The 133,681-nt window shown below is 42.2% G+C and overlaps 1 protein-coding gene across 2 annotated transcripts; it reads right to left on the bottom strand.

Annotated features, from left to right (window-relative positions):
* Positions 1-11,191: 11,191 nt before the first annotated feature.
* On the bottom strand, positions 11,192-118,217 carry kcnh1a (potassium voltage-gated channel, subfamily H (eag-related), member 1a). 2 transcript variants are annotated; one of them, XM_046855822.1, is made up of 11 exons: positions 117,968-118,217; positions 110,506-110,629; positions 101,164-101,270; positions 96,079-96,207; positions 89,973-90,091; positions 88,611-89,003; positions 86,742-87,171; positions 43,162-43,361; positions 31,120-31,372; positions 30,018-30,214; positions 11,192-12,380 (listed from the first exon to the last, which is right to left on the bottom strand). In XM_046855822.1, exons 1-11 carry the CDS (start codon positions 118,038-118,040, stop codon positions 11,550-11,552), a joined length of 2,856 nt encoding a protein of 951 aa, XP_046711778.1. In that variant the 5' UTR covers positions 118,041-118,217; the 3' UTR covers positions 11,192-11,549. The 2 variants fall into 2 exon arrangements, with proteins under 2 accessions (XP_046711778.1, XP_046711779.1); XM_046855823.1 differs by lacking the exon at positions 11,192-12,380 and adding an exon at positions 27,255-28,197.
* Between the last annotated feature and the right edge of the window lie 15,464 nt (positions 118,218-133,681).

Here is a 133,681-nt window from a genome sequence, read left to right on the forward strand (position 1 = left end):
TGGGTTCCCTCTTGAGTCTGGTTCCTGGTTTTCTTCCTTATGCCATCTCGGGGAGTTTTTCCTTGCCACAGTTGCTCATCAGGGACAAACGAATTTACAAAGAACATATTTACTTTTAATCGCCACATTATCTGTGTAAAGCTGCTTTGAGACAATGTTCATTGTTAAAAGTGCTATACAAATAAAAATGAATTGAATTGAATTGAATCTGAAAAATGTGTTCCATCACAGTTTAGTAGTGAAGACTTTATAAATTTCTTCACTGAAAAAATAAATAACAATTGTGGCAGTTCAACATCTAAGACCATCTCCTGACACAGTCTCACCTTCAACTCCACAACTCCACTGTTTTACATGTATAGGACAGGAAGAGCTGTATGATGTTATTATCAAAGCTAAATCAACAACATGTCAGTTAGATCCCATTCCAACAAATCTACTGAAGGAAGTGTTATATGCAGCTGGTGAGCCTCTTTTGAATATTATTAACTCCTCACTATCGTTAGGTCACGTCCTAGCAGTTATTAAGCCCCTCATCAAAAAACCTAATCTGGATCCAAACACGCTATTGAATTACAGACCCATTTGAAATCTCCCATTTATGTCTAAGATTTTAGAAAAGATTGTTGCTGCCCAGTTCTGTTCCCACTTGCAAGAGAACAATATCTTTGAAGAGTTTCAGTCAGGTTTTAGGCCCCATCATAGCACAGAAACTGCCCTAGTTAAAATCACTAATGACCTGTTTTTAGCTTCAGACCAAAGCTTCATCTCGCTGTTAGTTTTACTAGATCTTAGTGCTCCGTTCGACACAATAGATCATGATCTTCTCCTAGATCGCTTACAGAATTACATCGGCATTCAGGGACAGACATTAAGCTGGTTTAAATCCTACCTGTCCGATTGTTACCATTTCGTAGATTTAAATGGAGAGCTATCCAGGCTAATGCTAGTGAATTATGGCGTGCCACAAGGTTCAGTTCTAGGATGCCTGCTCTTCACAATATGCATGCTTTCCTTAGGAAATATTATTAGAAGGCATGGAATTAGCTTCCATTGTTATGCTGATGGTACCCAGCTATATATCTCATCTAAACCAGGCGATACAGCTCAATTAACTTGGATAACTGAGTGTGTTAAGGTAATAAGAGATTGGATGACCCATAACTTTCTACTTTTAAATTCTGATAAGACGGATATTTTGCTCATCGGCCCAAAAACTAGTATACAGAAGCTCCAGCATCTCAACCTGCATTTAGACGGATGTTTTGTAACCACTAGTTCAACGGTAAAAGACCTGGGAGTTATTTTAAACAGCAACTTATCTTTTAAAAATCATATCAACCAAGTTACAAAAACAGCCTTCTTTCACCTTAGAAATATTTCTGAGCTAAGAAACATGTTGTCTATATCCGATGCAGAGAAGCTCGTCCATGCGTTCATGACCTCCAGAATAGACTATTGTAATGCATTACTAGGTGGATGTCCTGCATCATTAATTAACAAGCTTCAGTTAGTTCAGAATGCGGCAGCAAGAGTTCTTACTAGGTCAAGAAAATATGATCACATAACCGCAATCTTCTCATCCCTTCATTGGCTTCCCTATTAAGTTTCGAATAGACTACAAACTACTGCTTCTTACTTATAAAGCACTCAGTAGCACTCAGTTGAGCTCAGTAGCTCCTACTTTTTACCAAAGACTGTAGAATGAACATTTACTTATAATCTTATACTCCAGTACTCATGTTAGTTCTCTCTCTCCAGTGTTCTATATTGTTGAAAGATTTATGTTCAAACTGTTGATGTCACCCAATTGAGGATGAGGTTCCCCCTTTTGAGTCTGGTTCCTCTCAAGGTTTCTTCCTCATAGCATCTAAGGGAGTTTTTCCTTGCCACAGTCGCCATGGCTGCTCATTAGGGATAAATGCACACCATTCACCTTGACTGTTGATTCTGTAAAGCTGCTTTGAGACAATGTCTCTTGTGAAATGCGCTATATAAACAAACTTGACTTGACTTGACTTGACATGACCAGACGTACTGTGTGCCTGGCAGGTCGATTTTTGACCGGGTTGAGCATGAATACTTGTGGATGGTGCTGGAAAGCTTTGGGTTCAACCCTGGTTTCATAGCCATGATCACGGTGCTGTAAAGTGAAATTGAGAGTGTACTTATGGTCAACTGTGGTTTATGTGCTCCTTTAAGAGTATACAGAGGGATCAGTAAGGGCTGTTCTCTGTAAGGTATGTTGTACTCTCTGGCGATTGAACCTCTTTTAAACAAGTTAAGAATTCATCTCTCTGGTTTTAACATTCCACATGTTCATGCCCCTATTTGCTTGTCAGCTTACGCAGATGACTTGGTAGTCATCTTGGTAGTCATGATAAACACACAAGATGATGCAAAGTTTTAAACTGACATTTTAAAGGACTTTCAGGTTTTATTTTCTGCCAAGGTCAACTGGGGTAAAAGCGAAGCTATTTTAGTTGGGGAGTGGGGAGGTGGGCAACCTTCACTGCCAGGAGGCCTAGCATGGAAAAGAGGCGGTTTTAAATACTTGGGTGTCTACCTGGGAAGCAAAGATTTTTTACATAAAAACTGGGAAGGGTCTGTAAAGCATGTGAAAGGCAGACTGAACAGGTGGAGATGGTTGGTCTCCCCCTACGGGGGTGAACTCTAGTCATCAACAACTTTGCCGCATCGTCCCTCTGACACAAGCTAGCCTGCATCGATCCTCCACCAAACCTGCTGGACCCAGAGACTTAGTATGGAGCGCAGCAGCCAGTGGATCATTATGCACAGTTGGAGGACTGAGGCTGGACAGAGCCTTGTTTTTAATGGGCACAAAAATGCTGGACGTTTCTGGATTACCAATGGTTTACCGTGGACTTTTTAAAATTTGGAACGTTTTTAAAAAACAGAACAAGGGCTGTCGAACACTACACTGGTTGCCCTAACCCTAACCCTAACCCTGATGAGAACTCTAGTCTCCTCGGGCATCGTGACGCTCCGGGAGCTTGTAAACATCACAGGGTCAGAGGGCAGAGGACAAAAAGAGAGTACACTTGATGGTTGAGAAAACCTGGTGCAATAAAAATGCACTCTGCTCAGTTTTTAAAGATGAACTGCATTTTGCACATCCTCAAGAACAACTTCTTCTTATGGCTTCTCCCATTAGGGGTCGCCACAGCAGATCATCCATCTCCATACCACCCTGTCCTCTACATCTGCCTCTTTCACACCAACTACCTGCATGTCTTCCCTCACCACATCCATGCACCTCCTCCTTGGCCTTCCTCTTTTCCTCCTTCCTGGTGGCTCCATCCTCAGCATTCTTCTACCAATATAATTCACATCCCTGCTCTGCACATGTCCAAACCATCTCAAGCTCGTCTCCCTCACCTTGTCACCAAAACGTCCTATATGCGCTGTCCCTCTAATAAACTAATTTCTAAACTTGTCCATCATCGTCACTCCCAAAGAAAACCTTAACATCTCAGGCTCTTCTACCTCCAGCTCCGCCTCCTGCCTTTTACTCAATGCCAATGTCCATACAACATCGCAGGTCTCACCACAGTCCTATAAACTTTCCCTTTCATTCTTGCAGATACCCTTCTATCAGAAATAACTCCTGTCACTCTTCTCCACCCACTCCACCCTGCCTACACTTTTTTCTTTACTTCCCTAACACACTCTCCATTACTTTGCACTGTTGACCCCAGGTACCTGAACTCCACCACCTTCTCCACCTCTTCTCCCTGCAACTGCACCCCTCCACTGCCCTCCCTCTTATTCACACACATGTACTCTGTCTTACTCCTACTGACTTTCATTCCCCTTTTCTCCAGCACGTATCTCCATCTCTCCAGGCATTTCTCAACCTGCTCACTACTCTCACCACAAATTACAATATCATCTGCAATCATCATCATAGTCCAGGGAGACTCCTGTCTGACCTCGCCTGTCAACCTGTCCATCACTACTGCAAACAGGAAAGGGCTCAGAGCCGATCCTTGATGCAGTCCAACCTTTACGTTGAACCAGTCTGTCGTTAACTACTGCACACTTCACTGCTGTCACACTGTTCTCATACATGTCCTGCACCACCCTCACATACTTCTCTGACACACCAGACTTCCTCAAACAATACCACAACTCCTCTCTTGGCACCCTGTCGTACGCTTTCACTAAATCCACAAATCCACAATGCTATTCCTTCTGACCTTCTCTATACTTCTCCATCAACATTCTCAAAGCAAATAATGTGTCTGTGGTGCTCTTCCTCAGCATGAAACCGAATCCTTTTCTCCTTCCTTAGTGTCCAAATTCTCTTACAGCTCCTCATAAGCATTTTCCTTGGCTTTCGCCACATCCCTCTTTACCTGCTGCCGCATCACCTTGTACTCCTGCCTACTTTTCTCATCACCCTGTCAATCCCACTTCTGTTTTGCCAACCTCTTTCCCCTTATGCTCTCCTGCACTTCCTCATTCCACCACCATGTTTCTTTGTCTTCCTTTCTATTTTCAGATGTCACACCAAGTACCTTTCTAGATGTCTTCCTTATCACTTCTGCAGTAGTTACCCAATCATCCAGCACCTCCTCGCCACCACCGAGCTCCTGTCTGACCTCTTCCCTGAACCTCACACTACAGTCTTCCTCCTTCAGCTTCCACCATCTTAATCTTCTTTCAGTCCTCACTCTCCTCCTCTTCTTCTTTGCCTCCAAAACCATCCTACAGACCACCATCCGATGCTGTCTAGCTACACTGTCCTCTGCCAACACCTTATAGTCTCCAATCTCCTTCAGGTTGGATCAATTAAACTAAAAAAGTTGACTTAATAAGTGGAAATAAGTTTATATAAAAATTGTCTGACCAACTTGATTTGAACTGTTGACTTGATATGCACATGCAAGTTCACAAGCACACCATGGTTTGGTGGTTGGAGCATGCGCGTTGTATATGTGAACGTGCTAACGTGGAATGATAGCGGCATTTTGATCAGGCAAGTGTGCAGCATGAGATCGCGACAAACTTTATCGTTTAAAGTAAGTGTCTTTATTCTGTGTGTTTTGACCTGGTTTTCAAACTGAAGTCATACTTAACCCTCTGGAGTCTGAGGGTGTTTTTGGCCCCTTGAGAGATTTGGACATGCTCTTACATTTGGTTCTTTTTAGTTGCTTTTAAAATATATTATTTACAAAAGACTTATTACACTGTATTCAGCACAAACTGGGCTACCATAATATGTAAACAACTATAGTAAACATGTTTTCCCAAGACTTTTTGAGAACAGATCTTCTAATGTAGGTTTTTTTTCAATCATGTAAAAATCATCCTGCCTGCTCATTCACATTAAACAATACAGTGGAACCCGGTTATGTCGATGTCCTAGGGGGTCCCCAAAAAGCATTGATGTAACCGATGATCGAAATAAACGAAAATCAAAATGGCGGCAATATATTAACGTGCTTGAAATTTCTTTATGTACATGATGTGCGTTAATTAATAAATGAGAATGTGCATGCACGTGTTTTTGAAGGGTTTTTGTACACAACAGCGTTGCCGCGATTTGTTTGATAAAGGCATGCTATAAAACTATATACAGTACAAGTTTCCACCTGCCACGCCCCCTTCGGCCCCCTTCAGCGTGTCAGGTGCTTTCTCGGCCGCTTTCTCTGAAGCTCCCGGCTTCAATCGTGCACATATGGTGCTCGTTTAGCATCGTTTAGCTCCTATTTAAACTTCCACACTCTCACTGTCCGTTATTGTTGGTATATGTTGGTTCACGGCGGTCGTTGTTACCTTGTCACCAAAACATCCTACATGCACTGTCCCTCTAATAAACTAATTTCTAATCTTGTCCATCCTCGTCACTCCCAACGAAAACCTTAACATCTTCAGCTCTGCTACCTCCAGCTCCACCTCGTGTCTTTTACTCAATGCCACTGTCTCTAATCCATACAGCATCGCATATAAACTTTCCCTTTCATTCTTGCAGATACTCTTCTATCACAAATCACTCCTGTCACTTTTCTCCACTCACTCTACCCTGCCTGCACTCTTTTCTTTACTTCTCTAACACATTCTCCATTACTTTGCACTGTTGACCCTTTGCACTGCTGACCTCGTCCGTCAACCTGTCCATCACAACTGCAAACAGAAAAGGGCTCAGGGCCGATCCTTGATGTAGTCCAACCCTCACCCTAAACTTCTGCAGTAGTTACCCAATCATCCAGCACCTCCTCGCCACCACCGAGCCCCTGTCTGACCTCTTCCCTGAACCTCACACTACACGCTTTATCCTTCAGTTTCCACCATCTTATTCTTCTTTCAGTCCTCACTCTCCTTCTCTTCTACTTCGCCTCCAAAACCATCTTACAGACCACCATCCGATGCTGTCTAGCTACACTCTTCCCTGCCAACACCTATGCATCTCCTGCATAGAACATAGTCCACCTATGTGCACCTTCCTCCACTTTTATACGTCACCCTATGATCCTCCTTCTTCTTAAAATAAGTGTTCACCACTGCCATTTCCATCCTTTTAGCAAGATCTACCACCATCTGCCCTTCCACATTCCTCTCCTTAAGGTCATACCTACCCCTCACCTCCTCATCACCAACATGCCCATTAAAGTCTGCCCCAATCACCAATCGTTCTTTCCTAGGTACACCATCTACCACTTCATCTAATTCACTCCAGAATCTTCCCTTCTCCTCCATCTCACATCCAACTTGTGGAGCATAGGCACTGATGACATTTATCATCATCCCTTCAACTTCTAGTTTCACGTTCATCACCCTATCAGAAACTCTCTTCACCTCCACTACACTCTTACTGTACTCTTCCTCCAGAATCACCCCTACAACATTTCTCTTTCCATCCACACCGTGATAGAACAGTTTAAACCCACCTCCAATGTTCCTGGCCTTACTCCCTTTCCACTTTGTCTCCTGAACACACAACATATCTACCTTTCTACTCTCCATCATATCAGCTATCTCTCTCCCTTTACCCGTCATAGTACCAACAATTAAAGTACCAACCCGAACCTCCACTCGCCCACACTGCTCCTTTTCCTGCCGTCTCTGTAGACATCTTCCTCCTCTCCTTCTCCTCCTTCGGCAAACAGTAGCCCAATTTCCACCGGTACCCTGTCGGCTAACGATACCTGTGGCGGTCGTTGTTAACCCGGGCCTCAACCGATCCGGTATGAAATTCTCTTTTGTGATCCGCATATTTGATTTGGCACATGTTTTACACTGGATGCCCTTCCCAACGAACCCTCCCCATTTACTCGGGGTTGGGACCGGCACTAAGAGTGCACTGGCTTGTGCCTCCCTAATGGCTGGGTTCATCATAGAGACTTTATTACATTACAGAAAACGCCATTGGAGCTCACATGTAATGATCGCGCCATGCACAAGATCACGACAAACTTCGTCTTTAAAAGTATTTTTCTTTATTATATGTATTGGATTTCTGTTTGTAAAACATCAGTGTGATTATTAAGCATTGTTTGCGACATGCGGAGGTCCGAGGTGGAGCGTCACCCTCTGCGGAGGTCTGAGGCAGAGGTCTGGGGCAGACTCTGAAGTGCGATGGCACCCTTGGCGGAGCTGTCATGCCCCAGAGTCCCTTCGAAGACAGCCCCCACTGGGGGCATCGGCCAGTTGTCGTTCATCGCTGGGGTGCCACTCAGTTCTGGAGTTCCACTGGGGTATTGCTTCGCCTGGGTTTTTTTCTGAGCCCCGACGAGGCCGTCGCTCCAATCCCAGGGCAGGCAGTCTCTCCACACCCAGGCACCGACAAGGCCGTCGCTCCGCCCCGGAGCCCAGAGGAGGCAGTCCCTCCACCCCGTGCCCAGAGCAGTCACTCCGCCCCCGGGCACCGATGAGGGTGTCAATCCACAATGACCCACAATGATCCGCGCCAGTTGTTTGCAAGGGGCGAGACCAGACGCCCCCCTGGTGGTTGATGTACAGACCACCGCAGTATTGTCCGTGCGGACCAACACATGGCGATCTCTCAGGACTGGGAGGAAGTGTTTTAACCCAACAACACTGCTAGCATCTCCCGGCAATACATCTGCCGCTCCACAGACCCTGGGCGGAGTGGCCTCTCATGACCGCTCCCCACCCACCTCATGCGGAGAAGGCCGAGTGGAAATACACTGGACGTTGCCACCATGAGACCCAGAAGCCTCTGGAACTGTCTCACAGTGACTGGCTGGCCCTCCTGACTGCGGTGAGGATGACTACAAACCGGGCGGGAGACAACCGTGGTTCTCTGCGCTGGAGAAATTACACTCCACCCGGCGTTTCAGTCTGAACCCCAGTACCTACATGCAGGCGAGAACAGCACCTCAATGCTAAACTGCCTGGTGCTCTAACGAGCCAACATCAACTAATCATCGATATAATACAAAATCTGAATGCCCTGAAGCCGCAGCGTTAATGCACTCTGTGAAGGTACGGGGTGAGAGCGCTAGGCCGAACGGAAGGACCGATATTGGTAAGCTTCGCCCCGAAAAACAACCTCAGGAACCTCCTGTGTGTGGTGAAGGACGGCTGACGTATGACAAATTAGTCCTCGGACTCGACCTGAGACACGACCTCTCTAAACGAGAAACCTGAACCCTAGCCTCAAAAGTGAATGGTTCAAGGAGTGGAGATCCAGAATGGGATGCAACCCGCTGTCCTTCTTCGGAACAATGAAGCACGGGCTGTAGCAGCCAGACTCTCTGAACAAGGAGGAGGGAACCACCTTGATGGCCCGTTTCTTCAGGAGAGCACGCACCTCCTGTCCCAGGACCAGACCCTGCACGGGTTCCACCATGTTGGGACACACCCCGTTGAACCGGGGGGGAGAAGACGCGAACTGAATCGCGCAGCCCTTCTCCACAGTACGCAGGAACCCTGAGAGACTCCTGGCAGCCCTCCAGACTGACAGAAAGTTTCCTCGGGGCTGGCCCCTGACCCACTCAGAGCGGCCGGAGCGGCGCACTGCAGCCGACTACACCTCCTGAGAGGCGGTGGATCCCCCCATCCGCAGCGATCATACGGGCGGAATACGGGGAGCAAACCGCTGGAGAAAGCTGCACCCTGAACACGACCCGTGGCAGGGCTGGCAGACAGTCCTCCTGAACCCGAACGGCAGGAGCAGCGGACTGCGGCTGTTGAAGCCTCCCGAGAGGCAGCGGATGACCCCCATCTGCAACGAACTTTCGGGTCGAATAAGGGAGTTAACCGCAGGAGGGAGGCAGCGTCCTGAACACCCTGTGGCAGGGCTGACAGACCGACCTCCTGGCAGTGCTGGGGAGAAACGGGCACCGCAGCATGAGGTGCACACTGCCCTCCAAGATCCAAGCCATCAGGCTTATGCACCACAGTCCGTTCACTAGAAGCGAGGATGATCCTCAGGTCGTCCACCCCCTTCTCAGGCTTAGAGTGTCACTAGGGGCCCCTAGGACCTCCCCGCGGGAATCGGGTGGCAACGATCTCTCACCGGGCTATTTTGCTGTTCCTGGACGTACCAAGGCGAGCAGCCCCATCGGAGCAGCGAGGAACTACCACTGAAATGCCACCGCGTCATTTAGGATTCACCATATTGAGACTGTGTCTGTCTCCTGAGCAAAACCAAAATGTAGAAATTCTCAGAAAGTCTGTTTAAGTAACCTGATTAACATTAAATTAAATAAGAATGAATGCAGAGCAGCACCTCTGATCTAAAGATAGGATTGTTGAATATTAGGTCTCTCACATCAAAAGCGCTGACTATAAATTATTACTGACCAGGGGTTTAATATAATGTGTTTGACAGAAATGTGGATTAAATGAATATGTAGCATTAAATGAAGCGAGTCCTCCTGGGTATAGTTACCTACACCAGCCCTGTCTAAATGGCAGAGGGGGCAGAGTCACAGCTATTTATAATAATAATCTAAGCGTCACACAAAAAAACTAAACACAAATGTAACACAGTTCTTTACACCAACATAAAATATTTAGCATCCAAAAGCAGGTCTAGTCAGTCAATTCCATTAGTTGTTATTTATAGACCCCCAGGGGCCTGACTCTGATTTTCTCAAAGATTTAGCAGATTTCATTACAAATCCAGCTACAGCTACTACATCAACAGATGCAGGCTATTTGTTGGTTCCTCAAATAATGAAGACTCCAGCAGGGGGCAGATGTTTTTCTTATAAACCCCACAGTTATTGAACAACCTTCCAATCAATGTTCGGGACTCAGACACAGCCTCATTGTTTAATTCGAGGGTAAACAAACATTTATTTAGTCGAGTCTTTAGTCAGTATGTATTTGTGAGGTAAAGGAGCAGATCTGGAGGGATCATGGATATGAAGTGTTTGGTGAACTGGGATATTTGGATGCCGTTATCTCCTCACTCTCACACGTTCATTCAGGTTTGTTGATGGTGATGTGGTGGGTTAGGGTTAGGTTATCTCTTATCCCAGAGATCCTCATGTCTCTGTTACTTTTTGCTTCTCCCTTTTAGTTTTGCTGCTATAGCGAGTCTTGCCAGAGTCCCAACTGCACAGTGTCCTTAACTTTTTATACAACAACAAGGACACATAATAATCCAAATCCTTTACTCCCGGTCACAACTCTTCTCTCTCTTTCTCTTTTTCTTTCTTTCTTTCTTTCTTTCTTTCTTTCTTTCTTTCTTTCTTTCTTTCTTTCTTTCTTTCTCTCTCTCTCTCTCTCTCTCTCTCTCTCTCTCTCACTCTATCTATCTATCTATCTATCTATCTATCTATCTATCTATCTATCTATCTATCTATCTATCTCTCACTCTCTCTCTCTCTCTCTCTCTCACTCTATCTATCTATCTATCTATCTATCTATCTATCTATCTATCTATCTATCTATCTATCTATCATCTATCTATCTATCTATCTATCTATCTATCTATCTATCTATCTATCTATCTATCTCTCTCTCTCTCTCTCTCTTTCTGTCAAGTTAAACATGCTCCTGAGGCACCAGTGACCACTGTTCCTGCTCCTCTCAACTCCTTGGATCTGCCCACTTCCCAGCCTGCCTCTGGATGGTGTTTTCTTCGATTAGATGAGACTGTGCAGCTTAGGATAAGGTTCCCACTTAAGTCTTGTTCCTCTTAAGGTTTCTTTCTTCTGCATCTCAGGGAGTTTTGCCTTCACCACTGTCACCACCGGCTTGTTCATCAGGGACAAACTTATATCAGGGACAAACTAAAGCTGCTTTAAGACAATGTTCATTGTTAAAAGTGCAATACAAATAAACTTGAATTTAATTGAGTCTGTGACTTCACTCAGAAAGTGGTTTTGGTTCATATGAATCAAGATATTTTTACTAAACTGCACATACAAAGACCTAATTCATTTATTAAAAATTAAGTTTTGGCTTAAAAATAAGCTGCATTTATTCAGTTAAAAGTTTTTTTTTTTTTGACATCTTTTTTATGTTAAAAATTTCTATTTTTTTCTTTTACCATGGGGACTTTCGATTCTTTTAGAAAGTAAACTTAGCCTTCTCCTCACAAACACTCAGCAAAAGATGTCTTCTTTGTCAGAGTCAAGTGATGTGGTATGTGAGATGTGGAATAATGGAGTGTGTGTTGTTGAAGCTTTTCTGGCTCGGAGCAGCTGCAACACTTCAGCTAACTGCGACTCGAGTGTGTTAATGTGATTCCCAAGCGACAGCAACTCGGCCCTAAGCTCAGAACGCAAATCAAGCAGTGTGCTTTGGAGGGTATATTCAGGGATTGGCATGACTGTGGGCAGAGACATTTTGTCCAGCTGACTCACTGGACTGTGGTCTGTAGGTGTTCTAGCTCCGCCCCCTTTATCCAGTCTCAGGTCACTCTTGGTAAAGCCACTGTCACATGAGTCAGTCTTTTTCAGATTTCCGGGCTCAGACAATTTACAACCGCGCTCCGGAAGAGTTTCCATCGATTCAGATTTAGCTACATTGGTCCAGCTCACCGGTTGGCCCCTGAGCTCCCTGAAGCGAGCCCAACTCCGAGGGCCATGGTTCTCTGATGTCCGGAAAATTCCAAGTGCATTATGAGCTTGTAGCTTTTCTTGGCCTGAGCGATTCCTCACATGACCAGGTCTTGTATTTGAGGGAATTGGGGTGGCTGGACTCTCAGTGACGGTTACAATACTGGTGATGTCCTTGTGGGTGTGACACTCTTTGACAGTTAGTTCATCACTGTCTATCCATTCTGCAGCCATTCGTGCCTCTTTTTGCTGCCTAAAGCGTTGAAACAAACGACGTACTGGATGATCAGGAGGAAGGTCAAGTGGTGCCTCGTTCTTCCTCTTCAGTCGCTCCTCTTCCTCACGCTTCACATCACTGATCTTCCTAAACACAATCTGGGAAAAAACAAGGGAAATTACAAACTCTCACACACAAATTGTAGTACTTATGTATAAAACACACAAATATGTTAATAGTTATTGTTTTAGATTTTTGAGTTTTTGTAGATGCATAATTGTCTGTATATTTTCATATTTTCAAATCTTTCAAAAAGATTTATGTATAATACAAACATATTTCATCACAATTTAAAAAATGTAAAAATAAAAATATATTTGCAGTTTCATAAATTTTTCTTTTACTATTAGGTGGACTATTATACATTTACTTGAACTTCAGCTTTAATTTTAACAGAACTTAACATAGATTTTTCTATCAGGTGGACTAGTATACATTTATATGTACATCAGCTTTAAGTTTTATAGAACTTTAATGTAATAATTATAATACTTAAAAAAAAAGTAAAAAAAAAAAGAAAATGTTTTTATTTGTGGTTTTAGCAGACTCCTTGCATTACCACTGCAGAACCCCGTTTGAAGATCCATGCTTTATACAATTACAGTCTAATCACACCCAGTCCAGATTTCATTTCATTTATAAACAATATTAACAGGGGGTGCTATTAAGCAGTTTGATATAGCTGCCTTTTTTTTATTTGTTTGCTTTGTTGTGGTGATGCAGCTTACAGCAGGTTTTGGTCTCTGAACTGCATAATGTCACAGTGGTGTCCCTAAACTAAGAAAAATGCCAATATCTGATGTAGAGAAGCTCGTCCATGCGTTCATGACCTCTTGACTGGACTATTGTAATGCATTACTAGGTGAATGTCCTGCATCATTAATAAACAAGCTACAGTTAGCCAGAGTTCTCACAAGGTCAAGAAAATATCACCATATAACCCCAATCTTCTCATCCCTACACTGGCTACCAGTGTTGGGCAGTAAGGCGTTACTAGTAGCAGTACTTGATAGTACTCGACAGTAACTAATACTGTAACAGGTTACTTTTAAAAATAAAGTTGGCTGAAGTGTAGCCTACAATCTAACCCGTTTACCGCAGTGACGCATTGTAGGATTGGTGGATAAACCACTGTAAACACGAAGAAGACGCACTGTGGGCATGTCTCCGTTTATTCAGGTCTGTGCGGCAGTAATGGCGAGTCGAGGCGAGAGCAAGACGAGTTTCTTGAAGTGGAAATATGCTCATTATTTCACTTTAGTTGAGTATAAAGACAAAAACTTTTTAGTCAAATGTAAGCTGTGTCTTTCTGGTTCGAAGGTTGTATCTACTGCAATAGAAGCTCCTCCAGAAACTCCATGCCTCAACGAAGTTAGAAGCTAGAAGCTAACCCGGTGTTCTGTTCTATATTGTTGATAGTTTTCATACTTAAGCTGTGACAGGAACATTTTTAAGAGCTCAACACAACAGCTTTTATGATGCAGAAGCCACTTTAGTTTTTTATTCTGAATAGATTATTCAATTTGTTTTGTTATTTATTTCAGAAATCCTTGTGATATATTCAGTTTGTGCTGGTCTGACTTAAATAAAATAGTGTTTAAAAATTACTTTGTGTTTAAGTCAGTTTTGTGTTTGTATAGACCATAACGCATAAAGGGGCATTAATGGAAACATTAAAGGAGGTTCTTTAAAAAAATAACTAAAAAAGTTACTTTTAACAGTAACGCATTAATTTTTGGTTTAAGTAATCAACAAAGTAATTGAGTTACTTTTTGAATGAAGTAACGAGTAACTGTAACTAGTTACTATTTTTTAGTAACTAGCACAACACTGCTGGCTACCTGTTAAGTTTCAAATCCACTACAAACTACTGCTACTTACCTACAAAACACAATAATTTAGCTCCTATTTATCTCTCCAGTCTTCTAACACGCTACAATCTGTCATGCTTTTTCAGATCTCTAAACTCTGAACTTCTAGTAGTTCCTAGAATAGCAAAGTCCATTAAAGGTGTTAGAACATTCTCACATTTAGCTCCTAAACTTTGGAATAGTCTTCCTGACAGTGTTCGGGGCTCAGACACACTCTCCCAGGTTAAGTGCAGATTAAAAACGTATTTTTAGCGAGTTCTACACATAACACACATCACATATTATAACCTTGTGATCCAGAACATCTGATCACATGCACATTATCAACTTGTGCTGTTAATATCATGAACAGCAGCTATGCTAATTTCTCTCCACTGCTTCTCTTTCTCTCCCCATCCTGAGGCATCCTGAGGTTGCTCCAGCTCCAGTCGCATCCCAGCTCATGAAGATTATGGACCTTCAAAGAAGTAGATGCCGACCCCGCAAACACCCTGAACCATCTAGAGATGTTCCAGCGCCATTTGGATCCCACTTCATGTAGGGTTTGAACATTGGACCTCTTTGAATGTTTAAACTGTTAGTCTTTGTCACCGCTTTTGGGACTCACATTTGAAAAAGCCCTGCCTACATTTAAATGTTAACAGATGCTGAAAAAAGTGGACTACATACACAATTTCAATATATTTGAAAAGAAGACACTTTGAGATTTACTGTCCATTATTTAAAGTTGATATTGCTCGAAAAGATTAGTTATAGACAATATAAGTACCTAAAATATAAATTGCCTGCATTTAACATTTTATTATTTCATATATAAATACACAAAATCAGTTCTGGAGCAATCCAGAAAAGTACTGGGTTGAAAGCCACATGTCTCATGAGTTTATATTTAAAATAATAAGATTTTTATTACAAATGAGATTCCTACAAACATTTATCTGAGACTGTGTCTGATTTTTTTTTTCTCCTTTTCTCCCTCCCCCTGTTTGAGAGTCACCTGCTTAACTCAGGTGTTCATTCATACTCTATTAATACAGTCTGCATAGAAATGAACTGGTGACCATTACAGTTTTTCTCACTCGCTTTGGAGCGTTTCTCAGATCAAAAATTAAATTATTTTAGTTCATTTGTGCTCTTCATACGAACATTTCTCGTTGCTTTTATCAAATTGTGAATGCTTTGGTGCAGGGGTGGCCAACCCGCGGCTCGCGAGCCGCATGCGGCTCTTTGGCTGGTTTCATGCGACTCTTACGTTCATATCGATTTTTGTGTTTTTGATTTTTTAATGTGCGTGTTCGCTTTGCTTAAGTTCAATACGGTATTTTTAAGACTTAAATGAGCTTGACCCTACTGGGAAACTTTGCGGTATATCAGACCTTGGCATGAGGCCAATCATAAATTACAGGGATGCACCGAGAATTTTCGGAAATACCTAAATCACCGAAACAACACGGCAGAAACACAATTGTAATGACGCAATAAAAAAGCGCAGCAGCACACTGTTATCTGGATAAGAGCAACATGTCTGCGGTGTGCGGAGAGCGATTTGCAAAACATGCAATGCTGAAATTTCAAGACCCCTGCGGTATATTCATTTCACGCACATGCGCATTTGACGAAAATACCGTATTGAACTCAAGCGAAGTGAACATGCACATTAAAAAAACAAAAAAAAAAACAAAGTCCTTGTTTTCTACACTAAAACACGTGAAATCAAAGCATCGATCTGTTCTGACTGACACCCATGTGAAAGAATTGCTTCGAGTGGCAACAACGGAATACGAGGCAGATTTGAAGGGGATTGTTCAAGGCAAGGATGCCAAAAGTCCCACTAAGTAACATGCATAGTAAAAGAACGCTATTGTAAATTATTATATTTTTGTTTGTGGACTTGGTTAAACAGAGTTTGTGTGTGTGAGACAGTACACACAATGTTCATTGTTGAAAATGACTGTCCTGTGGTCTTAGAACTGTAGGAGTCAATTTCTGTCATTATGTTGGTGTGTGACATTTACAATAAATCTGGCTGAGCAGAGGTGTGTGTGTGTGTGTGTGTGTGTGTGTGTGTGTGTGTGTGTGTGTGTGTGTAAGAGGAAGGATGGGTGATGTTCATGTGTGCCCATGTGTATGATGTGGCTCTTTGCGGTAACACAGTCAAAAATGTGGCTCTCGGTCTCTGACTGGTTGGCCACCCCTGCTTTGGTACATCATTCAATCGATTGTGTACAAGTGTCTGCTTTTTCCTACATTATCAGTTGTTTATGTCATGTTGTTCAAAATATATTATACTAGTTTCACCTAAATGGTCTTAACCTCCAAAACATTTAGGTATCAGTTCATTGCATAAGTCATTGAGTGCAAAATGGTTAAACCAATGTCAAAATATAAATATAAAATATAAAAGAAATGTGGGATGGAATGAAAACAATTACTGGGTGTAAAAAAGGGGCTGCATCGGGATGAGACAGTGTGGAGCGAGCCAATGATCTAAATGATCATTTCAATAGGTTTAATTCATCCATAAAGCCCCACCCACCTCATCTCATTCCCCTCTATTTCCTCCTTATTCTACAAATGAACCTGCACTGGTGGAATCAGCTCTCCCTCATTACACCTCTCTTACTGAACATCAGGTAAGGAGAGAGCTGAAGAAACTGAAGACCAGGAAAGCAGCAGGCCCAGATGGGTTGTGCCCCAGGCTCCTGAAGACATGTGCAGATGAGCTAGGAGGTCCTCTCCAGCACCTCTTTAACCTGAGCCTGCGCCTTGGTATAATACCAACACTCTGGAAGACCTCATGCATCATTCCTCTGCCCAAGGCCAAGCAGCCTAGGGACAATAAAGATTACAGACCAATTGCACTGACCTCTCACATAATGAAAACTTTGGAGAGGTTAGTGCTGCAGTTGCTGAAGCCCCAGGTGCAACATGCCCAGGATCCACTGCAGTTTGCGTATAGGGAGAGGGTGGGAGTGGAGGATGCTGTCCTGCATCTCCTCCACCGCACTTTGTCTTACCTTGATGAAGGGGGATGTGCAGTGAGAATGTTGTTTTTTGATTTCTCCAGCGCATTTGACACAATCCAACCCCAATTCTGCAGGAAAAACTCAGGAGTATGGCAGTCGAGCCATACTTAATATCCTGGATCATGGACTATCTGAAGGACAGACCCCAGTTTGTCAGAATGGGGGCCAGCCTTTCCAGAACACTTTGCAGCAGTGTGGGAGTACCTCAAGGTACAGTTCTTTCTCCGATGTTGTTTGCTCTGTACGACCGACTTCCAACACAACACAGAGGCTTGCCACATACAGAAATTCTCAGATGATACCGTCATTGTGGCCTGCATTAAGGAAGACAAGGAGGTGGAGTACAGGCAGCTGGTGCAGGATTTTGTTCTTTGGTCCAAGCAGAACCAGCTACTGCTAAATATTAGAAAAACGAAAGAACTAATTCTGGACTTCAGAAGACAACCCCCCCTCTCCCAGCCAATATGCATTGACGGTGACCTGGTGGAGACGGTCACGTCTTATAAATACCTGGGAGTGGTGTTGGACAAGAAACTGGACTGGAGCGAGAACACCACCCTGCTCAGCAAAAAATGTCAAACCAGGATGTACTTCCTGCGAAGGCTGGCATCTTTGAATATTTCCACCAAGCTTCTTAGTATGTTTTATCAATCAGTCATCGAAAGTGCTCTGCTGTACGCTGTGGTGTGCTGGTGCGGCACAAGCAAGAAAAACCTGACCCGACTAAATAAGATCATCAGGAGGGCTAGCTCTGTTGTGGGACTGAAGCTGGCCTCAGTGGAGGAGGTGGCAGAACAACGGACATTGTCGAGACTTCAGGCAATCATGGACAATGTGACACACCCTATGCATGAGGCCTTCAGTAAGAGGAAGAGCAGCTTCAGCAGCAGACTTTTATCCCAACGCTGCACCACAGCACAGATTTAGGAAGTCTTTTGTCCCACGAGCCATCAGACTGCACAACACTCTGTGTTGAGAGCTTTTACTTTATCTTTTGATTAGACTGGAATTCTGGGAAACTTGGCTTGATTTTGATTTTGGGTGATTGTTTATATTTGCTTGTATATTTGCTTGTATATTTGCTTTATATCAGCTGGCCACTTGGAATTTCCTTCGGGATCATTAAAGTCTATCTATCTATCTATCTATCTATCTATCTATCTATCTATCTATCTATCTATCTATCATCTATCTATCTATCTATCTATCTATCTATCTATCTATCTATCTATCTATCTATCTATCTAAAATTTGTCAAGCTCTTCTTCATCACAGTTCCATTAAACTTTTTTGGTAAATGTGTCTTGATGAATTGTGCAGATGAACCTTGAATGTCAGTAATGAAGGGGCATGTTCACTTTCAGATCAACCAATAATCAACTAGTTCTCTAAAATAGATCAAGGCTGAATCTCGTGAACCTTCAATTGGCGAGTGTATATAAAAAGAGCAAAACACAGACTTACAATTGTTGAAAATGGATGAACAACTAGGAAATAAACATGGTCGAGAGCCAAGAATAAGGATGCATGCTGGAAGGGTATGGAGGCAAAATAGAGGAAGAGGAAGAAGAGGCCAGAGACATAGACACATTTCTGATGAAATTAGGGCCACTATTGTGGACCATGTTTTCAATCATGGCCTCACGATGGCTGAGGCGGGTCAGAGGGTACAGCCGAATATTGGGAGATCAACTGTGTCTCCAATAATTCAAACATTTCGTAGAGAGAACAGGTATGTAATCCACCAGTGTGGACTGTGCTGTTACTGTAAGTGTGTGTATACATTCTCTAACACATCTAAATAAATATGTATTGCATTTTTTCCACACAGGACTGCAGGATTACCTCATAGGGGTGGCAGAGGACCGCTTTTCACACCCCAACAAGAGGAGGCTATTTGCACCATGGTCCGAGCAAACAATGCCATAAGGTAAAGGGAAATACAACAGGCTGTTGTAGAAGATAATAATGTATTTGAAAACATCCAGTATGTTAGCTGAACTATCGATAGGGTGTTAAAGAGAAACCACATGAGCATGAAACAGCTGTACCACATACCATTTCAAAGGAATGGTGACAGAGTGAAGGAGCAATGGTACCAGTATGTACAGGTAAAACATCTATGGGCATACCTTATCTAATTTACATAAACTTCTTATAGTGACATATATAATACAGCATGTGTGACCTATATACATTTGCTATATCTGTAGGAAAAAAACATGCAATATGTGTACATTTGATATAACTGTATCTTGTGAAATTAAATGAATGTGCATAACTAATTGGGTATCTTCTGGGTTGTAGCGTACAATGGAATTGGAGTGAAGTGAACCACCTTACAACTTTATATATGTGAATGAGGCTGGCTTCAATCTGCAAAAACAGAAGACGTTGTCGAAATGTCATCGGAAACAGAGCTACTGTTGATTTACCAGGCCAGCGGGGAGGAAATATCACTGTGTGCTGCTATGTCAGAGCAGGGTGTGCTATCTCATATTCCCCTATAGTCCCATACAACACACAGCATCTCCTCACCTTCTTAGAGACTCTCTATAGGGCTCTCATCCCTGATGACGAGAGGGGTCAATTTCGAGATGATTTACCAAAGTATGTGATACTTTGAGATAATGAGAGTTTCCATCACTCAAACACCATCAGGCAATGGTATCTGACCCATAACAGGATACTGATGCAATTTCTCCCACCCTATTCCCCATTCCTCCACCCAATTGAGGGAAGGTTTATGATTGCCAGCCACATACTCAGATGACCCTGCTGGCTGCAATGGATGCAGCATGAGAGGATATCACAACAGAAGCCTGCAGAGGTTGGATAACACATTCTAGAAGAATTTCATTCATCTCCTCATCAAAATCATCAACCTGCATTCTCGATCCCTTGCCTACAAGTTTCTTTAAACAGATAGCTCCAAAAGGTAATTGAACCTGTTTTAAAAATAATTAACTCTTTCATTAGCACTGGTTATGTACCTAAATCCTTCAAACTGGCAGGTATCCACCCCCTTATTAAGAAACCTGACCTTGACCCATGTCAGTTGTCCAACTACAGACCGATATCAAATCTCCCCTTTATATCCAAAATTTTAGAAAAGGTTGTAGCACAGCGGTTATGCTCACACCTAGTCAAGTCAAGTCAAGTCAAGTTTATTTGTATAGCGCTTTTCACAACAGACATTGTCTCAAAGCAGCTTTACACAAATCAACAGTGATGGTGAATGGTGTGAATTTGTCCCTGATGAGCAAGCCGTGGCGACTGTGGCAAGGAAAAACTCCCTTAGATGTTATGAGGAAGAAACCTTGAGAGGAACCAGACTCAAAAGGGGAACCCATCCTCATCTGGGTGACATCAAGAGTTTGATCATAAATCTTTCAACACCTACTTATGAATAACATTTTTGAAATGTATCAGTCAGGATTTCGGCCTCATCATAGCACAGAGACGGCGCTAGTTAAGGTGGTAAATGACCTGTTATTGGCCTCTGATCAGGGTTTTGTCTCCTTACTTGTTTTGCTCAACCTTAGTGCAGCTTTTGACACCATTAATCACACTATACTGCTTGCTAGACTTGAGAACGTTGTAGGAATAAAGGGAACAGCTCTCTCTTGGCTCAGGTCTTATTTGACTGATCGCTATCAGTTTGTGGATGTAAATGGTGAGTTCTCCACACTCTGAGGTAAAGTTTGGTGTTCCTCAAGGATCTGTCTTAGGCCCACTGCTTTTCTCTTTATATATGCTGCCTCTTGGTGAAATCATTCATAAACATGGGATTCGCTTCTATTGCTATGCTGATGACACACAGCTGTATATTTCAGCAAAGCCAGATGAGAGATCAGCTTAACAATGTTGAGAAGTGTGTAAAGGACATTAGACAGTGGATGCTTAATAACTTTCTTCTGCTCAACTCAGATAAGACGGAAGTACTTTTACTAGGACCACATGCAGCTAGAAGTAAACTTTCCGATTACGTAGCATCTCTGGATGGTGTTTCTGTTTCAGCATGTACGGCTGTCAAAGACCTTGGTGTGATTATTGACCCGAGTCTTTCCTTTGAGTCTCACGTGAATAATATCACCAGGATCGCCTTCTTTCACCTTAGAAATATTGCTAAAATTAGAAATATGATGTCATTACAGGATGCAGAAAAACTAGTTCATGCTTTTGTTACTTCTAGATTAGACTACTGTAACGCTTTACTGTCTGGGTGTGCGAGTAAGTGCATAAATAAGCTTCAGTTAGTCAGAATGCAGCAGCAAGGGTCCTCACTAGATCTAGGAAATATGACCACATCACCCCTGTTTTAATCAGTCTACACTGCTCCCAATCAAATCTCGCATTGATTATAAAATATTACTACTGACGTATAAAGCACTTAACGGTCTCGCACCGCAGTGTCTGAGTGAACTTCTGTACCAGTATGATCCTCCGCCTACTTAGATCAAAAGGTGCTGGCTATCTGTTGGTTCCTCAAATAATGAAGACTACAGCAGGGGGCAGATCTTTCTCTTATAAAGCCCCACAGTTATGGAACAGCCTTCCAATCAGTGTTCGGGACTCAGACACAGTCTCAGTGTTCAAGTTGAGGTTGAAAACTTATTTATTTAGTCAAGCCTTTTATCAGTAGATTTTTCTTAGGTAAAGGCTCAGATCTGGAGGAACATGGATATAGAGTGTTTGGTGAACTGGTATATTTGTATGCTGTCGTCCCTCACATTCACACGTTCACTCAGGTTTGTTGACGGTGGTGTGGTGGGTCGTCTCTTATCCCAGAGATCCCTCATGTCTGTGTTACCTTCTGGTTCTCCCTTTTAGTTTTGCTGCCATAGCGAGTCTTGCCGGAGTCCAAACTGCACAGTGACATTAACTTTCATACACCAATAGGGACACTTAATAATCCATATCCTTCTCTCTTTCTCTCTCTCTCTCTGTCTCTCTCGGTCGAGTTAAACATGCTCATGAGGTTTCAGTGTCCACTGTTCCCGCCCCTCTCCCCTCCGTGGATCTTCACACTTCTGTGCAGCTTGGGACGGTTTCTCATCAACACCTTGGGTGGTTCCATGTAATTCCAGAGTAGAACGGGTGCGTTTGAGGACGGATTGGACTGTAGTTGGTGTCGGCGGTCTGCTGCACTGACTCGGGAGTGCAGTTTGCTTCTGATCGTCATCACTGTACCCCGCAACTTTGTATATCTGCTTCAAATGGACATTTGGTGCAACCCAGATAAGGATGGGTTCCCTCTTGAGTCTGGTTCCTCTCAAGGTTTCTTCCTTATGCCATCTCGGGGAGTTTTTCCTTGCCACAGTTGCTCATCAGGGACAAACATACTTACAAAGAACATATTTACATTTAATCACCACATTATCTGTGTAAAGCTGCTTTGAGACAATGTTCATTGTTAAAAGCGCTATACAAATAAAAATGAATTGAATTGAATTGAATAGAAGATTTTTTCCACACTGTATTGCAAGGAAGGATATCTGTTGTGATGTGGATGAAAATCTGTGGCCCGACAGACTGGGATGTCAGGGGGGTATAGACAGATTGCACTGTATAGTGCGGCATTCCTTTTGGAATTTTAATTTGTGTCTTTTTATTTTGACATTGACAATGACATTATTTTGTAAATTTTTTGACAGTCCATCAGTAAAGAAAAATTGAAAAAAATGAATCCTGTCTAGTCTCTTACAATCAATATCCAACATACAGTAATGTGTAAATTTATGCTGTTGAAATTCATAGTTGCCACTTAGAAGAAATTCAGCCTCTTGCATTTTCAATACTTGTAATGCAAAACAGAGTTTACATCAGGAAATACTAAAATAAAGCATTGTCATATTGAAAAAATGACTAAACATTTGACTATCTTGTTACTTTGATGGCAATGATATGTTCATTGACACAAATACTTAATTTTGAAAGAAGTACTAAGGATTTTGAGCAAAAAACAGGCTTTTGCAAGAAATCCAATGCATTGTGCTGTTTGTTCACATTGTGTTGAGAATGCACTTGAGAAATGCTCCAAAGCGGCTGAGAAAAACTGTAAAGGTTTTTGTTCGACATATTTGGATATTGATATTGAGTTAACATTCATATTGATAACCAGGTAGCAGAGAAGCTCTTGTTTTACAGTCATGACCATTCATATTGATGTGCGGTCATTCCATTCCTAACAATTCTCACACACACACACACACACACACACACACACACACACACACACACACACACACACACATTTCATGCATTTCTTCTATAAAAACAAACGGGCAACAAAACGTATAACATCGTATAAAACTGTAAAGGAATATATATTGTAACTTACAGATGTAAAACAGGCTCAGATTTTCCATCCACATGCAGATCTCCAAGTCGCTGTTGTTACTCCACCCCCAAAAATATTTCTCATGACTGCTTTGTGCAAATCTCTAATAAAACAACCCTTTGACTGTAAATTTATACTTTGTTTTCTTTTTTGTAAACAAAGTCCAGTAAAACAGCTGCTTGTGCAGAACTGGGACCTAAACCACTTCCTAGTTGTCACAATGCACATGCTCTTCTTTTTGACCACTTAGAGCTTTTAAAGGGTAATAAAACATAATACTCACCCTAACATAAGAATAAAATCCTCCAATAAATCGTAATCCTTATTAGCTACATTTTACATCAATCATTTTGTTTCCATAATGCTACTGGCTGGAAATGAAGTGGGTTGAAGTGGGTGGTCTTATTTGTATTATAACATTATATTCTACTAACCATATTTGTTTTTTACCACCAAGAGGGCGTTTTCTATGTGAAAGTCTTTTTCAAAATACATACAAACAATACACCCCAGAAGTTCTCTGACATAAACAAAAGAATAAGCATCTAAATTACAAAACTATTGTTTGGTTGGAGCAAAAATGCAAATAATCCAGGATTTGCAGCAGTGGATGCGTTTGTGACTTGTTTTTGGAATAATAATGTAAGTACTGCATTTTCTTTTCATGTTTTAGTGTGTGCTCCTTACACAAATTCAGCAAATACATGTATTATACGTTTTCCATTGAAAAACAGTGATCTAAAATCGATGTTTGAGGCTGACCTTTAGAATGAAAAAGTTATTTTTACATTTGTCCCTTTTTATTTAATCTATTGTTAAACAGTAACACCTCCAAACAATAGGATATCGGTCATGCTGGCACGGTAAGGGGTTAAAGGCTCTGGCATGGAGAAGCTGGTGTTGGATCTGTGATGATCTCAAATGTTGAGCTATTTTATGAGTTGCTCAGTAGCTCCTTGTTCCACAACTTCAAATGACTGTAGAAGACTGTAGAAAGAACATTCCTCATGATCACACACTCCAGTGCTCATGTTAGTTCTCTCTCTCCAGTGTTCTGTAGTGTTTAAAGACTATAATCACACTCTTGATGTCACCCAAATGAGGATGAGGTTCTGCTTTTGAGTCTGGTTCCTCTCCAGGTTTCTTCCTCATAACATCTAAGGGAGTTTTTCCTTGCCACAGTCACCCCAGTTTTCATCATCAGGGATAAACACACATCATTCACCTTCACTCTTAAATTCTGTAAAGCTGCTTTGAGACAATATCCATTGTAAAAATTGGTATAAAAACTAAACTTGAACTTTAACTCCAAAAACAATGTGAGCTTTGGTCCCATGTCCAAGTAGACATAATTAATTGGCTCAATACTTCCAGTCACAAATGAGAAGGAGCAAATCAGCTTTATTGCAGTCGATTCAGGCCCCCATCAGCTTTCACACGCGAACGCGAAATTAATATAAACAATCCTCACATTTTATATCTCACACCTAGTTAAATTTACATATTTTATCTAATATCTCCTCCCTAAAAAATTTACATATATTAATAATTTTACGGGTCTTTGCATATCCCACCTTTTGCTTACATGTTTTATACATATTCTAAGTAAAATTCCACCCATTTCCAGGAGGCCTCATTCACCTCCATACAATTCTAATTTACATGTAGAAAAAATATCTCTTGATGGTGACCTTTTAAATTCAATTCAATTCAGTTCAATTCATGTTTATTTGTATTGTGCTTTTAACAATGAACATTATCTCAAAGCAGCTTTACACAGATCATGTGGTAATTAAAAGTGAATATGTGAGCAAGCCGGTGGCGACTGTGGCAAGGAAAAACTCTTTGAGATGGTATAAGGAAGAAACCTTGAGAGGAACCAGACTCAAGAGGGAACCCATCCTCATCTGGGTTGCACCGAATGTCCATTTATAGCAGATATACAATGTTGCGGGGTACAGCAAAAAGAAGTCCTGAGTCAGTGTAGCAGACTGTTGACATACAGTCAACAACCCATACTACAGTCCAACCCATCCTCAAAGCGCTCATCCTTACTCCGGAATTTCACCCTAGGTGTTGATGAGAAACCGTTCCAAGCTGCACAAAGTGGCCTCCAGTCGAAGAGAACACTATCCAGAGGCAGGCTTGGATGAATTGGGAGGGGAGAGGGTCAGGAACAGTGGTCACTGGAACCACAGGAGCATGTTTAACGAGAGAGAGAGAGAGAGAGAGAGAGAGAGAGAGAGAGAGAGAGAGAGAAAAGAGGGGTGACAGGAAGAGAAGGACATGGATTATTTTGTGTCTTTATTGTTGTATGAAAGTTAATATCACTGTGCAGTTTGGACTTCGACAAGATGGCAGCAGAACTAAAAGGGAGAACCAGAAGGTAACACCAACATGAGGGATCTCTGGGATAAGAGACGACCAACCACACCACCGTCAACAAACCTGAGTGAACGTGAGAGAGTGAGGGGACGAACTGGGATCCCAGTTCACCAAACACTCCATATCCATAATCCCTCCAGATCTGCGCCTTTACCTAAGAAAAATAAATCTATTGATAAAAGACTTGACTAAATAGATATGTTTTCAACCTCGACTTGAACACTGAGACTGTGTCTGAGTCCCGAACACTGTTTGGAAAGGTTATTTTTAAGGTGAAAGGAGATCCTGGTAGTATTATTTACAGAAACAGAAACACCATCCAGAGATGCTACGTAATCAGAAAGTTTACCTCTAGTTTCTCATCAATGCCTTGGGTGGTTCCATGAAATTCCGGAGTAAGAACGGGAGCTTTGAGGATGGATTTGGACTGTAGTTAATGTCAACAGTCTGCTACACTGACTCAGGACTACAGTTTGCTTCTGATCATCATCACTGCACCTCAACATCGTTTATCTGTAATAAATGGACATTCGGTGGAACCCAGATGAGGATGAGGTTCCCTCTTGCGTCTGGTTCCTCTCAAGGTTTCTTCCTTCTGCATCTCAGGGAGTTTTTCTTTGCCACAGTCTCCACCGACTTGTTCATCAGGGATAAACTTACACTTATAAAGAACATATTCATTTATTATCACCACATTATATGTATAAAGCTGCTCTGAGACAATGTTCATTGTTTAAAGTACAAAACAAATAAACATGAATTGAATGGATTCTTATTATGCTGCTGACTGCAGTTCACACTGACTTAAGTAAGTTACATTGCACCAGCTTAATCAGCGTATACACACACACACACACACACACACACACACACACACACACACACACGCACACCATTGTTTATCCATTAATCCTGCCAGCATTCTCCAACCTCCATATGCCTGTGGTCAGCATGAGGCTTTACTGCAATGCATGCATACACACTCACACACACTCACACACTGCAGTAAACACACACTGTGACAGATTTCATCACAGATCATAACAACACTGATTCAGTCACCTGCATGTAGAGGAGTGTATTTTTATCCATTTACATGTTTTTAACCTCTAAACAGGAACAGCGTTACAAACTTTGTGTACAGTTAACAATAAAAATATCTGAATCTTTTTCTTACACACAATCCAGCATCTGTCTTAACCACATTTTCTGTGTAAAGATGCTTTGAGACAATGTTCATTGTTAAAAGCGCAATACAAATAAAAATTAATTGAATTGAATTGAATTAATAGTTACACCATCACATTCACAGAACTGAAATATATAACTGACAGGTCTATAAGAAGAATAATTTGCAGAGGACTCTAAAGGGGCATGAGGCAGACCGCCATGGGTTAGAATGTCTTGTTGGTCAGGAAAGAACTAATGAAGCGCAGAGCAAGCCTCTTGGAGGCTGCTCTTAAGTAAGGGTCTCCGATGGGCACTCAGGCTTTCTGGCTGACTTGATGACGAAGAGGTGGAGCAACTCCCTCTGTGAGGATCAGAGGTGGAGCGACGTCCTTAGCAGGGCTAGAGAGCAGAGTGACGACCCCAGCATGACAGAGAGGCTTGGAGTCTTGGTAATGGAACAGGACAAGGAGGCTTACCCCACAGTGGGGCATCCTTGGCAGAGCAGATACACAGAGCTATAATCTCGGCAGGTTGGGAGAGCTTGGCGATACCCCCAGCCAGGCAGGAAGACTGAGCGATGCTCTTTGCAAGAATCCCAGGCTGGGCGACCCCCTGTGGGGCTGCAAACCTGAGCAAAACCGCGGCAGGGCTATCTTTTACTGTCCTTTACAGTCCAAAAAGTAGGGGTCCTAGATGAGAAGAGCCTCTCAGTTTTAGTGTGTCCTTGGGGTCCATGTAATAGCCAGATTATTCTGTCAGTGGCATGATGGATGGGAGGACCCAAAACGCAGACAGGGGTGTGGTGAAAACAGTTTCCATTAAGTGCAGCAGCCAGAAGTGAGAGACAGAACAGATCCAAAACATTCAAAAGTGAACACACCAGAAAATGGCTCACCAGTAGTGTAGGACAGAGCAAAATCACAGTCCGAAAATTCAAATCAACAGAGACCGGCAAGCAGAGCAATACAGGGCAGACAGAATCAGAATTCAAAAGCACAAACCAAAACACAGTCCAAAGTCAGGTAACAGGGAAAGCAATGCATAACAAGGATAAGAGAGAGGTCAGGCACAGGAAGTGGAGCAGGAAGGATGGTGAGATAAATCCCAGTGACACAAGGAGCTGGTGAGATAAAATAGAAAAGAGTAAAAGTTGTTTTTTTTGTGTTCTTAAAAAAAGAGTGCATAAGAAGTGGGTACTGACAAACCCAAAAGATTCTTACAAAGTGCTCCAAATAACCCTATCTGTATTCAGATTTAAACCTAACATTTAAATCTCCTAACTCTGCCTGCAGTGCCATTATGGGGTTGGAATTCTTACTCTGACAGCTTATCAAACTCAGTTCAGTATCAGTCCCAACTACAACTCTTGTGCATGACTTTTATAAAAATCCTGCTCACACATCACATTGATGTTCACATGTTTAAGTTAATGTTTATTTTAATATTCACAATAATGAGCTTTATATCTGACAGAATGATCTTATCCAGACAAAAGTACATACTTGCCCCTCATTGTTACAGAGTTCCCCCACCATATACCCCCTCTTACTTACATCTGTTTAGAAAACACGTGTTTAGAACAAATTTTTTCAGATATATACAGTATAGACAGAAAAGTGTTGATTGTAATAAAGATAAATGAGGCTCTTTTCTCTCTTATGTACACAAACACACTAATGAAACACAGAACTCTCACTGTTCCACACACCTCTCACTGTCTCACAGTCCTCTCACTGTCTCCTCTCACTGTCTCACAGTCCTCTCATACTTCTCTCACACTCCTTTCACATACTCCTCTCACTGTCTCACACTCCTCTCACACTCCTTTCTCATACTCCTCTCACTGTCTCACACTCCTTTCACATACTCCTCTCACTCTCTCACAATCCTCTTACATTTCTTTCACATACTCCTCTCACTGTCTCACACTGCTATCACTTTCTTACACTACTCTCACTTTCCCACACTTCTCTCACACTCCTCTCACTGTCCCACACTCCTCTAACTGTCTCACACTGCTATCACTGTCACACACTCCTCTCACACTCCTTTCACATACTCCTCTTACTCTCTCACAATCCTCTCACACTCCTTTCACATACTCCTCTCACTGTCTCCTCTCACTGTCTCACACTGCTATCATTGTCTCACACCTCCTCACACTCCTTTCACATACTCCTCTCACTCTCTCACAATCCTCTCACACTCCTTTCACATACTCCTCTCACTGTCTCCTCTCACTGTCTCACACTGCTATCACTGACTCACACTGCTATCACTGTCTCCTCTCACTTTCTCACACTACTCTCACTTTTCCACACTCCTCTCACACTACTCACTTTCCCACACTCCTCTCACACTACTCTCACTTTCCCACACTCCTCTCACTGTCCCACCTCCTCTCACACTTCTCTGTCTCAAACTCTTCCAACTGTCTCACACTGCTATTACTGTCTCAAACTGCTCTCATTGTCTCACACTCCTCTCACTATGCTCTCAGTGTCACCCTCCTCTCACACTCCTTTCATGGTGTCACACTGTTTTCAGTCTCACACTCCTCTAACTGTTTCACACTCCTTTCACACACGCATCTCAATGTCTCACACTCCTCTCAAACTCATCCCTCACACACACACACACACACACACACACACACACACACACACACACACACACACACACACACACACACATTTTGACCTTTAAAACTGTTAGATTACCATTAGCAGAAATCGTCCCATCAGCTCTCTTTTCTGTGATCATCAATCCACAGTTTTTCCTTCATCTAGCTTTTCTTTTAATGCACACACACACACACACACACACACACACACACACACACACACACACACACACTCACATTCTGTGTTGGGGTGTGGGTGATGGTGTGTGTGTGTGTGTGTGTGTGTGTGTGTGTGTGTGTGTGTGTGTGTAACTCACCCGTTTGCGGAGGTTGTAGGTCAGCAGTAGGTTGCGTGAGAAGTGGTTGGAGAACGGGGTGTAAAACTCCAGAACTTTCTGCAGAGCGTCATGTTTTATGACGTGCAGGTCGCAGTAGGTCAGAGCTCGCACATTAGCAGACGACTGTGCTAAAGTCACTTCCTTCCAGAACGCGTCTCCAAAGACGTCACCTTTTCCTACAATACACACACAAATATATATAGAATAGAATAGAATAGAATAGAATAGAATAGAATAGAATTGAATAGAATAGCCTTTATTTGTCACATTTACATTAGAGCACAGTGAAATTCGTTCTTTATATATATTATATACATTATATATAATGAGCAATTATTATTAATCTTTATTACCCAAATGTGATATAATAAATGTAAACTATTTAATTTCATTTTCAATTTTTTTTTATTTTATTTAATCAATTAAATTTGTGCCAATGTAATCAATTACTCAATTAAATCAATATAATAAAATGTGTAATGCATTCATTTTATTAATTATATTTTATTTGTACATATTTTTATATTTTTATCAAATATTATAAAATATAATTTTTTAAATATTTAACCAAGCAAGCATTTTATTTTATTATTTGTTAACTGTTAAAGTTTGCAAATAATAATAATAATAATAATAATAATAATAATAATAATAATAATAATGTTGATAATATGAAAACAGTGTATTGATAAAAAACTACAATAGAAACTATTATTTTATGTTTTGCATTTCTTCCCCATAACCATACCAAAATTGTACCTAACCCTGGATGTTATGTACCGTTACACTATGTGTGTGTGTGTGAGAAAATATGAGAGAGTGTGTGTGTGTGTGTTTGTGTGTGTGTGTGTGTGTGTGTGTGTGTGTGTGCATGAGTGTGTGTTTATGTATGAGAATGTGAGTTTGTATGTGTGTGTATGTCCATAAGTTTGAGAGGGTGTGTGTGCACAAGAGTGTGTGTTTGTGTGTGAGTTTGTATGCGTGTGTGAGAGTGTGAGTTTGTATGTGTGTGTGTGGGTATGTGTGTCTGTGCACGAGAGATTGTGTATTTGTGTGTGTGTCTCTTTCTCTCTTTTTTTACCCAGTATGGCGACGACCTCATCGTCCTGGATGACCTCGAGTGACCCCGAGACGACGAAACACAGTGTGTCGATGCTCTCCCCAGCGTGGTAGAACAGGTCTCCTGGAGCGCAGTGGATGGTCTGAAACTCCATGGCGAGCGCACGGAGACAACCGTCACTGGCCAAACGGAATGCAGGATGTTCCTTAAACACCTTCCTGTTCAGGTGCACACAGATATCAGCTCGCATATCTTTAGGGCAGATCTGCAGCACCTGAGGGGCAACACCACATCCTGTAATGGTTCTTCTCTGGAGATACTTTAATCTTATTATTAATGTATGTGCATATGTGTGTGTGTGTGTGTGTGTGTGTGTGTGTGTGTGTGTGTGTGTGTGTGTAGGTAGGTGGGGAAGGTATAGACATTGGTGTGTGTGTGAGTGTGTGAGGATATGGACACAGGAATGTGTGTGTAAGTGTGTGGATAGTGACACAGGAGTGTGTGTGTGTGTGTGTGTGTGTGTGTGTGTGTGAGAGTGAGTGTCTGTGTGGATATGAAAACAGGGCAGCATGTGATATATATGTAAGCATATGTACAGTGAATAAATATAAAGGCTATAACAGTGCAGAGACGTGTGGACATTGTTAAGAAGTACAGAAAGATGTTTTAAGGCGATGGCATTGAAGAGGAAATGTGCAGAAGTGGAAGGTTATAAGATTATGGCATTTAAGAAATGTGCAAGCTGAATAAACAAGTCTACTAATATATATATATATATATATATATATATATATATATATATATATATATATATATATACATACAGTAGCATTCCTGTATGTGATGCAGTGCCGTCTAAGGGCCTGAAGATCACTGGCATCCAGTATGGTTTTTCGGCCTTCACCCTTACGCACAGAGATTGTTTCAGATTCTCTGAATCAGTAAATGATATTATGCACAGGATGAGAACTTCAAATTCTTTGCATTTTTTTCTCTGAAAAACCTTTTAGTTTTAGTGGAGCAATATCAGAGGTGATGAGGAGGTGATGGGTAGGTATGGCCTTAAGGAGAGGAATGTGGAAGGGCAGATGGTGGTAGATTTTGCTAAAAGAATGGAAGTGGTGAACACTTATTTTAAGAAGAAGGAGGATCATAGGGTGACGTATAAGAGTGGAGAAAGGTGCACACAGGTGGACTATGTTCTATGCAGGAGATGCAACCTGAAGGAGATTGGAGACTGTAAGGTGTTGGCAGGGGACAGTGTAGCTAGACAGCATCGGATGGTGGTCTGTAGGATGGAAGCGAAGAAGAGAAGGAGAGTGAGGACTGAAAGAAGAAAACTGAAGGAGGAAGAGTGTAGTGTGAGGTTCAGGGAAGAGGTCAGACAGCGGCTCGGTGGAGGTGAAGAGGTGTTGGGCGATTGGGAAACTACTGCAGGAGTGATTAGGGAGGCAGCTAGAAAAGTACTTGGTGTGACATCTGGAAATAGAAAGGAAGACAAGGAGACATGGTGGTGGAATGAGGAAGTGCAGGAGAGCATAAGGAGAAAGAGGTTGGCAAAACAGAAGTGGGATAGACAGAGTGATGAGAAAAGTAAGCAGGAGTACAAGGAGATGCGGCAGCAGGTAAAGAGGGATGTGGCGAAAGCCAAGGAAAAGGCATATGAGACGTTGGACACTAAGGAAGGAGAAAAGTATTTATACCGAAAAGGATTTATACCGATTGGCCAGGCAGAGGGACCGAGCTGGGAAGGATGTGCTGCAAGTTAGAGCAATAAAGGATGGAGAGGGAAATGTGTTGACTAGTGAGGAGAGTGTGTTGAGAAGGTGGAGGGAGTATTTTGAGCAGCTGATGAATGAGGAAAATCAGAGAGAGAGAAGGTCGGATGATGTGGAGTTGGTAAAGCAGGATGTAGATAGGATTAGTAAGGAGGAAGTGAGAGCAGTGATTAAGAGGATGAACAGTGGAAAGTCGGTTGGACCAGATGACATACTTGTTGAAGCATGGAGATGTTTAGGAGAGATGGCAGTGGAGTTTTTAACCAGATTGTTTAACAAGATTCTGGAAGATGGGAGGATGCCTGAGGAATGGAGAAGGAGTCTGCTGGTACCGATCTTTAAGCATAAGGGAGATGTGCAGACCTGCAGTAACTACAGGGGAATTAAGTTGATCAGGGAAAGAGTAGTGGAAGCCAGGCTGAGAGAAGAGGTGACCATCTGTGAGCAACAGTATGCCAAGGAAGAGCACCACAGATGCCTTATTTGCTTTGAGGATGTTGATGGAGAAGTAAAGAGAAGGACAGAAGGAATTGCATTGTGTATTTATGGATTTAGAGAAAGCGTATGACAGGGTGCCGAGAGAGGAGCTGTGGTACTGTATGAGGAAGTCAGGTGTGTCAGAGAAGTATGTGAGGGTGGTGCAGGACATGTACGATGACATTGTGACAGCAGTGAAGTGTGCAGTAGGAACGACAAACTGGTTCAGGGTGAGGGTTGGACTACATCAAGGATTGGCCCTGAGCCCTTTCCTGTTTGCAGTGGTGATGGACAGGTTGATGGACGAGGTCAGACAGGAGTCTCCCTGGACTATGTTGTTTGCGGATGATATTGGGATTTGTGGTGAGAGTAGTGAGCAGGTTGAGAAGAGCCTGCTGAAGATATGGTGGAGGTGGTGATATGTGCTGGAGAGAAGGGGAATGAAAGTCATTAGGAGTAAGACAGAGGAGTTCAGGTACCTGGGGTCAACAGTGCAAAGTAATGGAGAGTATGTTAGAGAAGTAAAGAAAAGAGTGCAGGCAGGGTGGAGTGGGTGGAGAAGAGTGACAAGAGTGATTTGTGATAGTAGGGTATCTGCAAGAATAAAAAGGAAAGTTTATAAGACTGTGGTGAGACCTGCAATGTTGTATGGATTAGAGACAGTGGCATTGAGTAGAAGACAGGAGGTGGAGCTGGAGGTAGCAGAGCTGAAGATGTTAACGTTTTCGTTGGGAGTGACGAGGATGGACAAGATTAGAAATGAGTTTATTAGAGGGACAGCACATGTAGGATGTTTTGGTGACAAGGTGAGGGAGGCGAGATTGAGATGGTTCGGACATGTGCAGAGGAGGAACATGAATTATATTGGTAGAAGAATGCTGAGGATGGAGCCACCACGTAGGAGGAAAAGAGAAAGGCCAAGGAGGAGGTTCATGGATGTGGTGAGGGAAGACATGCAGGTAGTTGGTGTAAAAGAGGCAGATGTAGAGGACAGGGTGGTATGGAGACAGATGATCTGCTATGGCGACCCCTAATGGGAGCAGCCGAAAGACGAAGAAGAAGAAGAAGAGATATATATATATATATATATATATATATATATATATATATATATAAGATATATATATATATATATTCCAAGGTTACTGTTGGTAATACATGCATGGCACGGAAGGTTCCCCTGCTTAAACCAGCACATGTCCAGGCACATCTTAAGTTTGCCAATGACCATTTGGATGATCCAGAGGAGTCATGGGAGAAAGTCATGTGGTCAGATTAGATTAAAATAGAACTTTTGGGTCATAATTCCACTAAACGTGTTTGGAGGAAGAAGAATGATGAGTACCATCCCAAGAACACAATCCCTACTGTGAAGCATGGGCGTGGTAGCATCATGCTTTGGGGGTGTTTTTCTGCACATGGGCGACCGCACTGTATTAAGGAGAGGATGACTGGGGCCATGTATTGCGAGATTTTGGGGAACAACCTCTTTCCCTCAGTTAGAGCATTGAAGATGGGTCGAGGCTGGGTCTTCCAAGATGACAATGACCTGAAGCACACAGCCAGGATAACCAAGGAAGTGGCTCTGTAAGAAGCATATCAAGGTTCTGGCATGGCCTAGCCAGTCTCCAGACCTAAACCCAATAGAGAATCTTTGGAGGGAGCTCAAACTCCATGTTTCTCAGCGACAGGCCAGAAACCTGACTGATCTAGAGAAGATCTGTGTGGAGGAGTGGGCCAAAATCCCTCCTGCAGTGTGTGCAAACCTGGTGAAAAACTACAGTAAACATTTGACCTCTGTAATTGCAAACAAAGGCTCCTGTACCAAATATTAACATTGACTTTCTCAGGTGTTCAAATACTTATTTGCAGCTGTATCATACAAATAAATAGTTACAAAATCATACATTGTGATTTCTGGATTTTTTTTTTAGATTATGTCTCTCACATTGGACATACACCTATGATGACAATTTCAGACCCCTCCATGATTTCTAAGTGGGAAAACGTGCAAAATAGCATATATATATATATATATATATATATATATATATATATATATATATATATATATAGTGCAAATGACAGTATTGTGTGCGAGTTCTGATAGAGAGTTTACTAGAGAACTTTGTACTATATACTTTGTACTTTGAAATTTGTACTATATATATATATTACAAAGTTCTCTAGTAAACTCTCTATCAGAACTCGCACACAATACTGTCATTTGCACTACCAGTCACTCCCACACTTTATGTACATTACTGATCTGTATCCCTATTCATTACCCACACTGTCTATACTCTCTCATATTGTCTATATTGTCTTGTATAGTCTGTTCTTGTCTTGTCTTGTCTGTTTTGTCATGTATAGGTTTTATTTATGTCTTTTGAGAGTCACAAACAGCTAGAACCAAATTCCTTGTGTGTGTGTCAACCTGATATAAACCTGATATAAACCTGATTCTGATTATATATATATATATATATATATATATATATATATATATATATATATATATATATATATATATATATATATGCACATGCACACATTATATACACATATATACATGAATGTGAAATGTTGAGCAGAATGTACAGTAAGGATATAAAGATATAAAAGATACATATAGATAAAAAATAGTGCAGATGTAATGAGGAGTAAAAAAAGATATACTATGTAATATGTACATGCATTGTACAGAGGTTATATACAGTGTTTTTTCTTTTACTGATCTAACGGTGTAGTTCAGAGTTCAGTAGTGTGATGGTGGATGGAAAAAAGCTGTCCCTGAACCTGCTGGTTCTGGTGTGTATGTTCCTGTATCTTCTTCTTGATGGAAGGAGGTTAAACAGTTTATGATTGGGATGTGAAAAGTCCTTGATAATGTTGTGAGCTCTGCGCAGACATCTGCTGTGGTGTTCAATGGCAGGTAGTTGGGTGCCAGTGATGAGTTGGGCGGTTTTGACCACCCTTTGCAGGGCTTTACGCTTACACACAGTGGAGCCTCCATACCATACAGTGATGGAGTTGGTCAGGATGCTCTTGATGATGTAGCGGTAGAAACTCATTAAAATCCCTGGGGACAGATGAGCTTTCTTAAAACTTCTCAAAAAGTACAGGCGTTGTTGTGCTTTCTTAACCAGAGCTGAAGTGTTCTTGTGCCAGGACAGATCCTCAGAGATGTGAACTCCCAGAAACTTAAAGCTGGAGACTCGCTCTACCTTAGTTCCATTGATGTTGACTGGTAGATGTCTCCTGCTGTTGGATTTCCAAAAAGTTGACGATGAGCTCTTTAGTCTTTAAGATGTTGAGGGTCAGGTTGGTGGTAGCACACCATGTCAGGCTTCAGATCTCTTTTCTGTGGGCCGATTCGTCGTTGTTGTCAATCTGGCCGATCACAGTGGTGTCATTTGCATACTTGATAAAAATGTTGGAGTTATGCAGAGGAGCACTATCGTGGGTGAACAGGGATTAGAGTAGTGGTCTTAGAACACAGCCCTGTTGGATGCCAGTGTCCAAAATGAGGGTTAAGGATACCTGGTTGCCCAAACTAACAGATTGAGGTCTATTGGTGAGATAGTCCAGAATCCATCTGCAAGTGGAGGTGCAGATACCCGGGTCACTAAGCTTAGCGATCAGTACAGTGGGGAGGACTGTATTTAACGCAGAGCTAAAGTCAATAAACAGCATTCTGATGTGGGTATTGCTTTTATTCAGATGGTTGAGGGCTGAATGAAGAGCTGTGCAAACTGCATCCTCTGTTGACCTGTTCGGGCATTGGTCTGGTGTAGGTGGTCAGGTTTTTTTGCCCTAGTTAAAATCACTAATGACCTGTTTTTAGCTTCAGACCAAGGCTTAATCTCTCTGTTAGTTTTACTAGATCTTAGTGCTGCATTTGACTCTATAGATCATGATCTCCTCCTAGATCACTTACAAAATTATATTGGCATTCAGGGACAGGCATTAAGCTTGTTTAAATCCTACCTGTCCAATGGTTACCACTTTGTAGACTTAAATGGAGAGCTATCCAGGTTAATGCTAGAAAAAATGTTGGCGTGCCACAAGGTTCAGTTCTGGGACCCCTGCTTTTCACAATATACATGCTTTCCTTAGGAAATATTATTAGAAGACATGGAATTAGCTTCCACTGTTATGATGATGATACCCAGCTATATATCTCATCAAAATCAGGCAATACAGCTCAATTAGCTTGGATAACTAAGTATGTTAAAGAAATAAGAGATTGGATGACCCATAACTTTCTACTTTTAAATTCTGATAAGATGGAGATTTTGCTTATCGGCCCAAAAACCAGTACACAGAAGCTCTAGCATTTTCACCTGCATTTAGACGGATGTTCTGTAACTACTAGTTCAACAGTAAAAGACCTGGGAGTTATTTTAGACAGCGAAAGATTTTTCTAAGCTAAGAAACATGTTGTCTATATCTGATGCATAGAAGCTCTTCCATGCTTTCATGACCTCCAGAATAGACTATTGTAATGCATTACTAGGTGGATGTCCTGCATCATTAATAAACAAGCTTCAGTTATTTCAGAATGCTGGAGCAAGAGTTCTCACAAGGTCGAGAAAATATGATCATATAACCCCAATCTTCTCATCCCTACTCTGGCTTCCTGTTAAGTTTCGAATCGACTACAAACTACTACTTCTTACTTATAAAACACTAAATGGTTTGGCTCCCATGTATCTATCCAGTCTTTTAACACGCTACAATCCGTCACGCTCCCTGAGATCTTAAAACTCTGGACTTCTAGTAGTTCCTAGAATAGCAAAGTCCACTAAAGGCGGTAGATCATTTTCACCTTTAGCTCCTAAACTTTGGAATAGTATTCCCGACATTGTTCAGTGCTCAGACACACTCTCCCAGTTTAAGTGCAGATTAAAAACGTATCTTTTTAGCAAAGCCTACACATAACACACATCACATCATAACCTTGTGCTCCAGAACATCTGATCACATGCACATTAATTCAATTCAATTCAATTCATTTTTATTTGTATAGCGCTTTTAACAATGAATATTGTCTCAAAGCAGCTTTACACAGATAATGTGGTGATTAAACGTAAATATGTTCTTTGTAAGTATGTTTGTCCCTGATGAGCAACTGTGGCAAGGAAAAACTCCCCGAGATGGCATAAGGAAGAAACCTTGAGAGGAACCAGACTCAAGAGGGAACCCATCCTCATCTGGGTTGCACCAAATGTCCATTTAAAGCAGATATAAAATGCTGCGGGGTACAGTGATGGCGATCAGAAGCAAACTGCACTCCCGAGTCAGTGCAGCAGACCGCCGACACCAACTACAGTTCAATCCGTCCTCAAAGCACCCGTTCTACTCCGGAATCACATGGAACCACCCAAGGTGTTGATGAGAGACCGTCCCAAGCTGCACAGAAGTGTGAAGATCCACGAAGGGGAGAGGGGCTGGATCAGTGGTCACTGGAGCCTCAGGAGCATGTTTAACTCGACCGAGAGAGAGAGAGAGAGAGAGAGAGAGAGAGAGAGAGAGAAAGAGAGAGGGTGACAGGAAGAGAAGGATATGGATTATTAAGTGTCCCTATTGGTGTATGAAAGTTAATGTCACTGTGCAGTTTGGACTCCGGCAAGACTCGCTATGGCAGCATAACTAAAAGGGAGAACCAGAAGGTAACACAGACATGAGGGATCTCTGGGATAAGAGACGACCCACCACACCACCGTCAACAAACCCGAGTGAAGTGTGAATGTGAGGGGAGGACAGCATACAAATATACCAGTTCACCAAACACTCTATATCCATGTTCCCTCCAGATCTGAGCCTTTACCTAAGAAAAATCTACTGATAAAAGGCTTGACTAAATAAATGTGTTTTCAACCTCGACTTGAACCCTGAGACTGTGTCCGAGTCCCGAACACTGGTTGGAAGGCTGTTCCATAACTGTGGGGCTTTATAAGAGAAAGATCTGCCCCCTGCTGTAGTCTTCATTATTTGAGGAACCAACAGATAGCCAGCACCTTTTGATCTAAGTAGGCGTGGAGGATCATACTGGTACAGAAGTTCACTCAGATACTGTGGTGCGAGACCGTTAAGTGCTTTATACGTCAGTAGTAATATTTTATAATCAATGCGAGATTTGATTGGGAGCCAGTGTAGACTGATTAAAACAGGGGTGATGTGGTCATATTTCCTAGACCTAGTGAGGACTCTTGCTGCTGCATTCTGAACTAACTGAAGCTTATTTATGCACTTACTCGCACACCCAGACAGTAAAGCGTTACAGTAGTCTAATCTAGAAGTAACAAAAACATGAACTAGTTTTTCTGCATCCTGTAACGACATCATATCTCTAATTTTAGCAATATTTCTAAGGTGAAAATATCATTATCAACTTGTTCTGTTAATATTATGAACAGCAGCTACGCTAATATCTCTCCACTGCCTCTCTTTCTCTACCTATCCCGAGGCATACTGAGGTTTGGCCAGCTAAGATTATGGACCTTTACAGAAGTATATGCCGAACTTGCAAAGTCCCAATTGGATCCCACTACATGTGTGGAGTTTTGACATTGGACCTCCTGGAGTGTTTAAAGTCTCTGGAATGGAGAAGCTGGTGTTGGATCTGTGATGATCACAAATGTTGAGCTATTTTATGAGTTGCTCAGTAGCTCCTAGGTTTATAACCATAAAGACTGTATAAGACTGTAGAAAGAACATTATCTATAATCACACTCTCCAGTGCTCATGTTAATTCTCACTCTCCAGTGTTCTGTATTGTTGAAAGATTTATGATCAAACTCTTGATGTCACCCAAATGAGGAAGGGTTCCCCTTTTGAGTCTGGTTCCTCTCAAGGTTTCTTCCTCATAACATCTAAGGGAGTTTTTCCTTGCCACAGTTGCCAAGGCATGTTCATCAGGGACAAATGCACACCGTTCACCTTGACTGTTGATTTCTGTAGAGCTGCTTTGAGACAATGTCTGTCATGTCTGTCCATGGTTGAGGTGAAATGCCTTATGCCTTGATCGAAACGAGCAAAAAAAGTGATGGAGTTCGTTTGGTTGGAAGGCACTGCTGGTTGGTTAAGCTGTAGGTTTGTAGTCCGTAATGGTCTGGATGCCTTTCCACATGCGTCTGAAGTCAGGTATTATGTTAAGCTTGAATGTGAGCTTGGCTCACCTGATGCCTCTTTTCAGATTGGCCCTGGCTCTGTTGTAGTCCTCTACATTGCCAGATTTAAAGGCAGCATCTCTTGCTTTCAACAGGAGACTGACTTCAGAGTTCATCCATGGCTTCTGATTAGAAAAGCATTTTACGTGTGTGACGGTGGTTGATATGGTCCAAAACATATGATGTGTAAATGTCCATGTTTGTGTGAGAGTCCAGTGTGGCCTGTGAGGCAAACATGTTCCAGTCAGTATCCTGAAACTTTTGCTGTACAGAAAAAATGGCTCCCTCCGTCCATACCTTTACTGTCCTCACAACCATTTTCACCCGTTTGATCAGCTGTGTGTATTTGGGTAGCATGAACAAAGAGCGGTGATCAGACTGACCCAATTGGGGGAGGGAAATGGCCGTGTATGCCCCAGGTATGTTTGTGTACACCTGGTCCAGTGTTTTGTCCCCTCTGGTAGAGCAGGAGACATTGCATTGAAATTTAGGTAAAACAGATCTCAGGTTGGAGTGGTTGAAATCTCCAGCAACAACGATAGCTCCTCGGGGATGTGCAGACTGTTGTTTGCTGATATCTGTGTGAAGTTCCTCCACACTGCAGTCACAACAATGGCTGAGAATTCTCTCTGTAAATAAAAGGGTCTGCACTTAATCATCAAATACTCTAAATGAACAGAGTAATGACTTACAGTAACAGTAGAGTCTGTGCACCATGATTTGTTAACATAAATGCACAGTCCTCCACCTCTGCGCTTACCAGAGTCCTCTGCCGTCGAAAAACACTGCGACCCCCGAGCTCAATGGTGCTGCTGAGAATGTTGTTGTTGAGCTGTTGAGCCATGTTTCCGTAAAAATCATGACATTACATTCCTTAATCCGCTTGTGTGATGTTATCCCGAGCAGCAGCTCATCCATTTTGTTTGTGAGAGACCGTGCATTGGCAAGGAAGATGCTTGGAATGCACCACGCTGTCTGAGATCCTCCAGCACTGCTCGACCGGGACCACCTTCTCTCAGAATGAGAGGTAAGTACACTTCAAGGCTCTTCTCTGTTCTGGCACCAAGGTGGTGGAATGAACTTCCCCTAGATGTCCCCTAGACAGCGGAGTCCCTGACTATCTTCAAGCGACGACTTAAGACCTACCTCTTCCTGAGACACTTAAATTAGCACTTTCCAAGTTTGTAGAATTCTAGGGTTATATTATATTAGGTTTGTAATCTGGTGTACCAGTGGGGATTTATTCATTACTAGAGACTCAAAGCACTTTTGTACGTCGCTCTGGATAAGGGCGTCTGCTAAATGCCGCAAATGTAAATGTTGGAATAGATGGTTGACATGGGTTAAGCCTTAGCCTAGCCCTGATGCCGCCTAGCTTCCCCCTCCTTTGTTTACGATCTCGGCACCGGCGATGTTGTTTTGCTGTGGACCGAGCTGGATCAGCGGTCCGTGGTGTTCGAGCGATTTCCCAAGGGAGTTAAAAGTTCATTAAAAGCCCGTATCTGTAGTTGTGGCCGATGTCTAATAATTGTCGGCTGTATGAGATATGTGCAAGTCTGTTCTGAGTGAATAAGCTTGCAGTTTTTGGAGAAATTACTACTGAATTGCAAAATCTGGAGAGACGCTGGGCCTCAAGTTGTGCACGTGCTGCCATCTTGGTCCCAGCTATCCTTATGTCTGTGTTACCTTCTGGTTCTCCATTTTAGTTCTGCTACCAAAGTGAATCTTACCAGAGTCCCAACTGCACAGTGACATTAACTTTCATACAACAATAAAGACACATAATAATCCATATTCTTCTCCTCCTGTCACCCTCTCTCTCTCTCTCTCTGTCACCTCTCTCTGTCACCTCTCTCTCTCTCTCTTTCTCTCTATTTCACACACACCCCTCTTCTCTCTGCTCACTTCACACTTCTGCTTATTTCGTCCTGGTATGCCTCTGGATAGTGTTCTCTTCAATTAGAGGCGACTCTGTGCAGCTGGGGACAATGCCCTGAGGTTCCATTAAATTCTGGAGTAAGAACAGGAGCTTTGAGGATGGATTTGGACTAAAGTTAATATCAACAGTCTGCTACACTGACTCAGGACTACAGTTTGCTTCTGATCTTCATCACTGCACTTCAACATCGTTTATCTGTAATAAATGGACATTTGGTGGCACCCAACTGAGGATGAGGTTCCCTCTTGAGTCTGGTTCCTCTCAGGGTTTCTTCTCTCTGCATCTCAGGAAGTTTTTCCTTCACCACAGTCTCCACCAGCTTATTCATCAGGGACAAACTTACACTTATAAGGAACATATTAATTTTATCACCACATTATCTGTGTAAAGCTGCTCTGAGACAATGTTCATTGTTAAAAGCGCAATACAAATAAACATGAATTGAATTGAATATGAACATAGGTGTGTATGTGTGTGTGTGTGTGTGTGTGTTGGGGGGTATAGACATGGGTGTACATGTCTGTGTGTGGGGGTATGGACATGGGTGTGTGTGTGAGAATATGGACACAGGTGTGTGCGAGGGTATTTACATGGGTGTACGTGCGTGCACGTGTGGGTGTATGGACAGGTTTGTGTGCTTGCATGTGTGTGTGTGTGTGTGTGTGTGTGTGTGTGTGTGTGTGTGTGTGTGTACCTTGTCTTTGTCGATGCCCCTGGACATGGACCAGGTGGAGGCAATGTAGTCCATTACTCTTTCACTCAGGCCTTTAGGAACCTGGTAGAGTTTGAGGAAATCCCTCACACTGTTCAGCATCTCGTGATAGCGGTTTGTGTTTGCGTACATCTGCTGGAAGATCGTGGTCACATTACCAAAGATGGTGGCATAGAGGAGCGCTAGAGGGAGTGGGAGGGAGAGAGCGAGAGAGAGAGTGAGTGAGAGAGATTTTTGTTTACTTTTTTTTACATTTATTTGACACGTTATAACACGTTAAATACCAGATCATATCAGTTAAATAAATCAATAGATAAATAAACACATTTAATAAAATGACAAAAAGACAAATACAATCAGAGAATGACAGTTAAAGGTTAGAGTTCAGTTCTGGTGCAAAGTGCAGTTCTTCCTCTTTCACAGAAAACAGAACTTCTCCACACTATCACACAGCCTCAAACATCTTCAACTTCCCCTATTGATGAACCAGCCGCTGACAATTAAAACCCAAAAACTCTTAAAACAGCAGTTAAAACATTTACGTCAGACTGGAATTCCACTGTTACAGCTAGGTCATCTGCATACGCTGACAGGTAGAGTAAAGCATTAGAGTGTGGAATATTGAAACCAGAAAGTTGATTTCTTAGTTTGATCAAAAGAGGTTCAATAGTTAAAGTGTACAGCATGCCTGACAGTGAACAGTCCTGCCTGATCCCTCTGTACACTCTATAAGGGGCAAATAAACCACCATTAACATTAAGTACACTCTCAATTTGACAGTACAGCACCTTGATCATGGTTATGAAACCAGGGTTGAATCCGAAGCTTTCCAGCACCTTCCACAAGTATTCATGTTTCAAATCAAATCAAATTTTATTTGTCACATACACATACATACAGGGTACAACATGCAGTGAAATGCTTTTTACGACAGTCCGGTATGGAAAAAGAAGGCAGATAAATAAAGTATAAAACTATATAAAATATAAAATATATAAAGATATAGTATATGAAAAAAAAGGTATATATATATACAAGGTATGCTTATGGCAGCAAACAGTAAATCAGTAAAAAATGTAAGGTGGTTTATGTGATTGTCCTTAAAGTGTCTGTGTGGTATAAAAATGACCGTGTGTGGTATGGTATAAAGTATAAAGTGCACTGTGTTGTGCGAGTCCAGAGCTAAAGTGACAGTCCAGAGTTTAAAGTGTCGTAGTACGAAAAGAAAAATATGTGCAGAGAAAAAGTGTGATGATGGAGAGAGTGGGACAGTTTTTAGATCCTGGGTGTTTCCTGGTTCAAACTCCGAATGGTCATTGTTGGGATGGCGGAGGTCCTTCACAATCTTACTGGCTCTGGTCCGGCACCCCGTGCTGTAGATGTCCTAAAGGTAAGGGAGCTTGGTGTGGATGGTACGTTCAGCTGAACGCACCACCCTCTGGAGGGCTCACCGGTCCTGCATGGAGCTGTTCCCGAACCAGGAATTGATGCTACCTGTCAGGACGCTCTCAATGGTGCAAGTGTAGAAAGTCTTTAGCACCTGAGATGGTAGTTTAAAGTCCCTTAAGCATCTCAGATTGTACAGACGCTGCCGGGCCTTCTTCACCAGGGTGTTGATGTGACACTCCAAGATGGCGCTGGTGAGATCGGCTGCCGTCACGACTGCTCCGGCTACGTTTTTTCTTTTTTTGTTTATTTTATACTTTAATTTAATTAGTTACAGTTCCATCTACACAAGATGGACATCATTAGATATGACAGAGACACTTTTATATCTATTGGTGTACAATGCACTCACCTTTTTCGCCGCTTTTAAACCCGGACCCATGCTGGCCGAGCGAGATCCTGAGGGAGAACAAAGGATGCGACCCGTACCGGCGTCCGCGAGGGAAACGAGCCTGTGTCAGGAACAGGCTGAGGGCTGCCTTACCTAGTATCCTGTTAAGTAATGTCCAGTCACTGGAGAAGAAGCTCGACAAACTCAGGGCAAGGGTCAAGTTCCAGAGGGACATTCGAGACTGCAACCTTCTCTGCTTCACCGAGACATGGCTGAACCCAGCGGTACCGGACCACGCCATCCAGCCGGCCGAGTTTTTCTCGGTTTAAAGCATGGACAGAACACTGGAGTCGGGGAAGTCAAGAGGAGGTGGAGTGTGTCTGATGGTGAACAACCACTGGTGCAACAGCACGAGCATTGTTCCTCTTTCACGCTCCTGCACACCAAATCTGGAACTACTGACCATCAAATGTCGGCCCTTCTATCTACCTCAGGAATTCAGCTCGGTCATAGTCAGTGCCGTTTATATTCCACATCAAGCGGACACGGACACTGCAATATGGGACTTAAATGCATCGCCAAACACAGCATCGGCCGTGCTCATTGTGGTCGGAGATTTCAACAGTGCCAACCTCAAGCGCACACTACCGAACTTTCATCAGCACATCACCTGCCCCACCAGGGGCGAAAGGACACTGGACCACTGTAACACAGCACTAAAGAACAGCTACAAGGCACAATCACGTCCACCGTTTGGGAAATCGGACCATGCCGCCATCTTCCTCATGCCTGTTTACAAACAAAGGCTAAAACAGGAAGCTCCGGTTCAGAGGAAGGTTGCGCGCTGGACTGACCAATCGGTGGCCGCTCTGCAGGGCACTTTGGATGACGCAGATTGGGACATGTTCAGGCGCAGCTCTGATGACGTCAACATGTTTACGGAAGCGGTTGTGGGATTCATCGGAAAACTAGCGGATGATAGGGTGCAAAAAAACACTATCAGAACGTTTCCCAACCAGAAGCCGTGGGTGGATAAAACCATCCGCGACGCTCTGAGACGCTCTGAGAACCCGCTCCGCTGCCTACAACAAGGGGCTCACCACCAGGGACATGGAGGAGTACAAGGCTACAGCTTACAGTGTTCGCAGAGCAGTGAAGGATGCAAAGCGGCGCTACGGGAGAAAACTAGAGTCACAGTTTCAACATGAAGGTTGTAGGAGCATGTGGCAGGGACTAAGAACAATAACGGACTATAGAACACCATCTTCTAGAATGGTGAATGCGGATGCTTCTCTGGCAGATGAGCTTTTACGCTCATTTCGAGGCTGCAGCTAACCACGCCAGCGGTGCTAGCGGCACAAACAGCGTGCAAGCCAGACAGGTAAACACGTTCACCATCTCAGAGCATGATGGGAGGAGGGCATTCAAGAGGGTGAATACCAGAAAGGCAGCAGGACTAGATGGCATCACAGGTCGGGTTCTGAAACCCTGCGCTGACCAGCTAGCACCAGTGTTCACTGAGATATTCAACCTCTCACTGGAACAGTCTGTTGTCCCCTCATGTTTCAAACAGTCCACCATTGTTCCTGTCCCGAAGAAACCCCAGCCCGCCTGCCTTAACGACTATCACCCTGTAACTCTGACCTCAGTAGTGATGAAGTGCTTCGAGAGACTGGTCAGAGACGGCATCAGCTTCTCCATGCCAGAGCCTTTAAACACTTCAGGAGGTCCAATGTCAAACTCCACACATGCAGTGGGATCCAATTGGCACTGGTACGTCTTTAGATGGTTCAGGATGTTTGCGAGTTTGGCATCTACTTCTTTAAAGTCCATAATCTTCATGAGGTGGGACGTGACTGGAGCTGGCCAAACCTCAGGAAGCCTCGGGATGGAGAGAGAAAGAGAAGCAGTGGAGAGCAATTAGCGTAGCTGCTGTTCATGATATTAACAGCACAAGTTGATAATGTGCATGTGATCAGATGTTCTGGAGCACAAGGTTATGATGTGATGTGTGTTATGTGTAGGCTTTGCTAAAAAGATATGTTTTTAATCTACACTTAAACTGGGTGAGTGTGTCTGAGCCCCGAACACTATCAGGAAGACTATTCCAGAGTTTAGGAGCTAAATGTGAAAATGCTCTACCACCTTTTGTGGACTTTGCTATTCTAGGAACTACTAGAAGCCCAGAGTTTTAAGATCTCAGGGAGCGTGACGGATTGTAGCGTGTTAAAAGACTGGAGAGATACATGGGAGCCAATCCATTTAGTGCTTTATAAATGAGTAGCAGTAGTTTGTAGTCTATTCGAAACTTAACCGGAAGCCAATGTAGGGACGATAAGATTGGGGTTATGTGGTCATATTTTCTTGACCTAGTAAGAACTCTTGCTGCCGCATTCTGAACTAACTGAAGCTTGTTTATTAATGACGCAGGACATCCACCTAGTAACGCATTACAGTAGTCTATTCTGGAGGTCATAAACGCATGGACGAGCTTCTCTGCATCGGATATAGACAACATATTTCTTAGCTTAGAAATATTTCTAAGGTGAAAGAAGGCTGTTTTTGTAACTTAGTTGATATGATTTTTAAAAGATAAGTTGCTGTCTAAAATAACTCCCAGGTCTTTTACTGTTGAACTAGTGGTTACAGAACATCCGTCTAAATGCAGGTTGAGATGCTGGAGCTTCTGTATACTAGTTTTTGGGCCGATGAGCAAAATCTCTGTCTTATCAGAATTTAAAAGTAGAAAGTTATGGGTCATCCAATCTCTTATTTCCTTAACACACTCAGTTATCCGGGTTAATTGAGCTATATCGCCTGCTTTAGATGAGATATATAGTTGGGTATCATCAGCATAACAATGGAAGCTAATTCCATGCCTTCTAATAATATTTCCTAAGGGAAGCATGTATATTGTGAAGAGCAGGGGTCCTAGAACTGAACCTTGTGGCATGCCATAGTTCACTAGCATTAGCCTGGATAGCTCTCCATTTAAATCTACAAAATGGTAACGATCAGACAGGTAGGATTTAAACCAGCTTAATGCCTGTCCCTGAATGCTGATGTAATTCTGTAAGCGATCTAGGAGATCATATAGTGATATAGTGATATAGTGATCTATAGTGTCGAACGCAGCACTAAGATCTAGTAAAACTAACATCGAGATGAAGCCTTGGTCTGAAGCTAAAAACAGGTCATTAGTGATTGTAACTAGGGCAGTTTCTCTACTATGATGGGGCCTAAAACCTGACTAAAACTCCTTTAAGATATTGTTTTCTTGCAAGTGGAAACATAACTGGGCAGCAACAATCTTTTCTAAAATTTTAGACATAAATGGCAGATTTGAAATTAGTCTGTAATTCGATAGCGTGTTTGGATCCAGATTAGGTTTTTTAATGAGGGGCTTAATAACTGCTAGCTTGAGGGATTTAGGGACATGACCTAACGATAGTGAGGAGTTAATAATATTCAGAAGAGACTCACCAGCTGTTTATAACACTTCCTTTAGAAGATTTGTTGGAATTGGATCTAACCGACATGTTGTTGATTTAGCTTTGATAATAACATCATACAGCTCTTCCTGTCCTATACATGTAAAATAGTGGAGTTGTGGAGTTAAAGGTAACACTGTCTCAGGAGATGGTCTCAGAGGTTGAACTGTCACAATTGTTTTTCTAATGTTATCTATTTTTTCAGTGAAGAAATTCATAAAGTCCTCACTACTAAACTGTGATGGAACACAATTAAAAAAGTAACCTGGGATTGTTTTTGTTGTTTTCTATGAGTTCGCTCAGATGTTCAGCTCTAGCAGCTTTTAGCACCTGTCTGTAGCTGAGCATACTGTCTTTATACGCAATTCTAAATACCTCCAATTTAATTTTCCCCATTATCTCTCCAGATTACAGGCTGTTCTCTTGAGGGCATGCTTATGACTATTATGCCAAGGTGCAGGTGCTTGTTCTCTAACCTTTTTTAACCGGATGGGGGCAACAGTGTCTAATGTGCTAGTAAGGATAAGGTCTATGTTGTTAGCCATTTTATCAAGATCATTAGTAGTTGTGGGTTTAGTGAGAAATTTAGATAAATCAGGCAGGTTATTTATGAATCTGTCCTTAGTGGTCGGAACAATAGTCCTACCAGGTCGATAGCATGGTGCAACACGGCTAATCTGCTCTACTGGTAGTGTGTACAGTATAAGATAATGGATAAAGGTAAAATATCTATATCAGTGACGTCTGCTCCGTGGGATATTATTAAGTCTAATGTGTGGTTGAAGCGATGAGTTGGTCTGGTGACGGCGATTCCATCAACTTGGAGGAGTACACGTCATCAGTGACCTGCTACATCAGCAAGTGCGTTGATGATGTGACCATCTCCAAGACCATCACTACACGCTCCAACCAGAAGCTGTGGATGACTGCAAATGTGCGTGCGCTGTTGAAACAAAGACACTCTGCCTTCAGAACAGGGGACAAGACGACCTTAAAAACAGCAAGGGCCAAACTGTCTCGTGCCATCGGTGTCAGCCAGCGGCGCGGGCACTTCCGGTGCTTCCACTTCCGGGGTAGCGCGAACCCGCAACCGTCCAGGCCACCATCTTGCCATCACATAAATAGACACGGTTTTCTCACGCTCGCTGCCAGATTGTCTCGCTTCCGTGTTTTTTGTTGAGACTTCCCTGCCCCTCGGTTTTGTTTTTTCCCGCATTTTGCTTTCAGTTTTGGATCTTCGGGTTTTCTTTTCTTCTTTGTTTTTCCGCGGTTTCGTGCCGTGCCGCCCATCGCGCCTTTTCTTTGTTTTTTCATTTTATTTCATTCACAAATTCCCTCTCTCCTATTTTCTCGGGGTTTTGCTCGCCTAGCGGTCGTGTGGTTTTTTTGTTCTCTCTGTTTGTGTGACTATTTCACCTGGAGGACTGTACGTTTTTGCCCCTGTTTGTGGATATTTTCTTCCTGGGAGCTGTGAGTTTTTGGACACTTTGTTTTTTGTGGATTACTTTACACAGGGGACCATAAGTTTTCGGACACCTTGCTTTTGTGTGGATTACTTTACACAGTGGTCCATAAGTTTTCGGACACCTTGCTTTTGTGTGGATTACTTTACACAGGGGACCATACGTTTTTGGACACTTTGCTCTTGTGTGTTTTTTGTGTGAATTACCTTACCCTGAGGACCATAAGTTTTTGGACACTTTGTTTTTGTGTGCTTTCTTGATTATTGCATTAAAGACTTCTGTTTTGCTTTATTGCTGCATCCTGCATTTGGGTCCTACTTTTGCACCACTGACAATCGGAGAGGCGAAGCACGCACACGTGAAGAAAATCCACGACCACTTCCAGGACAGTGGAGACACTCGGCGCATGTGGCAGGGCATCCAGGCGATCACAAATTACAAGACCACATCACCTGCTTGTGACCGTGTCGCCTCCCTCCCAGATGCGCTGAACGACTTCTACGCCCGGTTTGAGGTACAGAACAACGTGGTGGCGAGGAAGACCATCCCTTCTCCCACTGACCAGGTGCTCTGTCTAACCACACCTGAAGTGAGGAAAACTCTATGCCGAGTTAACCCACGGAAGTCTGCTGGACCTGACAACATTCCTGGCAGAGTGCTCAGGGAATGTGCAGAACAACTAGCAGATGTCTTCACTGACATCTTCAACATCTCCCTGAGCAGCAACGTTGTTCCCACGTGCCTCAAGACAACGACCATTGTTCCTGTGCCAAAGAAATCGACTGTCTCCTGCCTCAATGACTATCGTCCCGTCGCCCTCACACCCATCGTGATGAAGTGCTTTGAGAGGCTCGTCATGAGGCACATCAAGACACAGCTTCCACCCTCCCTGGACCCCATGCAGTTTGCGTATCGTCCAAACCGTTCCACGGACGATGCCATCTCCACAACCCTCCATCTGGCCCTCACCCACCTGGATAACAAGGACTCATATATACGAATGCTGTTAATTGATTTTAGCTCAGCATTCAACACAATCATTCCTCAGCACCTGATCGAGAAGTTGAATCTTCTGGGCCTGAACACCTCTCTCTGCAACTGGATCCTGGACTTCCTGACTGGGAGACCTCAGTCAGTCCGGATCGGGAACAGCATCTCCAGCACCACCACACTGAGCACTGGGGCCCCCCAGGGCTGTGTGCTCAGCCCACTGCTGTTCACTCTGCTGACTCACGACTGTGCACTAATGCACAGCTCAAATCATATCATCAAGTTTGCCGATGACACGACTGTGGGTAGACTAATCAGCAAGAACGACGAGTCAGCATATAGAGAAGGGGTGCAACGGTTAACTGCCTGGTGTGGAGCAAACAACCTGTCTCTGAACGTGGACAAAACGAAAGAGATGGTTGTGGACTTCAGGCGAGCACAGAGCGACCAATCTCCACTGATTATTGATGGATCCTCTGTGGAGATCGTCAAGAGCACCAAATTCCTTGGTGTTCATCTGACAGACAACCTCACCTGGTCACTTAACACCAGCTCCATCACCAAGAAAGCCCAGCAGCGTCTCTACTTCCTAAAAAGGCTGAGGAAAGCCCACCTCCCTCCCCCCATCCTGACCATGTTCTACAGAGGGACCATTGAGAGCATCCTGAGCAGCTGCATCACTGCCTGGTTTGGGAATTGCACTGTCTCGGATCGGAGGACAGCTGAGAAGATCATCGGAGTCTCTCTCCCCTCTATCATGGACATTTACACTACACGCTGCATCTGCAAAGCACACAGCTTGGTGGACGATCACACACACACCCGTCACACACACTTTTTACACTCCTACCATCAGGAAAACGGTTCCGAAGCATTCGGGCTGTCACAACAAGACTGTTCAACAGTTTCTTTCCACAAGCCACCAGGCTTCTCAATACACAGAAGTTTTTTTTGCACTAAATTGTTCTGTTCTGTTTGTATTCTCTCCTGGGTATAGTTTTTACATTTCTCCTTACACAGTACTGTATAATCAAGTATACAGCAGGTTTACTAGTCAGCGCTATACTTGGTTTTTTAACTTTTGTCTTGTCTTGTGTTGTCTGTCTGCACTGTCTACTGTACTGTTTTTTTTGTTTGCACCGTTTGCACCAGGTTGCACTCGATGCACTTTATGTTTGTGTTGTAGCTCTATGCTGTTGTTGGGGTTATTCTGGCTATCTGTTGGTTCCTCAAATAATGAAGACTACAGCAGGGGGCAGATCTTTCTCTTATAAAGCCCCACAGTTATGGAACAGCCTTCCAATCAGTGTTCGGGACTCAGACACAGTCTCAGTGTTCAAGTCGAGGTTGAAAACGTATTTATTTAGTCAAGCCTTTTATCAGTAGATTTCTCTTAGGTAAAGGCACAGATCTGGAGGGAACATGGATATAGAGTGTTTGGTGAACTGGTATATTTGTATGCTGTCGTCCCCTCACATTCACACGTTCACTCAGGTTTGTTGACGGTGGTGTGGTGGGTCGTCTCTTATCCCAGAGATCCCTCATGTCTGTGTTACCTTCTGGTTCTCCCTTTTAGTTATGCTGTCATAGCGAGTCTTGCCGGAGTCCAAACTGCACAGTGACATTAACTTTCGTACACCAATAGTTACATAATAATCCATATCCTTCTCTTCCGTCACCCTCTCTCTCTCTCTCTCTCTCTCTCTCTCTCTTCGGTCGAGTTAAACATGCTCCTGAGGCTCCAGTGACCAGTGTTCCTGCCCCTCTCCTCCTTGGATCTTCACACTTCTGTGCAGCTCGGGACGGTCTCTTAATTCCGGAGTAGAACGGGTGCTTTGAGGACGGATTGGACTGTAGTTGGTGTCGGCGGTCTGCTGCACTGACTCGGGAGTGCAGTTTGCTTCTGATCATCATCACTGTACCCCACAACATTGTATATCTGCTTCAAATGGACATTTGGTGCAACCCAGATGAGGATGGGTTCCCTCTTGAGTCTGGTTCCTCTCAAGGTTTCTTCCTTATGCCATCTCGGGGAGTTTTTCCTTGCCACAGTTGCTCATCAGGGACAAACATACTTACACAGAACATATTTATGTTTAATCACCACATTATCTGTGTAAAGCTGCTTTGAGACAATGTTCATTGTTAAAAGCGCTATACAAATAAAAATGAATTGAATTGAATTGAAATTGAAGTCTTTGAGGGTCAGAATTCTAGCTGATAGACAGGTGTTCAAATACTTATTTGCAGCTGTATCATACAAATAAATAGTTAAAAAATCATACATTGTGATTTCTGGATTTTTTTTTTTTAATCATGTCTCTCACAGTGGACATGCACCTACGATGACAATTTCAGACCCCTCCATGATTTCTAAGTGGGAGAACTTGCAAAATAGCAGGGTGTTCAAATACTTATTTTCCTCACTGTATGTATATATATATATATATATATATATATATATATATATATATATATATATATATATATATATATATATAGTTTTTATACTTTATTTATCAGTCTTATTTTTCTTTGTATTATTTTTCTCCCCATTCTATTCCCTCATGCCGGACCGTCGTAATAAGCATTTCACTGCATGTCGTACCCTGTATGTATGTGTATGTGACAAATAAAAATTGAATATGAATGAATTGAACAGGACCAAGACAGGTCCTGTGTGATGTGAACACCTAAGTACTTCCTAAGTACCTCCTGCTTCGTGCTGAAGTCCACTATCAACTCCTTAGTCTTGCTGACGTTCAGGAGAAGGTTGTTCGCCTGGCACCATCTCTCCAGGTTTTTAACCTTCTGTAGGTAGGCCATCTCGTGGTTGGTGGAGATCAGGCCCACCACAAAGGTGTCATCAGCAAACTTAATGATGGTTTTGGAGTTGGAAGTGGCCACACAGTCATATGTGTAGAGTGAGTACAGCAGGGGGTTTAGAACACAACACTGGGGAGCTCCAGTGCTGAGGGTGAGGGTGGATGAGGTGTGTTTTCCCACCCGTATGGCTTGTGGTCTGTCTGTCAGGAAGTTAGAGATCCACTGACACAGCGGCAGGAGTCCCAGGACCTCCAACTTAGAGGTGAGCGTGGAGGGAATTATGGTGTTTAATGCTGAACTGTAGACCACAAACAGCATCTTTGTATAATTCCCTTTTCTGTCATCCAGGTGGCTCATCGTAGTGTGGAGGAGATGAGCAATGGCGTCCTCAGTAGAAAGGTTCTGACGGTACGCGAACTGTAGTGGGTCCAGTGTCTCTGGTAGTGATGCAGTGATGAAATCTCTGACCAGTCTCTCGAAGCACTTCATCACTACTGAGGTCAAGGCTAAAGGGCAGTAGTCGTTGCGGCAGGCAGGCTGGGGTTTCTTTGGGACAGGAACAATGGACTGTTTGACATTTATGGCATTTGGCAGACACCCTTATCCAGAGCTACTTACTACTGAGCAGTGGATGGTTAAGGGCCTTGCTCAAGGGCCAACCAGTGGCAGGATTTAAACCTTTGACCTTCTGATCCAAAGTCCAATGCCTTAACTATTGAGCTACCACGTCCCTCAGTGGTAAATCAGACCAGTCTTTAAGCACCATAGCCTGGAGACGTCCAAAATATCACAAATTAAGTATACGTTATCAAATATCGACCTGCCAGGCACACAGTACATCTGGTCATGGTAAATGATCTGCTCCATCACCTTCATCAGTTTCGAGGCTAATGCTTTTGACAGCAGCTTGCAGTCAGTGCACAGTAGTGACACCAGGCACCAGTTCTTCTGGTGGGTCAGGTGGGTTTTTGGCAGCAGGATCAAGATGACTCTCCTACAGCACAATGGGACCTGACCACCCTTTACACTGGCTTTTAGGACCTCAAGCCCGTCTTGCCCTATCACTGCTCAGAGAACCTTAAAGAACTCATCAGTGTATGTAAAAATGACAAGCTAAAAATCATTCGAAAGGTCTCACTTTTAGATCACCGTTTTTCAACTGAACTCAAACTCGCGCGCGCACACACACACACACACACACACACACACTCAACTGTGTGACTGATGTACAACCCGGACTTAACACACACTTGTACTCACTTCAAACATCCATGTATTCAGCACCAGCCATATTATATCACTCTATTATTACAAACTGTTTACATGCTGTTTACGATGCCAATAATCACTTTCCACTACCTTCTGCCTCTCATGCCACAGGGGCGAGTCAGCTCAGGCCAGATGCTTTCCTGGCCTGGGTCATACATTGGGGTGCACGAGTGGAGGGTCGAGCCGGACGGGACGAGTGGTAAGAAACACCTGCAGCTGATGAGACTAATCAGTGTGCTCTGTTTCAGTCCGGCAATGCCAATAAAGAGAAGACACCAACCTCCAGGAGAGAGCCACCAACAGGGAGACAAGCAGAAGTATCACCAAACAGTGACTAAGTGTAGCATGTCTGGAATCGACAACCTCACCCACAAGGACCACACAACCACTTAGCGATGAGATCTGGTATTTTTAATCTGTTGATAAGGAGAAATCATCAGTTCAAAACGGGGTAGCAGCTCCTCCCACTCTGATACACTCAGTGATGTTTATAGGGAGGACCGCACAGTGCATGCTTCCACCAGCCTCATGCAGTGAACCTGAGGCCAACGCAAAACGCACGATGAGAAACCCCGGATGTACCCCGCTGATGACACTCCCTCCCCAAACAAGTACTCAAAGAAAAGTTCCTCTACATTTAAGATATTTAAACAAAAATGATTCAAACGAAATTTCGTGAAGTTCATTACTTCAGCATGAATATACACATATGGAAAGTATAACATTAATAAAAATAATAATAATAATAATAATTAGAGAAAAAAAAATAAAAATTAAAAAAATTAATACAGAATTATATAAATAAAAGGAAAACTCGAAACAAAAATCTAGTCAAAGTACCTTTTATACCAGTTACATCCTCCCCCCTGAACTTCACAAATTTCGACTACCGGGATAATACACACTGGACTCAGACCAACTGTTGTTTAGGATTTTGTGCAACATAATGTTTCCCACTTACAGGGAAGGTAAGAACAGCAGGTTGATCAAGCCCACTGCAATCACCCGCAAAGGGTGCCTGAAACATCATTCATTTATAGATGAAACTTCATCTCAGATCCAGAACAACAGTGTAATGAAAAACATTGACTCAAAGGCACTTTACTTTAAAGTTTAAATCTCACAAAAAAAACAGTGCATTCTTATTTTAACAGAGATCTTATAACCCCACCAGTCGGATTCAGGGTTTTGATGGACTGGGTCATATTCTCAATTAACCTGTTGACAGGTTTCACTATCCTTCCCACTCTGGTCCTAACTCCAAACATTTCATGGTCTGTAGTTGGTCCAACAATACCAACAGGATTATCATCATGTATAACCTCGGAAGAAATGCCGTTAGATTCATGAGTCAGACCTTCAGTTTCTGGAGCTTCAGAATTACTGTCTCTCTCCATGGAGTCATCCTTTGATGCTGAAGGGACTTCTCCCAACGCACCAGAAACTGTGTCCACTGACACAATACTACTACTACTACTACTGCTAGGCAAACTCTGCTGAGGGCTCTCATGCACAGCACATTCTTCCACCCAACTTGTACGCAAAAGTCAGTGTATAAAGCACCACCTATCCTTGGACCTAGGCGGCAATGCCCTGATCATGTTGCCCAAGGTTCTATTGAACCTCTCGACAAGGCCATTGCCCATGGGATGGTAGGCGGTTGTTCTGGACTTTTTCACTCCTGCGACCTGCAACAGCTCTCGAACTTTCTTTCTCAACTGACTTTCAAAGTTAGCTCCCTGATCAGAGTGGATTCGATCAGGGAAGCCATACACACAAAAGTATTTGTCCCACAATTGCCTTGCCACCTGCTTCGCTGACTGATTACGGCACTGAAAAGCATGAGCCATACGGGAAAAATGGTTAGTAATGACTAACACGTCTACGTTATGACCCTTGGAGCTTTCTGCGGTCCAAAAATAAATGCATACAAGCTCCATAGGCCTTGATGTTCTCACACTCTCCAGCGGGGCTCTGCCTTCAGGTTCGGGCGTTTTACTAACGACACAGCGCTGGCAACATTTGACGTACTTGCGAACATCATGTTCCAACCCGACCCAAAGGAACCTTTGTCTCGCCAGGTGCATGGTTCTACTTTGGCCCTGGTGCCCTGCTTCATCGTGAATGCCCGTCATCACCTGCGCAACTAAAGACGATGGAACAATGCACTGTAACCGTTTCTTTCCTGCCAGATTATCTTTCCTTACACGATACAGAATACCATCAACCATCTTCAATTTGTCCCACTGCTTCAAAAGCCTGAGAACTTTATGAATCTCCCCAGCGTGCTCACAGCGCGAGGCTCTTTTGCCCCTATTGATGTAAAACAGGACCCGGGACAGGCAAGGATCATTTTGTTGTGCGTCTCGAAGTTCATCCAATGACAAAACTGGTAAAGGGCATTGCCCAGGGGGTGACAAATGTTGGATGTCTTGAGCGATCAATGAGACTGCTCTGGATTCTACTCCTGCTTCCCAGTGACTATGACCCTCTAACAGACACCTCAGCACAGGAGAGCGGACATTGGTTTGATGTTACACAGGGAGGGTCATCAGCGCCCTGAAGCCCAGTACTAAGCCTAAATGCTTCCTGTACAGTGTCTTTCCCAAACTGTTCTGCTTCCTTGAGCAATGAACTGTAAGGTTCACTCAGCAGTCTCTCACTGAGCCGGTTAGGAACAAAAGGTTGACGACTCAGAGCATCGGCCACCACATTTTTAGGACCAGGTATGTATTTAATGCTAAAGCGGTATGGCGCCAACTTGGAGATCCATCGCTGTTCACGCGCGTCGAGTTTAGGCTTTGTGAGGATATAAGTTAATGGATTGTTATCGGTCCATACGACAAATTCACTGCCTCTCAGCCAGTGGCTGAATTTGTCGCAAACAGACCACTTCAAAGCCAAAAACTCTAAGCGATGAGCAGGATACCTGGCTTGGGCGCGGTTAAGAGCCTTGCTAGCAAAAGCGATCGGCCGAGCTCTGGTCTCACCCTCTGCAAGTTGCGATAGTACGGCACCTAACCCGTCAGTAGAAGCGTCAGTGGGCAATATAAATGGCTGGCTAAAGTCAGGATGCGTCAGCACCACAGAATTCACCAAAGCAGCTTTTAGCTCCTGGAAGGCACTGCTGTGCTCCTCCTTCCAATTCCCAGGGCTCAATTTCCTGAACGCAGCAACACGCTTATCTGGAGGCTTTTTGCCCCTTGGGGCAGCTGTCAATGCAAACAAAGGTTTTGCGATGGTGGAGCAATTCTGGATGAATCTCTGGTAATACAACACCATCCCAAGGAAAGACTTTATTTTCCTTTGAGACGGTGTTACCCCATCCTCCATCATCAAATCAGACTCTGATACTGCCGCAATAGCACTGACCTTGTCTGGGTCAGTTGCTACCCCTGTACTGTCAATAACGTGCCCCAAAAACCGCACGCTCCTCTGGAGGAAATGACACTTCTTAGGGGCTAATTTTAACCCATGTTTACGAAGCCTACTGAACACCATCTCAAGTCTTTTGATGGCCTCACCCTCATCCGGGGCATACACAAGTAGGTCATCCAGGTAACAAAGCAACGTCAGGAAATTTTGGTCGCAGAAGATATTCATCATTAGGCGCATGAAGCTTGCGGGGCTGTAACAAAGCCCCTGCGGCAGCCTGTTAAATTCAAATAGGCCCATTGGCGTTGTGAAGGCCGTGAGCTTCTTGTCCTCCTCCGCCATGGCAACATTATAAAAGCCGGAGGTGAGATCCATCACGCTAAACAAAGCATTCCTACCCAAGGCCGCCAACAGTCTGCTTGGTGAGGTAAGGGGTGAGCGTCCTTAATGGTCCGAGCATTAAGCCAGCGGTAATCAACACAAACGCGAAGTTCACCGCTCTTCTTCCACACAAGGACCAGTGGGGACGCCCACTCACTACAAGACTTTCTAATGATGTCTTGCTCCTCCCTCTCTGAGAGCACCTTCCTCAAGGTTTGATATTGGGCCGGGGGGATACGCCTATACGGAAGCCTGAAAGGGTGGTTGTCCGATAAATGAATCCTATGGACAAACTCTTTGGCCTTTCCACAGTCTAGCCTGTGTTTAGAAAACACATCCTGATACTTCTGAATCAGCTGTAGAAGCTGATCCTTCCAGTACGGAGTGACTTCGCAGGACCCTATGTCAAGGTCACCGAGGCCAAGCTTTTGCAGTACACTATGTATATCAGAAGGGGAACCGCATATACCAACAGTAGAGGAGACAGACTGGCTCTGTACATTCACAGCCTCTCCGTGACTATGTCCAAGTTGCACATCCAAGTCTTCAAGTGCTAAAACAGGAGACACATCTGCTATTTTGGCATTACGTCTCAAAGTGAGCGGTTTATCAGACGGGTTAATAACCTTAACCGGCACCCATCTGTCACCTGGCAGTGTGGCTATAACACCCCCGACAAGAACACCCTTCTTGTGAGTCTGAGCCTTTGGTGGCTCAACCAGCACAGCACTACCCACAATAATGGAAGAACTGGCCGGAAGCCTTCCCCACACAAGGTGCTTTTGACGAGGTAGAAGTGTGACAGCTTGAGCAAGCTTAGCGGTACCGATGACGGTTGGGATAGAACTGCCCTGCCATCTGTCATGCCCAGATAACATACTCAAGAACCGCTGGATCTCTGGTTCTCCTGTAGGATTCGGCTGATTCATGACACGCCAATAGCTTGGGGACTGCTAAAGTTGACTAAGAATGTATTTGATGACGTTAGTACCGACAATTAACTGGTCTTTTTGTCCTGGTACAACAAGGGTTGGTGCAACAACTGAGTGGTCATATACATGCATTTTTAGCTGATAGATGCACTTGGGCCTGACCCGAACGCCACCACAACCTACAAGTAAAATATCAGCGTGGGGCTGATCGGACTCAAGGGTCAAACATGCATCTAGCAGCCTGTGCTCCATTTCCTCGCTAATAGTACATGCAATAGAACCAGTGTCCAATAGGCCCTGGCATATGACTGCATCATTAACCAACACATCTGTATAGAATAAACTGTCAGCTTTTTCCAATTTTGCAATGTTCTGGAACAAAACAGTGCTGCTACTTGACTCAACCTGACAATTGCTGCTATAGATGACCATCGGATCATCTTCACTGGTGAGAGGCTGACTTTTAGCACTCACACCACCCTCCCCCCAATGTGAGTGATCTAGTTTCCCTGATCGTCACTAGCTTGGGCCACGTCTTGCCCAGCAGCCCTGTGACACTGCTTATGCTGATGCCCAAACTCCAAACAATTAAGACATCTCTTTTCCCTCATGCAGTGCGAACGGGTTGAATGAGATCTGTCTCCACATACTGCACATGGGGAAGCTCGATACCACGGTGACGGTTGAGGCTTTGGTCCTGGAGCGGGTAAGGTGGTGCGCTCGAGCACCCTTTCTAACATCTTTAACACACGCTCCAAAGTGCCCGATTCCGCAGATTCGTCTGTTTTAGGGTGTGGGCTTGCAGTACACACTGCAGAGTTTACACCTACATCTTCACTTCCTACTGTTACCTGAGTGCTGACAGGTCCTTTAACAACAGCAGTCTGGTTTACTGCAGCTTTAAATGCAGAAGGAAGCTGCTTACGAGACCTAAAGAACCCTTTCGTGCTCATCAATGGCCTCTTGGACCTCTTCGGCGGACCATTTGCTTATGGGCTTACACCTAAAGACACTGGCAAGGTCAGAATTAGGGCAGTTCCGGATAAACATCATTACAATCTCCGAACTCATATTCTCCATCTTACCACCACATCTTTTCAGGTGAGCATCTGCTAGCTCGGCTGCTTCATTCAACCTGACCCAATAGTCAACAGGACACTCATTGTGTTTTGGCTGTGTCGCATAAAACAGGGTTTGTTTACACAAACCTTGCTCATTTGCACACTGCTCTTTTTTTTTTATTGCTGCTCACCATAATCTTATCACCACTGTACATATACCCGTTCTCTGTTTATAGCTATAGCAATATTATTATGTTCACCGCTCACATCCTTCTGTAAATCTCTGTGTATAGTAATAGGCATCTGTATAGCATGTTCATAATACATATATATATATATTCATCTGTATATTATTGTTCATAGTACATATATATTCATCTGTAATTATATATATATTTATAGTACATATATATATATATATATATATATATATATATATATATATATATATATATACACTACTCTGTATATTGTGTTTTACATATATAACATATTCATTTGTATATTACATTTATAGTACATATTCATCTTTAAATTACTGTTTATAGTCTTTATTTTATTTAACTATGTAAATTCATGTTAAAACTATATATCCTGCACTTGCTGTTATTGCACTCTGGTTAGACCCAAACTGCATTTCGTTGCCTTGTACTTGTACATGTGTAATGACAATAAAGTTGAATCTAATCTAATCTAATCTAAAAATCAGCTAACGGCTGGCATGAGCCAGGGCTCTCGCTAAAATAGCGACGCAGTACCTCGTAAACAACTTCAGGGCAGAGTACTGCAGCCGAGCTGCTTTTTAGCTTAACCTTGACAATGCTCTTTGCCCTACCACAAAGGTGATTAAGTATCTCTTCCACGCTGTCTGCCTTGTTGCAGCCCTTTTTGGACAGATATACTTCCATCTGTTCAATCCACTCCAGGATGGTGCACTTATTCAATTCAATTCAATTCATTTTTATTTGTATAGCGCTTTTAACAATGAACATTGTCTCAAAGCAGCTTTACACAGATAATGTGGTGATTTGATGCAAAGTTGCGGGGTACAGTGATGATGATCAGAAGCAAACTGCACTCCCGAGTCAGTGCAGCAGACCGCTGACACCAACTACAGTCCAATCCGTCCTCAAAAGCACCCGTTCTACTCCGGAATTATATGGAACCACCCAAGGTGTTGATGAGAGACCGTCCCAAGCTGCACAGAAGTGTGAAGATCCATGGAGGGGAGAGGGGCAGGAACAGTGGTCACTGGAGCCTCAGGAGCATGTTTAACTCGACCGAAAGAGAGAGAGAGAGAGAGAGAGAGAGAGAGAGAGAGAGGGGGTGACGGGAAGAAGGGTGACTTATCACTACTATCCCCTCTGAACATTTGTGGGTCTTTAATGTCAGCTTTGACTATGAGGTTTAGCTTGGACAGATCAAGATTTGGGGATAAAGGCATTGTCATCGATGGACGCTGCTCAGACGATGGAACGGGATCAGGTAATATTGAGGCTTGGTTTGTCAACAAACGCGTAACAATAGAATCGCCTATCTGACTTTCAAGCTCACCAATGAGATCACGTAGTTGCTGTGTAACATTGTCACAACCAACATTGGCAGGAGTGGATGACTTTGGTTTGTTTATCTCAGTGTAAGGCGGAAACGAAGCAGTCGCAGAATCATAGACCAACATGCGCGGTTTACCAACTTTAGGCTCATCAACTCCAAGAACGCCTCGACCCCTGCCAATGTGAGGTGTTACAAAACTTCCATTAAACCCTCCTTCTGCCATAATACCAGTGGTAAGTAGTTACAATGGAAAACATACACACACAAAAAAAATTTAATCTTTAAAAAAAAATTATCTTCACAGTTATCATATGCTTTAAGTCAAACGAAGGCAAAAACGGGAAACAAATTAATAGGAAGTCCAATGTGTGGTGTGGTGAAGCGAGAGTTCAATTACTGTTAATGTCCAGACACTGTTACCAGAATGTCAATAATGAAGATGCTTCGGCAGTCGATTTCTGCGTTGTGATCCTACGTCGTTGAACCCCAGCGACCAGCTGCAGCGGATCTAGTGCATACGGGTCACGGCACCAAATTTATGTAGCATGTCTGGAATCGACAACCTCACCCACAAGGACCACACAACCACTTAGCGATGAGATCTGGTATTTTTAATCTGTTGATAAGGAGAAATCATCAGTTCAAAACGGGGTAGCAGCTCCTCCCACTCTGATACACTCAGTGATGTTTATAGGGAGGACTGCACAGTGCATGCGTCCACCAGCCTCATGCAGTGAACCTGAGGCCAACGCAAAACGCACGATGAGAAACCCCGGATGTACCCTGCTGATGACACTCCCTCCCCAAACAAGTACTCAAAGAAAAGTTCCTCTAAATTTTAGATATTTAAACAAAAATGATTCAAACGAAATTTCGTGAAGTTTATTACTTCAGCATGAATATACACATATGGAAAGTATAACATTAATTAAAATAATAATAATAATAATAATTTGAGAAAAAAAAAAAAAATACAGAATTATATAAATAAAAGGAAAACTCAAAACAAAAATCTAGTCAAAGTACCTTTTATACCAGTTACATAAGCGCAGGCAGGTGCTGGTCCACAGAGAAACTCGGGTGGCCATTAAAAAGAAAAAGTGCACCCATCCGCGAATGAGACGGGCAGATGCCGAAGAAGTGTGTATGTCAAGATGATAAGGCATCCTGAACCGCAAGTGCGTGGGTGAACCCTGGCGTGAGTACTGGAAAGGAAAGTGCCAGGGTGAGAAAAAAAGAAAATAAAGACAGCTCTGCTAGGTGAACTAGTGCCTGTCTCTCTTTCTTCCATCATAGAACCAGTGAGTGTTACAATTACATTGTGAGATTCACATATATACGACATAAACACATACAGCCCTGTCAATATTCAGACAAATTATTATTATTATTATTATTGTTTTATATTTAATGACATTTCTTTTTGCTTTCATATGTGTGTGTGTGTGTGTGTGTGTGTGAGAGAGAATGTGCCCTGGCATGCAGAGTGACAAATTCAACTGGCTTTTGGACAGATTAGGCCCAAAGCTGACAGTGAGTATCTGTATCGTAACTGTATATATCTCTCTCTCTCTCTCTCTCTCTCTCTTCTCTCTCTCTCTCTTTCGCTCTCTCTCACTCACTCTCTCTCTCTCTCACACACACACACACACACACACACACACACACACACACACACAGTTCAATTCAATTCATTTTTATTTGTATAGCGCTTTTAACAATGAACATCATCTCAAAGCAGCTTTACACAGATAATGTGGTGATTAAAAGTAAATATGTTCTTTGTAAGTACGTTTGTCCCTGATAAGCAACTGTGGCAAGGAAAAACTCCCCGAGATGGCATAAGGTAGAAACCTTGAGAGGAACCAGACTCAAGAGGGAACCCATCCTCATCTTGGTTGCACCGAATGTCCATTTGAAGCAGATACACAATGTTGCGGGGTACATTGATGATGATCAGAAGCGAACTGTATGCTGAGTCAGTGTAGCAGACTGTTGACATTAACTACAGTCCAATCCATCCTCAAAGCGCCCGTTCTTACTCCGGAATTTCATGGAACCACCCAAGGTGTTGATGAGAAACCGTCCCAAGCTGCACAGAGTGGCCTCCAGTCGAAGAGAACACTATCCAGAGGCAGGCCTGGATGAAGTGGGAAGATCCACGGAGGGGAGAGGGGCAGGAACAGTGGTCACTGGAGCCTCAGGAGCATGTTTAACTCGACCGAGAGAGAGAGAGATAGAGAGAGAGAGAGAAGAGGGTGACAGGAAGAGAAGGATATAGATTATTAAGTGTCCTTATTGTTGTATGAAAGTTAATGTCACTGTGCAGTTTGGGCTCCGGCAAGACTCGCTATTGCAGCATAACTAAAAGGGAGAACCAGAAGGTAATACAGACATGAGGGATCTCTGGGATAAGAGACGACCCACCACACCACGTCAACAAACCTGAGTGAACGTGTGAATGTGAGGGGACGACAGCATACAAATATACCAGTTCACCAAACACTTTATATCCATGTTCCCTCCAGATCTGAGCCTTTACCTAAGATAAAAATCTACTGATCAAAGGCTTGACTGAATAAATACGTTTTCAACCTTTACTTGAACACTGAGACTGTGTCTGAGTCCCGAACACTGGTTGGAAGGCTGTTCCATAACTGTGGGGCTTTATAAGAGAAAGATCTGCACCCTGCTGTAGTCTTCATTATTTGAGGAACCAACAGATAGCCAGCACCTTTTTATCTAAGTAGGCGTGGAGGATCATACAGGTAAAGAAGTTCACTCAGATACTGCGGTGCGAGACCGTTAAGTGCTTTATACGTCAGTAGTAGTATTTTATAATCAATGCGAGATTTAATTGGCAGCCAGTGTAGACTGATTAAAACAGAGGTGATGTGGTCATATTTCCTAGATCTAGTGAGGACTCTTGCTGCTGCATTCTGAACTAACTGAAGCTTATTTCTGCACTTACTCCAACACCCAGACAGTAAAGCATTACAGTAGTCTAATCTAGAAGTAACAAAAGCATAAACTAGTTTTTCTGCATCCTGTAATGACATCATATTTCCAATTTTAGCAATATTTCTAAGGTGAAAGAAGACACACACACACTTTTAGAAATGGTGTACAGTTTGCTGGGTTAAAGGTTAGTGTCTCAGGGGTAAGATAAAAACTGAAAATTAAAAAAACTGCAGCTGGTAGTGTTCTTTCAGCGGTTGCCGTTAGGGTTCACCACAGAGGATCATCCATCTCTATACTCTGTACTCTATATCTGCATCTTTCAAACCAACTACCTGCATGTCTTCCCTCACCACATACATAAACCTCCTTCTTGGTCTTCCTCTTTTCCTCCTTCCTAGTGACTCCATCCTCAACATTCTCCCACTGATATACCCCATGTCCCTCCTCCGGACATGTCCAAATCATCTCCATCACACCTCTCTCACCTTGTCTCCGAAACGTCCTACATGCGCTGTCCCTTTAATAAACTTATTCCTATCCTGTCCATCCCCATCACTCCCAACAAACATTTCAACATCTTCAGCTCTCCTACCTCCAGCTCCACCTCCTGTCTTTTACTCAATGCCACTGTCTCTAAACCAGGGGTCACCAACATGGTGCCCGCAGGCACCAGGTAGCCCACAAGGACCACATGAGTAGCCTGCAGGCCTTTTCTAAAAATAGCTGTTTCCTATTTTGTTAAATTATTGTTGATAATTATTATGAGAAATCATTAACATGATCTGTGTCTTCACATAGATGAATATCATTAATTATTAATAATAACATAATAAAAGTTAAATTAAGCAAATTTGTTATTCCAGATCAAACTGAAAACTGTGTGTATCAAACTGGTAGCCCTTCACATTATTCGGTACCCAAGAAGTAGCTCTCAGTTTCAAAAAGGTTGGTGACCCCTGCTCTAAACCATACAACATCTCAGGTCTCACCGTCCTATAAACATTTCCTTTCACTCTCACAGATACTCTTCTATCACAAATCACTCCTGCTATCACTCTTTTCCACCCACTCCACCCTGCCCGCACTCATTTCAATATCATCCATAAACATCATGGTCCATGGAGACTCCTGTCTGACCTCGTCCTTCAACCTGTCCATCACCACTGCAAACAGAAAAGGGGTTTAGAGCCAATCGTTGATGCAGTCCAACATCCACCTTGAACCAGTCTGCCGTTCCTACTGCACACTTTACTGCTGTCACACTGCCCTCATACATGTCCTGCACCACCCTCACATACTTCTGACACACCAAACTTCCTCATACAATACCACAACTCCTCTCCCTACCCTGTCGTACGCTTTCTCTAAATCCACAAACACATAATGCACAATGCACTTCTGACCTTCTCTATACTTCTCCATCAACATTCTCAAAGCAAATAATGCGTCTGTGGTGCTCTTCCTCGGCATGAAACCATACTGTTGCTCACAGACGGTCACCTCTTCTCTCAGCCTGGCTTCCACTACTCTTTCCCATAACTTCATGGTGTAACTGATCAACTTTATTCCCCTGTAGTTACTGCAGGTCTGCACATCTCCCTTATTCTTAAAGATCAGTACCAGCAAACCCCTTTTCCATTCCTCAGGCATCTTTTCACCTTCCAGAATCTTGTTAAACAATCTTGTTAAAAACTCCACTGCATCTCTCCTAAACATCTCCATGCTTCTACCGGTATGTCATTTGGTTCCAACCGACTTTCCACTCTTCATCCTCTTAATCTCTGCTCTCACTTTCTCCTTACTAATACTATTAACTTCCTGCTTTACAACATCCAACCTTTCTCTTATTTTCCTCATTCATAAGCCGCTCAAAATACTCCCTCCATCTTCTCAACACACTCTCCTCACCAATCAACACATTTCCATCCTTTATTGCTCTAACTTGTAGCACATCCGTCCAGGCCCGGTTCCTCTGCCTGGCCAATCGCTACAAATCCTTTTCTCCTTTCTTAGTGTCCAACTTCTCATATGACTTTTTCCCTCTTCACCTGCTGCCGCATCACCTTGTTCTCCTGCCTACTTTTTCCATCACTCTGAATCTGATTTGTTGTTAACATTTGGATTAAAAATAAAAAAAAGTTAGTCATAATTCCACAGTCTGAAGTTATTTCAGACCATTATCTCATCTCTTTTAAAATCTGCCTCAGTCATTGCATTACTACCTCACTACGTTACCGTGTTAAGCGTACTTTCACATCAGCTACAGCAGCGCGTTTTATCAATAATCTTCCAGTAATTACGATATTAATTAGATCTCTGACTGACCCCACAGAGCTCATCTGGGCCACTGAATACCTAGAATCAATGTTCTGTTACACTCTAGATCAGGAGTCACCAACGTGGTGCCCTACCCCTAACCCTAACCCAGGTAGCCTGCAAGGACCAAATAAGTAGCCCGTTGGTCTTTCTTAAAAATAGCTGTTTTCTACTTTGTTAAATCATTGTTGATAATTATTGTGAGAAATCATTAACATGATCAGTGTCTTCACATAGATGAATATTATTTATTATTAATAATAACATATAATACAAGGTAAATTGAGCAAATTTGTTATTTCAGATCAAACTGGTAGCCCTTCACATAATCGGTACCCAAGAAGTAGCTCTCAGTTTCAAAAAGGTTGGTAGCCCTGCTCTAGATGATGGAGCTCCTCTTAAGACCAAAATGATCAGAAAGAAAAAATCAGCACAGTGGTATAATGATTGTACACACACCTTAAAACAGACCACTTCGGAAATTAGAACGTAAATGACAAAATTAACAGTATTTCAAATAGCAGGAAGGAGAATCTCCTGAGTTCTAGAAAATCTCTTAGTGCTGATCAGCATATTTCTCCTCCCTCATAGAAAATAACAAGCAGAATCCTAGATTTTTATTCAGCACGGTAGCAAAATGAACAGGAAAAAAACAAGTTTCCTCCAACAGATCATTCCAGAGAGAATTGAACCTGTTTTAAAAATAAAAAAACTCTTCTATTAGCACTGGTTTTGTACCTAAATCCTTCAAACTGGCAGTTATCCACCCCCTTATTAAGAAACCTGACCTTCACCATGTCAGCTGTCCAACTACAGTACAATATCAAACCTCCCCTTTATGTCCAAGATTTTACAAAAGGTTGTAGCACAGCAGTTCTGCTCACATCTACTGAGGAATAACATTTATGAAATGGATCAGTCAGGATTTCGCCCTCATCATAGCACAGAGACGGTGCTAGTTAAGGTGGTAAATGACTGTTATTGGCCTCTGATCAGGGTTTTGTCTCTTTACTTGTTTTGCTCAACCTCAGTGCAGCTTTTCACACCATTGATTATAATCTCCTGTTGCTGGACGAGAGAACGTTGTTGGAATAAAGGAACAGCTCATTCCTGGCTCAGGTCTTATATGACTGATCGCTATCAGTTTATTGATGTAAATGGTGAGTTCTCCACACTCTCTGAGGTAAAGTTTGGTGTTCCACAAGGATCTGTCTTAAGCCCACTGCTTTTCTCTTTATATCTGCTGCCTCTTGGTGAAATTATACATAAACATGGTATTCCCTTCCATTGCTATGCTCATGATACACAGCTGTATATTTCAGCAAATCCAGATGAGAGAGATCAGCTTAACAATGTTGAGGAGTGTGTAAAGGACATTAGACAGTGGATGCTTGATAACTTCCTTCTGCTCAACTTGGATAAGACGGAAGTACTTTTACTAGGACCACATGCATCTAGAAGTAAACTTTCCGATTCTGTAGCATCTCTGGATGGTGTTTCTGTTTCAGCGTGTACAGCTGTCAAAGACCTTGGTGTTATTATTGACCCAAGTCTTTCCTTTGAGTCTCACGTGAATAATATTACCAGGATCTCCTTCTTTCACCTTAGAAATATTGCTAAAATTAGAAATATGATGTCGTTACAGGATGCAGAAAAACTAGTTCATGCTTTTGTTACTTCTAGATTAGACTACTGTAACGCTTTACTGTCTGGGTGTTGGAGTAAGTGCAGAAATAAGCTTCAGTTAGTTCAGAGTGCAGCAGCAAGTGTCCTCACTAGATCTAGAAAATATGAGCACATCAGCCCTGTTTTAATCATCTACACTGCTCCCAATTACATCTCACACTGATTATAAAATACTACTACTGACGTATAAAGCACTTAACGCTTTTACGCCGCAGTATCTGAGTGAACTTCTGTACCAGTATGATCCTCCACGCCAACTTAGATCAAAAGGTGCAGGCTATTTGTTGGTTCTTCAAATAATGAAGCAGGGGGCAGATCTTTCTCTTATCTTTTTCTTATCTTTTCTCTTCCCACAGTTATGGAACAACCACAGTCTCAGTGTTCAAGTCGAGGCTGAACACATATTTATTTAGTCAAGCCTTTGATCGGTAGATTTTTTCTTAGGTAAAGGTGCAGATCTGGAGGGATCATGGATATCGAGTGTTTGGTGAACTGGGATATTTGGATGCTGTCGTCCCCTTACTCTCACGCGTTCACTCAGGTTTGTTGACGGTGGTGTGGTGGGTCGTCTCTTATCCTAGAGATCCCTCATGTCGGTGTTACCTTCTGGTTCTCCATTTTAGCTATGCTGCCATAGCGAGTCTTGCCAGAGTCCAAACTGCACAGTGACATTAATTTTTATACAACAATAAAGACACATAATAATCCATAGCCTTCTCTTTCTGTCACCCCTCTTTTCTCTTGCTCTCGCTCTCTCTCTCTCTCTCTCTCTGTCGAGTTAAACATGCTCCTGAGGTTCCAGTGGCCACTGTTCCTGCCTCTCTCCCCTCTGTGGATCTTCCCACTTCGTCCAATCCTGCCTCTGGATAGTGTTCTCTTCGATTGGAGGCGACCCTGTGCACCTTGTGACCGTTTCTCATCAATGCCTTGGGTGGTTCCATGAAATTCCGGAGTAAGAACGGGAGCTTTGAGGATGGATTTGGAATGTAGTTAATGTCAACAGTCTCCTACACTGACTCAGGACTAGTTTTCACTTCTGATCACCATCACTGTACCCCGCAACATGGTATATCCACTATAAATGGACATTCGGTGCAACCCAAATGAGGATGAGGTTCCCTCTTGAGTCTGGTTCCTCTCAAGGTTTCTTCCTTATACCATCTCAGGCAGTTTTTCTTTGCCACGTTCGCCACCGGCTTGCCCATCAGGGACAAACTTACTTATAAACCACCTATCAACTTTTAATCACCACATTATCTGTGTAAAGCTGCTTTGAGACAATGTTCATTGTTAAAAGCGCAATACAAACAAAAATGAATTTAATTGAATCTAATTCTGTTTCTCCAACCTCTTTCTCCTTATGCTTTCCTGCACTTTTCATTATACCACCATGTCTCTTTGTCTTCCTTTCTCTGTCCAGATGTCACACCAAGTACCTTCCTAGCTGTCTCTCTTATCACATCTGCAGTATTCAGCATCTCTTTACTACCAACAAGCTGATCTGACCTCAGTATTCACCACTACCATTTCCATCCTTTTAGCAAAATCTCCCACCATCTGTCCTTCCACATTCCTCTCCATGCGAACATAACTACCCATCACGTCCTCATCACATCTGTCCCCCTCACCTACATGCCCATTGAAATCTCCCCCAATCATAATTCATTCCTAGGTTCACCTTCTACCACTTCATCTAACTCACTCCAGAATTTTTTCTCCTCCTCCCTTTTACAACCCACTTGTGGAGCATAAACAATGATGACATTTATTATCACCCCTTTAACTTCCAGCTTCACGTTCATCACTCTATCAGAAACTCTCTTCACCTCCACTACACTCTTACTGTACTCTTCCTTCAGAATCACCCCTACACCATTTCTCTTTCTATCCACACCATGATAGAACAGTTTAAACACCTCCAATGTTCCTGCTCTTACTCTCTTTCCACTTAGTCTCCTGAACACACATCACAACAACAGATTTCCTCTCCATCATATCAGCTCCCTCTCTCCCTTTACCAGTCATAGTGCCAACATTTAAAGTATCAACCGGAACCTCCACTCTCCTCCACTTCTCCTTTCCCTGTTGTCTCTGTAGACGTCTTCCTCCTCTCCTTCACCTCCTTCGGTCAACAGTAGCCCAATTTCCACCGATACCCTATTGGCTAATAATACCTGTGGCGGTCATTGGTAACCGGGACTTCGACCGATCCGGTATGAAATTCTGATTTGTGATCCACATATTTATATTTGGCACATGTTTACGCTGGACGTCCTTCGTAATCCTTTCCGTTTATCCGGGCTTGAATCCGACACTAAGAGTGCACTGACTTGTGTAACCCTTTTGGTTACACCCTTTCGGCTGAACGTACCTGTGTATTTCTGTGCAATCAGTAACACATTATACAATACACTATACAATACATTACACACTACACTATACACTACATTATATACACTACACCATACACTACATTATACATTACATTATACACTACATTATATAAACTACACTATACACTACACTATACACTACACTATACACTACATTATATACACTACATTATACACTACACCATACACTACACCATACACTACATTATATACACTACACACTACATTATACACTACATTATATACTACACACTACATTATACACTACATATATACACTACATTATATACACTACATTATATACACTACACTATACATTACATTATACACTACACTATACACTACATTATATACATTACATTATACACTACACTATACACTACATTATATACTACACTATACACTACATTATACACTACATTATATGCACTACACTATACACTACATATACACTACACCATACACAACATTATACACTACATTATATACACCACACTATACATTACATTATACACTACATTATATGCTCTACACTATACACTACATTATACACTACATTATACACTACAAAATACACTACACTATACTTTACATTATATACACTACACACTACATTATACACTACATTATATGCACTACACTATACACTACATCATATACACTACACCATACACAACATTATACACTACACTATACACTACATTATATACTCTACACTATACATTACATTATACACTACATTATACACTACATTATATGCACTACACTATACACTACATCATATACACTACACCATACACATTATACACTTCATTATATACACTACATTATATACACTACACTATACACTACATTATACACTACACTATACACTACATTATACACTACATTATATGCTCTACACTATACACTACATTATACACTACATTATATACACTACATTATACACTACATCATATACACTACACCATACACAACATTATACACTACACTATACTTACATTATATACACACTACACTACATTATACACTACATTATATGCACTACACTATACACTACATCATATACACTACACCATACACACCATTATACACTACACTATACTTTACATTATATACACTACACACTACATTATATACACTACATTATATGCACTACACTATACACTACATCATATACACTACACCATACACAACATTATACACTACACTATACACTACATTATATACTCTACACTATACATTACATTATACACTACACTATACACTACATTATACACTACATTATATACACTACACTATACACTACATATACACTACACCATACACAACATTATACACTACATTATATACACCACACTATACATTACATTATACACTACATTATATGCTCTACACTATACACTACATTATACACTACATTATACACTACAAAATACACTACACTATACTTTACATTATATACACTACACACTACATTATACACTACATTATACACTACACTATACACTACATCATATACACTACACCATACACAACATTATACACTACACTATACACTACATTATATACTCTACACTATACATTACATTATACACTACATTATACACTACATTATATGCACTACACTATACACTACATCATATACACTACACCATACACATTATACACTTCATTATATACACTACATTATATACACTACACTATACACTACATTATACACTACACTATACACTACATTATACACTACATTATATGCTCTACACTATACACTACATTATACACTACATTATATACACTACATTATACACTACATCATATACACTACACCATACACAACATTATACACTACACTATACTTACATTATATACACTACACACTACATTATACACTACATTATATGCACTACACTATACTACATTATATACACTACACCATACACACCATTATACACTACACTATACTTTACATTATATACACTACACACTACATTATACACTACATTATATGCACTACACTATACACTACATCATATACACTACACCATACACAACATTATACACTACACTATACACTACATTATATACTCTACACTATACATTACATTATACACTACACTATACACTACATTATACACTACATTATATACACTACACTATACACTACACTATACACTACATTATATACACTACATTATATACACTACACTATACACTACACTATACACTACACTATACACTACATATACTACACACTACACTATACACAACATTATACACTACACTATACACTACATTATATACTCTACACTATACATTACATTATACACTACACTATACACTACATTATACACTACATTATATGCACTACATTATATACACTACATTATATACACTACACTATACACTACACTATACACTACACTATACACTACAAAATACACTACACTATACTTTACACTATATACACTACACACTACATTATACACTACATTATATGCACTACACTATACACTACATCATATACACTACCATACACAACATTATACACTACACTATACTTTACATTATATACACTATACACTACACTACACTATACTACATTATACACTACATTATATGCACTACACTATACACTACATCATATACACTACACCATACACAACATTATACACTACACTATACACTACATTATATACTCTACACTATACATTACATTATACACTACACTATACACTACATTATACACTACATTATATACACTACACTATACACTACACTATACACTACATTATACACTACATATACACTACACTACACTACACTACACTATACACTACATTATATACACTACATATACACTACACTATACACAACATTATACACTATACACTACATTATATACACTATACACTATACACTATACACTACACTACACTACACTATACACTACATTATATGCACTACATTATATACACTACATTATATACACTACACTACACTATACACTACACTATACACTACAAAATACACTACACTATACTACATTATATACACTACATTATATACACTACATATACACTACACTATACACTACATTATATACACTACACTATACTTTACACTATATACACTACACACTACATTATACACTACATTATATGCACTACACTATACACTACATCATATACACTACCATACACAACATTATACACTACACTATACACTACATTATATACTCTACACTATACATTACATTATACACTATACACTATACATTATACACTACACTATACACTACATTATACACTACATTATATACACTACTATACACTACACTATACACTACATTATATACACTACACTATACACTACACTATACACAACATTATACACTACACTATACACTACATTATATACTCTACACTATACATTACAATATACACTACACTATACACTACACTATACACTACATTATATACACTACACTATACACTACACTATACACAACATTATACACTACACTATACACTACATTATATACTCTACACTATACATTACAATATACACTACACTATACACTACATTATACACTACATTATATACACTACATTATATACACTACACTATACACTACACTATACACTACACTATAAACTACATTATACACTACAAAATACACTACACTATACTTTACATTATATACACTACACACTACATTATACACTACACTGGCACAAAGTGAAAGTAAGAGTTTGACAGTGAAAGTGAGACAAAGTGAGACAGTTCAACCAAGCTAAAGTGAGACAGTAAGACAAAGTGAGAAAGTGAGAGTTGAACAGAGTGAGACAAAGTAAAAGTGTGACAGAGAGCTAGTCAGACAAAGTTAGAGAGAGAGACCGAGTGAGACACAGTAAGAGCGGGGAAGAGTAAGACAGCGACATAGAGTGGGACAGGGTGAGACAGTGTGTGAGCATGAGGCAGAGTGAGAGTAAGACAATGTGAAAAAGTGAGACAGAGTAATAGTGAGAGAATAGTATTGAGGCAGAGTGAGAGTGAGACAGTGAGCACTGAGACAGTAAGACAGAGTGAGAGTGAGACAGAATGAGAATGTTACAGAGTGAGCGTATTCAGTCTGCTTTAGGTTTCCTGACGTGTTAATTGTTAGAAGTAAGCAGTTTGTCGTGGCGAAACTTTCCCAGTGGATGTTTGTGAATAGAAATTCTGTGCTACAGCGAGGCTAGGATACAAATCAGTAAAGCACACGCACGCACGCACACGCATGCACACACACACACACACATCATTGCTGTAAGCTGTAGCATTTGATAGAAAAACAAGACTGATGCTGCAAATTAGCTGATAATAGTGTGCTAACAATCACCAATATTTACAATAACAATCACAAGAATCACTAGGTAAGTAGCACACCAACACACACCAACTTTTACACTCACTGTTTTACTATTACTATTTTTTTACTAATTGTGTGATGACCCTACATTAACATTAGCTAACACACATTAATCAAAATAGACACACAAAAGTAATAGACACACAAGTATGAAGTATGTTCTTCCAGCAGTAATTCGCTGACGCGTGGTGTAAATAAAAACAAATGTAATCTCAGAGTTTACATAACATTTATAATCCTATAGCCAAAGTGACAAAGACGCAATACACTTACATGAGTAAAGTCATTAGGAGACTGTTGCTAGGCAACTGAAAATTATGGACACTGAAGAACTCCTCACAACTGCTAGAAATAAGACTAATCTTTTAGCAGCTACAATTTAGCCGTTAAGCAAAGGACCTTGCAGGAATCTAACGAGAACATAATTATCAGGACATTGCCCTCAGAAGTGTTTATAAGTTAATGAAAAAACATTGATGTTCAGAAGAGACATGCAGAAACTTAATCTAAATCATCTCAAGTAAAAAATGTGTGTGTGTCTGTGTGTGTGTGTGTGCGTGCGTGCGTGCGTGCACTACTGTATAAGAAAAGATGGATTCAACACAAAACCCCACATTATTAGGAATTCATGACTATTTAAAAATTATTTGGTTATGCAGAGGTTCATGCAATCAATTTTCAAATACATCTGTATTGTATCTGTATACATCTGTAACTCCTAACACCACCTCTATCCCAAAACACCACCTCCATCTCCTAACACCACCTCCATCTCCAAACACCACCCTCATCTCCTAACAACCTCATTCCCAAACACCACCCCCATCTCCAAACACCACCCTCATCTCCTAACAACCTCATTCCCAAACACCACGTCCATCTCCTAACACCTCCTCTATCTCCTAACACCACGTACATCCCCAAACACCAGCTCCATCTCCTAACACAACCTCATTCCCAAGCACCAACTCCATCTTCAAACACCACCACCATCTCCTAACACCACCTCATTCCAAAACACTACCTCCATCCCCAAACACCAGATCTATTACCTAACAAATCAAATCAAATTTTTAATTTATTCTTGGTCCTGTTCAATTCATTCATATTAAATTTTTATTTGTCACATACACATACATACAGGGTACGACATGCAGTGAAATGCTTTTTATGACGGTCCGGCATGAAGGAATATAATGGGGAGAAAAATAAAACAAAAATGGGGAGAAAAATAAAACAAAGAAAAAAAAGGCATATAAATAAAGTATAAAACTATATAAAATATAAGAATATATAAAGATATATATGAGATATATATGAGAGAAAAGATGTATATACAGAATATGCTTATGGCAGTAAGCAGTAAAACGTAAACAATTTAAGGTGGTTTTGTGATTGTCCATAAAGTGTGCGTGTGCGGTATGGTGTGGTATAAAATATAATGTAAAGTGCACTGTGCTGTGCGAGTACAGAGTTTAAAGTGTTGTAGTGCACCACTTCTAACCATAAACACCAGCTCCATCTCCTAACACCACCTCATTCCCAAGCACCACCTTTATCTCCTAACACCACCTCCTTTCCCAAACACCACCTTATTCTACTAACAACCTCAGTCCCAAACACCACCTCCATTTTCCAACACCTCTTCTATCTCCTAACACCACTTCCATCCCCAAACACCAGCTCCATCTAATAACACAACCTCATTCCCAAGCACCACCTCCATCTCCTAACACCACCTCTATCCCCAAACACCACCTCCATCTCATACCAACCTCATTCCCTAACACCACCTCATTCCAAAACACCACCTCCATCCCCAAACACCAGATCGATTTCCTAACACCACTTCTAACCCCAAACACCGGCTCCATCTCCTAACAAAACCTCATTCCCACCCACCACCTTCATCTCCTAACACCACCTCTATCCCCAAACACCACCTTTATCTCCTAACACCACCTCCACCCCAAACGCCATCTTATTCTCCTAACAACCTCAGTCCCAAACACCACCTCCATCCCCAAACACCACCTCGTTCAAAAACACCACCCCTATCCCTAAACAACAACTCCACCCCCAAACACCACCTATATTTCATAACATCACCTCCATCCCCAAACAACAGATCTATCTTCTAACACCACCTACATCCCCAAACACCACCTTTATCTCCTAATACCACCTCCTTCCCCAAAGACCAGCTCCATCTCCTAACACAACCTCATTCCAAAACACCACCTCGACCCCCAAACACCACCTCTGTCTCCTAACACCAACACAACATCTCCCTGTGACAAAGTGACCTGTCCTTGTTGGTTAACGCAGCACAAACACGCACATACAAACAGCATAACTTACCTCTTTCATCCTCCGTAACCTCCTGCTGAGGCGATGTGGGTGCACATACACAATATTAGCATTCCAGTATTTCATACACACAAACATCCACTCCACTTTCATCCCCTGACAATAATTCACGCTATGCCTAACAAGCAAACATACACATGCTTTCTAGCTGTCTTTAGGTTTCTTTTTGTCTAGTCTTATGTTTTAAAAACTTGTATAGATTTTGTTTGTTTGTTTGTTTGTTTGTTTGTTTGTAGTTTCTTTTTATATTCTTTAGCTGGGACTGTTCAACTCTTGTTCACTGTAAATAAACCATCACTTTTTTACTATAATTCAATTCAATTCATTTTTTTTTGTATTGCGCTTTTAACAATGAACATTGTCTCAAAGCAGCTTTACACAGATAATGTGGTGATTAAAAGTGAATATGTTGTTCATAAGTAAGTTTGTTCCTGATGAGCAAGCCAGTGGCGACTGTGGCAAGGAAAAACTCCCCGAAATGGCATAAGGAAGAAACCTTGAGAGGAACCAAACTCAAGAGGAAACCCATCATCATCTGGGTTGCACCGAATGTCCATGTCTAAACCAACTAACAATATAACAACGAGAATATTGCCATCAGTTTGGAATCTTTGGATTTTTTCCCTCCTTTATTCTCTTGTGGGTAAATCTGTTTTTCACCTGACAACAGGGCTACAAAGGCTCGTTGTCTTACAAACCCCAAACTTCACCTCATCAACAGATACCTACTCCATCTCCTTACACCAACACCATCTTGTTATGGGACATCGGTGAGGTCGGCTGCCATCATGAACTGCTCTAGCTAAACTTTGCTTGTTTTTGTTTATTTTTTATATTTATTTACATATTTACAGTGTCCATTCCGACCCCCTGAATACAATAGACATGTAACAGGTGCAACAGCGTGAGCATTGTTCCTCTTTCACACTCCTGCACACCAAATCTGGAACTACTGACCATCAAATGTCGCCCCTTCTATCTACCTCGGGAATTCAGCTCGTCAGTGCCGTTTATTTTCCACTTCAAGGGGACACGGACACTGCGATATGGAACATACACGAGACACTTACGCTACACCAAACACAGCTTCGGGACGCAGTGCTCAATGTGGTGAGGGACTTTAATAGTGCCATCCTCAAGCGCGCACTGCCAAACATCCAACAGCACATCACCTGCCCCACCAGGGGTGAAAGGACACTGGATCACTGCTACACACAATTCAAGAACAGCTACAAGCCACAATCATGTCCACCGTTTGGGAAATCAGACCATGCTTCCATCTTCCGGATTTTTCGGGAAACTATCAGATGATACTGTAAAGAAAACCACCATCAGAACATTTCCCAACCAGAAGCCGCGGGTGGATAAAACTCATGCTCCGCTGCCTACAACATGGGGCTCGCCACCGGGGACAAAGATGAGTACAAGGCTGCATCTTACAGTGTGAGCAGAGTGGTGAAGGAAGCAAAGCGGCACTACAGAAAGAAAAGAGTCACACAACCTCTCCCTTGAACACTTCACCATTGTTCCTGTCCCAAAGAAACCCCAGCCCACCTGCCTCATCGAATAACACCCAGTAGCTCTAGACCTCAGCCATCCCAATAATGAACACTTTTCTCTGTTACGTTCAGGGAAGCATCTCCGCTCTTTGAAAGCAAACACAGAGAGAATGAGTAGCAGCTTCTTCCCACAGACCATTCGGCATTTGAACCAGGAAACACCCAGAATCTAGTACTTAATTTAGTTCCGAATGCAGCAGCAAGGGTCCTTACTAGATCTAGAAAATATGAGCACATCACCCCTGTAGTTGTAATTTAAATAGTTTAATAGTTACAAGTACACACACAGCCCAATTTATAGAAACTGTATCTATTCCTCGTGTAGTAAAACCAAGAATTAAATACACAAGATCCAGAAATAATCTTATTACAGTTAAAACTGAAAAATGCCAGATAAACAATCACAACAAAGTTCTAAAGTTTGATCTTTTAAACATTAGATCACTAATGTTAAGCACTTAACGGTCTCGCACCGCAGTATCTGAGTGAACTTCTGTACAGATCTGGCAGATCTTTCTCTTATAAAGCCCCACAGTTATGGAACAGCCTTCCAACCAGTGTTCGGGACTCGGACACAGTCTCAGTGTTCAAGTCGAGGTTGAAAACGTATTTATTTAGTCAAGCCTTTTATCAGTAGGTTTTTCTTAGGTAAAGGCTCAGATCTGGTGGGAGCATGGATATAGACTGTTTGGTGAACTGGTATATTTGTATGCTGTCGTCCCCTCACATTCACATGTTCACTCAGGTTTGTTGACGGTGGTGTAGTGGGTTGTCTCTTATCCCAGGGATCCCTCATGTCTGTGCTACCTTCTGGTTCTCCCTTTTAGTTATGCTGCCATAGGGAGTCTTGCCGGAGTCCAAACTGCACAGTGACAGCACAATCTCCATACACCCATAGGGACACTTAATAATCCATATCCTTCTCTTCCCGTCACCCTCTCTCTCTCTCTCTCTCTCTCTCTCTCTCTCTCTCTCTCGCGATCGAGTTAAACATGCTCCTGAGGCTCCAGTGACCACTGTTCCTGCCCCTCTCCCTTCCGTGGATCTTCACACTTCTGTGCAGCTTGGGATGGTCTCTCATCAACACCTTGGGTGGTTCCATGTAATTCCAGAGTAGAACGGGTGCTTTGAGGATGGATTGGACTGTAGTTGGTGTCGGCGGTCTGCTGCACTGACTCAGGAGTGCAGTTTGCTTCTGATCGTCATCACTGTACCCCGCAACATTGTATATCTGCTTCAAATGGACATTTGGTGCAACCCAGATGAGGATGGGTTCCCTCTTGGGTCTGGTTCCTCTCAAGGTTTCTTCCTTATGCCATCTCGGGGAGTTTTTCCTTGCCACTGTTGCTCATCAGGGACAACCATACTTACAAAGAACATATTTACGTTTAATCACCACATTATCTGTGTAAAGCTGCTTTGAGACAATGTTCATTGTTAAAAGCGCTATACAAATAAAAATGAATTTAATTGAATTGAACTTGCACCCAAAGCACTGATTTTAAATGAGATGATCACAGATCATAATCTCGATGTCTCACTGAGACCTGGATTAAACCAGGGGATTATATGGGTCTGAAGGAGTCTACACCATCAGGATATGTTTATATGCGTCAGATTGGTCATGGGGGTGGTGTAGCAACCATTTATAGTGCCTCTCTTAAGAAATTAGGATTCAGCTTTAAATCATTTGAAGTGCTCGTTCTTAAAATTGTACTTTCAGAGTCCTCACTAGATCTAGGAAATATGACCACCCAATTAATGGGTCCCAATTAAACCTCGCATTGATTATAAAATACTACTACTGACGTATAAAGCACTTAACGGTCTCGCACTGCAGTATCTGAGTGAACTTCTGTACCAGTATGATCCTCCACGCCTAGCTGCTTTGAGACAATGTTCATTGTTAAAAGCACTATACAAATAAAAATGAATTGAATTGAATCACTTTCAGACATACATAGAAAACTTGCTCTGGTCACCGTGTACAGACCTCCAGGGCCCTACGCTGATTTTCTTCAAGAGTTTGCTTGTTTTCTATCAGACCTCTTGATCAATTTTGATAAAGTGCTGCTTGTAGGAGATTTTAATATTCATGTAGATAATGCAAACGATGCCCTAGGATTATCATTTGTCGACTTATTAAACTCTTTTGGGGTTAAACAAAACGTCACCGGACCAACTCATCGCTTTAACCACACACTAGACTTAATAATATCCCACGGAGCAGACGTCACTGATATTTTACCTCAGAGTGATGACATCACAGATCATTACCTCATACTGTACACACTACCCGTAGAGCAGATTAGCTGTGTTTCACCACGTTATCGACTTGGTAGGACTATTGTTCCGACCACTAAGAACAGATTCATAAATAACCTGCCAGATTTATCTCAATTTCTCACTAAACACATAACTGCTAATAATCTTGATGAAATGGCTAACAACATAGACCTTATCCTCACTAGCACATTAGACACCCCGTTGCCCCATCCGGTTAAAAAAGGTTAGAGAACAAACACCTGCACCTTGGTATAATAGTCATACGCATGCCCTCAAGAGAACAGCCCGTAATCTGGAGAGAAAATGGAGGAAAACTAAATTGGAGGTATTTAGAATTGCGTATAAAGACAGTATGCTCAGCTACAGACAGGCGCTAAAAGTTAGGTGGTTAGGGTGGTTATATATATATATATATATATATATATATATATATATATATATATATATATATATATATATATTCCACCTCAAGTGGACATGGACACTGCAGAATGGGACTTAGACGGATCAATAACACTTCACCAAACACAGCATCGGGACGCTGCGCTCATTGTGGGAGACTTTAACAGTGCCAACCTCAAGCACGCACTACCGAACTTTCATCAGCACATCACCTGCCCCACCAGAGGCGAAAGGACACTGGACCATTGTTACACACCATTTAAGAACAGCTACAAGGCACAATTACATCCACCGTTCGGGAAATCGGACCATGCCACCCTTCTCATGCCTGTTTACAAACAAAGGCTGAAGCAGGTAGCTTCGGTTCAGGGGGAGGTCGCGCGCTGGACTGACCAATCGGTGGCTGCTCTGCAGGACGCTCTGGATGACGTCAACATGTTTATGGAAGCGGTTGTGGGATTCATCGGGAAACTATCGAATTATACGGTGCAGAAAACCACCATCAGAAGGATTCCCAACCAGAAGCCGCGGGTGGATAAAACCATCCGCGACGCTCTGAGATCCCGCTTCGCTGCCTATAACTTGGGGCTTACCACCGGGGACATGGACAAGTACAAGGCTGCGGCTTACAGTGTTCGCAGAGCGGTGAAGGATGCAAAGCGGTGCTACGGTAGGAAACTAGATTCACAGTTGCAACATGGTGGCTCTAGGAGCCTGTGGCAGGGACTAAGAACAATCACGGACTACAAAACAGCATCTTCCAGAACGAGCTAAACATCTTTTACGCTTGCTTCGAGGCTGCAGCTAACCACGCTAGCGACACAAACAGCATGCACGCCGAGAGAGCCGGAGAGCTAAACACGTTCACCATCTTGCAGCATGACGTGAGAAGGGCATTTAAGAGAGAGAATACCAGGAAGGCAGCAGGATCAGATGGCATCACAGGTCAGGTTTTGAAAGCCTGCACTGACCAGCTAGCACTGATGTTCACTGATATGTTCACTGAGATGTTGAACAGTCTGTAGCCCCCTCATGCTTCAAACAGTCCACCATTGTTCCTTTCCCGAAGAAGCCCCAGCCCGCCTGCCTCAACGACTACCACCCAGTAGCCCTGACCTCAGTAGTGATGAAGTGCTTTAAGAGACTGGTCAGAGACTTCATCACTAGACCGTTCTACTGAGGACTCCATTGCTCATCATAGTGTGGAAGAGATGAGCAATGGCGTACTTAGTAGAACGGTTCGGGTGGTACGTGAACTGTAGAGGGTCCGGTGTGTCTGGATGTGATGCAGTGATGAAGTCTCTGCATCACTGCATCACTACCAATGTGTCCACTTCCACACTACGATGAGCCACCTGGACTACAGAAAAGGGAATTATACAAAGATGCTGTTTGTGAACTACACTTCAGCGTTTAACACGATAATTCCCTTCACACTCGCCTCTAAGTTGTAGGTCTTGGGACTCAGCCTGCCGCTGTGTCATTGGATCTCTAGGGTTAGGGTTAGTCTTCCTGACAGACAGACTACAAGCCGTACGGGTGGAAAACACACATTATCCACCCTTACTCTCAGCACTGGAGCTCCCCAGGGTTGTGTTCTGAGACCCCTGCTTTACTCACTGTACACATATGACTGTGTGGCCACTACCAACTCCACCACAATCATCAAATTTGCTGACGACACTGTTGTGGTGGGCCTGATCTCCACCAATGAGGAGACGGCCTACCTACAGGAGGTTGAAAACCTGGAGAGAGATTTAGTCAGCCACCAATTGTGCAAGTTCTCCCACTTAAAAAGATGAGAGAGGCCTGTAATTTTCATCATAGGTACACTTTCACTATGAGAGACAAAATGTAAAAAAAAAATCCCGAAAATCACATTGTCTGATTTTTAAAGAATTTATTTGCAAATTATGGTGGAAAATCTGGTCACCTACAAAAAAGGAATTCTGGCTCTCACAGACCTGTATCTTCTTCTTTAAGAGGCTCCCCTGTTCTACACTTGTTACCTGTATTAATGGCACCTGTTTGATCTCGTTATCAGTATAAAAGACACCTGTCCACAACCTCAAACAGTCAGACTCAAAACTCCACTATGGCCAAGACCAAAGAGCTGTCAAAGGACACCAGAAACAAAATTGTAGAACCTGCACCAGGCTGGGAGACTGAATCTGCAATAGGTAAGCAGCTTGGTGTGAAGAAATCAACTGTGGGAGCAATTATTAGAAAATGGAAGACATACAAGACCACTGATAATCTCCCTCGATCTGGGGTGCCACGCAAGATCTCACCCCATGGGGTCAAAATGATCACAAGAACGTTCAGCAAAAATCCCAGAACCACACGGGGGGACCTAGTAAATTACCTGCAGAGAGCTGGGACCAAAGTAAGAAAGGCTACCATCAGTAACACACTACCAGACGTGTCCCCCTGCTTAAGCCAGTACATGTCCGGGCCTGTCTGAAGTTTGCTATAGAATGTTTGGATGATCCAGAAGAGAATTGGAGAATGTCATATGGTCAGATGAAACCAAAATAGAACTTTTTGGTAAAAACTCAACTTGTCATGTTTGGAGGAGAAATACTGCTGAGTTGCATCCAAGGAACACCATACCTACTGTGAAGAATGGGGTGGAAACATCATGCTTTTTTCTGCAAAGGGACATTGTTAAAAGTGCCATACAAATAAACATGAATTTAATTAAATTAAACTGCCTTGTCTGATATCATTTACACAACCACTGTATAGAGAATAGATCTGCTGTTTCATACTTAATCACAAACATATAAGCAATAAGTCACCACACACACTAGCAGCATGGTCAAAAAAAACGCACGGAAATCTGTACCAATATCATAACACCAAGACCACACAAAAACACCTGTGTGTATTTAAAGCTGTAATAATTATTTCTTCATGAACAAGGTAATAACCTTTGTGTCTACTAGGATTAAGGGGAAAAATCAACAATTCACTTCTTCTTTCTAAAAGCCTAACAGTAATAAAATATCCTATGTGAAGATCTTGAGCTTGTGGTCTAAACATGCAGAAATGAGCAAGTCCTTATTTCTCCTAAAACATTAGTAATTCAGAACAAGCAAATAGACTCAATCTGGAGTTCTTATCCTAGGTTTAAAGTTGCCCATTATCAAATCAAATCAAATTTTATTTGTCACATACACATACATACAGGGTATGACATGCAGTGAAATGCTTTTTTTGCTTTTTTTTTTTCATTATGATATACAGTGGTACCTTGACCTACAAGTGCATTAATGTACGAGTTGTCCGAGGTACGAGCGGTCACTCAGTAGATTTTTGCTTTGTTATGCGAGCACAAAATTGAGGTACGAGCTCGAGACACCGCTGCTAGATGGTGAAGCAAAGCCAGAAAGCGCAGACTGTGACAAAAATGAAGAAATAGTAAAAAATAAAAGTTTAGGGATACATAGTGTACAGTAGTGATAGTAAAAAATTAGTTTTCCCTCCGCCTCCACTTATCGATCCCCCCCCGCCCCCCTCCACCGGCGTTTTCGTTAGCTCAAATCGTCATCTCCACAGTAAATACACTGCATAAAATCTTATTATATCTTTACATACTCTATTATGTTTTTATAAAAGATTTGTTATTCAGAAATGTATTTTCCTAATTTAATAACATGAAACATAAAAACGGGGTGGCATTTTGAGGGTTGGAACGGATTAATGCCATTTTAAGTATTTTCAATGGGGAAAATTGATTTGATGTGCGTGCAAATTGAGATACAAGCTCGGCCACTGAACAAATTAAACTCGTAGGTCAAGGTACCACTGTATAAGAAAATGATGCAAAATGATATTCCATAGTCCTCATGGAAAATAGTTTCTCAGAACTACTTTCTTCTCATGTCTGATCATCAGGACCATGATGAAGGTCAGGAGTTTGCCACATTGTTATATAGTACTATATATACTGCGCAAAGATTCATTCAAGGATCATCATTATCATAATGACCATACATAGTATGTAGCCTGAATGCATCAAAAGTATGAAAATGCAAACCTCTTATTACTTACATCCAATCATCATCATAGCCACAGCAAAGATCTTCTCTCCATCAGTGGTGGGTGCGATGTTGCCAAAGCCGATGCTGGTCAGGCTGGTCATGGTGAAGTACAGAGAGGTGATGTAAACTGAGTCCTTGCTGGGGCCACCCTCCCACCTGCCCGTGCCTGTGGCATTAAAGCGGTATGGTGTCCCTGCTGTTTCTCCCAGCATGTACAGCCAACTGTCCTTCCGTGCCACGTTTGTCTCCTCATCAATTACTTCATAGTCCCCAATACTGTACCAAATACATGCGAGCCAGTGTGCAGCGAGACCAAACACACACACTAGCAGCATGAGTACCGCGGCGCCGTATTCGATATAATGATCCAGTTTACGTGCCACTCGACCCAGACGCAGCAGACGCACCACCTTTAGAGAACTGAACAAACTGCTGATGCCCTAAGCCACCAAAATAGACAAAAACAAAGATATAAAAAGTGAGGCAATGTAAAGAATAAAACCAAAAGAGCAGAATGTAAGCAAGAACGTGCAGCATTATTGAGAAATACAGAGAAACAAAGAGAGAAAGATTTGAGAGGGATATACTCTATAATGCATATATGAAATACAGCATGAGGTTGAGTTATCTATATCTATAGAAACACAGAAGGTGAGTAAGGAAAGATAAAAATATATAAAATATATATTGTAAACAATCCTTGTTTAATACTGTGTTTAACATTTGTAGGCCTTATAACCCTTCACAGATTGCTGAGCAGCAAAAACTGCTTCTCTGAGGTGATGCAGTCAATTCATTTTTATTTGTATTGCGTTTTTCACAGTGGACATTGAATTAAAGCAGCTTTACACAGATAAAGCGGTAATAAGGTTTTATGAAAGAATGTGCAGAACACCACCTGAGTGCTTCCAAACCAACAGGATTCTTTTTAAACACCCAACTACTTTTTAAAGATTGTGGAAGAATTTTCTTTTTTACTTATTTATTTTTCTCCCACTTGAATTCTAAATCTGGTTTACTGTTTTGAGGAAAAATTACTATTAATAGTATTAAACTTGTGGGGGTTTTTTTTGTTATCTGATGTTTGTTTGTAGATGTTGGTGAAGAACACGATTCTTTTTCCCCTAGAGTTAATGTCCTTCTGTTTATTCTTTTCTAGGCGCTGTGAGGTGTGTGTGTGTGTTTCTTGAAACAGAAATGCATTGTTTGTCCTTGTGTATATTGTCCATGTTTAAAAATACTTATGTTATAATATGTTCTTAACCCAACATTTTTTATTTATTATAAGCTGTTAGTGTGTGAAGTCCAACTGCTTGTAAAATGTGTGTGTGTAAAAATATCACCAGGCTGCAGACAGAGACAGAGAAACAATTGTTGAGTTCTAAAATGTCTCTCTTTCTGAAACTGCTCTAAGAACTCAGAAAGCTGAAAACTGTGAGTTTGATTTATCATAACTTGTTGATTAGCAAGCTAACTATAAAATACTGATCTACCAATTAGCAGAATGCTTAAAACAACAGAGAGGGGATTCTACCAATTTAAACACACAAATTATGTTTTAATAAACTTTACTGGGATTTTGAGGTCTAAAACATTTATTTTTTACATACAGATGTGATACACATATAGCCTAAAGGCAACATGATGAAACCCTGTACAGTAGAGACCGTAGGGCAAGAGCACCTACAAAAGCTATGGCCGGAAGCACAGGGGTTTATAGTTTAATATCAGAACAGTGAAGAAATGTAGACATCAAAATGAGCAGCAAGATACAAAACCAGTATCTTGCTGCTAGATAACCCTAACCCTTGTAGAACAGTTAACAGTTAAACAAGACAAGACTCACAGAGAATCTCCAGAGTGGAAAAAAGCAACTGACCTCATCAACATTCTCAAAGGCATTGATGACATCATAGGGGAGGCAGGACAGCAGATCAATGACAAACCACGTCTTCAGGTAATTCATGCGAATAAGCTTGGGGTCAGAAATGACCTCACCAGCAGGTCCAACAAATGTGGTGTGGAAGTTGAGGACGATGTCTACCAGGAAGATGACATCCACTACGCTATCAATCACCAGCCATGCTACATTGTTCTGCTTAGTCTTGAAGGAGACATTGTAGGGAACCATGATGGCTGTGTAGAAGGTGAGGATAAGGATCACCCAGTCCCATGTGGTCTTAAAGGTGCAGTAGTGTAGGATAATGTGTGGTGGCGTCTTCGGTGTCTCCTGTTTATACTGAGGCAAGATGTCAGAGCCAAGCTGCAGCACCTAGACATGTGGTAAAGGAAAACCTTTGCATAAATGGCAGGTGTACAGTAACTGAGATTCAGAATAACAGTATTTGACAGAGAAGTGCTATGCATTCCATAAAAAAAACAGAAGAAAACTATTTAATTGTGCTAAAGTGTAAACAAATAATGGTTTCATCTAATTCTTATCTTATTCTTATTCCAAAACACATGGTCATGAAACTGCATAGTACTAAACCACAAACTTCTTCAAAAAACAATTTAGAGGAGCCCAAAAAAAATTTATTAACACAAACCTGAGTTTTTGTGGAGTGTTATGCATTGAAAATTGGTTATGATCTTGGAAGTGCTTAGGGGTAAGAGAGAAGGACTAAGACTATAGATAGGCAAGAATATATATATATATATAAAGATGGGATCAGTGGACAGGATTTGGGATTCCTTGACTAGACACACAATTAGCTATGTGGCAAATTTTTCAGCAATCAGGGAGGAGATTGAAGGAGAAGGTGGATTAATAAGATGATAAAAAGTAAAGATTTTCATTGTAGATCTGAACGCAACAACGCAATGCCTCAAATAGGAAGATATTAAAGACAGAATTTATTACCGGTAGTTCACCTGCTGTTTATAACGGTAACCATTTACAATGTTTACACTTTCAAACACTCAATCTTTGAGAAATTGTGTTTATGGGAATCTTGGTCAGGTGAATGGACAGATGAATGAACACAGATACAAGCTCTTAGACGTAGTGATGCTGATGAAGGATGACTAATACACAAACAGTTAAAGCACATCTGTTCTGTGGAGTTCTTGTATGTTCTCTTTACTTTGTGTTCGTGTTCTCTTTACTTTGATTGATAAAGCAATGATTGAAAGTTTTAATTTATTTTGTGAAGAGTAACAGGTGGACCACTGTAAGTAACTTTACAACTACAAAATTACCCGCAATTCGTGATTAATGGAATTGATCAAAAATGGTCACCTCGGTCAGATGAGAGTGTTTATGAACATTTTCTCCTTTGTGGACAGTAGGCTGAAGCTGCTGCAGAACACCTCGACTGCTGGTCAGGGCTCTGGTAAGGCGTGCAAACTTTCCCCAACCTACACAAACACACACACACACACACATACAAATAGCACTGTTAGCACACTCAAACACACTCAACTACATGCATTTCAGAACAGTGTATAGGTATGGCATAAGTGTTTTACTATCATAAATTCACTGAGGATGCGTCCTAAATTACATCATTCACTATATACCCCTATACACACACTCACACACACAATATTAAAATCTCCTAAAGCAGCAGCACTTTATCAAAATTGATCAAGAGGTCTGAAAGAAAAGGTGTTGAAAAGGGGCCCTGGGGGTCTGTACACAGTGGTCAGAGCGAGAGATAGAAGGGGTTTACTTTGTATGTCTGAAAGTACAAATTTAAGAACGAGCACTTCAAATGATTTCAACTTGAATCCTAATCTTTGACTAACATTAATAAGAGCAATAATTGAAGTGCTCCTTAATCTGCTGTTTGTATGCAGGTTTGGCTTTGCAGAGTCCTCTGATCAAGAACAGAGTTGATGCAAGTGTTAATGTTAGTGACCGAGTGGCCTGTGCAGCAAATTCACTCCAGTCTGTATGTGAGAAATGCTGCTGCGTACACTTCGCACACCCAGGTTTCAGCACCATTCACACTTTTCATTATCGCAAAATGTTTACATGCCGTTTGTTGCTGATCTTCCGGGACTTGCTCTCTTTGCACAATATTCTGTCCAAATCCTTTGGTCACTGTTCAGTTTATTTTGATTGCTGCTATTGTTGAATTGCACAATTCTATTTACATTTTTCTGTTTACATTTTTCTGCTACTGTGCACCTTATTCTGTCACGACAGGTTTTACTGGCGGAGCTATTGCTGTTTTTATTTTTATATTTTGTTTATTGTGTATTGTCCTGCATTGTCCTGTGTTGTCTTGCACTGTCTTGTGTTGTCTTTTGCACTGTTTGCACCAGTTGCACACATGCACTTTATGTGGCGAGGATCTTAGTTCTTGGCCCTGTGTTCTTCTGTTCTGTGACTGTTGTTTTATGTTGTTTTATGTAGCACCTGGGTTCAGGAGGAACGTTGTTTCATTTCACTGTGTACTGCATCAGCTATATATGGTTGAAATGACAATAAAAGCTTCTTGACTTGACTTGACTTGACATCTGTCCTATTCAGCCAGTCCTGATTGCAGGTCTCACACGTTTGATGACTGGGAAGTGCTTGGGGAGCAGAAACAATGAGAGATGGTCCGATTGTCTGAAGTCTGTGTGTGTGGGGGGTGACCCTGTAAGCATCAGCCATACTTGTAGAAACATGATCCAGTGTTTTGTGTCCGCTAGTGAAACAGGACACCTGCTGTTGGAATCTTGGCAGAACAGATCTTAAATTGTTCTTTAATGGCTGTGCTAGCCATAGCATCCGAGGGAACATACACTGCTATCACATCAACACATGTGAGCTCACGTGGTAAATAAAATGGGTCTGCACTTATTCAAGATCAGCAGAGCAGTAAGAAGAAACAGCGAGACAGTGCACCTTGTTTTATTTACATAAATGCATAAGCCTCCTCCTCATTCTCTCTGTGTTTGCTTTCAAGGAGTGGAAGCACTTCCCTGAATGCAGCAAAGAAAAGAGTCCATTGTTGTCATGGCTGAGGTCCTTCACAATCTTCCTGGCTCTGGTCCGGCACTGCGTGCTTTAGATGTCATGCAGGAGCTTGGTGTGGATGGTACGTTTAGCTGACCACACAACCCTCTGGAGGGCTCACCTGTCCTGCATGGTGCTGTGAAGTGATGCTTCCTGTCAGAACGCTCTCAATGGTGCAAGTGTAAAAAGTCTTTGGCACCTGAGAGGGTAGTTTAAAGTCCCTTAGGCATCTCAGATGATACAGACACTGCCAGGCCTTCTTCACCAGGGTGTTGGTGTGACAGGACCATCACAGGTTCTGTGATATGAACACCTAGGTACCGGAAACTGTCCACTCTCTCCACTGGGGTTCCGTTGATGTTTAGCGGTTGGTATGACTGCTCCTGCTTCATGCTGAAGTTCACTATCAACTCCGGGTCTCCAGGTTTTTAATCTCCTGTAGGTAGGCCATGTCATCGTTGTTGGAGATCAGGCCCATCACAAAAGCACAAAAGTTTCGTCAGCAAACTTGATGATGGTGGTGGAGTTGGAAGTGGACACAGTGTATATGTGTACAGTGAGTACAGCAGGGAGTTCAGAAAACAACCCTGGGGCACTCCAGTGGTGAGGGTGAGTAAGGCATGTTTGCTCATCCATATGGCTTTTGTCCTGTCTGTCAGGAAGTTGGAGAGCCATTGACACGGTGGCAGGCTGAGTCTCAGTACCTCCAAATTAGAGGTGAGTGTGGAGGGAATTATGGTGTTGAATGCTGAACTGTAGTCCACAAACAGCATTTTTGCACAATTCCCTTTTCTGCAGTCCAGGTGGCTCATCGTAGTGTGGAGAAGATGAGCAAAAGCGTCCTCAGTAGAGCGGTTCTGCCCCGGTAGGCAAACTGTAGTGGATGCAGTGTGTCTGGTAGTGATGCAGTGATGAAGTCACTGACCAGTCTTTCAAATCACTTACATTTACATTTGCTGCATTTAGCAGACGCCTTTATCCAGAGCAACGTACAAAAGTGCTTTGAGTCTCTAGCAATGAATAAATCTACACTGGTATGCAAGATTACAAACTTAATATAATTATAACTCTTGGATTCTACAAAGCAAACTTGGAAAGTGCTAATTTAAGTGTTTCAGGAAGAGGTAGGTCTCCAGAAGATAGTCAGGGACTCCGCTGTACGGACATCTAGGGGAAGTTCATTCCACCACCTCGGTGCCAGAACAGAGAAGAGCCTTGAAGTATACTTATCTGTCATTCTGAGAGAAAGTGGTACCAGTCGAGCAGTGCTGGAGGATCTCAGACAGCGTGGTAAAGTGTGAGATGTGATTAGCTCTCTGAGGTAAGATGGGTCTGGTCCATTTTTGTCTTTGTAGGCAAGCATCAGTGTTTTGAAAATTAATACGTGCAGCTACTGGAAGCCAGTGAAGGGAGCTCAGCAGTGGGGTGGTGTGGGAGAACTTGGGCAGATTGAACTGCTTGGGCACTTCATCTCTACTGAGGTCAGGGCTACAGGGTGGAAGTCATTGAGGCAGGCTAGCTGGGGCTTCTTTGGGACAGGAAAAATGGTGGACTGTTTGAAGCATGAGGGTACAACAGTGTTCCAGGGAGAGGTTGAATATCTCAGCAAATACCGGTGCTAGTTGGTCAGCACAGGCTTGCGGAACCCGACCTATGATGCTATCTGGTCCTGCTGCCTTCCTGGTATTCACTCTCCTAAATGCCCTCCTCACGTCATGCTCCGAGATGGTGAACGTGTTTATCTCTCCGGCTCTCTCAGTGTGCATGCTGTTTGTGCCGCTAGCGCTGCTAGTGTGGTTAGCTGCAGCCTTGAACCAAGCGTAAAAGATGTCTAGCTCGTCTGCCAGAGAAGCGTCCGCATTCCCCATTCTAGAAGATGTTGTTCTATAGACTGTGATGTCCATGCCACAGGCTCCAAGAGTCACCATGTTGGAACTATGACTCTAGTTTCCTCAGGTAGCACCGCTTTGCTTCCTTCACCGCTCTGCGCACACTGCAGGATACAGCCGTGTACTCGTCCATGTCCCCGGTGGAGAGGCCCGTGTTTTAGGCAATGGAGCAGGATCCCAAAGCATTGCGGCTGGTTCTATCCACCCAGGGCTTCTGGTTGGGAAACGTTCTGATGGTGGTTTTCTGCACCATATTTACATTTACATTTACATTTGCGGCATTTAGCAGACGCCCTTATCCAGAGCGACGTACAAATGTGCTTTAAATCTCTAGTAGTGAATAAATCTACACTGGTACGCAAGAATACAAACTCAATATAAATATAACTCGAATTCTACAAACTTGAAAAGTGCTAATTTAGGTATTTCAGGAAGAGGTAGGTCTTCAGTCGTCGCTTAAAGAAAATCAGGGACTCTGCTGTACGGACATCTAGGGGAAGTTCATTCCACCACCTCGGTGCCAGAACAGAGAAGAGCCTTGAATTGTACTTACCTCTCATTCTGAGAGAAGGTGGTACCAGTCGAGCAGTGCTGGAGGATCTCAGACAGCGTGGTGCAGTGCGAGATGTGATGAGGTCACTGAGGTAAGATGGTGCTGGTCCATTTTGGCCTTGTAGGCAAGCATCAGTGTTTTGAATCTGATACGTGCAGCTACTGGAAGCCAGTGAAGGAGCGCAGCAGTGGGGTGGTGTGGGAAAACTTGGGCTGATTGAACACAAGTCGTGCAGCTGCGTTTTGGATCATTTGCAGTGGACGAATAGCGTTCAGGGGAGGACCTGCCAGCAGAGAGTTGCAGTAGTCCAGTCTTGAAATGACAAGAGACTGAACAAGCAACTGGGCAGCCTGTATGGACAGAAATGGTCGAATCCTTCGGATGTTATAGAGAAGAAATCGACAAGAACGAGCAACATTAGCGACATGTGGGAAAAAAGACAGTTCATTGTCCATAGTTACCCCAAGGTTACGAGCAGTGGCTGAAGGGGAGAGCAGAGAGTCATGAAGTGTTATTTGTAGATCTTGACCTGGAGATGCTAGTTTCCCAATGAACCCCACAACCGCTTTAGTAAACATGTTGATGTCATCAGAACTGTGTCTGAACATGTCCCAGTCTACGTCATCTGAAGCGTCTTGCAGAGTGGCCACCGATCAGTCGCCCACCACAATGAGTGCAGCGTCCCGATGCTGTGTTTGGTGTCTCATGTAAGTCCCATATTGCAGTGTCCGTTTCTGCTTTAGGTGGAATATAAACGGCACTGTCTATGACTGAGTTGAATTCCCGAGGTAGAGAGTAGTGCCAGCATTTGGTGTGCAGGAACGTGAATGGGAAACAATGCTCACGCTGTCGCACCAGTTGTTGTTTACCATCAGACACACATCACCTCCCCTTCCCTGACTCCAGTGTTCTGTCCATGCGGTAAACCGAGAAAAACTAGTCCGGTACCGCTGGGTTCAGCCATGTCTTGGTGTGTGCACATTCCCTCATCCTGTTCCTAATTTCCCTCACGGACGCTGGTACGGTTTGCATCCTTTGTTCATCCTCAGGATCTCGCTCGGCCAGCATGGGTCCGGGTTTAAAAATGGTGAAAGGTGAATTGAATTTACACCAATAGATATAAGATTGGCTCTGTCATATCTAATGATGACCATCTTGTTTAAATAGAATGGTATCTATGTAAATAAAAATAGAAAATAAAGAAAAAAAAGACAAAGCATAGCTGGAGCAGTCGCGACAGCAGCCGACCTCACCTGCGCAATCTTGTTCTTACCCATGCATGCTGCTTCTCTATCAGCCCTGACAATAGGGGCCCCTTAAGCTCCAGCACGCTGTTTGGATGCCAATGTTGAGGCAAGTTTCTGAGAAGACCATGATATTGCAGTCCGTAATCAGTCTCTGTGTGAGGGTCCAGATCCTGACCTAATTTTTCAGGGACTGAACATTAGCGAGAAAAATACTAGGACATACTGGTCAATGTAGGTTTAGCCTTAGCTTAGCCCAGAGTCCTTCGTATTTTTCTAGTCTCTTTTTGTGGTCTCTGCAACTGCGCCAGACAGTTTTGGGTAGGGATAAAGGGCTCACTGTGTTGCAGCTTCCTTATTAACTCCAGTGGTATCTGGTCAAAAAGTGAAAATTAAGTCCGAAACAGAGTTTGTGCAGAATATACAAATGTAAATGTCTGTCAAATGTTATACTTGCATAACCGAATAGCGCGAGCACACAGGAGAATAGTGCGTAAATAAGCACAAATACGGCAAATCTGGAGAGACGCTAAGCCTCGTGATGTGTATGCAAAAAATAAATAAATAAATAAATTATATACACATATATATATATATATATATATATATATATATATATATATATATATAATATCATGCACTACAATAAATACAGAATACATAAGGTGCAATATCATCACAAATATTCACACTTACAAGATCACACCCACCTTTATTTGAGTCGTCTTCAATTGGCTGTTTAAAAGCTGTGATGTCACTAAATGTGCAAAGGAAAAGTACCACTTCCTCCTGTTCATTCCGTATGGGAGCAATTTTCACAAAGAACCACACTGGTGTTCCTGTCTCACACACACACACACACACACACACAAACACACACACACACACACACACACACACACACACATCACAACAAGCAAATTTATAAAGTAACTAAATATTGTGAAATCAACATTTACAAACCAGATTCCAAAAAAGTTGGGACACTGTACAAATAAAAACAGAATGTGAATAAAAACAGAATGCAATGTTTCAAATCAATTGTTTAAACTGAGAAAATGTATAATTTTAAGGGAGAAATAAGTTGGAATTGCTATGAAATTTTTAATTTCATGGCATCGACACATCTAAAAAAGTTGGGACAAGGCCATGTTTACCACTGTGTGGAATCCCCTCTTCTTTTTATAACAGTCTGCAAATGTCTGGGGACTGAGGATACAAGTTGCTTAAGTTTAAGAATAGGAATGTTGTCCCATTCTTGTCTAATACAGGCTTCTAGTTGCTCAACTTTCTTAGGTCTTCTTTGTCGCATCTTCCTCTTTATGATGCACCAAATGTTTTCTATGGGTGAAAGATCTGGACTGCAGGCTGGCCATTTCCGTACCCGGATCCTTTTTCTACACAGCCATGATGTTGTAATTGATGCAGTATGTGGTCTGGCATTGTCATGTTGGGAAATGCAAGGTCTTCCCTGAAAGAGACGACGTCTAGATTGAGCATATGTTGTTCTAGAACTTGGATATACCTTTCAGCATTGATGGTGCCTTTCCAGATGTGTAAGCTGCCCATGCCACACACACTCATGCAACCTCCATACCATCAGAGATGCAGGCTTCTGAAATGAGCGCTGATAACAACTTGGGTTGTCATTATCCTCTTTAGTACGGATGACACAGCATCCCAGTTTTCCAAAAAGAACTTCAAATTTTGATATGTCTGACCACAGAACAGTTTTCCACTTTGCCACAGTCCATTTTAAATGAGCCTTGGCCCTGCGCTACTGGATCATGTTTAGATATGGCTTCTTTCTTTTTTCTTTTTTGGCCCATGTTGTGATTTCCATTAGAGTAGCATTCCTGTATGTGATGCAGTGCCGTCTAAGGGCCGGATGATCACGGGCAATCAGTATGGCTTTTCGGCCTTAACCCTTACGCACAGAGATTGTTCCAGATTCTCTGAATCTTTGGATGATATTATGCACTTTAGATGATGATAACTTCAAACTCTGGAGACACTGCCACTCTGAGAGGCTCTTTTTATACCCAATCATGTTGCCAATTAACCTAATAAGTTGCAAATTGATCCTCCAGCTGTTCCTTATATGTACATTTAACTTTTCCGGCCTCTAATTGCTACCTGTATGTATTTTTCAAATGTGTAGCTCTCATGAAATCCAAAATGAGCCAATATTTGGCATGACATTTCAAAATGTCTCACTTTCAATATTTGAGATTTTATCTATATTCTATTGTGAATAAAATATAAGTTTATGAGATTTGTAAATTATTGCATTCCTTTTTTATTCACAATTTGTACAGAGTCTTTTTTGGAATCGGGTTTGTAAATCCAACTCTAATTTGAGCAGTAATAGGTAATGTTCCAATTAGATTCTGCTAATTGAGCTTCATTGAAAGGCTTTGGAAATGCGCCCGAGTGTTCATGCGCTCAAATAATGTGTGTAATCAGTAACAAATTGGATGCTGGCCTTCATCGGCAGAGTAGAGCGTCGTGCCAGCTCATGAGGTTCGCAGATAGACCTTGCAGATGGTTTCAAGACGGGCTTGTCCCTATCTCCGACCTCACCTGCTTGTTCCAGCGCTCGCTCACAGGCTTTGTAACCACACCTTTCGACGGATTCTTTCCTCTGTGTTAAGCACATCCAGCTCTGTGATAGCGAAGTCGAGGAGCTTATGGAGGTTGTGACATGTGCCGTTGCCAAGCTCAATATTACTTGGTATATCAGCAGAAAGTGCCTCCATCCAGTAAATTGGATGAGCGCTTTCTGACACCCTCCGTGTTGGGGTGTCCCGTTCTTTCCCGAGCTGCACACCGTCTATGTCATGAGCTAAGCCTTTGTTTGCCGACCCCTGTACCCCTGGCTTGACAGTGTATTCTTATGTAATGGGGCGGAAAAAAAATGGGTATGCCATGGGTTGAAGAGTTGCTTGCCAGCTATCTCTCCCCCGGGATAGCCTTCTCCCTTAAGACCACGACACTACCCATGAAGCCCAGACGCAATACATCGGTTGTGGGTAAATCTTATGCTTTGGCAGGTCAAGCCGCTGTGTCCCTGCACACCACAACGGTGTTACAGGCGTATCAGGCTGACCTGCTGCATGAGCTGGTTCTGGTAGGTGCCCCGAGCGGTCATGTCCACACGCTCCGCCGCACTGCGGATGTGGCTCTCAGAGCCATCAAAGAGACCGCTAGGGCCATTGGCCAGACTATGGCTGCCCTGGTGTCTACAGAGAGGCACCTGTGGCTCACTCTGTCAGAAATGTCTGATAGTGACAGAGCCGTACTGCTGGATGCCATACAAACTTCTTCTGTCCTCTTTGGCGATTCCGTAAACGCAGTGGTCTATGGTCTAGAGGTTTTAGGAAAGTAAGAAACAGGCGGTGGCATTCCAGTGATACCTCCCATGCCACTCACATGGGGCTGCTCAACTTGCACTCCCCTTTAAGGGATCCTTTATGGCGCTCTGTGTTGAAGCCCTGTAAGGTGACAGATCTGAGGATTGTCATCTTTAACAAGAAGGCTTGAACAAAAAAGTCCTGACACAGAGTCCAGACGGGTCTCAGTGGGTTCTGCGCACAGTAGTGCGAGGTTACCCGATTCAGTTCAGATCTCCTCCACCCCGTTTCTACTGGATCCTTCCCACTTTGGGAAACCAGCAGGCTCTGGTCATGGAACAAGAAGTAAACACTCTCCTGAGGAAGAAGGCCATCAAGGTGGTCCCTCCATCAGAACAAAAGTCTGTGTTCTACAGCCGGGACTTCATAGTTCCCAAAAAGGACAGAGGGTTGCATCCTATCTTGGATCTACGTCAGCTGAACTGCTCATTCATGAGACTCAGGTTCAAGATGCTGACCCTCAAGCAGGTCATGTCTCAAATCAGATTCAAGGACTGGTTTGTAATAGTAGATCTAAAGGATGTGTACTTTCATGTATCCATCCTGCCTTCTCACAGGAACTTCCTGAGGTTCTCTTTTAGGGTTGAAGCTTACCAGTATCGGGTTCTTCCGTTTGGCCTTACCCTCTCGCCCTACACATTCTCAAAGGCCACCTTCTCAACCTATGGTTTCCCCTATGGTTGAGGTTTCAGAGCATCCGCATCCTCAACTACATCAACGATTGGCTGATTTTAGCTCAATAAGAGCACTTGCCGGATGTCGTTCTCACCCACATAAAGGTGTTGGGGGTTTCGACTGAACGCAGAGAAAAATGTGCTTTCTCCAGTATAGAGAATCATTAAGATCACCACATCAGAGATCACCACTTGCTGATCTGTATAAACACCACCACCGTGGTCTCCTGTATCAACCATCACCAAGTTCTGCGCTTGTGCCCCCTGTTCAGGATGGTGCACCAGATCCTCTTTTGGGCCCAGGGGAAGCTCCTCTCATTAAACAGCCCGGGTCGGTTGAACGAAACAGCAGACACCCTGTCGAGGCAGAAGTTGAGACCGGGGGACATTGGCGGCTCCACCCCAACATGGTGGAGCAAGTTTGGGAGAGATTCTGTAAAGCCCAGGTGTTAACATCTCAAAAACGTTGCACTGTCCCCTCTGGTTCTCACTTACTCCCCCAGCCCCAGGGGCTGGATGCCATGGCTCAGGCTTGGCAGAGGCTGTGACTCTGGCGCTGCTTTCGGGAGTTCTGGAGAGAGTTTGTGGGACGGAGTCTGCCGCCTTCTCCTGGTAGCTCCAAGGTGGCCGAGCAAACCATGGTTCGTGGACCTGATAGCTCTCCTTGAGGACCCTCCATGGAAAATTCCTCTGAGGAGGGATCTCCTCTCCCAGCTCGGGGGCACCATATTTCCCCCTCGACTCAAGTTGTGGAAGCTGTGGCCCCAGAGCTCCCTTCACAAGGATGTCGAATGCCGGCAGATGGTGTCTGATCTGGTGAGCACCATCAGCTTGACTCAGTGCTGGAGTTTCTCCAAGGACAGTTTGCCAAGGGGTTGGCTCCATCCACCCTGAAAGTCTACACGTCTGCCATTTTGGTGTATCACGCCCTTATAGCAGGGCAATCTCTGGGCAGAGACCCTCTTGTAACATGTTTTCTTCATGGCACCCGGAGGCGGAGGCCTTTGGTATGACCTACAGTTCCTGGGTGGGACCTGGGCATTGTTTTGCTGGGCTCTGTCTGAGCCCCCCTTCAAGCCTCTAGCTGAGGTATCTTGGAGTCACCTTTCCATCAAGACCATGTTTTTGTTGGCTATTTGATCTATAAAGAGAGTACGATACATGCAGGCCCTTTTTGTGTCCCCTTCCTCCCTGGAGTTCACTCCAGGTATGGCCAGTTTCGTCCTAGCTGTGCTTATACACACTAGGGACTGGTCAGTCTGGCATGACTGCACACTCGTTCCCAAAGCATTTTGACACAGCTCGAGTTCCAGCGCTGCCTTTTCCTTTACAGAAGCTGACACCGGCTTTACTCCATGTGCATTTATACTTCCTGGTCGTGATGCCACCCCACCGGTGATGGCCAGCATCCAATTTTTGACTAATCACACACATTATTTCAGAGCGTTTCGATTCCCAAAGCGTTTCAACGCAGTGTCTCGTTCCCTCAGGGAACTAGGGTTACATACATTACCTAGAGATGTTATTTATAGTGTTCTCATGGTGGAGTTAATAAAAGAATAATTATTATGTTCATTCCATGTGCCATGAAAGTTTTCATTGTGAGCAAACATGTTATAATTTCTTGACTCATGCATTTTAATGATTGCACAATCGCATTGTCTGTGTGTGTGTGTGTGTGTGTGTGTGTGTGTGTGTTGGTACTCACTATTTTTTTTGTACATTAGGACTTCAAATGAGGCCATCTCGTAGTTCTCAAATGTAAGTCGCACCTTTTCCATTGTTTCCCTGTCTGTGAGCTCACCGTACATAAAACTGGCAATAAAACAAAAACCTGTGAATTTACTGAATATGCTGATTAGCTTGCATATATTTAAAGTAGTGGTGCATTATGCACACATACACACACAGCTTTGTTTGAGCACACTGCCTTTGTTGCCTTCTGCTTGTCCCTTTTAGTTCTGCTTCTTGTCTTTCCTTGTCCTTACTTACACTCTGATCACAGTGTACAGTGTCTTACCGTTTGTTTAGTCCGGCTCCGCCACCCACTCACGAACCACTGCTACAGTTTCCTTCTGCTCTAATGATTTTCTTTTAGTGTTGTGCAATAAATAAAACTAAATTGGGTCTCTTTTTTAACCAATATTTTATTATTGTGTCTCTGTTTCAACAACCCTAAGTCCAAAAAAGTTCTGACACTGTGTAAAATGTAAATAAAAACAGAATGCAATGTCTCATATATCCATAATCTACTCCCAATAAAAAAATAAAAATAAAAAAAAAACATATCAAATGTTTAAACTCACTTATATATAGCATTTGTAAGGAAAAATAAGGTGATTTTGAATTTGATATCTGCAACACATTTCAAAAAAGTTTGGGACAGGGCCATGTTTCCCATTGTGTAGCATCATATCTGTCTGTATATATTTGAGAACTGAGGAGACCAGTTGCTGAAGTGTTGGGAGAGGAATGCTGTCCCATATGTGTCTGATACAGGATTCTAGCTGCTCAACATTTCTGGGTTTCCTTTGTTGTATTTTTGGTTTCATGATGTGCCAAATGTTTTAAATTAGTAAAAGGTCTAGACTGCAGGCAGACTTAAAATTTTCTTGCTTAAATATGCAAGGCCTTCCCTGAAATAGATGTTTTCTGGATGGAATCATTTTTTGCTCTAAAACCTGTATATAGCGTTCACCATTGATAGAACCTTTTCAAATGTGCAGGCTGCCCATTCTACAGGCACTGATGCTTTCCCATACCATCAGACATGTGGCTATCTAAACTGACTGCTGATAACAAGCCAGATGGACTCTCTCCTCTTTAGTCTGGAGGACGTGGTGTCCATGGTGTCCAAAAAGAAATACAAATTTTGTTTTATCTGACCACAGACCAGTTTATCACTTTGCCTCAGCAGATTTTAAATGAGCTTTGGCCCAGAGAGGATGGTGGCATTTCTGGATCATGCTCGCGCATGCCTTCTTTGCATGATAGAGATTTAACCTGCATTTGTGGATGACATGGCAAACTGTGTGTTCACAGCAGTGATGGAAAGTAATGAAGTAAATGTAATTAGGTCCTGTACTTAAGTAGCTTTTTCACATATTTGTACTTTACTGAAGTATTTCCATTTGAGGAGACTTTTATTTTCACTACATATAAAGTATTTAATTTCTTACATTTTACTCAACTACACTTTGTGATATCAGTCGTTCCTTTTTATTTATAAATGGATTAAAACTGAACAACCTCCATGATCCAAACCAGTCTGGCTTCAAAGTAACACATTCCACATTGAAGGCTCTTTTGGCTGTCTTTGAGGAACTGCATGCTGCTCAATCAGACAAGCTGTCATCTTTACTCTTCCTAACCCTAACCCTAACCCGACCTTTCAGCAGCATTCAAAACAGTCAACCACAAGACTCTCGTCTACCCTGAGGAGCCTCGGTATCCGTAGAACAGCATAGGAATGGTTTGCTTTCTACCTGGATGGTTGCTCATACTAGGTAACATGGAGGGGGTCCACATCTGCCCCACACAGACACTCCACTTGCATCCCATAAGGCTTAGTACTTGGTCCTCTCCTTTTCTCCCTCTATACTCACACATATCTCCTCTTCAAACTCTCTGCTCTCCCCTTCAGCCACTGCTCACAACCTCGGGTTAACTCTGGACAATAAATCGTCCTTCTCCTCACATGTCGCTAATGTGGCTCATTCTTGTCGAACACTTCTCTACAATATCTGAAGGATTCAACCATTTCTGTCCACACAGGTGCTTGTTCAGTCTCTTGTCAATTTGACTGCAGCTCTCTGCTGGCAAGACGACCTTCGAATGCTATTTATCCACTGCAAATGATCCAAAACGCAGCTGCACAACTTGTTGTAATGTGCCCAAGTTCTTCCCCACCACTCTCCTGCTGTTCCCTCCACTGGCTTCCAGTAGCTGCATGTATCAGATTTAAAACAAATGATGATTGCCTACAAGGCCAACAATGGACCAGCACCTTCAGACCTCAGAGAGCTTATCACACCTCACACTGCACCATGCTGTCTTAGATCATCCAGCACTGCTTGACTGGTACCTCCTTCTCTCAGTGTGAGAGATAGTTATACTTCATATACATATACTTATATACTTTAATTGTAATTATATATTGTTGAATAATAAGGATAAAGGTAAAAGATCTGTTTTGCTAGGCATTTGGAGCATACTGTGAATCAGGGATAAGCGGTATTTATGATACATGCATTCCAAATACGTATTTCAAATATAAAATAGGATTTTGTCATTTGTATTTCATAGAGTTGAGGAAATTGGCTTCATATTTTGTATCAAAATATTTGTGTTTTCAATTCAATTTAATTCATTTTTATTTGTATAGCACTTTTAACAATAAACATTGTCTCAAAGCAGCTTTACACAGATAATGTGGTAATGAAAAATTAATATGTTCCTTATAATTGTAAGTTTGTCCCTGATGAGCAAGCCAGTGGCAACTTTGGCAAGGAAAAACTCCCTGAGATGGCATAAGGAAGAAACCTTGAGAGGAACCAGACTCAAGAAGGAACATCAACCTCATCTGGGTGCCAACTGTCAGTGGTGCAAAAGTAGGACCCAAATGCAGGACGCAGCAATAAAGCAAAACAGAAGTTTTTAATACAAAATAATCAAGAAAGTACAAAAAACAAAGTGTCCAAAAACTTATGGTCCTCAGGGTAATGTAATTCACACAAAAAAAAACAGAGCAAAGTGTCCAAATACTTATGGTCCCCTGTGTAAAGTAATCCACACAAAAAACACAAGAGCAAAGTGTCTGAAAACTTATGGTCCCCTGTGTACAGTAATCCACAAAAAAAAAAAAAAGTGTCCAAAAACTCACAGCTCTCAGAAAGAAAATATCCACAAAACAGGGTCAAAAACACACAGTCCTCCAGGTGAAATAGTCCACAGAAAAAGCACACATAAACAGAGAGAACAAAAAAAACACACGACCGCTAAGTGAGCAAAACCCCGAGAAAAAGGGAGAGCGGGAATTTGTGAATGAAATAAAATGAAAAAAAAACAAAGCAAAGCCGCGACGGGCAACACGGCGCGGTACCGCGGAAAAACAAAGATGAAAAGAAAACCGGAAGATCCGAAACCGAAAGCAAAACTGGGAAAAAACAAAACCGAGGGGCAGGGAAGTCTCAACAAAAAAACACGGAAGCCAACGAGACAATCTGGCAGGGAGCGTGAGAAAACCGTGTCTATTTATGTGATGGCAAGATTGCGGCCTGGACGGTTGCGGGTTCGCGCTACCCCGGAAGTGGAAGCACCGGAAGTGCCCGGGCCGCTGGCTGACAGCCAACAAATGTCCATTTATTGCAGATAAACGATGTTGCGGGGTACAGTGATGATGATCAGAAGCAAACTGTAGTCCTCAGTCAGTGTAGGAGACTGTTTACATTAAAAACAGTCCAAATCCATCCTCAAAGCTCCCGTTCCTACTCTGGAATTTCATGGAACCACCCAAGGCGTTAATGAGAAACTGTCCCCAGCCGCACAGAGTGGCCTCCAAATGAAGAGAACACTATCCAGAGGCAGACCAGGACGAAGGTTACTGGAAACTCAGGAGCATGTTTAACTTGACTAAGAGAGAGACAGAGAAAGAGAGAGAGAGAGAGAGAGAGAGAGAGAGAGAGAGAGAAGAGAGAACAGGGGTGACAGGAAGATAAGGATATGGATTATTGTGTCCTTGCTGTATGAAAGTTAATGTCCCTGTGCTAGGGTTAGGGTTAGAGTTAACCTAACCCTAACCCTGTGCTGTTGGGACTCTGGCAAGACTCGCTTTGGCAGCATAACTAAAAGGGATAACTAGAAGGTAACAGACATGAGGGATCTCTGAGATGAGCCACCACACCACCATCAACAAACCTGAGTGAACAAGTGAGAGTGAGGGGACAACAGCATCCAAATATCCCAGTTCACCAAACATTCGATATCCATGTTCCCGCCAGATCTGCTCCCTCTATACCCACTCTATTGGTGAAGTCATATCCTCACATGGGTTTTCTTATCACTGCTTGCAGACGACACGCAACTAATCTATTATTTTCCTCCATCAGATACCACAGCTTCCGCTCAGATATCAGCATGCTTGACAGACATATGTTCATGGATGGGTGCTCACCAACTAAAACTCAATCCCAGCAAAACAGAACTGCTGGTCATCCCAGGCGATTCATCTCCAGGTCAAGATCTCCAAATAACACTTCATGACTCTCTGCTCTCCCCTTCAGCCACTGCTCGTAACCTTGGGGTAACTATGGACAATGAACTGTCCTTCTTCCCACATGTTGCTAATGTGTCTCATTCTTGTAGATTTCTTCTCTACAACATCAGAAGGATTCGACTATTTCTGTCCACACAGTCTGCCCAGGTCCTTGTTCAGTCTCTTGTGATATCAAGACTCGACTACTGCAACTCTCTGCTGGCAGGTCTTCCCCTGAACACTATCCGTCCACTGCAAATGATCCAAAACGCAGCTGCACGGCTTGTGTTCAATCAGCCCAAGTGATGGACCAGTGCCATCTTACCTCAGTGACCTTATCACATCTCGCACTGCACCATGCTGACTGAGATCCTCCAGCACTGCTCGACTGGTACCACTTTCTCTCAGAATGGTAAGTAAACTTTAAGACTCTTCTCTGTTCTGGCACCAAGGTGGTGGAATGAACTTCCCCTAGATGTCTGTACAGTGGAGTCCCTGACTATCTTCAAGCGACGACTGAAGACCTACCTCTTCCTGAAACACTTAAATTAGCACTTTCCAAGTTTGTAGAATTCCAGGGTTATATTTATATTAAGTTTGTAATCTTGCATACCAGAGTAGATTTATTCATTACTAGAGACTCAAAGCACTACGTCGCTCTGGATAAGGGCGTCTGCTAAATGCCGCAAATGTAAATGTAAATGTAAATCTGCTCCTTTACCTAAGAAAAATCTACTGATGAAAGACTTTCAGCCTTGACTTGAACACTGATTGAAAGGCTGTTCCATAACTGTGGGGCTTTATTAGAGAAAGATCAGCCCCCTGCTGTAGTCTTCATTATTTGAGGTACCAACAAATAGCCCGCACCTTTTGATCTAAGTAGGTGTCATATTGGATCGCCTCGCCTCATATTGGTACAGAAGTTCACTGAGATACTTTGGCGTGAAAGCGTTAAGTGCTTTATACGCCAGTAGTAGTATTTTATAATCAGTGTGAGATGTAATTGGGAGCAGTGTAGATGATTAAAACAGGAGTGATGTGCTCATATTTTCTAGATCTAGTGAGGACTCTTGCTGCTGCATTCTGAATTAAATGAAGCTTATTTCTGCACTTACCACAACACCCAGACAGTAAAGCGTTACAGTAGTCTAATCTAAATGTAACATCAACTAGTTTTTCTGCATCCTGTAACGACATCATATTTCTAATTTAAGCAATATTTCTAAGGTGAAAGAAGGCGATCCTGGTAATATTATTCACGTGAGCCTCAAAGAAAAGACTTGCTGTACACACCGAGATAAAAACACCATCCAGAGATGCTATGGAATCAGAAAGTTTACTTCTAGCTGCATGTGGTTCTAATAAAAGTAATTCCATTTTATCTGAGAGAGCTGATCTCTCTCATCTGTCTTTGCTGAAATATACAGCTGTGTATCATCAGCATAGCAATGGAAGCTAATACCATGTTTATGTATAATTTCACACAGAGACAGCGGATATGAAGGGAAAAGCAATGGGTCCAAGACAGATCCTTGCGGAACACCAAACTTTACCTCAGAGAGAGTGGAGAACTCACTATTTACATCAACAAACTGATAGCAATCAGTCAAATAAGACCTGAGCCAGGAGAGCGCTGTTCCCTTTATTCCAACAACATTCTCAAGTCTTGCAAGCAGGAGATCATGATCAATGCTGTCAAAAGCTGCACTGAGGTTGAGCAAAACAAGTAAAGAGACAAAACCCTGATCAGAGGCCAATAACAGGTCATTTACCACCTTAACTATCGCCGTCTCTGTGCTATGATGAGGCCGAAATCCTGACTGATATATTTCAAAAATGTTATTCCTCAGTAGATGTGAGCAGAACTGCTGTGCTACAACCTTTTCTAGAATCTTGGAGATAAAGGGGAGGTTTGATATTGGACTGTAGTTGGACAGCTGACAGGGTGAAGGTCAGGTTTCTTAATTAGGGGGTTGATAACTGGTTTGAAAGATTTAGGTACAAAACCAGTGCTAGTGGAAGAGTTTATTATTTTGAAAACAGGTTCAATTACCTCTGGAATGATCTGTTTGAAGAAACTTGTAGGCGAGGGATCGAGAATGCAGGTTGATGATTTTGATGAGGAAATAAATGAAATTAAGTCATTCTCTTAAATAGGAGTAAAACTTTGTAATTGATTATCTGTTATAATTACACTGCTGTCTACAGGGTTATTTATAAAATACTTTGGATTTATATTAATTATCTGCATTTCTTGTCTGATGTTTTCAACTTTATTATAAAAAAGCTCATGAAATCATTACTACCTATTGATGGTGTGCATGTGAGTGCAGTGCTTGACACAACTGAGTCTCCCTGATAAAGTCACCAACAATTAATACTTTGTCTAAAGAAGCAAATTCTATGAGAAAATCAAAATCGGGCCCCTGGGGGTCTATAAATAATAATTAGTGGAATTGACTGACTGGACCTACTTTTAGACACTAAATATTTTATGTTGGTGTAAAGAACTTTTACATTTGTGTTTAGTTTTTTGTGTGATGCTTAGATTATTATTATAAATAGCTGCGACTCCGCCTCCTCTGCCATTTAGATGGGGTCGCTTCATTTAATGGTACGTATTCATTCAGTTTAATCCACTTTTCTGTCAAATACATTATTTTAAATTCCTGGTCGGTAATAATTTTGTTTATAGTCAGCGCTTTTGACATGAGAGATCTAAAATTCTATAATGTTTTGTAGTTTTGACATCATAAAGATGCGGCCCTTAATCTTAACCATACTGAAAATGTATTCATATGGAGGAAGGTGGTGTAGGTAAGAAACATGAAGGCTGCCATCTTTCAAATTGATAATTAATTGTTGAAATGCTAAAATATTTCACGGATAAATTGACACATTGCTTTCTTTCACTCTTAAATTCTGTAAAGCTGCTTTGAGACAATGTCTGTTGTGAATAGTACAATAAAAAAAAACTTGACGACTTTCAAATAGGTGTGAAGTGATTGATAAATAAATATTTGTTTGCTGAATATTGTACCCTAATTGAAGTAGCTGTTTAGTAGGATCATGATTTTTAATGACACATAAATTCTATCAATGCAGGTTCCATCATTTGTCTTCTAATGAATTAAATGTTTGACATTGTCAGGCAGATGACGCGGAAGTATCTCAATCATTGTTTATTGAACTGAAAATACACACACAAATCAAGAAGAATCACCAACTAAATGTATCCGCTCGGGACGAATAATCCACAACGGGAAAGAAATATCCAATGGAAGTAAACTCCAAACCAAACGAGTAATCCTCGGAGAACAGAATCAAAAGACAGAACCAGCGGGGAAGGCTGGCAGTTGAGGATCCATGGTATCACCAACATGACATTCAAGAACCGACTGCCTGTGACTCGAGAACGTGAGTTTATATAGTAGTTTCCTTAACGAGTCACAGCTGTCGGAAATCAAAGCCGGCACGGCATAGCGAAGGCTGCGTGACAGCTACCGAAGGGGGAGTGGCAGGGGGAGCGGCGCCCATCGTGGATATCTGGAACGGAGTGACGCCCACCATGGACATCTGGAACAGAGCGACATCAACCACTGAGATCTTGACGAAGACTGGAGGCTGGACAAACCCCTGGGCTGAGATTGGAGGCGGAGCGACAACCCTGGCAAAGATCAGAGGCCAAGCGACGCCCACGGCTTTAGGGGCAAAGTGACCACTGTTCAGGAGCACAGTGACACCTTCGGCAGGGCGTTGAGCCGTAACGACGCCCTCAGAGGAACTCGGGAATGCTTTGTGATCCTCTGAGGGACCTGGAAGAGAGACGTCGCTTAGAGAGAGGTATTGGTCTACGTCATCGCCATTGTAGGAGGCTTGGAGGCGAGACGTCCCATCGGAGAGGCTTGGAGGCGATCCGTCACCCTGCGGGGAACCTTGAGGCGATCCGTCGCCCTACAGGCAACCTGGAGGCAATCCGTCGCCCGGCGGGGAACCTCGAGGCGATCCGTCGCCCTGCGTGGAACCTGGAGGAACCTGGGGGCAAGCCGACGCCTTCAGGGAGACTTGGGGATGAGCCGACGCCTTCAGGGAGACTTGGGGACGAGCCGACGCCTTCAGGGAGACTTGGGGGCGAGATAAAGCCCTGAGGAGAACTGGGGGGTGAGACATCGCCTTCTGTGGAGCCTGGGGATGAGCCGTTGCCATGTGGGGAACTTGGAGAGCGTCACCAGCCAGGAGGGAAATGCAGAAAGCCATTTTGGCTCGTTCCGAAGGGAATTGGGAAAAATTAACCTCCACATATTCACGAAGCTCCATAAAAATTCGCCCAATTCAGTACTCTCACCGGAGAACCAAGCCGGGAATCCCTCCATGCACTCGGAGGGGCGTGGCGCAGCCAAATTAAATTAGGATAACATTGGCAAACTGTTCAACATTAACTTGTAGGTTACTTTAAAGCTAACCTAAATCTGGGAAATCACTGGGATATTGTATGAGAATATTTGATCTGTTAACTGCCTGCATGTGTCAGATTTATTGCATGACTGTTGTTATCAAACATTGTTTATTTAATCAACTGAGTCAGTGAAGGAACAGATCAAACAGATCTATTAATAGAAGGTTGTAAAAGTATTTTTTCGTATTTTTAAAATACAAAAATGTATTAGTTTATTTTGATATATGGTGTAGCTGCTGTATGTTGTAGTTTATTTTGATACATGTAAAGTTTTATTTGAAAATACATTTTGATGTATCTTTGCCCAGCCCTGCTGTGAATAAATATTCACATTCTGCTACCTGCAGGTGCTGCTCTTTTGCATGACTTCAGCACGGTGGTATCCAGACAATTTACAGAATCCATCATTACTGTAGACAATAGGCCAGTCCACAATCTGAGCATTTCCCAGCACAAAGTTTGTATCTGTGGAAATATATACAAGAAAGAGAAAGAAGGACCAGGTACATGTGTTACTGACTAAGCTTGCAATTGCAATATTTTTCTCAAAGTTAAACGAACAATAACACTGCATCTTTAAAACCATTATCAAAGAGATGATGTCCAGTCAAATAGAGCTGTTAGTAAAATTACTCCTGCAATCAGGTAAATTTCTTATTCCTTATCAGTGGAAAATATATATATAAAAAAGTTTAAAAATACAAATAACTTGTTAAATTAAAACATTCTGTCAGAATAAAATTTAAATAATCTATATAAATAACCAAATAATCACACTCCACTTAATTGTTATAACAGGTTTGTTCTCTTTCAGAACTGTACTATAAGGGGTAAATGGACATATGGATAGATAGGTGGACATATGGATTAATGGACAGAAGTATGTGTGATTAGATGCACAGGTGAATAAGTGGATTTGTGGATGGGTGAATGGCTAGGAGAAATAAAATAGGTATTGCTTGGTAAAGGATTGCGTGAATGAGTGAGTGCATGGTAGAATGGGTGATAGAGAAAATGGATACATACAGTGGAAGGACAATTTTAGGAATGTTCATTAAAGCTGCAACCAACGGCAATTTCATTAACTTGGAGTTATACACGTCAACAGTGACCAGCTACATCGGCAAGTGCATTGATGACGTGAACATCTCCAAGACCATCACTACATGCTCCAACCAGAAGCCGTGGATGACTGCCAAGGTGCGTGCGCTGCTAAAAACAAGAGACTCTGCCTTCAGAGCAGGGGACAAGATGGCCTTAAATATCGCAAGGGCCAAACTGTCCCGTGCCATCAGAGAGGTGAAGCACGTACACGCCAAGAGAATTCATGGCCACTTCCAGGACAGCAGAGACACTCTGCGCATGTGGCAGAGCATCCAGGCAATCACGAACTACAAGACGACATCACCTGCTTGTGACCATGATGCCTCCCTCCCAGATGCGCTGAACGACTTCTATGCCCGGTTCGAGGTGCAGAGGTGGCGAGGAAGACCATCCCACCTCCCAGTGACAAGGTGCTCTGTCTAACCACAGCTGAAGTGAGGAAAACTCTATGCAGAGTTAACCCACGGTAGTCTGCTGGACCAGACAACATTCCTGGCAGAGTGCTCAGGGAATGTGCACAACAGCTAGCGGCTGTTTTCACAGACATCTTCAACATCTCCCTAAACAGCGCCATTGTTCCCACTTGCCTCAAGAAGACCACCATCGTTCCCATGCAGAATAAGTCTACAGTCTCTTGCCTCAATGACTATCGTCCCGTTGCGCTCACAACCATCCTGATGAAGTGCTTCGAGAGGTCATGAGGCACATCAAGACTCTTCCACCCGCACTGGACCCCATGTAGTTCGCGTATCGTCCAAACCGGTCCACAGAAGATGCCATCTCCACAACCCTTCATCTAGCACTCACCCACCTAGACAAAAAGGACTCTTATGTACGGATGCTGTTAATAGACTTCAACTCAGCATTCAACACGATCATCCCTCAGCACCTGATTGAGAAGCTGAATCTACTGGGCCTAAACACATCTCTCTGCAACTGAATCCTGGACTTCCTGACTGGGGACCCTCAGTCAGTCTGGATTGGAAACAACATCTCCAGCACCAGCACACTGAGCACTGGGGCACCTCAGGGATGTGTGCTCAGTCCACTGCTGTTCACTCTGCTGACTTACGACTGTGTAGCAATGTAGCTGTGTAGCAAAAAGATAAACATTCCATGCCAAAGTTTTTTATTTTACAACGATTCATTAATTTTTGCATTTGATTTTTCTTTAGCTGTATAATTTTGACGAGTTAAGCTCTGTAAATTAATAGAAATTGGTACAGAACATCAGATCACTGAATGTAAAGATGGATTAAAGAGGAAGTGTACTGTATTTCTTCATGTGGTCTATACCTGTCTGTCTACGTGATAATGTTCAAGCTGAAAAGTTAAAGAGAAAACAAAGGTTAAAGGGTTAAATTAAAGGGCTTTTTGAAAATAAACTCTGTACATTTATATTTATAGCATTTAGCAGATTCCCTTATCCAGAGTGACATGCAGAAATGCTTTGAAGGTAGTAAATAAATCCTGAACATTGATCTATAGACTTGAATACCTTTAGTCTAAAAGGAAATATAATGTACAGTGGAACCCACTTATCTCGACCTCGGTTAACTCGACAACCCTAATAAGTCGACGTTTTTGAAGAGGAACCGCCAAATTCTCGCTTTGTCTTAGCATTTTTTTAGCGGTTATGTCGACTTTTTTATATCGCCGAACCCTAATATCTCGAGCACAAGGGGGGAAAAATTTGCCATTTAACGTCAGTTATCTCGATCGGCGCTGTGCAGCCGCAGAAGAACTCGCGAAAGTGGCAGAAAAATCAAGCCTTACAGATGCTACAGGTGTTGTATTGTATACTGGTGAATCTCTGCTGTTAGTTAGTGCACATATGCCTTTTGTTTGTTAAATGTTATGCGATGAATGGGAGGCGAAAGTAGAAGCGCGGAGCTGAACAGCACATGGGAGAACGTGGGATGAGCAGCAAAAGCATAGAATTAACACCGGCAGGATCGGGGGAATCCGCGATGCGCTTTGAGAAGAAAAGAGCAGCCGTTGAGAGAGTGCCGGTGGGAAGGCACGTACCGGGATACGCATGAGCGATAACAACGACCGCCGTGAACCAACATATACCAACAATAGCGGTCGGTGAGACTGTGGAAGTTTAAATAGGAGCTGGTGATGAGTGCTAAACCATATGTGCGCGATTAAGGCCGGGAGCTTCAAAGAAAGCGGCCGAGAAAGCACTTTCACTTTCCTGACAGTTAACAAACATGTACTGTATGTGTTTTTATAGCATGCCTTCATCAAACAAATCGCGGCAACGCTGTTGTGTAAAAAACCCTCCAAAAACACATGCATGCACATTCTCATTTAATAACGCACATCACGTACATAAAGAAATTTCAAGCACGTTAATATATTGCTGCCATATTGATTTTCGTTTATCTCGATCATCGGTTATCTCGATGCTTTTTGGCAACCCCCTAGGACATCGACATAACCGGGTTCCACTGTATTTAGATATGAAAAAAGGGGGAAAATATATATGTTTAGTTTTTTCAAATTATTTTTTTTTTTGTGTAATTGCTATTTTATGTACATATGGAAGAGGCAGATCTTTGGACATTGTTTCAACAGTGCTAGTGACTGAAATTTGTTGGTCTGGTTTTATTATTTTTTTTTTTTATGGTGAGCATTGGTGTTTTAAATCTGGTGCAGCAGCTACAGGAAGCCAGTAAAAGAGAGCAGAAATGGCAAAAAAAAAGAGTCATGCAGCTAAAATCTGGATCAGTTGCTGAGGTTGAAAGTCACTCAAAGGCACTCAAAAGAATCTAGTCTTAAAATGACAAGGGTCTGAACAGTACCTTTTTTATTTAATGTTGTGTTTACATTATAGATAAAAGTGTACTAGAATACACTAAACCTGTGATAAGAAATAGTGAGTACGAATGGAGGATCAATTAACTTCCAGCTCAAAAAAGATCATTGCAACTAAATATTACTGCCAAAAATAACTTGCAACTAAAAGGTTCTTTATTTTATGGTTTAGATATAATATAACCACCTCGCTTGACACAAAAATATGTTAAATATGGTGGCCGAGAAGTGAAAAACACATTAACAAATCCGAAAAAAACAAACAAATGCAAAAACAAAACAACAAATCCGAAAACAAATTAACAAATCCGAAAACACAACGACAAGTCAGACAAACCGGAAAAGGTAGGTATAGTTGTGAATGGAAACTTACTGATCATTGATCGAGACACCTGTCATTCACCTGTATATCTTAAATGACAGGTGTCTTGTCCAATGTAAGTTTCCATTCACAAACTATACCTACCTTTTCCGGTTTGTCTGAATCGTTGCACGAAACACATTAACAAATCTGAAAACACAACGAGAATTCAGACAAACAGGAAAAGGTCAAGTACAAATACAGTTTACATTACAATACACAGAACAGGTGCATGAAAATACAAATATATACACATATATTTAGGGGAAAGAGGGAAAAAGTAGATAAATAAATATAATTTATTATTATAAATTATATTTATTTATCTACTTTTTCCCTCTGACTTGTCGTTGTGTTTTCGGATTTGTTAATTTGTTTTTGGATTTGTTAATTTGTTTTACACTTTTCGGCCATCGAAGTTAAATGTACATACTGTGCAACCCTGTAATTTGATTTTGTTTTAAGCTTTTTCTGAAATTAACATTTTGTAAATTCTGCAGCACAACACACAAACTGCACCTATGTAAAATAGATTATTTTAGAATAGAGTTTTATTTGCCTTATTTTCTCCATTTACTTCAGCTTCTATGTGTCAGGAATCCACCTGCCACGCCCCCTTTGGTGGCTGTCATGCCTCTGGAGCTTCCGGATTGATCACACACACCTGGGGCTCATTATCACTCAGTCCCGCTCCTACATAAGCCCCTCACCCACACTCACTCCTTTGTCCATTATTGTATGTGTTTATGTGCTGTTGTACGTATCCTTATGCGTTCCTTTCCTTCCGGACTCTACACTCTCTCCACAGCTGCGCTTTTTCCCCAAAGCACACTCCGGATACCCCTATCTTCCTGTGCGTTCATTCTTGGAATGTATGGACCTCGCCCGAGTGAGCTGTACTCCGGCTTCCGCCTCCCGTTCATTCACTCCCTGACACTATGATGTAATGTAGCAATGTCACAGTCCCTTTTAACATCAGGAAAATGTATTGTTTTTGTGCTGTAAACAGAGATAAAAAGCAGCACAAATAGTCGTTTTTAAATCCATGCAGTAATTTACCTTAATAGTTCTTTACCACATAACGTATTGGTACTATATAATATAGTAAAAATATTAACATCACTACAATAACAAAACAAACACTGTAATTTGCAGGGAAGGTAACATTTTTACATATATTCTTTACATATCACTGGCGGGCCGTGCATTTGGTACCTGGGCCTTCATGTCAAGTCAAGTCGAGAGGCTTTTATTGTCATTTCCACTATACACAGTGGTACACAGTGCACAGTAAAAACGAGACAACGTTCCTCCTGAACCCTGGTGCTACACTAAACAACAACACAGAGCTACAACACAACACAAGCTACATAAAGTGCATCGAGTCCAACCTAGTGCAAACAGTGCAGAGGAAAACAGTACAGACAGACAGTATAGACAGACAACACAAAACAACACAACACAAGACACAAAACCCAATATAGCGCTGACCAGTAAACCTACTGTATACTTCGATTATCCAGTACTGTGAAGAGAGAACTGTAAAAACTATACCCGGGAGTGAATATAAACAGACACAATGTAGTGCAAAAAAACAGCAGCAGTCAAGAAGTGCAAAAGACGGCATGTAAACAGTATATGAGTGTCGATACAGTAAAAGGTACAAAAAACAGCAGGTAAACAGTGTATTACGGTAAAGTATAAATAATAATAAATAAATGATAATGGAATGGATTGAGATGAGTAATGAGTGTGTGTTAAGTGTTAAGTCCAGATTGTACAGTTCAGTAACACACAGTGAGTGAGTGAGTGAGTGTGTGTGTGTGTGTGTGTGTGTGTGTGTGTGTGTGCGCGCGCGCGCGAGTTTCCTTTCAATTCTGTGTATTGAGGAGCCTGATGGCTTGCATCATGTTAGCCTGATGGCTAACCTGAACCTAAGCCAAGCCTGATGGCTTGCGTCATGTTGCGCCTTCGGGGTTGGTGACCTCCTCAGCATGTCTAGCTTTTCTTCTAAATGGATTTTTAAGTATGTCCAAGACCAAATCAATTCCAGTGGGGACGTACTCAACTTAATCCACCTCTTAATACACCACTATCACGTCGCAATTATAGAAACCATCAATTCAATACAAAAACACAATATAACAACACGTGGCATTACAGAGAGACATTTCACATATGGAGGTGAAAATCATTTTACTAAAGCAAGAAACCCAGTTAAGACTCCAAACCTCTACACTACAACCACAACTGTGCACCTACAACATCTGGAGCAGTTCAGAATCAATATTTGTCTAATAACATGACAAAAACATTCAAATGTAAATAAAATCCAACCTACTCACCAGAGATGCGGACTCATAATGTGCAGCGCCCCCCAGAGGCTGTAATCCAGTGGTACTGCTCATATTCACTTGTCTGGAAGTGGAGAACAAACCCTTTCCTGGGCTGAGACACGCTAACTAGCTTCGGGGGTTGGTGACCTCCTCACTATGTCTAGCTTTTCTTCTAAATGGATTTTTAAGTGTCTGAGACCAAATTAATTTCTCTTCCTCCATAGGCATAAAAAAGTCTAACTCAGATGTATTAACGTGTGCAGAGCTACACACGTGTTTTACCAGTCGAACTCGGCTGTAACAGTTTCCCCTTGACCAACCAATCAGAGGATGGAAAAATGCTGACGCTATTCTGGGCCAGCGAGCTGCCCTGTGAGCAAATATGAAATCTGATTGGTTAAGGAAATAGAGTTGTTGGTAATGTTCTCTATGGTAAAACGCCAGCAGTACTGATTTTGAAGGGTCTGGGCAGATTAGATTGACATGACAGCACATAGAGGCTGTAATCTGATTGGACAAAAATAATCTAACATCCACATACACGTACTGGAAGCAGTGCACCCAAGAGAAACGCTACGAAATGAAGAAAATAAACTGTTGGGAATAAATTAATACAATTTCATAGGACAAATATAAAAATTTAGGTTGGAAATGTACATCAGTGCTTTTGATTTTGTTTTGGGCAGCAGAGAAGCTTTGCTGACCCTGACCGCCCACCACTGTTCCTTATAATGTGCATTTAGTTTATTACTGATCTAGTAGCTAATACAATATAAACTGATATCAGTTAGTTAAAGATCAATTGTTGTTTGTAAATCTGTTCAGTTTTGTTTAACATTAATAGTAACAACTGTATAGTACCGAAACATAAATGTAATATTACTGTAACATTATGTATAATAACAATATAGTACTGTAACATTAATGTAACATGATTATAACATTACTGTGGTCCCTGACGCTTTACAGCTGTTAAGAGATTTTATTTAAATGAATGGGTCCTTATTTTACATTTATTTATAATTTGAATAAATGTAATAGATTTGTATCCATGTGTACATATGTATCCTGAATAAAACAGCAAACAATGCTCTGTGTGTGTGTCTGTGTGTGTGAGTGAGAGAATGAGAGAGAGAGAGAGAGAGAGAGAGAGAGAGATATCATGCTCTTGTTTCTTACCGTTCGATCTCCTCACAATATTCTCCAGAAAAGTGTTTTGAGGAGCCACAAGCCCCCTCCGACCCCCGGCCATCGTCGCGGCTCGCAATACTGATTCTCTCTCTCCACTCTGATTATTTCTTCTCTTCTTTTGTTATTGCATACCTAATTCTATTTTTGCTTCTCGTTGACGAGGATGTACCACACAGGATCAGCATGCGCAGTAACTGCTCCGGTGCCGTCCGTCGCTCCGTGCGCACCTGCTTCCACCTCTTCTCACAGCACCCGCGGCTGTGTGTGTGTGTGTGTGTGTGTTTGTATGTGTGTGTGTATATATATATATATATATATATATATATATATATATATATATATATATATATACACATACATACATACATACACTGTATATCCTGTCTCTCGTTCCCCCTTAGTCAGGATTTGTTAATGTGCCCCGCCGTCTAAAGAATGTTGGGTGGTGTGTCACTGTGGGAGGAAACATTTCGGTATTGTGATAGATTATTAATAATAATAATTAATAAACAGCAACAAAAACTGTAAATATAAAATAGTAAGACAAATTATTTTAAAAAGGCTTACTTTTTAAAGATAAATCTGTAGCGCCACCTACTGGTCACTGTGGGTTTTGATCTTCTGCAGAAAATGTACTACTACATTTAAAATGTGTTGTTTTTCCTAATTAGCTAGGTTCAGGTGTCTCAGTTTCAAACAGACTTATATATTTGAATTTCTGGTGGTAGCTCAGTGGTTAAGGTTTTGGGTACTGATCAAAAGGTAGGGGGGTTCAAGCCCGAGCACCACCAAGCCACCGCTGCTGGTCCCAGTGTAATGCTCTTAACCCACTCTGCTCCAGGTGAGCAGAGTGTGCATAAATGCACATATATTTCCTGGTACTGCCATTTAAATGCAAGGATGCCACCAAAGCTCAGAAATGACAGGTAAGTTTTCTAAGTAAATTTTTGAATAGCTCATACATTTTTATAAATGATAAATGAAGACAGTAAAATTTGGTATAACACAGGAAGTCTATGTCCTCCATATGTCTGTCAGGGATCCTCCTGTTATGCCCCCTCAGCCGCTCCCAGCGCTAATCCCCCACACCTGTCCCTCATTACCATTCCCCCTTTATAAGTCCCCGTTCCGACCTCATTCACTGTTGGATCTACTTGGTCATGTTAGTGATCCTCCGGATTCCAGACCGCCAGCATTCCCTGCTGGTTCATGCTCCTTGCTCTGTGTTTGAGGATTACCCTCGCGGTACGGATCCTACTCGCCTTATGGATTATACCCGCATTACGGATTAGACACACGTTCCGGATCCTACCCGCATTACAGATTATACCCGCATTACGGACTATACCCGCATTACCGTTCGTAACTCTCCCTGGCTTTAGTTTAGTTTCTGAACATCAATAAAGACTATGATTGAGGTTCTCCCTTTTCCTTCGCGTGGTCACTGTCCTGACAATGTCATACTGTGTTATTTTGATTAACTCTTTTTCAGACTCACCTTAAGTCAGGTTTTGGATTTACTTGATGCTGATGGTCCAGAGCCTGCAATTTGCAATATAGCAGTGGTCCCAAAGACAGAAAAGGATGCAATAGAAAACGACTATGATAGCAATGCATCTGACATAGATTTTACTGGTGACTCAGCACACCTACCATAAAGAATCAGTAAAAAGCTATTTGCCTGACTACACTGAGTATGAACCAATAGCAGCACAATGTCTAAAAGCAACAAATGCAAATCACTTTTGTGTTTTTAGCAATGTACCCACCATCTCTGAAAGAGCGCACCATAGAAATGTCAAATCTCTACTCTGTCCAGAACAAAGACTCTTAATTTAAGCATGGAGGAACTGCTGGTATGGTGTGCTCCTCAACTCTCGATATTGTATTGTTCCACGACGGCATTTGCTCTGGTCACTGGATGGCGATGTCCACAACAACAGCAGCTCCACTTCTATGAGAAGAAACAGATTTAATGGGATGCAATATGACCCTTTCTTTAAGGTAAGGCCAATCTTTCAGGAGCGGAAAAGCTCATACAAAATTCTGCCAATCAGTAAGTGGCTGTCAGTTGATAAGCACATGATTCCTTACTATGGGCACCATGGGTACAAGCAGTTCATAAAGGGAAAAACAATCCGCTATGGCTATAAGGTTTGGAGCCTGACATTCTCAGGGGGTTACCTCTATCACATGGAGCCTTATGCTGGAGTGCATACCCTTCTTCCAGAGAATGGGTCAAGGGCCCAGCGTAGTGCTGAGTTTGGCTGAACAAGCTGGTGTTCCAGGAGGATGCAACTTCATGTATGACAACCTCTTTACCACATTATTCCTAATGAATAAGATGACAAAGCGAGGGTAACCCTAACCCTAACCCTAACCCTGGTGAGCTGAAGAGACAACAGTGTGGTCATTGTTGCAATTAATGTGGAAAATGTCTGCACTGAGGTACCAGTTAACCCGTTAACACCAAATGTATCATATTTTATACATTCCTTTCTGAGACCTCTGTGTCATCTGCATCAACAATAATTTGCTGTTGAACCTGTTGAATACAATCTAAAACTTGTGTTCTCCCCCCTATTGGAGTTATCTATGCTCTCCAGTCAATAGAACGTTTTAGGCAGGTTTCTCCAATATGACTGCCTTCATAAATTGACACCCAGAACACCCAGACAGTTAAGCATTACAGTAGTCTAATCTAGATGTTACAAAAGCATCAACTAGATTTTCTGCATCCTGTAACGACATCATATTTCTAATTTTAGCAATATTTCTAAGGTGAAAGAAGCTGATCCTGGTGATATTATTCACGTAAACCTCAAAGGAAAGACTAGGGTCAATAATAACACCAAGGTCTTTGACAGCTGTACATGCTGAAACAGAAACACCATCCAGAGATGCTACAGAATCGGAAAGTTTGCTTCTAGCTGCATGTGGTCCTAGTAAAAGTACTTCCGTCTTATCTGAGTTTAGCAGAAGAAAGTTATCAAGCATCCACTTTCTAATGTCCTTTACACACTTCTCAACATTGTTAAGCTGATCTCTCTCATCTGGCTTTGCTTATACAGCTGTGTATCATCAGCATAGCAATGGAAACGAATCCCATGGTTATGAATAATTTCACCAAGAGGCAGCATATATAAAGAGAAAAGCAGAGGGCCTAAGACAGAGGAACCTTGAGGAACACCAAACTTTACCTCAGTGAGTGTGGAGAACTCACCATTTACATCAACAAACTGAAAGCGATCAGTCAAATAAGACCTGAGCCAAGAGAGAGCTGTTCCCTTTATTCCAACAACGTTCTCAAGTCCAGCAAGCAGGAGATTATGATCAATGGTGTCAAAAGCTGCACTAAGGTCGAGCAAAACAAGTAAGGAGACAAAACCCTGATCAGAGGCCAATAACAGGTCATTTACCACCTTAACTAGCGCTGTCTTTGTGCTATGATGAGGCTAAAATCCTGACTGATTCATTTTAAAAATGTTATTCATAAGTAGGTGTGAGCATAACTGCTGTGCTACAACCTTTTCTAAAATTTTGGATATAAAGGGGAGATTGTCCAGTCTTTTGTGGAATTTCAAGTCTTTTAATTTTCTGTATAAAGTCACATATGTCTTTTATATAGCTAGGGTGGCCCAATGAAAGGGGATTTAAATAAAAATCTAGGAACTCGGCTGTATAGTACGTTTCGCTTCCACAATCTGACACTATAGGCCTTCCCAGAGTAATTTTGTGGGGTTTGCTCCATTTGGCCAGATCTTTGTGTATTTTAGGGAGCATATAGAATCTCCTGCTTTTGGGCTCTGTGTCACACAAGAGATAGGACTTCTGTTAGGCGTTTATGTGGTTTTTTTTTTTTTTTTTATACAGGACTTGGACTATTTCCTTGTCTATCACCTTACAGTGTCCGGATAAATGGGTTTGTCAAATTTTTTTTAACTCTTTCAGAGCACTGATTTCCTCAGGAGTGAGGTTAAACTGTTCCCAAGACGGTCTGCAGTGTCTCTTGAAGGATCGAGGGTCTGTTTCAAATAGTGTGTAAAGTTCAGTGGGCAGTTTATCTATGGGTGGGACCCAGTCTGATTTAAGTGTAAACGGTGGGGGAGTTTGATCTGTGTCTTTTTGAAAATAAGATGCCAATTTTAGTCTCTGGAGGTATTTTTGCAGATCATACTGCATTTGCATGAGTTGTGGGCGAGTGATATTGGCTTTTTTGGCCAAAATAACCACGTTTTTGTTCCCCTTCTGTACATGCAGTCTTATGGGGAGATTTAATTAAAAATGTTGAAACCAATGTTCTAGCATTTTTCTGGCTGTATTCACTGTCCAGTGAATGTTGTCACTCTCAGTGTGGAATTGTGTTCCATAACACAAATCTGTGCAAGCGGGAATTTTCTTTCGCCGCCCTTAAAGCTGCCTGCATTTGTTTAATGGCAGGTTATTTAGCGTTTTGAGTCCGACTGTTGAGGCCCAGCAATAAAATGAGATGCTCTACGTCATTGGAGACCGAAATTTGCCCATTCTCTCCCGGTCACCAGGGGTGTCCCCCAAGGCTCCATCCTTGGTCCCACACTTTTCTTAATTTATATTAATAACATTCCCCAGGCAGTTGGTAATTCACTCATTCACTTATATGCCGATGATACAATCCTTTATGCCATAGGTCCCTCCCCTGATGCTGTTCAAGCTACCCTGCAACATAGCTTTCACCAACTACAGCAGTCTTTTACACAACTCAAACTCACTCTCACTACCTCCAAAACAAAACGCATGTGGTTTTGCCGTAGGGGTACTACGCCTCCTCCTGCCCTTAACATCACCACCTGCAAGGGGGATATTTTAGAACAAGTCACTGCCTATAACTACTTGGGCATCTGGTTGGAAACTGTACTTTCTTTCTCTATCCACATATCAAAGCTGCAATCTAAGGTCAAAGCCAAGCTTGGTTTCTTTTACAGAAACCGTTCTTCCTTCACCACTTCTGCCAAACTTATTCTTATTCAAATAACCATTCTACCCATGTTAGATTATTGAGACACTATATATAGGGTTGCTTGTAAGTCCACCCTATCAAAACTTGATGCTCTTTGCCATTCTGCTATCAGGTTTGCCATAAATGCTCCTTTAAATACACACCACTGTGCTTTATATTCATCTGTTAACTGGCCCTCCCTTCACAATCGCCGTAAAATTCACTGGTTCACGTTCATTTATAAGACCCTTCTCGGCCACTCACCTCCTTACTTAGGTCAATTGCTGCAGCTAAAGTCTGTCACATATAACACCCGGTCCTCACTTCATTTTCAATTAAGCATTCCTAAAACCAACACTGCGTTTGGTCTTGCATATTTTCAATCTGCTGCCGCTCGCAACTGGAATGCTTTGCAAAATACCCTCAAACTGGATAAATTAATTCCAATTTCAACCTTTAAAAATATGATATCATATTTGTTCACGGATATATGCAGTTCTTTTTCTACATAATTTTGTTTTAAAATGTATTTATGTAATTGTTAATTTTCTATGTATTTTTTTAATGTTTTGTATTTATTTTAGCCCTACTTCCCTTTCCCTAAGTGGTTATTCATAACAAGCATAATCCTAGATTTTTATTCAGCACGGTAGCAAAATTAACAGGGAATAAAAGCACTGCGCTAACATGCACACCATCAATAGGTAGTAATGATTTCATGAACTTTTTTAATAATAAAATTGAAAACATCAGGCAAGAAATCCAGGCGGTTAATATAAATCCAAATTATTTTACAAGTAACCCTGTAGACAGCAGTGTCATTATAGCAGACAATCAATTACAAAGCTTCGCTACTATTCATGAGAGTGACTTAATTTCATTAATCTCCTCATCAAAATCATCAACCTGTATTCTCGATCCCTTGCCTACTAGTTTCTTTAAACAGATAGCTCCAGAGGTAATCAAACCTGTTTTAAAAATAATTAACTCTTCCATTAACACTGGTTATGTACCAAATCCTTCAAACTGGCAGTTATCCACCCCTTATTAAGAAACCTGACCTTGACCCATGTCAGTTGTCCAACTACAGACCGATATCAAATCTCCCCTTTATATCCAAAATTTTAGAAAAGGTTGTAGCACAGCAGTTATGCTCACATCTGCTTATGAATAACATTTTGAAATGTATCAGTCAGGATTTCGGCCTCATCATAGCACAGAGACGGCGCTAGTTAAGGTGGTAAATGACCTGTTATTGGCCTCTGATCAGGGTTTTGTCTCCTTACTTGTTTTGCTCGACCTTAGTGCAGCTTTTGACACCATTGATCACACTATACTGCTTGCTAGACTTGAGAATGTTGTAGGAATAAAGGAACAGCTCTCTTGGCTCAGGTCTTATTTGACTGATCGCTATCAGTTTGTGGATGTAAATGGTGAGTTCTCCACGCCTATGAGGTAAAGTTTGGTGTTCCTCAAGGATCTGTCTTAGGCCCACTGCTTTTCTCTTTATATATGCTGCCTCTTGGTGAAATTATTCATAAACATGGGATTCGCTTCCATTGCTATGCTGATGATACACAGCTGTATATTTCAGCAAAGCCAGATGAGAGAGATCAGCTTAACAATGTTGAGAAGTGTGTAAAGGACATTAGACAGTGGATGCTTAATAACTTTCTTCTGCTCAACTCAGATAAGACGGAAGTACTTTTACTAGGACCACATGCAGCTAGAAGTAAACTTTCCGATTACGTAGCATCTCTGGATGGTGTTTCTGTTTCAGCATGTACGGCTGTCAAAGACCTTGGTGTGATTATTGACCCGAGTCTTTCCTTTGAGTCTCACGTGAATAATATCACCAGAATCGCCTTCTTTCACCTTAGAAATATTGCTAAGATTAGAAATATGATGTCGTTACAGGATGCAGAAAAACTGGTTCATGCTTTTGTTACTTCTAGATTAGACTACTGTAACGCTTTACTGTCTGGGTGTGCGAGTAAGTGCATCAATAAGCTTCAGTTAGTCCAGAATGCAGCAGCAAGGGTCCTCACTAGATCTAGGAAATATGACCACATCACCCCTGTTTTAATCAGTCTACACTGGCTCCCAATCAAATCTCGCATTGATTATAAAATATTACTACTGACGATAAAGCACTTAACGGTCTCGCACCGCAGTATCTGAGTGAACTTCTGTACCAGTATGATCCTCCACGCCTACTTAGATCAAAAGGTGCTGGCTATCTGTTGGTTCCTCAAATAATGAAGACTACAGCAGGGGGCAGATCTTTCTCTTATAAAGCCCCACAGTTATGGAACAGCCTTCCAATCAGTGTTCGGGACTCAGACACAGTCTCAGTGTTCAAGTCGAGGTTGAAAACGATTTATTTAGTCAAGCCTTTTATCAGTAGATTTCTTTTAGGTAAAGGCACAGATCTGGAGGAACATGGATATAGAGTGTTTGGTGAACTGGTATATTTGTATGCTGTCGCCCCTCACATTCACACGCTCACTCAGGTTTGTTGACGGTGGTGTGGTGGGTCGTCTCTTATCCCAGAGATCCCTCATGTCTGTGTTACCTTCTGGTTCTCCCTTTTAGTTATGCTGCCATAGCGAGTCTTGCCGGAGTCCAAACTGCACAGTGACATTAACTTTCGTACACCAATAGTTACACTTAATAATCCATATCCTTCTCTTCCGTCACCCTCTCTCTCTCTCTCTCTCTCTCTCTCTCTCTCTCTCTCTCTCTTCGGTCGAGTTAAACATGCTCCTGAGGCTCCAGTGACCAGTGTTCCTGCCCCTCTCCCTCCTTGGATCTTCACACTTCTGTGCAGCTCGGGACGGTCTCTTAATTCGGAGTAGAACGGGTGCTTTGAGGACGGATTGGACTGTAGTTGGTGTCGGCGGTCTGCTGCACTGACTCGGGAGTGCAGTTTGCTTCTGATCATCATCACTGTACCCCACAACATTGTATATCTGCTTCAAATGGACATTTGGTGCAACCCAGATGAGGATGGGTTCCCTCTTGAGTCTGGTTCCTCTCAAGGTTTCTTCCTTATGCCATCTCGGGGAGTTTTTCCTTGCCACAGTTGCTCATCAGGGACAAACATACTTACAAAGAACATATTTATGTTTAATCACCACATTATCTGTGTAAAGCTGCTTTGAGACAATGTTCATGTTAAAAGCGCTATACAAATAAAAATGAATTGAATTGAATTGAATTAATCCACTTGTCAGGCTGCCATTGTAAATAATAACCTGTTCTTAATGACTTGCCTGTAAAAATAAAGGTTAAACAAATTTTATTAATCACGGCCTCCATGCATCTGAGCGTGGAGGTCTGGGTTCTTAAAGGGGGGAATCCTGGAGAGGTTGGAATCAACCAATAACCAGGCATTTTTTATGGACAGTCAGTTTTCACTCTATCATTTTTCTGGGCGTGTTTATGTGCCTGTTTGGACCATCCTCACTGGAGTCACACGGCGCTGCAGATGGCACCTTGAGGGTTCCACAAACCTCCACATTCATACGGGCCTGTGTAGCTGTTCTAAGGCTGCCGATTTTTTTCTGGGCTTAGGGTCACCCTTTGTGGGTCTCTCCCACTCTCTCGAGTCCTCGATGACAACGAGTTCCTCTTCCCATCTAACACAGGGATTGGAACTCAGATGAGGAGCTTGTTGTGCTTTTGGGGAGGCAGGAGGATCTAGGGTGAATCTAGGGCTGTCCGAATCCTTCTCCCTAAAAGGGGACCAATCGTCTGGTGGATCTGTCATGGTGTAAGCGGTTCTGGAAGGTTTTGTTACCGGCTTGGTGGACAAATCCCTTAGGGAGTGTGCCTCGGCCTCGGCCTCGGCGTGCACCGAGGTCCGCACCGCAATGGCACCACCGGCTGTGTCTGTCGGTAGAGAAGGAGCAGCAGGGACACTTTGCATCTCTGCTTCCTCTCTCACTTCCTCCACATCAGCAGTGGGGGTAGGGATCTTCCATTTGTCCCCTACCAGTGTTTGAGCCTCCTGTATTGTTTTGTACTTCAGTCTTTTACCAATCCCATGTTTTGCCCATAACATAGCAGTGTTGAAGCATTCTTCCCAGCCTCGGGAAGGATAGTGCTGCAGTTTGGCCATTTCTTCCACCAATGTGTCCTCATAATGGTTCTTGAGAATTAACAAGGTGGTATAGACCCAGTCTTTTTCATTACCTTCTAAAAGGGCTTATGTTGTGGGGTTTGGCAAAGCTGGTTTGATGACCTCAGATGGATGTTTCTCCATCTTGGTCAATGCAGGAGGTTGTTCATGGCTCACATTATTTTTGTGGTGTACCAGTTTAACTATCTTGTACGAGGTATGGGTTTTTGTGACAAAATCACAAATCCGGGTCATCTGATTGCTTTGGATTCATATTTTGTCTCCGCTGTGTGTTCTTTTTTTGCAGATGTGGATGAGTTGCTATTTGTTTTTTGTGGGATCATTGTGACAGGTCCCCAACAGACCTGAGGTTAAAAAAATTGTGGTCTGAAAGATTGTGATGGGCTGCAGTATGGTAAGTATTAGGTGCCCTCGTGTGGCCTGAAAATTTCACTGCGTCTACATAGAAGAGAGCTCTCTGTCCCTGTGCATGTCATAGGATCTGGTTATTGCCATATTTAACCACGTCTGCATAAGAGAATTACCTCTCTCCCTGTGGATGGTATCCTGCACGGTGGTGAGGACGGTGCATAGGTGGGACAATGCTCTGAATGGCACGCCAGCGTCCACAGGTGACAACCATCCAACCATCTCTGTCTGGCAGAACAATTTTTTTTAAAAAGGTTTACTTTTCTTTTTCTTTTTTAACCAAATATTTTTAGGGTGTTTTTTCTTTTTTGTATTGAGATGAAATAAAATAAAGAACTGAAAATTAGGATCTTTGTTTTTTTGTTTTTTTTAAATAATTTTTGAGAATTGGAAAATAAAATCAAACAGTTTCTTGATTTTAAATAAATTATATATATATATATATATATATATATATGGAACAAGCCATTGCAATGTTTCGGTTCCTTTAGAAACTTCTTCAGGTTCTTTAGATTATTAGAAAAAAAATTATCCTTTGAAAATTAAAAACATTAATGAAAGAAATTATATATTCAGGATCAGGTTAAGGCTTGAATGTGTTTTTATTTGAGCTGGAAGCAGTGGGGAAGATTCAGTCTTAGTGCGCTGGCCTACCTCCCAGTCACAAAGCACTCATACCTTGTGTTTTGTCAGTCATGAAAATTTGTTCTAAATTACTCTAGACTGTTCAATCAAACACCATGGTTTTTTTTTTTTACATTGTATCGGTGTTGTGTCAGCCTAATTGTCAAAGAGTTGTAGTCTTCCCCACATACTGTTTACTGCACTTTGAGCAGTAGATTAGGTAAACACAGTTGGCCGTGTCCTGCTTTAAGGCCGGTGAGACCTCATGGATCATTTTGGTCCGTGGATTTGTGATCCATCGTTTTGGCCTAAACTCCACAGGTGGGGTAGGTTGCTTTTTATCTTCAGAAGATGGTTACCTGCTGCGGACTAGCATGTATTTAAAATTTTTGTTTTTCCGGTAGGCCGAAATAATTTTGTGGTTGTCTAACACTTCATTTTCTGCTTTTTAATCAAGGTCTCAGCATAAATAAATGTGGCCCCTGCGTAACTGTCAATCTCAGAGGCGATTTCTTTAAGACTGCAAGGGAAGCTCGGCTTCCCTTATAATGTCACAAAATTAATGGTCAAATATGTACTATTGTATTAACATTTTATTGACTAAAAATGCGTTAGAAAACGTTCATCTCAAAGACGAGTTCGTTCAGAATCAGTTACATATAGCAGGTCGGCTGACTCGATTTCCTTCTCATACATTCCCACAGCGTCACAGTGCATTTCCCTATTGAAGCCCAGCGTCCATTGACTTCAATGGGGCTGCTTTGAACGTTTTTTTTCAGCGCTTGAAACTAGACGGTCATTGGATAAACGCTGCCATTATGTCCGCCCACGGACGCCAGCGTCTCTGGGGTGAATGGGGAGTGGCTGGCCCGGACTCCGAGCTTCTGCGTGATGATTGGAGGGTCTGTCGAAGACTGCATCTCCTTTTGACTGACAGCGATTCTGTACTATAAGGAATCACTGAAGCTATTCGCTCAGTCCCATCGCGGATTTCTCAAGTTCAGTCGAAATAAAACTGCTGCAACCTATTTCTTTGATATTTGCTTGGCGAAATTGCTTGATTTTCATCATACATTTCACACAATTATACACCACATTCCTTGTTTCAGTTTTACAGAGTTTAATATTTTTTTTTTAGATCGTTCATTCATTCATTCATTCATTCCTTCATTCATGGCCATCACTTTGATTCAGGAAGACTGAGGTCAGAACTTCAAGTCCTGTATTCAGATCAGGACTTTCAGGGTAACAGGGGAAAGCTGTGTGATTACTTGGTGTTCCTTAAAGACATGGAGTTGGACAGTGCAATGCCTCAGCTTTACAAACTGTTCTCATTAGTGACAACAATTGGAGCTACATCTGCAGGTGTAGAAAGGAGCTTCCAAGGCCGTTTAAGCAGCCTAGCTCTGCTGGCCATTGAGAGGACACTGGTCAAGTCACTTGAAAAGACTCCTAGTTGGTACGACAGGGTCACAGACCATTTTCTTGAAAAGGAACGTAGGGCAGAATTTACTTTTAAATAAATAGACAATTTTATGATGCAGGCCGAAAATGAGCTTCCCCTCTCTGACAGACCAGTAGCCGCCACTGGTCAATCTGGACATCAATCTGCAGCCAATGATAGGGGTGGACAATCTTCCTCCATAAACACAGGAGCGCTTCTTTCAGCCTCTGTGTTATAATTATTATTACTACGCACCCCACCATTAATTTCACCCAAAGATAATAGGAGCGCCTTGACCTTTTCAATCGGCTCCTATCTCTTTTTATAACACTTTGCTGCGACTTTTAGAGCTATGCCCCAGTCCCTAATCAATGCCTCCTGCAGTGTCTCACTCTCTTTTTCTATACACTGAGTGTAGTGATCCTGCAGGATCAGGCATGTAGTGTACACCCAATTTTTGGTATTTCCCTTCCAGGAGGTCTTTTATCTCCAGCGTCACATTAGCCGGCTTGAATACATTGCCGAGAAAGTGTGTGAGCCTCAGGAAAGTAGGAGGTTCCATCTTTGAATGTGTAGAGACCTTTTCCAAGTGATGGCACGATCTCAGTAATTCAAATAACTTTTTAATCAGGGCTCTAAATTTCTTATTCTGGGCATCAATAATCTGTTTATGTTTATTATTGTGGTGATCCCCCCTGTTTTTATTGAATTGTATATTATTTTTTTGTTGTTGTTTACCCTGCTTTTGTTTGGGGTTTTTTGTTTTTCTGACTATAATTTTTCATGGTGTCCCGCTTTTTGCCACCGGTTGATTGTGGCTGTTGTCAAGGACGTTTTGGAGCACGTTTCCACTGTCTCCAGGATCGGTGATAATCCCTCCATTTTGGGGCATGACTTTGGTGATGCTGGATGAATCCGGGGTGAAATTCAGTGCTCCTATAGTCACTTCTTTTTTGGTGAATATTATATCCCCGGTCATTGGAATTACATTGATTCCACTCATTGGGGTGGGGATGTCTGTTCTCCCACCTCCAATTATTGGGTTGGGGGTATCGTCTCCCCCACCCTGGAAAGAATGGACCATGGTAAGATATGTTTTAATGAGAGGCAAGTCTGTTGCAACATTTCGGCTTTAGAGAGCCTTTATCAGGCATAGACTTGCCAAAAAAAATGTAAAAAAGGAAGTGAGAAAAGGAAAAGAAGGAAAACAGTGGATATAGAAGAGGAAAAAATATTTTCCAGATGACAATGAAATTATTGAAAAATTAAAGGAAAGGTGTTTTCTTGTACAATGTTTTTAAAAAAAAATAAAAAAAATCAAAAGGATTGAGGAAAATATGGTAAAGATATAGAGACTTTTTTTTTTAGGATAAATGTAAGATGGCTTCATATGGGGAGAAAGACAGAAGCCTTTTACACACCTTTAACCAACCCTGAACTAAATTCTATTCCAAAAAAGCTCTAAAAACAGCACCAAATCCACAATGTTGCTCCTGTAGCTCTCTGACTCGATTAGAGAGGCTGCCTGCAGGTGCGCTCACACACACACACACACACACACACACAGCAAGCTCCGCCCCCTGCCCTAGTTTTCAGAGAGGCACGCAGAAAAAGGATTTTTCCACTCCTTGGAAAGTCCCCAATATAGAGTTAATTCTCAGTTTCTCTCAATCCCTATTTTTTCTTTTTCCTCTAAAAATATTCTTATAAAACCATCCAAAGTTATTTAATTAAATAATCATCCTACTTTTTTTCTCTTTTTTTCCTTCAAATAATATTTTTGGGATGCTGAAAGGGTTCAGGTGCGTGTTATCAGGTAAGTATCAGTTAATAAAATGTTTTGAATTGTCCTTTTCATCGTGCCAAACTATTAAGATTCCACTATAAGTGGATTTCCTCATTAAAAATTCTATGTTTTTGCAGATCCCATGGATGATTCTGAGATTCCATGTAGCTCATCGGTCGGGGGGTGGCACTGGCTAGGTTAGGTTAGGGGAATGACCGCAACACTAGAATCTGCTCGGCTTCCTGCCTGGGATGAGGGTTAGAGTTAGGGGTTAGGGTTAAGAGTAGGTTTTGGTTAGGGTTGGGGTTGGGGATAGGGTTAGGGGGTAGGGGGTTAGGGTTGGTTAGGGTTAGGGTTGGGGTTAGGGTTGGGTTTAGGGTTAGGGTTTAGGGTTAGGGTGTTAGGGTTAGGGTTGGGGTTAAGGTTAGGATTTAGGGTTAGAGTTAGGATTTAGGGTTAGGGATAGAAATTAGGGTTAGGGTTAGGTTTTAGGGTTAGGGCTAGAAATTAGGGTTAAGGTTAGGTTTTAGGATTAGGGATAGAAATCAGGGTTAGGGTTAGGATTTAGGGTTAGGACCTTATCACGTTTCTGTTCTTTTGGAGTAATTTATCAGGGGGATCCATATAGCAGCTCGAGGAAACCGAGATTTTGTTGCCTTTATGGTCCTTTGGAGTTGTTTTACAGCCGTCTCCCTCTGTTTTTGTCCCCTGTGGTTTATACCAAATGCCAGAATGACTATATCCACCTCAGTTTGTGTACTGGCTCTAGAAATGAATGCCTCCGCATGCCTGAATGTGGCCCCTGGGTAACTATCAATATGTAGGTCCTCCAGGTCGTATGGAGGAATCCTACTCAAATTGAGTCATCCACAATACACCACTTTTTTCTGGCACAAAACGTCCAACTTACCATTTTTCTAGAAACATTTAAATGTCTGGTAGCTTTAAACACTCTAGGCGATGGAGCTGGCGTTACAATTGGGGTCAATTGGGGCCCAGGTAGAGGGCTTTGCTCTACATCCTGATCAGAGATGCATAGCAGGGAGTCCACCGATAGATCACCGGCTGTAGCTATTTGAATGTTCTGGTCAGTTTCCTGGTCGAGTTGGGGATTGTATGTTTCAGGGTGTACCATTACAATTTGTGACAGTTCCTTATGAACAGTATTTTGAGGCTTGGGAATGGCTACCGGAGTTGTTAACCCAGTATCCGCTTGGGGTGTTGGACATACACTAATTGAGAAAATATCAGAGATGTCATCCACATTCACTACCGCCGGATTTTGTCTTTTAGGTACTGTTTGATTAACCGACCTAATGGATCTTTTGGGGGCTCTCTGTGGGAGTGGTGTAGGTGATGCAAAGTTGTATTGCTGAGGGGATGTTGTAATTGGGCTTGGTGGAGGGGAGTGGCCATTACTATTAAGGGGAAGAGATTCTGTGGCATTTGGCATCTCCTCAACCCCTTCCTGAGGGCCCCTGTCAACCGGTGGAAGGGCTTGATTTGCTTGGGCTGCTAGTGAGGTGAGCAGTGTCTTTACTTCCTCAATAGGCTGTGTCATATGTCTTTTTTTGAATTTGTTTTGGTACCATTTTGTGGCAATTGCAAAAGCTGATTTCCAGTCGTCCACCATCAGATCAGTCAGACCTTCTCCCTCCTCAACAATGCACTGCGCATAATGGTCCTGCAAGCCTAACCCTAACCCCAACCCCCCAACCCCAACCCCAACCCCAACCCTAACCCCTAACCCTGACCCTGACCCTGACCCTGACCCTGACCCTGACCCTGACCCTAACCCTAACCCAAACCCAAACCCAAACCCTAACCCTAACCCTAACACACCAACCCTAACCTAACCCTAACCCCAACCCTAACCCTAACCCTAACCCTAACCCTAACCCCAACCCCAACCCCAACCCTAACCCCAACCCTAACCCTAACCCCAACCCTAACCCTAACCCTAACCCTAACCCCTAACCTAACCCTAACCCTAACCCTAACCCTAAACCCTAACCCTAACCCTCTAACCCTAACCCCTAACCCTAACCCTCTAACCCTAACCCTAACCCTAACCCTAACCCTAACCCCTAACCCTAACCCTAACCCAAACCCCAACCCTAACCACAACCCTAAACCCTAACCCTAACCCAAACCCTAACCCCTATCCCTATCCCTAACCCTAACCCCAACCCCTACCCCTTATCCAACCCCAACCCTAACCTAAACCCCATCCCCAACCCTAACCCTAAACTCTAAACCATAACCCTAACCCTACCCCTTAACCCTAACCCCTAACCCCAACCCTAACCCTCACCCTGACC

This window comes from Silurus meridionalis, chromosome 8, assembly GCF_014805685.1.
Source record: "Silurus meridionalis isolate SWU-2019-XX chromosome 8, ASM1480568v1, whole genome shotgun sequence".
Lineage (NCBI taxonomy): Eukaryota > Metazoa > Chordata > Actinopteri > Siluriformes > Siluridae > Silurus > Silurus meridionalis.

Bases quoted from the DNA above. Each gene is read 5' to 3' on its own strand.
- kcnh1a (XM_046855822.1), bottom strand. From the start codon at position 118,040: ATGGCCGGGGGTCGGAGGGGGCTTGTGGCTCCTCAAAACACTTTTCTG. The intron at 110,630-117,967 runs GTAAGAAACAAG...ATATTTCCACAG, and splicing joins TATTGTGAGGAGATCGAACG to ATACAAACTTTGTGCTGGGA. The intron at 12,381-30,017 runs GTGAGTTACACA...GTTTTTTCCCAG, and splicing joins CCTACAACCTCCGCAAACGG to ATTGTGTTTAGGAAGATCAG.